Genomic DNA, 136621 nt, shown 5'->3' with positions numbered 1-136621 from the left:
CGGCCCCACTCCTCCTCCACGCTGTCCACCACCATGCAGTCATCGGGTTCGGGGCGCAGCGCTGCCCGCAGGTGCAGCCTCACCTCCTCCCCCAGGGAGTGCATCCCCACGGCCGGGAACAGCCCCTCGGCACACAGCGGAACCTCCGTGGAGCCCACCTGCGGGGGCAAGGGGGTAATGGGGCAATGGGGGCAATGGGGGTAATGGGGGTAATGGGGGTTATGGGGGTAATGGGGCAATGGGGGTAATGGGGGTTATAGGGGTAATGGGGTAATGGGGGTAATGGGGGTTATGGGGGTAATGGGGCAATGGGGGTAATGGGGGTTATAGGGGTAATGGGGTAATGGGGGTAATGGGGGTTATGGGGGTAATGGGGCAATGGGGGTAATGGGGGTAATGGGGCAATGGGGGTAATGGGGGTAATGGGGCAATGGGGGCAATGGGGGTAATGGGGGTAATGGGGGTAATGGGGCAATGGGGGTAATGGGGGTTATGGGGGTAATGGGGCAATGGGGGTAATGGGGCAATGGGGGTAATGGGGGTAATGGGGGCAATGGGGGTAATGGGGCAATGGGGGCAATGGGGGTAATGGGGCAATGGGGATAATGGGAGTAATGGGGCAATGGGGGCAATAGGGTAATAGTGATAATGGGGCAATGGGAGTAATGGGGCAATGGGAGCAAGGGGGCAATGGGGCAATAGGAGTAATGGGGCAATGGGGGACAATGGGGCAATAGGGGAGAATGGGAAGCAATGGGGGTAATAGGGCAATAGAGGAAATGGGAGAAATGGGGGTAATGGGTGACAAGGGGTATCAACGGGTATCAATGGGTATCGACAGGTGTCAGTGGCTGACAAGGCGTGTCAGTAGGCATCAATGGGTGACAAGAGTGCCAATGGGGGTCAATGGGCATCAATGGGGGTCAACAGCTGTTGATGGATGTCAGTGGGTATTGATGGATGTCACTGGCTGCCACTGAGTGTCACTGGGTATCGATGGGTGTCACTGACTGTCACTGGGTGTTAGTGGGTGTCAACAGGTGTCACTGGGTGTTGGTGGGTGTCACTGGGTGTCACTGAGTATCAGTGGGTGTCACTGGGTGTTAATGGGTGTCACTGAGTATCAGTGGGTGTCACTGGGTGTCACTGGGTGTTACTGGGCTCACCCTCTTGCCGTTGCGGGTGAAGAACACGTGTGCCGTGCGCACCTCCAGGCACACGCGCTCGATGCCGCAGCCAACACGGTCCCCGGAGCTGCACTTGGAGCCAAACTGACGGCCCTTGGCCCGGCCACTGTAGAGCCTGGGGGTACGGACACTGTTATAGCATGGGGGGTACAGACACTGTTATAGCATGGGGGGTATGGACACTGTTATAGCATGGGGGGGTACAGACACTGTTATAGCATGGGGGGTACAGACACCGTTATAGCATGGGGGGGTACAGACACCGTTATAGCATGGGGGGTACGGACACTGTTATAGCATGGGGGTACGGACACTGTTATAGCATGGGGGTACAGACACTGTTATAGCATGGGGGGTACAGACACTGTTATAGCATGGGGGGTACAGACACTGTTATAGCATGGGGGGTACAGACACTGTTATAGCATGGGGGTACAGACACTGTTATAGCATGGGGGGTACAGACACTGTTATAGCATGGGGGTACAGACACTGTTATAGCATGGGGGTACGGACACTGTTATAGCATGGGGGTACGGACACTGTTATAGCATGGGGGTACAGACACTGTTATAGCATGGGGGTATGGACACTGTTACAGCATGGGGGGTACAGACACTGTTATAGCATGGGGGTACGGACACTGTTATAGCATGGGGGTACAGACACTGTTACAGCATGGGGGGTACAGACACTGTTATAGCATGCGGGTACGGACACTGTTATAGCATGGGGGTACAGACACCGTTATAGCATGGGGGTACAGACACTGTTATAGCATGGGGGGTACAGACACTGTTATAGCATGGGGGTACAGACACTGCTATAGCATGGGGGGTACAGACACTGTTATAGCATGGGGGGTACAGACACTGTTATAGCATGGGGGTACAGACACCGTTATAGCATGGGGGGTACAGACACCGTTATAGCATGGGGGTACGGACACCGTTATAGCATGGGGGGTACGGACACCGTTATAGCATGGGGGGTACGGACACCGTTATAGCATGGGGGGTATGGACACTGTTACAGCATGGGGGGGTATGGACACTGTTATAGCATGGGGGGTACAGACACTGTTACAGCATGGGGGTACGGACACTGTTATAGCATGGGGGTACAGACACTGTTACAGCATGGGGGGTACGGACACTGTTACAGCATGGGGGTACAGACACTGTTATAGCATGGGGGGTACAGACACTGTTATAGCATGGGGGGTACAGACACGGTTATAGCATGGGGGGTACAGACACTGTTATAGCATGGGGGTACAGACACTGTTATAGCATGGGGGGTATGGACACTGTTATAGCATGGGGGGTACAGACACTGTTATAGCATGGGGGTATGGACACTGTTATAGCATGGGGGGTATGGACACTGTTACAGCATGGGGGTATGGACACTGTTATAGCATGGGGGGTACAGACACTGTTATAGCATGGGGGTACGGACACTGTTATAGCATGGGGGGGTATGGACACTGTTATAGCATGGGGGGTATGGACACTGTTACAGCATGGGGGTATGGACACTGTTATAGCATGGGGGTACGGACACTGTTATAGCATGGGGGTACGGACACTGTTATAGCATGGGGGGGTATGGACACTGTTATAGCATGGGGGGTATGGACACTGTTATAGCATGGGGGTATGGACACTGTTATAGCATGGGGGTACGGACACTGTTATAGCATGGGGGGGTACAGCAGGTCCTGGCAGCCCCCCAGCTGACACTCACTTGCCATCATCACCATGGTAGGCCACGGAGCCGGGCAGCCAACCAGGCTGGTGGTCCAGGCTGTAGAACTGGGGCACCAGCCCCACGGCGATGGTGCCCCTCACACCGCTGTCCACAATGGACACCTATGGGGGGGGGGCACAAACACTGTGAACCCCAAAGCTCATCGGACACCCCCCCCATCCACATCCATTGGGGATCCCCCCCCATAGCATGGCCTCACCTCAAAGTAGTTGTTGTCCCTGGTGAGGGGCCGTGGGGCCACGTAGCAGCCGACCTCCCCGGAGCTCCCGTGGTAACTGCAATGGGGATGGGATGGGGGGGCCATGGGGTGTGAGGAGCTCCCCAAGAGCAGGGTTGAACCCAGGACCCCAGAGCATGAGCTCATGGAAGGGATCCTGACCCCACTGTGGGCAGTGCTGGTGCCCCCAGTACAAGGCCATGGAGCTGGTCCAGGGGAGGGGTTGGAGCAGCTCCCATAGGAGCCAGGCTGGGAACACTGGGGCTGGAGCAGAGCAGCTTCCAGTGCCTGACGGGGGCTACAGGGATGCTGGAGAGGGACCGGAGCCATGGGACAAGGGGTGATGGGTTCAATGGAGAGGGTCCGGATGCTCCATCCCATCCAGGCCAGGATGGACCCAGGCCCAATGGGAAGGGTCTGGGTGGGATCCAGTCCCCACCTGAGCGTGTCCCCATCCACCAGGATGTGCTTGGAGCGCTCCTGGAAGCGGCCGGCGCGGACCTCGCGGATCTCGCGGATGCGCCGGCGCCAGTTGAGGAACCTGTAGTGCAGGTGGAGGTCATCCATGGCGAGGGCAGAGCTGCGGGGGGAGCCGGTCAGAGCCCCCCGGGCACACAGAGCCCAATGGGCATCAATAGAGCCCAATGGGCACCAATAGAGTCCAATGGGCACCAATAGAGCCCAGTGGGCACCAACAGAGCCCAATGGGCACCAACAGAGCCCAATGGGCACCAATAGAGCCCAGTGGGCACCAACAGAGCCCAATGGGCACCAATAGAGCCCAATGGGCACCAATAGAGTCCAATGGGCACCAATAGAGCCCAATGGGCACCAATAGAGTCCAATGGGCACCAATAGAGCCCAGTGGGCACCAACAGAACCCAATGGACACCAACAGAGCCCAATGGGCACCAATAGAGTCCAATGGGCACCAACAGAGCCCAATGGGCACCAAGAGAGCCCAATGGGCACCAATAGAGTCCAATGGGCACCAACAGAACCCAATGGACACCAATAGAGTCCAATGGGCACCAATAGAGCCCAGTGGGCACCAACAGAGCCCAATGGGCACCAACAGAGCCCAATGGGCACCAATAGAGTCCAATGGGCACCAATAGAGCCCAGTGATCATTAAGACCCCAATGGGCACCAATAGAACCCAATGGGCCCAGAGACATCCCCCCCCCATGGCACAGACCCCAGTGGGAACCAACAGAGCCCAATGGTCACCGAGACCCCAATGGGCACCAGTAGATCCCAATGGGCACAGAGACACCCCATGGACACGCAGGGACCCCCCATGGACACACACGGAGAACACCCCCCCCCACGGGCACCAACAGACCCCAATGGGCACCGAGCCCCCCCATAGCCCCACAGGCCCCCCCTCAATCTCCCCCCCATCCCTATGTCCCCATTGGGTGCTGATACCCCCCCCCATCCCTATGTCCCCATTGGGTGCTGATGCCCCCCCTATGCCCACTGCCCCCCATAGCAGGGACCCCACAGTGTCTCCCCCATCCCTATGTCCCCATTGGGTGCTGATGCCCCCCCGTACCCACAACCGTCCCCCCCCCATGCCCACTGCCCCCCCATAGCAGGGACCCCACAGTGTCCCCCCCATCCCTATGTCCCCATTGGGTGCTGATGCCCCCCCCGTACCCCAGACCCATAACCGTCCCCCCCCCATGCCCATTGCCCCCCATAGCAGGGACCCCACAGTGTCCCCCCCATCCCTATGTCCCCATTGGGTGCTGATGCCCCCCCGTACCCCAGACCCACAACCGTCCCCCCCCCCATGCCCACTGACCCCCATAGCAGGGACCCCACAGTGTCCCCCCCATCCCTATGTCCCCATTGGGTGCTGATACCCCCCCCATGCCCATTGCCCCCCATGCCCATTGGGGTCCCCCCCGCTCCCAGCCCCTCACCGGCCCCGCTGCCGCCATGGGGGCTCCGCGCTCCGGCCTCGCCGCTCACATCCGGGTCCCCTCGCTTCCGCCTCCGCTTCCTCCCGCCCCCTTGTACGCCACTCAACCAATCGCTGCCCTGCACGCTCTGACTGACGGCTGCGGGAGCCAATCGAAACCCCAGGCGGAGGTAGGGGGGAGGAGCGTGCCCGAGCGTCAGAGCGCCCCCTGGGGCACGGGAGGGGGAACACCGCCCCGGCAACCCCCCAAAGCCACGCCCCTAATTGATGTAGCCACGCCCATCAACGGTGAAGCCACGCCCCCTCCGTGGCGGGAGAGCGCGCGCAGCGCGGGAAGAGGAAGAGGTACAGGGACCGGGGGGGGGGGGGGTAAAGGGGTGATCCGAGGGGGGGGGGGCGGGAGGATGGGGGGGACAGGGGGGGGGGGCGGATCCAGAACGAGAGCAGCGGGGGGGGGGGGGGTGGGATCCGTGCTGAGGGACAAGGGGGGGAGGGGGCTCCAGGCACGTGGGGGGTTTGAGGGTGACCTGGGGGGACACGGCAGTGAGATCCGATGGAGTGGGGGGGTGCCCAGACCCGAACCCCCCATCCCCAGGTCCCCATTGGGTTCTGATGCCCCGCCCCATCCCAGGTCCCCATTGGGTGATGATGCCCCCTCCATCCCCAAGTCCCCATAGGGTGCTGATGCCCCCCCATCCCCAGGTCTCCATTAGGTTCTAATGCCCCCCCCCATCCCCAGGTCACCATTGGGTTCTAATGCCCCCCCATCCCCAGGTCCCCATTGGGTGCTGATGCCCCCCCCATCCCCAGGTCTCCATTAGATTCTAATGCCCCCCCATCCCCAGGTCACCATTGGGTTCTAATGCCCCCCCATCCCCAGGTCCCCATTGGGTGCTGATGCCCCCCCCATCCCCAGGTCTCCATTAGATTCTAATGCCCCCCCATCCCCAGGTCACCATTGGGTTCTAATGCCCCCCCCATCCCCAGGTCCCCATTTGGTGATGATGCCCCCTCCATCCCAGGTCCCCATAGGGTGCTGATGCTCCCCCCATCCCCAGGTCTCCATTAGGTTCTAATGCCCCCCCCATCCCCAGGTCACCATTGGGTTCTAATGCCCCCCCCATCCCCAGGTCCCCATTAGGTGCTGATGCCCCCCCCATCCCCAGGTCCACATTGTTTGCTGATGCCCCCGGCTTCCCCAGGTCCCCATTGGGTGCTGATGCCCCCCCCATCCCCAGGTCTCCATTAGGTTCTAATGCCCCCCCCATCCCAGGTCCCCATTGGGTTCTAATGCCCCCCCCATCCCCAGGTCCCCATTGGGTGATGATGCCCCCTCCATCCCAGGTCCCCATAGGGTGCTGATGCCCCCCCCATCCCCAGGTCTCCATTGGGTTCTAATGCCCCCCCCATCCCCAGGTCCCCATAGGGTGCTGATGCCCCCCCATCCCCAGGTCTCCATTAGGTTCTAATGCCCCCCCCCCACCCCAGGTCCCCATTGGGTGCTGATGCCCCCCCATCCCCAGGTCTCCATTAGATTCTAATGCCCCCCCATCCCAGGTCCCCATTGGGTGCTGATGCCCCCCCCATCCCCAGGTCCCCATTAGGTTCTAATGTCCCTCCCATCCCAGGTCACCATTGGGTTCTAATACCCCCCCATCCACAGGTCCCTATTGGGTGCTGATGCCCCCCCACATCCCAGGTCCCCATTAGGTTCTAATGTCCCCCCCGTCCCAGGTCACCATTGGGTTCTAATGTCCCCCCCATCCCCAGGTCCCCATTGGGTGCCGATGCCCCCCCACATCCCCAGGTCCCCATTGGGTGCTGATGCCCCCCCCCATCCCCAGGTCCCCATTGGGTGCTCATGCCCCCCCCATCCCCAGGTCTCCATTAGATTCTAATGCCCCCCCATCCCAGGTCCCCATTGGGTGCCGATGCCCCCCCCATCCCCAGGTCCCCATAGGGTGCTGATGCCCCCCCATCCCCAGGTCTCCATTAGATTCTAATGCCCCCCCCATCCCAGGTCACCATTGGGTGCCGATGCCCCCCCCATCCCAGGTCCCCATTGGGTGCCGATGCCCCCCCCATCCCAATGTCTGGATGTGAGCGGTCGCTGCTGCTGGCCCTGCATGAGGAACTCAGCGAGGAGGAGCTGCAGAGGTTCAAGTTCCTGCTGGGGGAGCACATTCCCACCGGGATTCTGGCTCCCGCTTCCCGTCCCGAGCTCTGCTCCCTCCTGCTCCAGCGCTTCCCATCCCAGGCCCTGGGCATCACCGCAGGGCTCCTGCGCATCATGGGCCGCCAGGACCTGCTCCTGCGCTTCCGCCTCCCGCAGGATGAGGACCGCAGGATGGAGCAGGAGGATGCTCTGCCTGCATCCCAGGCTCCGGCGCCTCCCCGGCGCTTGACGGAGCGGGAGCTGATGCGGATCGCGCAGCACCTGGGCCGGGAATGGCAGGAGGTTGGGATCGTGTGCCTGGGGCTGGAGAAGAGCCGCTTGGAGCAGATCCGGGAGGATCATCCCTACAGCCTCGTGCTCCAGAGCTTCGAGATGCTCCGGGAATGGAGCCGGCGCCACAAGGCCGAGGCCACGGCACAGCGGCTCCGGGCCAGCCTGGGCTGCGCCAGTGTGGATCCCGCTGTGTTCGACCTGCTCCAGGATTGAGGAATGAGCCCCCCCCCCACCTCCCATTGCATTCCTGGGGGGGGGAGCACCCCCAAAACGGAGCAGTAAAAGGTTTTATTCCAACCATCCCAGTGTCCTTGAGCTGGGTTGGAGGTGGGATGAAGGGGAAGGGGGATGCTGATCCCATCCCATCCCCAGGAATAGGATCCTGCAAGGCAGGGGACACGAATCAGAAGCAGAGATTGAAGAACCCCAAATGTGGGGTATTAATGGGGGGGGCATTAGGATCCATTGAGAGCAGCACCAGAGGTGGGAGGCAGGATGCAGGCAGGGATTTGGGTGGGATCCGATCCAAGCAGGATTGAACCCAAGCAGGATCCAACCCAAGCAGGAGCCGATCTAAGCAGGATCCAACCTGAGCAGGATCCAACCCAAGCAGAATCCAACCTGAGCAGGATCCAACCTGAGCAGGATCCGACCCAAGCAGGATCTGATCCAAGCAGGATCCAACCCAAGCAGGATCCATCCCGAGCAGGATATGACCCAAGCAGGATCTGACCCGAGGGGGGTCCTGAGGCAGTGCTGGGGGTGCTGCTGGCCCTGGAGCTGCTCCTCACGGGGGTTGGGGCTGTGGCGCTGGGTACCATGGAGCAGCAGCGCTCGGGATGCAGGGAGGAGGAGGATGCACTGCAGAGGATGGGTGCTGGGTGCTATGGGGGTGTAAATGGGGCCAGGGAGGGAAACGGCCCCATCCAAAGGGATGGAGGCTGCGGCAGCTTCCGGACACACTCGTATGGGAACATGAGGGTATCCGAGGCCTGGCCAATGATCATTGCATTGCAGGCGCTCAGCACCATGGCCTGGCCCAGCACCTGCCCAGGATGGGCAGGGGGAGGTCTTCATGGCAGACAGGGCCATAGGTGCTTTGTGCATAGCGGAGGCAGTCCTGGATGGAGATGGGATGGGAAGGGAAGGGAAGGGAAGGGAAGGGAAGGGAAGGGAAGGGAAGGGAAGGGAAGGGAAGGGAAGGGAAGGGAAGGGATGGGAAGGGATGGGAAGGTTATGGGGGTTGTGGCAGTGACTTCGGATGGATCCGGCTCCTGCCCTGCCTCCTGGGCAGGCAATCTGCTGCAGGCAGGGCTCTGGATGGGGCCAGGCCCACAGGGAGGGGACAAAGGGATGAGGGATGGGAATCAAAGCCGAGCCCTTGCCCTGGCTTCACTGGGGACTGGAGCAGCTCCTGTATGGAGCCAGGCTGGGAACACTGGGGCTGTTCAGCCTGGAGAAGAGAAGCTGCGTGGAGACCTCAGAGCAGGTTCCAGTGTCTGAAGGGGGTATAGGGATGCTGGGGATGGACCCTTCATTAGGGACTGCAGTGACAGGACAAGGGGTAACGGGTTCAAACTGGAACAGGGGAGGTTTAGACTGGATCTAAGGAGGAAGTTCTTTCCTGTGAGGGTGCTGAGGCACTGGAATGGGTTGTCCAGGGAGGTTGTGAATGCTCCATCCCTGGCAGTGTTCAAGGCCAGGTTGGACAGAGCCTTGGGTGCCCTGGTTCAGTGTGAGGTGTCCCTGTCCATGGCAGGGGTTGGAACTGGATGAGCATCAGGTCCTTTCCAACCCACCCAATTCCATGATCCTATAGGGGAGTGCTGCGCTGCCCTGGTGCATCCTTCCCTGCGTGCATCACCTCTGCCCCCAGCCCCATAGGGCCCCTCACTCACCTGCTCACACCGGCAGGACCATGGGCACCCCATGGGATGGGTTCTGGGCACCCCCATCCTCCTGCCAGGGGGGGTCTCCCATCCTATGGGCAAGGCAAACGGGGGGAGAGCAGGGAAGGGGAAAGGCACCGCGGGTCCCTGCTCCTGCCCTGTCCCAGCCCTGCGACATGCATTGGGGGGGGGGGGGGGGGGGGGGGGTCACAAAGGGCTGGAAGAGGCTCCCCCCGTGTCCAAGCCCCTTCTCCTGGCTGAGCAGGAGCCGTTTCCATAGGGAAAGTCCGGGCTTTCCATGAGGAAAACGATGCTGCTGCGGCTGGATGTGGGTCCTTGCCACCGGAGGGGGGAGGCAGCACATCCCTCCCTGCCCGGACAACGGGCTCCAGCATGGGCACAGCACAGCTGCCGTTAGTAGGGGCTTAAACCCCCCCCCCCTTTCCCTGTGCTCGGGTGGGACAGAGCAACCAGCCGCTATCAAATGAGATAAACCGGTATCAAACGCAATTGACGGGTATCAAACGCAATTAACGGGTATCAAACGCAATTAACGGGTATCAAACACAATTAACCGCTATTAAACGCAATTAACCGCTATTAAACGCTCGTAGCTGATCTCCACCGCAACCAAGCCCCCCGATAGAGCTGCCCGAGCCCTATGGAATGCCTTTAGCACAGTTGATGGCCCCAGTTCACTCCCCGCATCCCACTATTCCCGAGGTAACCAATTGTTCCCTCTGTGTTCCATGATTCCCATCGCAGGTCTGAGGAAGCAACTTCCTTCATCGCAAAGGAGCCCAGAGCAAAGCAAGGCTGAAAACTGCCTTTGGGACAGCAAGGAGCTCATCCTACATTAACTCTTACCCGAAGTTGAACGGATTGAAGCACTTAAAGCGCTCGATCGTTCGCATTGAAACACCCCAAGGAGCGGATTGACGTTTTCCCTGCAAATCCCGTTTCCATGCGGTTCCTTTAAGAGATAGGACTCGTAACCTGAAACAGCTCCGCACCCAGACGCGGCTTCTTAACCCGGTTTGGCTCCAGTTTGTGGGTTCGTGGCCAAAACGTTCCCTTCCTTACGCAACAGCCCTGCCGCTCCTCCTCCTCTGTGCCATGGGAATGCTTTGGGACCAGAGCAGGATCGGGTCCCGCACAGGTGCCGGAGCTGAATGCGCTCCAAGAGGAGCCGGTTGAGTACAGGAAGGGTCGCTCCGTGCGGATCCTCTGCCCCATGCCGGGGATGAAGGAAGCCTCCATCCTCCTCCTCCGCGCCGGCATCGCGCTGCTGGTCCTGCCCATCCACATCCTGGCCTTGGTGGGTCTATGGCAGCCGTTCTGCAGGAGGGTTTTCTTCCCCTTCTTCTTCAACAGGTTCAGTGCCAGCTACGAGAGGAAAGCCAAGGGGCAGAAGCAGGAGCTGTTCCGCAACCTTCCCGACTTCAGGAGCGGCTCCGGAGACCTGAAGCTGCTGGAGATCGGGACCGGCTTCGGTGCCAACTTCCAGTTCTATCCCCCGGGATGCAAGGTCACCTGCACCGATGTCAATCCCAGCTTCCAGCAGAACCTCCTGAGGAGCATGGCCAAGAACCAACACATTTCCTATGAGCGGTTCCTTCTGGCTCCAGGGGAGGACCTGCACCAGGTACCCAGCGGCTCCATGGATGCCGTGGTCTGCACCCTGGTCCTCTGCTCCGTGCACAAGCAGAGCAGCATCCTGAAGGAAGCGCTGCGGGTGCTCCGGCCGGTGGGTAGCTCCATAGGGAACATTGGGATTGCCTTCGTCATCCATCCCAGAGGCACAGCGCTAAGGGAAAAGGGGGAAACAAGGGGAAAAAGGAGGGTTTGAGGTGGTCAGCCTGTGCTTAGACCCTAAACCCCAAGGTCTGGTGATGAGAACCGCTGCTGATTTTGCCCCTAATTGCAGTGGTTACAGGATGGGACTTAAAGCAGAACCGGTTCCTGAGCTGCATCCCAACCACTTCATGGTTTGGGGTCGGGAAGCTCCCCAAACAGGACTGGACTGTGAATAAGCTGCTTTAGCCACTCTTGAGTATTATTTAGCGAATAAGGGTATTATTTATTTAGTGTATTATTTATTATTATTAATTTATTTAGCGAATAAGTGTATTATTTATTTATTTTGTTCATTTTCTTTAATTTCTGTTTGTGTGTATTTATTGAGTGTATTAATCCTTTATTATCCATTTATGTAGTGAATAAGTGTGCTATTTCATGAATAAGCTGCTTTAGCAGTGGGCTGAGCTGCCTGCATGGCCCCTGGAACACCTTTATTCCCTTGTAGCACAACCCAGCTGAAGCCTTTGAACCAGCTGGGTTTGGGGGGATGCTCCAGCCTTTAGCAGGTGTTTTCAAGGCAAAACCTGGAGGGTTTGGGTGGGATTTCCACATTGCCCTTGTGAAAAGCAGATGTTCCCTTAACTGGAACAGAACCAGAGACCAGGAATCACCGCGAGAGCAGAGGTCAAACTGGTGTGTTCTGACCCACTGGGGGTTTGCTGCTTCCATGAATCCCAATGAACAGCGCCCAGGCCCAAAGGGGCAGGGAAGGGGTTGGAGAAGAGGGAATGAGCCGAAGAGGAGGTGACATCTTCCTCCTAAGGTGACTTTGTTTCCCATAGGGAGGCGCTTTCTACTTCCTAGAGCACGTGGCCGCCGAGCGTTCCAGCTGGAAGCACTTCTGGCAGCAGGTCTGGTATCCCACTTGGAAGCTCCTCTTTGACGGATGCTGCCTCACCAAGGAGACGTGGAAGGCTCTTGAGGAGGCCAACTTCTCGGAGCTGCACCTCCAGCACACCACGGTCGCGCTGCCCTGGACTCCCACTCAGCCTCACATCATTGGCTATGCTGTGAAGTAGCTCAGCACCCTGCCAAGCCTCCTCTGCCTCCCTGTAATCAGCACAGCATCACCTGCAGCCCACAGTGAGAGCCCTGGTTTCGATACCTGAGGAGCTCGTGAGGCTTAAGGCTTTATTCCAATAAAGGGAGATCCTCACCGTGTTCAAAGCTTTGCCTCAAGCATCCACCTGTTTTATACCTTCCCCCTCCCAAATCCCTCCTCCTTTCTCCTTTGGCTTGGATACCCCGAGGATCCCAGCAGGAGAGCACCGGAGCACAATGAACCGGTGTTAACTGCACCGCGGGGCTGCTCAGCTCCGGGTCACTGCTTCCTTCCATTGGGAAGCATCCGAGCCCCACCGGGATCAGCCGCTTCCCGTCTCCCTCTGCAGCCAATCCAGACCCGAGCACTGATTGAGGCGCTGGGAAGGGACGGGAGCCGTTTGGGTGCGCATCAAACACGTTCTGTGATGCCCGTTCACCATTGAGCGGCACTGTCGCCATAGCGACCATTGTTGGTACCCTCACTGGTACCCTCATTGTTGGTACCCCGTGGGCTGGCCCCCGGCAGAGGATGCGGTGGGAGCTGCGCAGGATGGGATGGGATGCGGTGGGATGCGGTGCGGCCGCTCTGGTCCTGGTGCTGCTGCCGCCGGTGATGGTCGGGGCCGTGCCCGTGGATGCACCGGATGGTACTGAGCTGGCAGGGGAACAGCGGGTGCAGGGAGGGGGGGAGCAGGGCCTGAGAGGGAGGGGAAGAGGGAGGGGTTGTGGTGGCTCCCTATGGATACACCGGGAACACCTCGGTTGTGCCTGAATAGGTGAATTCACGGAGCAGCAGTGGCTGGAAGCGGCATACACAGGAAATCCCAGGCATAGGAGGGTTTGGGTGGGAAGGGAGCGTCAGAGCTCATCCAGTTCCAACCCCCTGAGATGGGCAGGGACATCATCCAGACCAGGTTGCCATGAGCAGGAGCATTTAATCCAGACCAGGCTGCCATGAGCAGGAACATTTAATCCAGACCAGGCTGCCATGAGCAGCAGCATCTTCATCCAGACCAGGTTGCCATGAGCAGGACCATTTAATCCAGACCAGGTTACCATGAGCAGGAACATTTAATCCAGACCAGGTTGCCATGAGCAGGAACATTTAATCCAGACCAGGTTGCCATGAGCAGGACCATTTAATCCAGACCAGGTTGCCATGAGCAGGAACATTTAATCCAGACCAGGCTGCCATGAGCAGGATCATTTAATCCAGACCAGGTTGCCATGAGCAGGAACATTTAATGCAGACCAGGTTGCCATGAGCAGGAACATTTAATCCAGACCAGGTTGCCATGAGCAGGAACATTTAATCCAGACCAGGTTGCCATGAGCAGGAACATTTAATCCAGACCAGGTTGCCATGAGCAGGACCATTTAATCCAGACCAGGTTGCCATGAGCAGGAACATTTAATCCAGACCAGGTTGCCATGAGCAGGAACATTTAATCCAGACCAGGTTGCCATGAGCAGGAACATTTAATCCAGACCAGGCTGCCATGAGCAGTAGCATCTCCATCCAGACCAGGTTGCCATGAGCAGTAGCATCTCCATCCAGACCAGGCTGCCATGAGCAGTAGCATCTCCATCCAGACCAGGTTGCCATGAGCAGGAGCATCTTCATCCAGACCAGGCTGCCATGAGCAGGAGCATCTTCATCCAGACCAGGCTGCCATGAGCAGGAGCATCTTCATCCAGACCAGGCTGCCCATACATGAATAACCATGGAAACACAAGTGTTAAATACACCCTAAGGAACCAGCCCCAGCATCTCCAGCAGCTGCACTCCAGCTGCAAACACCTGCAGTCCTGCAGCAGTAACTGTACTTTAAACACCAACCACAATGAATAAACCACCCCAAAAGCATCACCAAGCCCAAGCCCTGAGGATGCTGTGAGCGCACTGAATGGTGCTCAATGGAACTGCCTCCGTTCCGCTTCGCAGCGTGCGGACAGCGGCCGCTCCTGGAAGGCAGCTCCGGATCCCGGATCGTAGGGGGACAGGATGCTCCGGTGGGAGCGTGGCCGTGGCTCGTGAGCCTGCAGCTCCATCGCGGTGGTGGCCGGTACTCACATGTGTGCGGAGGGGTTTTAGTCGACAGGAGTTCGGTGCTCACCGCTGCCCACTGCGTCGCAGGGAGGAGGTAAGGGAGCTGTTGGCATCTCTCCTTAGTGACGGGGAGGAGGGTACCAGAGCAGAGCATCACCTGAACAACAGCGAAACCAGAGGTGTTCTGAGCTCTCCTAGTGCAGAGCCAATGGGCAAAGCACAATCTGAAGGGGGGGCTATAGGGATGCTGGGGATGGACTCTTCATTAGGGACTGCAGTGACAGGACAAGGGGGAACGGGTTCAAACTGGAACAGGGGAGGTTTAGATTGGATCTAAGGAGGAAGCTCTTCCCTGTGAGGGTGCTGAGGCACTGGAATGGGTTGCCCAGGGAGGTTGTGAATGCTCCATCCCTGGCAGTGTTCAAGGCCAGGTTGGATGAAGCCTTGGGTGCCCTGGTTCAGTGTGAGGTGTCCCTGCCCATGGCAGGGGGATGGAACTGGATGAGCTTCAGGTCCTTTCCAACCCACAGCATTCCATGATCCGATGAGTCAAGACCAGGACCTGTTGGATCCGCACCTCTTGCTGGGTCCAGGCCAACCTTTGGTGTTTGCTTTTGATGGGTAGTTTTGGGGGCTTTTTTGGTCATGGAGCTCTGGGTTTTCTGCTCAGGAGATTGTGATAACCTAGCAAAACAAACAGAAAATGAGTCCAGATTCATTTAATGAGTTAATGATTTAATTCGATAGTTGATAATTAAATTAGTTAATTATTAAATCAGTTGATAATTAAATTAGTTAATAATTCCATTAAATAGTTCATTATTTAATCAAAAATGGAAAGAAAAGGATGCAATATTAGATCAGAAACCCCACAATTCCTTGGGGTTTGCCCTATTCCCCATTTCCTGCTTGGCACCCCCAGCCCAGGCCCTTCAACTGTACTTGGAGCAGCTTTGCTGCCCTTCAGCCCTCTTGGCTTTGCTGCATCCCTGAACACCATTGCACAACCCTCACACTCGTTCAGGCAGGTCCATCCCGTGTTGACTTAACCATGACCTGGAAGGAAGCTAAGCTGGACCTAAATGCCCGACCTTTGGGAACGTCGGCATTCCTCAGGACCTGGCTGGATCCAGATTCAGGTCCCACTCAGTATCAGCAGAGGTTCTTTCCAGTGTGCTTGGATAGGAACATGATGTGAATGACTCTGGCCCCATGCCTAAGATTAAGAGGAATATTCATAGATCCATATGAATAATATAGTCATACAGTTAAGATAGTCATATAGTTAATGTATTCATATAGTTAATACATTCATATATTTATATTAAATATGCATATGTTCATATAGATATTTATGTTCATATGTTCCTATATACATTTATGTTCATATATATATTTATGTTCATATGTTCATATATATTTATGCTCATATATATATTTCTATTCATGTTCATATATATATTTCTATTCATGTTCATATATATGTTCCTATATATATATGTTCATATATATCTATATTCATATGTTCATATATATATGTTTATGTATATATATTTAACACTCCCCCATCGAGGTCCAAGCACGGCCTTTGTCAGCATCGTGGCTTTAAACCAACCTCCTTTCAGCCACATAAATCCATAGTTTGACCTTTTCCATCTGCTGGGAAGCAAAGTGTGAGCATCTGCTTAACCCACTGAGCTGAATCTGCCCTTAGAGCCGTAACCAGCAATAGGAAACCAATGGTGTGGGCCGCACAGAAGGGTGCTCAGCTGAATTCAGGCCAGGTCATGGTTCCTGCAGGGTTCTAAGGGTGTATTCCTAAAGGAAATGCATCCATTAAATGACACCAAGGAATGGACCCTACCTGCATTCCCCATCAGGGACACATCCACCTGGCGAGCTGTTCTGGGGGTGCACAACCTTGGGCAGCCCCGTGCCCACACCACCAGGAGATACCTCAGGAGCATCGTGGTGCACCCAGGCTTCAAGAGAGACACGTTTGAGAACGACATCGCCTTGCTGGAGCTCAGCACCGCAGTGCGCTACGGCAGCACCATTCAGCCCATCTGCCTGCTGCCCACACACTGGTACCCGCACAGCCACAGCGGAACCCAGTGCTTCATCAGCGGCTGGGGACGCACGAAAGAGCAAGGTAAAGAAGGGGCTTGGTGGTGCTGAGCGGGTCCTGAGCTCTGCAGCTCACAGCAGGGGCCAGGCCCTCAAGCTTGACGAGGTTCTGGGGTTGTTGTACATCACCAAGGGTTGGTTTCTGTGTCGAGCAGATTCCATCCATCAAAGGCACACAATCCTTTGCCCTTCTTCCAAGTGGAACAGGGAATCATGGAATGGGGTGGGTTGGAAAGGACCTGGAGCTCATCCAGTTCCAACCCCCTGCCATGGGCAGGGACACCTCCCACTAAACCAGGGCACCCAAGGCTTCATCCATGGCTTAGTGTTATTGCAAACCAAGAACCCTGAAGGCTCTGAGAAATGCGAGGGAGCAGAGGGGTAAGCACAAACACTACATCACCTCTGAAGCCTGCACTGAAGTTTGTCTCTGCTAGAAGCAGGCACAATCTCTCTGTTACACACCTAAGGACATGCAGAAGTGAGCTTAAGCCTGAGCGGGGCAGGGGAAGCACAGTAGGTATTGCTATGGCATGAATACATCACCTTTTGGTATGCTGTTTTCCACTGAAGGTAAGATATCAGCTGTGTTACAAGAAGCACAAGTGGAAATCATCCCTTCTGAGGTCTGTAACAGTGATGATGCCTACAGAGGGCTGGTGAACGACAACATGATCTGCGCTGGCTCTCTATGGGGAGGCACCGATACCTGCCAGGTAAGAAGGAACATTACACTCAAGGCAGAGCGTCAGGGCCATGGTGATGATCAGCATTTGTAGCATCATTCATTCCAATGGCACAAATAGGAAGCAGGAAACATATCCAAATGCTAAAGAAGCATCAGGAATCAAAGCATGAGATGGTGATTCCATCCTTAGAAGGAAAAGGTGCAGCAAGAAAACCAACCCAACTTTAGTTAAGGACACTGAAACTGATGCAGGGTTGGTGTTCTGGTCACGGTGGTGTCACCCAGCATCACCAGATCTGGTCTGCATTGTGCTGTCCATGTATTAGCATCGTTGCCACTCTCCAGTTAACTTAGCTGATGTATTACTGACCTTATTCTGCAGCGTTTCCTGGAAGGGAGCATCTTTACTAGTGGGGTTTCTATTTCTCTATAGGGAGACAGTGGAGGACCTTTGGCGTGCTATCACCCCCCTACCAACAGGTTCTACCTCCTGGGGATCGCCAGCTTTGGAGTTGGCTGCGGCCGACCACTATTCCCTGGGATCTACGTCCGTTTGTCTCAATACAGAAGATGGTTACAAGCTGAACTGGAGCTGAATAACAAGGCTGGGAGCCCCATGAGTGCTCCACTCACCGTCCTCCTGAGCCTGACACCCACAGTGCTTGTGTGGGGTCTCTGAAGGGATAAACCATCGCTGGAGAGGTTCATTCTGCCTGGAAAACCTTTGGGAAGAGACCTAGCTCCTGCTTCAGAATAAACCTGAGAGCCAAGGGACACACACGGGGCTTTTCAAGCTGGACATCGGGTGCCCCCATCCCCATCGGGTGCCCCCATCTCCATTGGGTACCCCCATCCCCATTGGATGCCCCCATCCCCATCGGATGCCCCCATCCCCATTGTGTACTCCAATCGGGTACCCCCCTCCCCATCGGATGCCCCCCTCCCCATCAGATGCCCCCATCCCCATCGGGTACCCCCATCCCCATCGGGTACCCCCACCCCCATCGGGTACCCCCATCCCCATCGGGTACCCCCATCTCCATTGGGTGCTCCTATTCCCATTGGGTGTCCCCCTCCTGATTGGGTGCTCCCACCCCCATCGGATGCCCCCATCCCCATCGGATGCCCCCATCCCCATTGGGTACTCCAATAGGGTACCCCCCTCCCCATCAGATGCCCCCATCCCCATTGGGTACCCCCATCCCCATCGGGTACCCCCCTCCCCATCGGGTACCCCCCTCCCCATCAGATGCCCCCATCCCCATTGGGTACCCCCATCCCCATCGGGTGCCCCCATCCCCATCGGGTACCCCCCTCCCCATCAGATGCCCCCATCCCCATTGGGTACCCCCATCCCCATCGGGTACCCCCCTCCCCATCAGATGCCCCCATCCCCATCAGATGCCCCCATCCCCATCAGATGCCCCCATCTCCATTGGGTGCTCCTATTCCCATTGGGTGTCCCCCTCCTGATCGGATGCCCCCATCCCCATCAGATGCCCCCATCCCCATTGTGTACTCCAATCGGGTACCCCCCTCCCCATCGGATGCCCCCATCCCCATTGGGTCCCCCCATCCCCATCGGGTACCCCCATCCCCATCGGGTACCCCCATCCCCATCGGGTGCTCCTATTCCCATTGGGTGTCCCCCTCCTGATTGGGTGCTCCCACCCCCATCGGATGCCCCCATCCCCATTGGGTACCCCCATCCCCATCGGGTACCCCCACCCCCATCGGGTGTATATCTTCCCATGTCTCTCCAGTTAACCAGTTAACTCAGTCAAACTGGGACCTGTGTCAGCCTCAGCAAGACTCCCCCATAGGCTTGATATGAAACATTGCAATTAAAAGCCATTTCCGAGTCCAATCACACATATAGGGCACACCAATCACACATATAGGGCACACCAGCCCCACATATAGGGCACACCAGCCCCACATACTTTGCCTTGCAGTGGTACTTGTGGGGCAGCACTTCATGGCACTTGGAACAAGAGCAGACCAGGCCACCTCTGGGCTCCCACAGCAGGAGAAGAGACCTCTGCCAGCCTAAGCCCGAGTTTAAGGTACCCAAGAAGAGAAGGTCCAGCAGCAGCCAAGCCCAGCCTGGAGTCTATCAGGCTTGAGAACAAGCAGCAACCCAGTCCGCAAGTCACCATCAGGGCCAGCAATTGCCAAGCTGCTCTGTAATCATAGAGGAGGTTAAACCAGGCGGTCAGTCTAAAGTCCGGATTAAGAACCTTCACAGGCAGAGACAGAGCTGAAGAGCAGCATTCATCCTACAGAGCCCAAATAGCAACTTAGGCTCAGAGCTGGGTTTAAATAGGGCTCCTGGGTGTGGTCTAGTGCACAGGTGAGGCTGTTTAGGGTCATTAAGGCTTCCTAATGCCCTCAGTGCCTTAAGGGGGCACCTGAGAGCAAAGGGAAATCCTAGTTCTATCCACAGGGCCCACAGAGTGAGGTGTGATTGCAGTGTTGGGATGGGGTTTTGTTCCATCTGTTAGCTGGTGTCGTGGTTAGGGTTAGGGTTAGGATTAGGATTAGGGTTAGGATTAGGGTTAGGATTAGGGTTAGGATTAGGGTTAGCTCTTCTTCCTCACCTACCCCAGAAACATTCTATCAAATGAATGTTCTGTGCATGAGACACAACCACAACCACTTCACTTGTGTGGGATTCAGTAAATCCTCTTGGAGGCCTTTGCAGGGCTGGGAATGGTTGGAACTGGATCTTGGAGCTCCAACCAGGATGACTCCATCATTCTATGCTTCTAAAGCCGACACGGTCGTGTCTGCACATTGGGATGAGCTGAACGTCCTCATTGCCACAGCCCAGGGTTATTGAAGCAGAGTGTGTGGGATAATCCCTGTTGTTTGCTGCTTAAAGCAGCCAAACCAAAGCAGCAGTTAAAACTGAGCTCAATGTGGTGCCCTTATGAGCAGGGCTGTGAAGCTTCCCTGTGTGTAATCAGGGTGAAGAGGTACTTGGAGGCAGGGAGCACCCTCTGGGTGCAGGGCTAGGATTAACTGCATAGCAGTAATGAAGAAGAGGTTGTTCATTACTGACTGGTGTGTTCCAGCATGGGAAGTGCTCTCCTTCCTTCCCCATCACTGCCATCCAGGCTGACATCCACTGCCCTTGCCTTTGCCATGATGGGATTCCATCCAACACCACAGCCTGAAGTCCCCATGGATACCTGGGGCTGTTCCCAGCTCCAAGGGGAAAAGTGAGGCTGGGTCCATCCCAGCACCACCAAACCGGGATTAACCCCCCTTAGGCTCAGGCTCAGGTTTGTGTGCAGCAATGCGGGAGCCAAAGTCCTGCCTTGCTCCGGGACAGCTCCGGAACAGATGGAATAAGCATCTCAATGGAAGCCTTCTGGGAGCAAACGGGATGTGGCACAAGGGGCAGGATCGGGGGCAGAGCCTCCTGTGCCCCATCACCACTGGTGCCTGTGGGCATGGCCAGGGAGGCTGCGCTATTCCTTTGGTCGGGAATTGTCAGCACGGAGGAGCTCGGGAACAAAGGGCACATTCTTAGGCTCGGAGCCCTTCCTGTCACCAGGACATTAATCCCTCCTATCCCAAAAAGGGCTTTTCCTATGGGAAGAACAAGTTTTCCAGCCCTCCTGAAGCACCGAGAGCCCTTTCCCGATGCGCATTGTATTAACCATTATGGAAATGTATGTAAATGAGCTCGGATCCAATGAGACAGAAGCATTTAAATATTCATCATGCCACTACAGCATATGCAAAGCAGGCTCTGGGCAGGGCGGTGCTGAGCTGCTTTCATTTGCTTGCCTGGGGCTAATGAGGCTGGTAATGATGTGGGGCTGAGTGGGACTGAAGGCATTGCATTAAGTCAGGACTAAGGGGCTGGGTCAGCCTAAGTGATGCTCACCCTGTGCATGCAGGGAGGGACATGGGGTGGATGCAGCCACACATTGGGGATGTGCTTCTTTCCCTGTTAGGCCCATGCTCGTGTGGCTGTTCCCCCATGGGTGATGGGAAGAGCATTGGGGTGTCAATATGTGATGGTTGAGAGGCTCCTTTGGTTCCTGAGGCTCCTTATGTGGAATCCCATGTCTCTTCCACCTTTCCATTGCCTCTTTCCAGCAGGTATTGTTGCTTGCCATGGGAAGCTTTATGGGCTGGAGCATCCCTGCTCTAGAGCCAGACTGGGAGAGTTGGGCTGGGATTAAGAGCAGCTCAATCTGCCCAAACTGAGGGCAGCTCCAGTGCCTAAAGGGGCTGCAGGGAACCTGGAGAGGGGCTTGGGATGAGGGATGCAGGGATGGGATGAGGAGTTTGGGAAGAGGGAAGAGTTCAATGGGATATGGGGAAGCTCTTCCCCATGAGGGTGTTGGGATGTGGGATGGAGAAGCTGTGGCTGCCCCATCCCTGGCAGTGCTCAAGGACACAGGGATTGGAGCATCCTGCTCCATGGGAAGGGATCCATAGGGATGCATTGGGGCTGGAGGAGCTTTAAGGTCCTTTCCAACCCACTCTGTTATTCCAGGTGTGTGGTGGGAAAGGGCCTGAGTCCATCAGCTCTTCCTACAGGGATGATGTGATTTATGCAGCTCATAGGGATGGGGAAGAAGCAAAACTGATTTGGTTCTCTCTTGTTTCCTACAGGTTACATTGGAGTCTTTGTCCCTTTCCTCCTGCTGGGAGTGAAGGAAGTCCCAGTTCTAAACCAGATTGGGGATGAAGATGAGCATCTTCTCCACTTCCTTTCCCTTTAATGATCCATGATGCTCTAATTGGGCTCTAAGTTGGCTTCAATACCTCAGAACTGCACCTGTGCTTCTAATGAGCTTTGCAATTACAGGAATAGCTTCATCTTCCCTTTAATTAGGCAGTGACAAGGTGAGTGTTGCACCTGAGCTCCTTTCATGCTCCTTCCCCCATTGCCCAGCTTAGCAGAGCCCCAAACCCGGATTCATTCCCAGACCCCCCCTGAACAACAGGATTCGGAGCCTCCGGGAGCACATTCCCACCTGGAGACACCCGGAGCGAATCCCATCCTTGTCCTGGAGCTCCCAGTGCCTCCTGCAGCCTCCCAGCATCACCCTCACACTCGGTGCTTGAGGGCAGCTGTGTGGCTGGTGTGATCCCATGTATCCCATTGTCCCTGTAGGAATCCCGCAATGGTTTGGGTTAAAGCTCATCCAGTTCCAGCCCCTGGCACTGTCTCTGCTTGGCCATTGAGCTGTTTGCATGGGGCATCCAGCCCATTCCTTACCCACCATCCATCAGATCCATGTCTCTCCAGTTTAGAGACAAGGATGTCATGCAGGACAGTGTTAAATGCCCTGCACAAATCCAGGTAGATTCCATCCTTATCCATCAATGCTGTGGCTCCATCCCTAAGGGCATGACTTGGCTGTCACTAGTCTCCCCCCATTGCCCATGTGCCTTAGTATCTTTTCCAGGAGGATCTGCTCCATGATCTTAGGATCATGGAATAGTTTGGGTTGAAGGGACCTTAAAGCTCCTCCAGCTCCATGGGCAGGGACCCCTTCCATTGGAGCAGGATGCTCCAATCCCTATGTCCAGCCTAGCCCTGAACACTACCAGGGATGGGGCATCCAAACCTTCTCCATCCAACCCATCCCAGTGTCCCAGCACCCTCATAGGGAATAACTTCCTTATCTCCAACCTGAGCTTCCCTGTTTCAGTTTGATCCCATTGGGGGGGGGGATATTTCCCCTTTTCCAGGCAGGATGGGGCTGGTGGCTCCATCCATCCTCACTTTGGGACTGCAGGAGCTCATGGATCTGCTCATCCCTAGGATGAGGGAACGGGATTCCGGAATGCCGGCACATGGAGCTCAGCCTCCTGCATATTACAGTGGGAGGCTGGAGCTGGAGCTAATGCTATGCAGGAAGATGGAGCCTCTGGAGTTATTCCTGTGCCTTCCCAAGGGAAGCAGGCGCTGTTCCCATTCCTGCTCCCATCCAAAGCCTTGGGAAGGGCTTTGGGATGATCCCAAGCCCTGGCAGGAGGCAGGGTCAGCACCAGGACCCTATCCCAAGCGTATCCCAGAAGGAAAGTGGATAATGGGGGGGATAAAGGGGAACAAACGGAGCCCTTTGTGCTGCCCTGGGGTGTTCCCGTTAATGCCGTGATTAATGTATTCATTTATGCTAATGAAATGCTGCGTTAGGGGCTTGATGAGCCGGCGCCGAGCCGGGGTCAGTGGGGGGGGGGGTCCCCTTGCACCCCCCCAGCAACGTGGGGACACTGGTGGGGAATGGGGATTGGGTTTGGGGTCTGGGGGGGTCCTGAACTTCGGGACCTCCCTTTGGGGGGGTCTGGGATGGGGCTGTTGGAAGGGGAAGCAATTGGGGCTCCGGTTTGGGGGGGTCCTGAGCTTTGGAGGTCTGACATTGGGGGGGGCTCAGGGGTGGAGGGGGGGGGGCTGTGGTTTGGGGGTCTCAGGACTGGGGAGTTCTGAATTGGGGGTTATGGGGCTCTGCTTTGGGGGGCTGGGATTTGGGGGGGGCTCAGGTTTTGGGGTGCCAGGGCTGTGGCTTGGGGGTCTCTGCTCGTGGAGTGTGTCCAGGTTTTAGGGGTGTCCCTTGCTCTAGGGGGGGACCTTTGTTTTTGGGGGCTCCCCGGGTTTGGGGCATCGCTGGGTTTGAGGTGTCAGCTCCCTGGTTTTGGGGGGTTCCTGGTCGGGGGGCCCCGGTTTTGGGGGTCCCCTGTTTCAGACGAGTCCCTACTTTCTTTGTGGGGGTCTCTGATTTAGGGGGTCCTTGCTCTGGAGTGTCCCTGCTGAGGGTTCCTCCGTTTCTGGGGGTCCCGGTTTCTTGGGGTTCCCTGCTCAGAGAGGCCCGGTTTTGGGGGTTCCCTGCTCGGGGGGGTCCCGGTTTTGGGGTGTTCCCTGCTCAGAGAGGCCCGGTTTTGGGGGTCCCCAGTTTCAGACGAGTCCCTGCTTTCTTTGTGGGGTCTCTGATTTAGGGGGGGCCTTGCTCTGGAGGGTCCCTGCCGAGGGCTCCTCGGTTTGGGGGGGTCCCGGTTTCTTGGGGTTCCCTGCTTGGGGGTCCCGGTTTCGGGGGTTCCCTGCTCGGGGGGGTCCCGGTTTTGGGGGGTTCCCTGCTCAGAGAGGCCCGGTTTTGGGGGTCCCCAGTTTCAGATGAGTCCCTGCTTTCTTTGTGGGGGTCTCTGATTTAGGGGGGGCCTTGCTCTGGAGGGTCCCTGTCGAGGGCTCCTCGGTTTCGGGGGGGTCCCGGTTTCTTGGGGTTCCCTGCTCAGAGAACCCGGTTTTGGGGGTCCCCTGTTTCAGATGAGTCCCTGCTTTCTTTGTGGGGGTCTATGGTTTAGGGGGGACCTTGCTCTGGAGGGTCCCTGCCGAAGGGTCCTCGGTTTCTGGGGGTCGCGGTTTTGGGGGTTCCCTGCTTGGGGGGTCCCGGTTTTGGGGGGTCCCTGTCGAGGGTTCCTCGTTTTTTGGGGGTCCCGGTTTCTTGGGGTTCCCTGCTCAGAGACTTCCAGTTTCGGGGTTCCATGTTAGGGGGTCTCAGTTTCGGGGTTCCCTGCTTGGGGGGTTCCGGTTTCTTGGGGTTCCCTGCTCAGAGAGTCCCTGTTTCGGGGTTCCCTGTTCGGTGGGGTCCCTGTTTTGGGGTGTCTCAGTCTGTGCCCTTCCTTCTTCAGGATCCCCCCTCTTTGTACGGTGTTCCCCTCTCGCCCCCCTCATTTGGGGGTACCCCGAGCGCCCCCCTGCGTCCGCGCCCGCGCATTGCCCCCCCCGTCTGCGGCAAAGGCCTGCGCATAAATTATGCTCATGACGCAGCAGCTTAAACCCCCCCCCGGACACGCGCAGGAACCCGCGGAGCGCGCACCCGCGGAGCGCGCACCCGCACCCCCCCCCCCCCCCCCCCCCCCCCCCATCGCTCCGCACCCGCAGGGTCCCTGTGCCCCCCCCGGCCCCGTCCCCTTTGTGCCGTCGGAGCCGCCGTCGGTGTTGGAGCCCGGCGCGGTGAGTGCGGGGCCGGGCGGGGGGCGGCGGGGCCCGGCGCGGTGAATATGCAATGCGGTAATTAGCATAATTTATATATTTATGATAAAGAGCGATGGATGGGGGGGGGGGGAATGAAGGACCGCGCGGAAGGGACGCGGGGTGCAGCGCTAAGGGGGGGGGGAAGTGGGGGGAAGTGGGGATGCGGATGGGGGGGGAGAGAGGAGTTGGGGGTCCCTGAGCTGGGGGGGTCCAGGGAAGGGGCACAGCGACCCCCGGGGCAGGGAATGGGGGTGAGAGCCCCTGTGGGGATGGGGTTTGGGGTGCAGGAGAGGACGAGCAGTGCGGGGGGGGGGGGACACACATGGACAGTGTTGGGGTCCTGCAGAGGGACCCCAAGGGTGGGAGACGAGGGGTGCGGGGGGGGGCAGGGGCCAGGAGCTCCGGGGGTGAGCAGAGACCCCCGGGGGGGGGTCCAAGGCATTTAGGGTTCTCGGTAGGGTTTGAGGTACCGCAGGGGTCGGGGGGGGTGTTTGTGATGCTATAAGTTTAAGGGGGGCTGTTTGTGGTGCTATAAGGTTCAGGGGGGCTGTTTGTGGTGCTATAAGGTTCAGGGGGGGGCTGTTTGTGGTGCTATAAGAGTCGGGGGGGGCTGTTTGTGGTGCTATAAGAGTCGGGGGGGGCTGTTTGTGGTGCTATAAGGTTTAGGGGGGGCTGTTTGTGGTGCTGTATGGGGGGGCTGTTTGTGATGCTATAAGGGTCAGGGGGGGCTGTTTGTGGTGCTGTAGGGGTCGGGGGGGCTGTTTGTGGTGCTCTATGGGGGGGCTGTTTGTGATGCTATAAGGTTCAGGGGGGGCTGTTTGTGGTGCTCTATGGGGGGGCTGTTTGTGGTGCTATAAGTTTAAGGGGGGCTGTTTGTGATGCTATAAGGGTCGGGGGGTGCTGTGTACCCCTGCGGGGGGGGGTCAGTGCCCCTTGGGCAGCTCCCACGAGCACCTGCACCCCTCTGTTTGCTTCTCGGGGTGGGGGGTCCCTGCCCTGGGTGCTGCAGAGCCCCTGCTGGCAGAGGATGGGGGGGGCTGTGTCCCCCCGTCCCCCCCAATGGCATTTAATGGGACCATAGGCTCGAGGGGGGGGGTTCCACTGGGATGTCCTGGGGTGGCTCCAGACCCCCCCCATTGGCAGCAGGGCTGAGGGATGCTCCAGGCACTGCCTTGTAGGGCTCGGGAGAGCCAAGCTCTGCTCCTGTGCATGACCTTGGGAGGTGACCTCGATCCCATCATCTCTGTGTGGAGCTGGGATAAAATCACATTCCCAGTTGGAAAAGTGGATCTGGGAAAGGATTCCTGGGAAGTCACCGTTAAACTGATCCGGGTGATCCCTGTGCCTGGTATTGGGTCTGCAGTGCAAGAGGCAGGGAAGGGAGCTCCCCCCTCCTGCCCTTAGGATCAGGCTTAAGCCCCAAACACCCTGGGAAGGTGGGAAGCAAAGAAGAGATTGAACCAAGGATGGAGAGATCCAAGGGAGGATGGAGAGATCCAAGGGAGGATGGAGAGATCCAAGGGAGGATGGAGAGATCCAGGTGAGGATGGAGAGATCCAAGGGAGGATGGAGAGATCCAAGGTGAGGATGGAGAGATCCAAGGTGAGGATGGAGAGATCCAGGTGAGGATGGAGAGATCCAAGGGAGGATGGAGAGATCCAAGGGAGGATGGAGAGATCCAGGTGAGGATGGAGAGATCCAAGGGAGGATGAAGAGATCCAGCTGTGGATGAAGAGGTCCCACTGAGGATTGAGAGATCTGACTGAGGATGGAGAGATCCCACTGAGGATGAAGAGATCCAGCTGAGGATGAAGAGATCCAGCTGAGGATGAAGAGATCCCATTGAGGATGAAGAGATCCAGCTGAGGATGAAGAGATCCCACTGAGGATGAAGAGATCCCATTGAGGATGAAGAGATCCAGCTGAGGATGGAGAGATCCAAGGGAGGATGGAGAGATCCCACTGAGGATGAAGAGATCCAGCTGAGGATGGAGAGATCCAAGGGAGGATGGAGAGATCCAGCTATGGATGAAGAGATCCAGCTGTGGATGAAGAGATCCCACTGAGGATGAAGAGATCCAGCTGAGGATGAAGAGATCCCATTGAGGATGAAAGGATCCAGCTGAGGATGAAGAGATCCCATTGAGGATGCAGAACATACCATGGCCCATGGCCGGGGGGGATGTTTCTCTTTCATGGTGCACAGAGGATTTTATCAGCATCCGGTAACACTGGATCCAACCAAGTGGGTTTGGGTCCTCCCTTTCCCCAAGCAGGTTTGGGGACCCCCCCCCCCCCATCTGTTCCCTCCCCCTTCCTCTCTGATGCCAACCAGCATCTCCCACCTCCTGCTCCCAGGGGGTGAATGACCTTTCCCTTTATCACCTTCCTTATCACCCCCAAGTGCTTCCCTTTCCCATTGCCACTGAAGGATGAGCTGAGCCTTGGGAATGGCTTTTCCTGGAGCCTCCTTTGGGATCCAGCTGCCCCAGCCTGGGTTTTCCCAGTGCTGTGGCTGAGCAGGCAGTGTGGATGCTGCAGCTCCCATTGCAATTCCAGCCTTCAGGAATCCGGCTCAGGGCTGCCCTGTGCCAGGGGTGGCATCTCCATCCCCTGCCTCAGTTTCCCCATCAGTGAAGCTGGTTTGTGAGGGGCAATAAGCACCTTGCCAACAGCTTGGGGGCAATGGGATCCAGGTCCCCCCCCATCAAACACCTGGGAATGTGCTTGGGAAACAATCCATTTCCAGCCTGGATCTTTCCACTCGGAGCTGCTGAGGCTGCAATGAGGGAAACTCAGGCTCTGCTGTTGCCATAAAGCTTCATTTCCAAGGAATTCGACCCGGATCTGTTCCCTTTGCATTGGTTCTGGCTTTGCTGGGAGGTGTTGGGGTGCTGGCAATTCCCAAGGCCTGGAGCATCCCTGCTCTGGAGCCAGGCTGGGAGAGCTGGGATGGGGCAGCCTGGACAAGGGGAGAGCTGAGAGCAGCTCCAGTGCCTAAAGGGGCTGCAGGGAACCTGGAGAGGGGCTTGGGATGAGGGCCTCATGCTGGGATCGGGATGTGCATCCATAGGGATTAACCTGGGTTAATGACAGTGGGTGAGCAGTGAGCTGGACCCATGGCCAAAGCATCCTCAGCACTGGGCAGCATTAACAATGGGTTTCTGACCTGTGGCAAGTTGGTTCCAACTTGGATTTCCAGCCACTTGGGATCCAAGCACATCCCTTGTCCCATGGAATCCCAGTATGAAGAAGCAATAGGAAAGGATGCAGGAGGAGCAGCCGTTTGCACCCAGTAGCACCCAGCTCTGCTCACTGAGTGCATGGAACAGAGGGGGAATTCCTTCTCGCTCCTCTCTTTGCTTGGGTATTCCCTATTGGATGCAGGGGATGATCCAGGATGAGCAGGGATTTGATGTTCCCTTCAGCCTCATGGTGGTGCTGGAGGAGACCTGTAGGTCTCAGGCTCTTGGATGATGGGGATGGAGAGCATCTGGTGCTGGCAGCATCATTCAGGCTCCCAGTGTGTGCATGACCTTGGGTACCACACGGCTTGAGCTGCCTTGTCCCAGCACTTCCCTTTGGAATTGGTTAGGATCAATAAGCAGGAATTAGGTTGAGGATGGAGCTGCCTTTGAGTTATCCGGTTGCTCCTCAATGGGCACAGAGGCAGCTCCTAGAGCCCAAGCCCATCAGGACACAGGAGCCAGCTCCATCTCCTGCCATGAGCATCACTGATGCCTCCATCATCCCATAGGATTGTGGCTCTGCTCTCTATGGTGGGTTTGGATGTGCCCTGGCTCTGTGGGAAGGGGCTCCCCATAGACGACCCCTTCCCTTTCAGCTGCTTTCACTGTGCCCCTGCTGCCAGGTTGGGATCCCAGTTTGGGCTCAGCTCCCACTGTGACCACTATGGGATTGGCACTGGGGAGGTGTGGAGCGGTCCATGGGGCAGGGAAGTGATGGGATGAGAGGTGGGATGCACTGGAATGGATGGTGCAGAGCCCTATGGTGTCCAGGTAGAATCTGGCTCATCATTCAATGGAGACTCCTTTGGATCAGCAGGATGCGAGTGCCTCTGGTTACCAATGGCACACAAATGGTAGCCCCAGGGCAGGATGCACTGGCCCCAATAGGAGCCTGGTGGCTTCTGAGACACAGAGAAGTGATACAGGGTTTGTGCTGAGGATGATTCCTGCATCCTGGAAGTGCTCATGGGCTGGGGTGGCAATGGAGCCATAGGGGCTGCCTGCACCGTGATCCATGGCAGCAGTGAAGCCCAATGGATGGGATGCATTGATCCCACTCTGGGGCTGACATTCCCTTATGGATGAGCTGTGAGCTTGAGCCCAGACCCCCCCAGTGTGGGGCTGCAGGCCCATAGTGTGAGATAGGGGATCCTGCCCCTCTGCTGTGGGAAGGGGAGAGATGGGAGCAGATCCAGAGCCTAAAGGGAACCGGGAGAGGAGCTTGGGATGAGGGATGCAGGGATGGGACAATGGGAATGGCTTGAACCTGCCCGAGATGAGCTCTTGGGTACCAGCTCTTCCCTATGAGGGTGCTGAGGAGCTGGGGCTGCCCCATCCCATCAAGGCCAGGTTGGACACAGGGATTGGAGCATCCTGCTCCAGTGTAAGGGGTCCCTGGAGCTGGATTGGAGCTGGAGGAGCTTTAAGATCCCTTCATCCCAACCCATTCCATGACTCCATAACCTATGATAGGGGAAAGCTGAGTCCCAGTCACCTCTACCAGCATCAACGTGCCCCAGGCTCACAGCAGTTACACAAACAAGGACACCTTCACCCATGCATGGATTGAGTCAAGGCCATTGGGATGGGTGACATTCATCCCAAGACTTTCCCCATCAGATTCCTTAGGAAGGGAATGGTACCTGGGCTTCAGATGGGGTTTGTGCCTGGAGCTGTGTGGGATTCCCAAAGGAACCTGTAGGAATTGAACCTCATCTCCAAAGGGAAAGGGGGAAAGGCTCCATCCTTGGAATGACCCTTCCCTGTTGTACCTGTGATGCTCACACAATGAATGATGCTCATTGCCAAGGGGATGGGAGGTGGGATTGGTACCCAAGGCACCGGAGCCTCCATGGGCATCCATGAGGAGGTGATGCAGGGACTGGGATTGCTCCAGTCCATGAGTGACCCTGACCCCCCTGTCCCCCCATTGCAGCATGTGGAAGGTCTGAGCCCTCTCCCACCATTGCTGGGGCACTATGGACACCGAAGCTGTGCAGCCACAGGAGGCTCTGCTGACAGTCAATGAGCAGGTATGGGAATGTCCATAGCAGCTCCAGCCCCTTTGTGCCCCACAGCCATGGGGACCATGGGGAGGGCAGATGGGGTTTGGAGCCCCACTGCATGCTCCAGCCCCTTCCTTTGTGCCCCACAGCCATGGGGACCATGGGGAGGGCAGATGGGGTTTGGAGCCCCACTGCATGCTCCAGCCCCTTCCTTTGTGCCCCACAGCCATAGGGGACCATGGGGAGGGCAGATGGGGTTTGGAGCCCCACTGTGTGCTCCAGCCCCTTCCTTTGTGCCCCACAGCCATAGGGACCATGGGGAGGGCAGATGGGGTTTGGTGCCCCACTGTGTGCTCTGGCATGGGGTGAAAACCATCTCCCTCCTGCCCCATTGATCACAACCACCCCCTTTGCCCCCGTGCTTGGAAGGGGAAGGAGCTTTAAGGTCCTTTCCAACACAAACCACATTGGGATTCTATGATGCAGGATAAAGCAGGAGGGGCTGTGACCCCCCCCATCCACCCCACAAGGGTTTGGGATCACCCTAAGGCACATCCCATGGGGGGGTAGGAGCCCCTTTCCCTGCCATGGGGACAGCCCTATGGGGTCCAGCCCCAGGTACTGATGGATGCTGTGGGTTCTCCTGCAGGTTATTGTCATGTCCAGCCATGAGACCATCCGGGTGCTGGAGGTCGGTGTGGACACCCCGATCCCGGCCGAGGAGGACCCCAAAGCCTCGGCTATGGCTCCAGGGGAGGTAGCTCCGGGGTCCCCAGCACAGAGCGGCCATACAGGCACTGAGGACGTCCCAAGCAGCACACAGAGCTCCTGTGGTGGGGAAGCATCCGGTAAGACACTGGAGGCACCGGAACCTTCCTGCCCATCCATCCCTGTCCATCCATCCCTGTGCATCCATCCCTATCCATCCATCCCTGTGCATCCATCCATGTGCATCCATCCCTGCCCATCCATCCATGTGCATCCATCCCTGCCCATCCATCCCTGTCCATCCATCCCTGTCCATCCATCCATGTGCATCCATCCCTGTCCATCCATCCCTGTGCATCCATCCCTGTCCATCCATCCCTGTCCATCCATCCCTGTCCATCCATCCCTGCCCATCCATCCCTATCCATCCATCCCTGTCCGTCCATCCCTGTCCATCCATCCCTGTCCATCCATCCCTGTGCATCCATCCCTATCCATCCATCCCTATTCATCCATCCCTGCCCATCCATCCCTGCCCATCCATCCCTGCCCATCCATCCCTGCCCATCCATCCCTGTGCATCCATCCCTATCCATCCATCCCTATCCATCCATCCCTGCCCGTCCATCCCTGTCCATCCATCCCTGTCTGTCCATCCCTGTCCATCCATCCCTGTCTGTCCATCCCTGTCCATCCATCCCTTCCCATCCATCCCTATCCATCCATCCCTGTCCATCCATCCCTGCCCATCCATCCCTGCCCATCCATCCCTGTGCATCCATCTCTGCCCATCCATCCCTATCCATCCATACCTGCCCATCCATCCCTGTGGATGAGGCTGGGCTCTGGAGGATGAGCTGTGCCTGTTGGTGCAGAGCATCCCTGTGCCAGGCTGGGAGAGGAGTGAGCATAACCAGCTCCTCCTCCGGGAGCATCCCATATGGATCACAGCCCTCGACCATGGGTTCCAATAGGGACATCCATTGATGAGCTGCTCTGGAGGCACTGGAATTCCAGTGTCTGCCCCTCACCCTGTGCTGCAGGCGCTTCCCTTCCCACATGGGAATGCAGCCATATGGGGAGATCCTGCCTCATTCCTCACTGCTCTTTGCCCAGCACCCCAATCCTCCCATAGGATCCATCCTGAATCCACCTGCAAGCACCACTGCCAAGGAAAAGGCAGGAAAAGGATGGTTTTCCTTCCACCATAATGGGATTAAGTGGGTTTTGTACTCGAGAGTTCCCATTATTAGAAGCTGAGCAGCATAAATACAAGGGGTTGCCCAAACCCCAAGTCCTTCACAAGTAATACCCAAGGATTAGGGGCCAGGGTTCCTCTCCTTGGGGTGATCCCAGTGATTCCATGGCTTTGGATGCAGGCTGAAGACCCCCAATGAAGCTCAGCCTATGGGGTCCCCCCTCTTTAGGAGCTGACCCTGCTTTAACTGCTGCTAATGCCTTAACCCTGCCATTCCCAACACATTCCTCCCTTCATCCCTCCTTTGCCTCCTCCCCATCACATCCCATAGGAAGCCCCTGAATGCAGGGGAAGCTCCATCCACCTTAGGGTGGTTTAACACGAGCTCTGTGGGGCTGCAGCACCCACAGGAGGGTGTTTGTTCCCTGGGGATGTGGGATTTGGGTGCCCCCCACCCGCACCCCCATCCTTAGTGCAGATGGGGATTGTGGATGCTATTGGTCTGCACTGGAGCCAGACTGGGAGAACTGGGCTGGACAGAGAAGGCTCCTAAAGGGGAGAGCTGAGAGCAGCTCCAGTGCCTAAAGGGATGCAGGGAACATGGAGAGGGGCTTGGGATGAGGGATGCAGGGATGGGATGAGGAGTTTGGGAAGAGGGAAGAGTTCAATGGGATATGGGGAAGCTCTTCCCCATGAGGGTGTTGGGATGTGGAATGGAGAAGCTGTGGCTGCCCCATCCCTGGCAGTGCTCAAGGACACAGGGCTTGGAGCATCCTGCTCCATGGGAAGGGATCCATAGGGATGCATTGGGGCTGGAGGAGCTTTCAGATCCCTTCCCCCCATCCCATTCCCTGTTTCTCCGCTATGATTCCCATTCCCAACCCCTCTCCTCTGCCCTCCCCAGGTAAACCCAAGCCGGTGACCGGATCATCCCCCAGCACCATCCCCTCTGCTGGCACATTCACCCCCACCACAAACCAGCAGCCACAGGCACTGGCCCCATTGGCCCCACAGGTAACTACCCCCCAGCACAGAGTGGGACAGGGCTTGGGGGGGGGGGGGGACACACAATGTGGGGACCCCTGGGGTGGCTATAGGGCAGATACACGCTCATGGCGCGGGGTGTAGGAGCTACACCTCGAACCAAGGCGATCCCTCCACCAACACCCTCACCTCGAGGTGTTGCCATAGGCACATTGGGTGTATTGGGATGGGGTGACAGAGCTGGGTCCCCAGCTGCAGGGATGGGAGGGACCCCATACACTGACTGTAATGCTCCAGTGATGCTGTTGTGAGTGCCGTTGATTCCTGTTCTCTTTGCAATCTCGTTTGCTTTTGCAGGTCTTGACTCAGGAAAACTTAGCAACAGTTGTGACAGGAGTAATGGTTCCAGCAGGGACAGTTACTCAACCTCTTCTTATCCCCATCAGTATTGCAGGTCAAGTGGCAGGTCAGCAGGGGCTGGCTGTGTGGACATGTCCTACAGCAACGGTCGCTGCCCTCCCCGGATTGACGGCGGCTTCTACAGGGGGGATATTCAAAGCACCCATAGCCAGTGTGCAAGGTAAAGGCTGCAGCTCCTCGGCCGTCTGTCCGTCCCACAGCCGGTCCTAGCCAGGATGGGGATGAGGTTTGGGGATGGGGACGAGGTTTGCGGTGTCCCGTGGTGAAGGATGGACAGGTGGGAGAAGGGATGGGGAGGATGAGGATGGTGGAGTGTGTAGGGATGGGATGAGAGGATGGGATGAGAGGATGGGATGAGAGGATGGGATGAGAGGATGGGATAAGGGGATGAGATAAGAGGATGGGATAAGAGGATGGGATGAGAGGATGGGATGAGAGGATAAGAGGATGGGATGAGAGGATGGGATAAGAGGATGGGATAAGAGGATGGGATGAGAGGATGGGATGAGAGGATGGGATAAGAGGATGGGATGAGAGGATGGGATGAGAGGATGGGATGAGAGGATGGGATAAGAGGATGAGATAAGAGGATGGGATGAGGGAGGATGAGGATGGCAGCGTGCATAGGGATGGGATAAGAGGATGGGATGAGAGGATGGGATGAGAGGATGGGATGAGAGGATGAGATAAGAGGATGGGATGAGAGGATGGGATGAGAGGATGGGGTAAGAGGATGGGGTAAGAGGATGGGATGAGAGGATAAGATAAGAGGATGGGATGAGAGGATGGGATGAGAGGATGGGATGAGAGGATGGGACAAGAGGATGGGATAAGAGGATGGGATAAGAGGATGAGATAAGAGGATGGGATAACAGGATAGGATGAGAGGACCAGGTTAGGTTTGGGGCTCCAGAACCTCATTGCAGCAGCTGAGGTTCTGCAATGGGGGGACCCATGGGCATGAGAGCAGCAGGAACAAGAGCCTCATGCCCTTCCCGTATGGGAATTGTCTCCACTTGGAGCCAGTGCCAGGAGGGATTTGGAGCCAGAGGAGGTGATGGGACCTTAGAGGTTCCCCTCACCCTCTGTGCTGGGCACAGCACTGGTTGGGTTAGATCCAGCATCCATGGGGCAGGATGAGTCCTGCTATGGCAGAGGGGTCTGGGAATGCTGTTCCCTATGGATCCCTATGGATGGGAAGGGATGGGGATAGCTCTGGGGGGTGCCCCCTGCCTTCCCCTACTCACACTCTCTATGTCTTTACTCCACAGCTACCGCCGTGCTGAGCCCATCCATAGCAGCACCAGTACCACCAGCCCAGCCAGTGCCGTCTATGGGGCAGCCCCGTACCCCACTGCAGCCCCCCACTGTGTTCACCCCCAGCCCCGGCCAGCCCCCAATCCTGCCCCAGCCCAGCGCTGCACCCACAGCACCCGGCACCCAGACCCACATCACTGTGCAGCCGGCTGGATTCGCCTTTAACCCTGGCTTAGTAAGGACCGGGCGAGTTTGGTACCACCACATCCATGGCTGGGGAGAGCCCCAAGGAGCCGCGATTCCATAGGGATGGAGCTTCCACACTCATATCCTATGGGATCCATAGGGATGGAGCTTCCACACTCATATCCTATGGGATCCATAGGGATGGAGCTTCCACACTCATATCCTATGGGATCCATAGGGATGGAGCATCCACACTTGTATCCTATGGGATCCTGCCATATCCCAGCGCACTTCCCTATGAGCCCAGCTTAGGGCCAGGCTAAAGGATGGATTGATGCCATCAATGGGGAATGGGGTGGCCACACATGGGGACACGGTGACCCCAACACTGCCCACATCCTGACCCCGGCTCTCGGTTCTCTGCAGCTCAGCACCGCTCCTCTGGGGGCTCAGCCCCAGCTCCTCACCCCCTTGGCAGCCACCCCGGTTATCACCAGCCCCATATCCAGTGTCCAGGGCATCGCAGGCCAGATCCTCACCAATGCCCAGGGCCAGGTACCATGGGGGGGTCCTGCCATTGCCAACCCCTTGCCCTGGCACTGATGCGGTGCCGGTTGGTGCTGGCAAAGCACAGCCCAACTCAGCCTCTCCTCCTTGGCCCAGGTCATTGGGACACTGCCATGGGTGGTGAACCCCACTGGGATGGCAGCTACTGGTCCAGTACCGGCCCCGAGCCTGCACGTGCAGACGGTGACACCACAGCTGCTGCTCAATGCCCAGGGCCAGGTCATTGCCACGCTGGCCGGTAGCAGCCTGCAGGCACCTGGAGCCAAGAAAACCAGCACCCCCGAGGCCCCGGCACGCACCGAGGTGAGCGGTGGGCAATGGGAAGGGTATGGGGCTGAGGGGATGGTGCTGAGCACTGGAGCATCATTGGGATGCGGCTGTGAGGGTCTGGGAGCACAGGAGCATCCTTGGGATGTGGTCGTGAGGCTTTGGGAGCATCCTTGGGATGTGGCCATGAGGCTCTGGGAGCACAGGAGCATCCTTAGGATGTGGCTGTGAGGCTTTGGGAGCATCCTTGGGATGTGGCCATTAAGCTTTGGGAGCACTTGAGCATCTTTGGGATGTGGCTATGAGGCTCTGGGAGCACAGGAGCATCCTTGGGATGCAGCCGTGAGGCTCTGGGAGCACTTGAGCATCGTTGGGATATGGCCATAAGGCTTTGTCAGTGTTTGAGCATCTATGGGATGTGGTCTTGAGGTTTTTGGGTCATCTAAGTGTCTCTGGGATGTGGCCATGAGGCTTTGGGAGCACAGGAGCATCCATGGGATGTGGCCATGAAGCTTTGGGAGCACTTGAGTGTTCTGGGCTCCTCAGAGTCAAGGAGAGGTCCAGCAGATGCTCAGGGATGCTCAGGCCTGGTTGGTCTGTAGCCAAGCAGCCTATGAGGGAATCAATGCACATCAAAGGCTGGTGCCAGCAGGATGGAGCTGGACTCTTCCCATTGAGAGGATGAGGAGCAGTGGCCATAACCTGCCCCATAACAAGTTCCACCTCTGCATGAGCAGGAACTCTGTGCTGAGGGCAGCAGAGCCCTGGCATAGATGTGGAATCTGCCTCTGGAGCCATCCCAAACCCACCTGGACACGTTCCTATGTGCCCTGCTCTGGGTGATCCCCAGAGGTCCCTTCCAACCCTATTGATCCCAGGATTCTGGGATTCTATTTGGGATGTAGCCATGTGGCTTTGGGAGCCCATGAGCATCTTTGGGACCCAACCACATTGCTTTGGGATGCAGCCACATGCTTTGGTACCCAACTGCACTGCTTTGGGAGCCCATGAGCATCACTGGGACCCAACCACATTGCTTTGGGATGCAGCTGCATTGCTTTGGTACCCAACTACCCTGCTTTGGGAGCCCATGAGCATCACTGGGATGTGACCCCTCCAGCTTTGCAGTGCTGCCCTATGGGGCATCCCACTCTCTGTGCCCACCAAGCCTCTCAACCATGATGGGATGTGACTGATCCTCACCTTGGTCACCCCCAAACCTCCGTTATGGGAATGGGACATCCCAGAGCTGCCTCAGCCCCATTCCCAACAGGAATTGGGCTGTTCCCAGTGTCACCTCCATCCAAACTCAATGCAGGTGGGCAGGGAGCAGGGGAGCCCTGGCCATGGGGGTGCCATGGGGGTACCATGGGGGTGCTATGAGGGTGCCATGGGGGTGCCATGGGGGTACCATGGGGGTACCATGGGGGTGCTATGAGGGTGCCATGGGGGTACCATGGGGGTGCCATGGGGGTGCCATGGGGGTACCATGGGGGTACCATGGGGGTGCTATGAGGATGCTGACCCCTCTCCCTCTGCCCAGGTCCAGCCCATCCAACCAGCCCCAGCTCTGTCCCAGCCGGCTGTGGTGATCCCAAACCCTGCCCCATCAGCCAAGGCTTCCTCTGTGCCCGTCCCCATCACCTGCTCCGAGACCCCAACCGTCAGCCAGCTGGTGTCCAGTGAGTCACGGCCAGGACTGGGATCCACTGGGAAGAGGGAATCCAGGGTCTGGGATGCGCTGGGATGGGGGGAAGGAGGATGCTGCATCCCTGGGGGTGGTTCCCTATGGGTGCATCCCTATGGGCTGCTATGGAGCCCAACAAAGGGGATGCTCATTGGGGGGGGGGGGGGGGGGGGAGAGATGCTCCATGGGCATTCCTCATCATTCCCATATCCCGGCCCCGGCAGAGCCCCCGGCTGCCAACAGCAGCACGGAAGAGGATGGGATCAACCTGGAGGAGATCCGGGAATTCGCCAAGAACTTCAAGATCCGTCGCTTGTCCCTTGGGCTGACGCAGACACAGGTGGGACAGGCACTGACGGCCACCGAGGGTCCTGCCTACAGCCAGTCGGCCATCTGCAGGTACCAGTATGGGATGGGGACTGGGAGGAGGGAGGAAGACTGGGGAACACTGGGACAGGGTGTCTGGAGCGGATGTGGATGCTCCATCCATGGCAGTGGTCAAGGATACAGGGATTGGAGCAGCTGCTGCAGTGGAAGGGATCCCTGCCCGTGGTAGGGGTTGGAGGTGGAGGAGGTTTAAGGTCCCTTCCAACATAGTCTGGGATTGTGGGAATGGGAAAAGGAAATGGGAGGAAAGAAAGAAAGGAAAAGGAAAGGAAGGGAAGGGAAGGGAAAGGAAAGGAAAGGAAAGGAAAGGAAAGGAAAGGAAAGGAAAGGAAAGGAAAGGAAAGGAAAGGAAAGGAAAGGAAAGGAAAGGAAAGGAAAGGAAAGGAAAGGAAAGGAAGGAAAAGGAAAGGGAAGGAAAGTTAATGAAAGTTAAGAAAAGGGAAGGAAAAGGGAAGAAAATGGAAAGAAAGGAAAAAGGAAATGATAGGAAAGGAGACAGGAGAGGAAAGGGAAGTTAAGGAAAGGGAAAGGGAAGGAAAAGGAAAGGGAAGGGAAAGTTAAGGAAAGTTAAGGAAACGGAAGGAAAGGGAAAGGAAGGAAAAAGGAAAGGATAGGAAAAGAGGAGAGGAAAGGGAAGGGAAAGGGAAGAGAAGGTGAAGGAAAAGGAAAGATACCAAAAGATGTAGAAAGGGAGAAAAACTGCAGGATGGGGAAAACTGTATCAGAGGAGGAGCTCAGAGCAGGAGGAGCACTGGAGAATGGGGAGCTGGGAAAGAGGAGGACAAACGGAGCCGGTCTCACGTCCCCAGCCCACCCCGTCCAGTGCCGGGGGGCAGGGGCTGGGTCCGTACGGGGGGAGCCCCTCACCGCGGCCCCGGTGCAGGTTCGAGAAGCTGGACATCACCCCCAAGAGCGCCCAGAAGCTGAAGCCGGTGCTGGAGAAGTGGCTGAGCGAGGCCGAGCTCCGTAACCAGGAGGGGCAGCAGAACCTGATGGAGTTCGTCGGGGGGGAGCCGTCCAAGAAGCGGAAGCGCCGCACGTCCTTCACCCCCCAGGCCATCGAGGCTCTCAACGCCCACTTCGAGAAGAACGCGTTGCCCACGGGCCAGGAGATCACCGAGATCGCCAAAGAGCTCAACTACGACCGGGAGGTCGTGCGGGTTTGGTTCTGTAACCGGCGCCAGACGCTCAAGAACACCAGCAAACTGAACGTCTTCCAGATCCCCTAACACCCCCCATAGCTCCTGCCAGCAAAGCACTTTCTGCCCCATAGGGTCTCTATCACCCCCCTCTATAGCCCGTGGTTGTGTCCGTGTGTCCGTCCCGTCCGCATCCTTCCTCCTGCCCATCGCACCGGGCATCGCGTCCGCTTTGTGCCTGCCCCCTGCCTGTGCTGTGCGTGGTGACGGACCCTGCCTGCGCTCACCGCTCTCTATACCCCCCCCGTGTTGTGTGTGTGTGTCCCCCCCCGAACAAAATGAGTTATTCCCATGTTTTGCCCGTTTTCCCCTATTCCGGAGGTAATATTGGGGCTTGAACCCCACTTTCACTTCACGCCCGCTTTGATTGCGGAGGGGTTTCTCTATGGGACCCCCCCACTTTGGGACAGCGCTGTGGGTGTTTGGGGGCTCCCCACTGCCCTTAGAGGGTTTTATGGGGGTGAACCCCACAACGGAGGCAGCTCCCCTTCCCCGTGTGCCCCCCCTGGAGGCAGAGGGGTTGTGGGGCTCCCCCCCATTGCTCCAGGGGGACAATGAGGCTGAAGGGGGGATGCTGGGGCCGGGACGTGGGGATTGATGCACTTGATGTAGTGGTGTGAAATAAACAGTATTTTTCTTTTTTCTTTTCCTTTCCCCTTTTTTCCCCTTTTTTCCCCTTTTTTCCCCTTTTTTTCCCTTTTTCCCCCTTTTTTCCCCTTTTTTCCCTTTTTTCTCCTTTTTTCCCCTTTTTGCCCTTTTTTCCCCTTTTTTTCCCCTTTTTTCCCTTTTTTCTCCTTTTTTCCCCTTTTTTCCCTTTTTCCCCTTTTTTCCCCTTTTTTCCCCTTTTTCCCCTTTTTCCCCTTTTTTCCCCTTTTTTCCCTTTTTTTCCCTTTTTTTCCCTTTTTTCCCCCTTTTTTCCCCTTTTTCCCCTTTTTCCCCCTTTTTTCCCCCTTTTTTTCCCCTTTTTTCCCCTTTTTTCCCCTTTTTTCGGGTTCGTTCCCTGCATCCCCGCTCCCCATCCCACAACCGGATGAGACCCAAGCAACTCAGCGCCGGGATGAGCCGGGACCGGGATTCGAACCCGCAACCTCCAGAAGTCCCCACCCCCCCACTCCCCCAACCCTTCCCCTCATCCAATCCCAGCTCAGCTACTCCACCACAAAGCCCCCCATTGGCTGTTTCCCTCCTTACGTCACCACGTCGCTCGGCTCCCATTGGCCGAGCGCGGCGAGGGCGGGGCGGAGGCCTCCTCAGTGCCACCGCCTCCATCTTGAGGGGCCGCGGCCCTCGACGGGGCTCGGCCGGGGCAGGCCCCGGGGGCACCGGGGGGCCTGGGGGGGGGGTCCCGGTTGGAACGGGGAAGGGGCTGTAAGGAGGAGCCGAGGACCGAGGGAGCAGCATGGCCTGGGCGCTGAAGCTGCCGCTGGCCGATGAGGTGATCGAGTCCGGGCTGGTGCAGGACTTCGACGCGAGCCTGTCGGGGATCGGGCAGGAGCTGGGGGCCGGGGCCTACAGCATGAGGTACCGGACGGGGGGGGGGGGGTCCGGAGCCGGGTTGGGGTCGTGGGGTCCCTGTATGGAGGTTGGGGAAGGGAGAACATAGATGTCTATGACCGGGGGTTGTGGAGGATGGAAACGGGACGGGCCCGGTTGGAGTGACCGGTAACGGGGCAAGGGGACGGGAAGCGCTGCTGGTATGGGACGGGAGAGCAGAGGCCTCCGGAGCCGTCGGGGGGGTGGGGGCTGCGTTAACCGGAGCCATGGGGCAGAGCCTGAGGCAGGGAATAGGGGGGAATAGGGGGGAATAGGAGGGAATAGTGGGGAATAGGGAGGAATAGTGGGGAATAGGGGGGAATAGGGGGGAATAGTGGGGAATAGGGGGGGAATAGCTGGGAATAGTGGGGAATAGGGGGGAATAGTGGGGAATAGGGGGGAATAGCAGAGGGGAATAGGGGGGAATAGGAGGGAATAGTAGGGAATAGCTGGGAATAGGGGGGAATAGCTGGGAATAGTGGGGAATAGAGGGGAATAGGAGGGAACAGCATGGAATAGCAGGGAATAGTGGGGAATAGCAAGGAATAGCAGGGAGCAGCAGGTGCCACCTGCCCTCCCATCTGACCTCTGCTCTGCTGCTGCAGGAAGGGGGATATTGCAATGGGCACCCTAAGGCTTTGAGCCTGTTTATGGCTTTCCCGTGGGGGTGTCCCACTTCCATCCCAGCTCCCTATGGAAGAGCCACGTTGGTGCCTTGGGAGCCGCTGGGTGCTGACCCATGGGGCCGATGTTCCCTGGAATCAGGTTTGGAGGAGAGCAGGGATGGCTCTGGATGGGATGAACAGGCTGAGGGCTTCCATCCACCCCCTTCCTTTGCCATTGCTTTTACCTGGAGATCTTCTCCCATCCCAGAACTTGAGCATAAAATGACTTTGTCCCAAAGTTTGCTCAATTCCAGATTGGAATTTGGGGGGAAATGCATCCCTGGGAGCTGCAGGAGCTGCTCCATAGGGAGCTGCAGGAACTGCTCCATAGGGAGCTACAGGAGCTGCTCCATAGGGAGCTACAGGAGCTGCTCCATAGGGAGCTGCAGGAGCTGCTCCATAGGGAGCTACAGGAGCTGCTCCATAGGGAGCTACAGGAGCTGCTCCATAGGGAGCTGCAGGAGCTGCTCCATAGGGAGCTACAGGAGCTGCTCCATAGGGAGCTGCAGGAACTGCTCCATAGGGAGCTGCAGGAGCTGCTCCATAGGGAGCTGCAGGAACTGCTCCATAGGGAGCTACAGGAACTGCTCCATAGGGAGCTACAGGAGCTGCTCCATTGGGAGCTACAGGAGCTGCTCCATAGGGAGCTGCAGGAGCTGCTCCATAGGGAGCTGCAGGAGCTGCTCCATAGGGAGCTGCAGGAGCTGCTCCATTGGGAGCTGCAGGAGCTGCTCCATTGGGAGCTGCAGGGACTGCTCCATAGGGAGCTACAGGAACTGCTCCATAGGGAGCTACAGGAGCTGCTCCATTGGGAGCTGCAGGAGCTGCTCCATTGGGAGCTGCAGGAGCTGCTCCATAGGGAGCTACAGGAGCTGCTCCATTGGGAGCTGCAGGAGCTGCTCCATTGGGAGCTACAGGAACTGCTCCATAGGGAGCTACAGGAACTGCTCCATAGGGAGCTACAGGAGCTGCTCCATTGGGAGCTGCAGGAGCTGCTCCATAGGGAGCTACAGGAGCTGCTCCATTGGGAGCTACAGGAGCTGCTCCATAGGGAGCTACAGGAGCTGCTCCATTGGGAGCTACAGGAGCTGCTCCATTGGGAGCTACAGGAGCTGCTCCATTGGGAGCTGCAGGAGCTGCTCCATTGGGAGCTGCAGGAGCTGCTTCATAGGGAGCTGCAGGAGCTGCTCCATAGGGAGCTGCAGGAGCTGCTCCATAGGGAGCTACAGGAGCTGCTCCATAGGGAGCTGCAGGAGCTGCTCCATTGGGAGCTGCAGGAGCTGCTCCATTGGGAGCTACAGGAGCTGCTCCATTGGGAGCTACAGGAGCTGCTCCATTGGGAGCTACAGGAACTGCTCCATAGGGAGCTACAGGAGCTGCTCCATTGGGAGCTACAGGAGCTGCTCCATTGGGAGCTGCAGGAGCTGCTCCATAGGGAGCAGGCAGGAGCTGCTCCATAGGGAGCTGCAGGAGCTGCTCCATTGGGAGCTACAGGAGCTGCTCCATTGGGAGCTACAGGAGCTGCTCCATAGGGAGCAGGGCAGGAGCACATGTGGCTGCCTGTTGCTGTAGCCATGTGGGGTGTCAGGGGATGGGGGGTCCCCCCAAACACTGCTGCTGAGCCTGGGGGTGATAGCAGGAGGCAAGAGACCCAAGTGCTTTCCTTGGTTGTTCTATAGGACCCCAAAAGGGGTTTGGGTTGAAGGGACCCTAAAGCTTCAATCCAGCTTCAGGGATCCCTTCCACTGGAGGAGGATGCTCCAATCCCTGTATCCTTGAGCACTGCCAGGGATGGGGCAGTGTTTGAGGCCAGGTTGGACCCCTTCATCCCATTCCATGGCTCCATGCAGCCCAGTTCCCTGCAGGAAGCTCATCCTCTGGGATGTCCCATGTGGACCTGTGCCTGGATGCCAAGAGGTGAACCTCAGCACAGCTCCATATGGAATGGCTGCAGAGCTGGGATTTGGATGGGGAAGGGCTCTCCTGGCTCTGGGGAGCAGCCATAGGTGTTGCTTGCCTGGGTGGGTGTTTGGTGCCTTGAGGGTTAATGCCCTGTTAGGATGGGAGCTGGTTTGGGGCCAGAGGAATCCAGTTTTCCTTTGGGAAAGGTATTTAATGTTCAACTGCAGGGAACAAGGGAGCTGGTTTAACCCCTTTGTGCCCTACAGCAGCATGGAACAGGAGTGGGGTCCCGGCTCTTCCTCAGGGATCAGTCAGCTCTGGCCCCATAGCACAGTTCACCCGGCACTGGGATGTGCTGGTTTATGTGCTGGAGCCATTGGTGTGGCTGAGGGTCAGGTTTGGAAGCAGTTCCTATTAAATACATGTCCATAGGCTCCAGAGCATCACTGATGGGTTTAAATGAACGTTGCATCCAGCTCCTGCCATAGCACCCAGTTCCTTCCATAGCACCCAGCTCCTTCCACAGCACCCAGCTCCTGCCATAGCACCCAGCTCCTTCCATAGCACCCAGCTCCTGGATATCACCCAGCTCCTGCCATAGCACCCAGTTCCTTCCACAGCACCCAGCTCCTTCCACAGCACCCAGCTCCTTCCACAGCACCCATCTCCTTCCATAGCACCCAGCTCCTGCCATAGCACCCAGTTCCTTCCATAGCCCCCAGTTCCTTCCATAGCACCCAGCTCCTGCCATAGCACCCAGCTCCTTCCATAGCACCCAGTTCCTTCCATAGCACCCAGCTCCTGCCATAGCACCCAGTTCCTTCCATAGCACCCAGTTCCTGCCATAGCACCCAGCTCCTTCCACAGCACCCATCTCCTGATGGAAGCATTCCCAACCTCCCTGGGCAACCCATCCCAGTGCCTCAGCACCCTCACAGTCAAGAACTTCCTCCTTAGATCCAGTCTAAACCTCCCCTGTTCCAGTTTGAACCCATTACCCCTTGTCCTGTCACTGCAGTCCCTAATGAAGAGTCCATCCCCAGCATCCCTATAGCCTATAGTTCTCAGCCTGGCTCCATACAGGAGCTGCTCCAGCCCCTGATGGATCTATCCCAACATCTCCATGTCTGTTTCCCATCTCTTTACAGTGACGTCCTTGCCCTGCCCATCTTCAAGCAGGAAGAATCCAGTTTGCCTCCTGAGAATGAGAACAAAATCCTGCCTTTCCAGTACGTGCTGTGTGCGGCCACATCACCTGCAGTGAAGCTGCACGATGAGACCCTCACCTACCTGAACCAAGGTGAATGGAGCCCCTGAGCCTCCAGGACACAGCCTGGGAAGTGAAACTCTGCCTTGGGACTTTCCTTTCGGGGATGGGAAGTGCTGGGATAGCGACTGGAATCATGGAATCACACAATGGGTTGGGTGGGAAGGGATCTTAAAGCTCCTCCAGCTCCAATCCAGCTCCAGGGACCCCTTCCCATGGAGTAGGATGCTCCAAGCCCCTGTGTCCAACCTGGCCTTGATGGGATGGGGCAGCCCCAGCTCCTCTGGGCACCCTATGCCAGCCTCAGCATCCTCATAGGGAACAGCTTGTGCCTAAGAGCTCATCTCAAGCAGGTTCAAGCCATTCCCATTGTCCCATCCCTGCATCCCTTGTAATGTAATGGAATAGTCAGCCCCATGGAGCAGTAAATCCCACATTGCTCCTGTTTGGAATGCCACATCCTTCCCCTTGCTGCCTGTGCTCTCCCTACAGCAGTGGTGTCAATGCTCTGTAGGATTAACCTGATGGAGATATACAGGGTGTAGGGGTTCACTGATGCATCCATGTGGGGTTCCAGCCGAACCCACTGCTCCCAGTTAGAACTGGAAGACCAAAGGCAGGTGAAGCCTGTGTAACAGATCTCTTCCCTGTTGATGCTGGGTTAATGGAGGTGATTCTGCTGCAGGAAGGGTCAGGGTTACCTCTTCCTGGACACCTCCATCCCCAGCTAACCCTTTGTCTCCTTCCCTCCAGGGCAATCCTACGAGATCCGGATGCTGGACAACAGGAAGATCGGGGAGCTACCAGAGATCAATGGGAAGCTGGTGAAGGTGAGTGGAGAGCCTGAGGATGGATCCATCCCATGCATGAGGGATCAGCTGCAGGCACTGAATGCTTGTCCCCTCCAGAGCATATTCCGGGTGGTGTTCCATGACCGGCGGCTCCAGTACACGGAGCACCAGCAACTGGAGGGCTGGCGCTGGAACCGGCCTGGGGACAGGATACTGGATATCGGTGAGTCCCCAGTGCAGGGGGGCAGGAGGTGCTGGGCTCCTGCTCCATTGGGGTTAAGGGATAAGGTCTGTGCTTTGGGGGATGCGGTTGCTTCTCCCCTGTGTTCCCTGGGAAGCTCTTCCTCCTGCTACAAAAGGCAGCTGGTTCTCTGTATGTGCCCCTACAGATATCCCAATGTCTGTGGGCATCATTGACCCCAGAGCAAACCCAACTCAGCTCAATACCGTGGAGTTCCTATGGGATCCTTCAAAGAGGACTTCTGTGTTCATCCAGGTGAGAGACAAGTGGAGAAGCTCCTGTTGGTAGGAAAATACAAGTTTTCCAAGGGGGAAGAAGGTGGTTTTGCACATCAGCAGCTGCCTCAACCCCCATTGTGCAGCCTGGGGGCTGAGACTGGTGCAGTCCAGCTCTGCCCCACTGGTGGGGCTTGCTTGGACCAGTAAGAGGTGTGGAAAGAATGTGGCTCCAGCTGTGCTGTGGCATCCCCTTAACCCCTTCCTGCTGGGGGCACTTGGTGTGCCCCATCCCAGTGCTGGATCCCATATGGGAAGGGGAAGCTTGTGGCTCTTCAGACATGGCACATTGCTAACCACAGGCTGCTTTGCCTTCCCCAGGTCCACTGTATCAGCACAGAGTTCACCATGAGGAAGCATGGAGGAGAGAAGGGGGTTCCCTTTCGGGTCCAGATAGACACGTTCAAGGAGAATGAGAATGGGGAGTACACGGAGCACCTGCACTCTGCCAGCTGCCAGATCAAGGTCTTCAAGGTACCTCAGCCCTTGGTGGCCTCTTCCCACTCAGAAACAAACTGGGAGTGGGTCCCAGCTCACACTGCAGCCCAGTGAGCATCGTGGGTGCAGGACCATGACCCAGGCTGCCTGCATTCCTTCTGGTCTTGCCTTGCTGCCCTCTCCCTGGTTCCTCTCTGTCAATGCCATTGAGGCTTCACAACCAGCAAGCCAAGAGCAGTCTACAGAGAGAACGTGGCTGGTGCTGCCTCTGGAACCTCCCACATTTAGTCTTGGGTCTTACCAGCTTGGGTAAGATCCTCCAGGGAGGTTTAGTGTCTGTTTAAACTCCTCCCTTTATCCTTCCCTGCATCTGATGGTCCCTCTGCATCTGATGGTCCCTCTGCATCTGATGGTCCCCCTGCATCTGATGGTCCCTCTGCATCTGATGGTCCCTCTGCATCTGATGGTCCCCCTGCATCTGATGGTCCCTCTGCATCTGATGGTCCCCCTGCCTCTGGTGGTCCCTCTGCATCTGATGGTCCCCCTGCATCTGATGGTCCCCCTGCATCTGATGGTCCCTCTGCATCTGATGGTCCCCCTGCATCTGATGGTCCCTCTGCATCTGATGGTCCCTCTGCATCTGATGGTCCCCCTGCATCTGATGGTCCCTCTGCATCTGATGGTCCCCCTGCATCTGATGATCCCCCTGCATCTGATGATCCCCCTGCATCCGATGGTCCCTCTACGTCTGATGGTCCCTCTACATCTGATGGTCCCTCTGCATCACTGGAGCTGGGGGTGAAGGGATGAGGATGAGCACCCAGAGACTGATGCTGGGAGGCATTGGGTGCTGAGCTCTAGCTCTCCCTACCAGGGATGGGGTTAGGGCTTTGGCTCTGATGACCCTGAAGCAGGAAACCCCAAAGCAGTGATGCTGTAGCTGCAGGGCAGAGGGTAACGTGGTTTGGGCTCTGCCCCTCGAAGCTGGGAGTGTTGTGGTGATCCCAAAGAGCTGCTGGGGCCCTTTCCCTATGCATATTGGTGTCTGGAGCACGGATCCTTCCTACCCACCAGGAGCAGCAGTCCTGAGCATGGAAACATTAGATCTTCATGGAGAAACCAGCCATTAGGCCACCAGAAGCAGCAACACCTCCTCACCCAGAGCACTGTGGTAGCTTGGTCCTAAGGAAAAGGGACTGGGACACTGGGAGACTGGGAGGGGGCATGGGTAGGGACCATGCACAGCCAAGCTTAAGGGGAATTTGGGGTTGTTGCACACGTGGTTCATTCCCTATGCAGAGAACCCCAACCCCTCTTCCTATTCCCTCTGTAAAGCACCAGGTGGGTGAGGATGAGGATGTGTCACCTTTCCTGGTCCTTGCATTCTTGCCCATCTCTTCCCCCATCTCTTCCCCCATCTGCTGCCCTTCACACTGCTGTTCTCACAGGGATTCTCCTTTCCAGCCCAAAGGAGCTGATCGGAAGCAGAAGACAGACAGGGAGAAGATGGAGAAGAGAACCCCTCATGAGAAAGAGAAGTACCAGCCTTCCTATGAAACCACAATCCTCACTGAGGTGGGACCCTCACACAGCCCTTGTAACCAGACCTGGCTCCTTTTGCCTGCAGGTGGCAGGGAATTGGCTCTTCTGCTTCCCAGGTTGGGAATAGCTGCAGGACAAAGCAGGATCAGCTCTGTAGGCAGAGGGCTCCTGTGCCTGGCAGCAGGATGAGGTGTCCCCACTCAATAGCTCATAAGAGATGGTTACTGGGGGATGGAGCCCTCATCCTGCCCCACATTGATCAGGGAATGCTTCTCAGTGCCTGATTCAGGCTCAATCCACCACTGATTTGATGCTGGTGAGCACTGAGTGTGCAACCAGAGGCTTAGATCTCAGCTCCCTCTCTGCTTGACTTGTGTGACTTTGGGCCTTTTGAGGCTAAGAATCACTAAACCCCATTGATTTGGGGTCCCAGCTTTGGGACCCTGCAGTTGCATGGCCTGGCTGCTTCTGGTCCCCTTTGATTGTGTGGGTTAGGAGGTAGCTGCTCACCTGTGCTGAGCAGAGCAGATGTGGGAGCTCATTCAGAGCAATCCTATGACCATTCTGGGTTCTCCTTTGTAGTGTTCCCCATGGCCAGAGATCACCTATGTCAATAACTCCCCATCCCCTGGCTTCAACAGTTCCCACAGCAGCTTCTCCATTGGCGAAGGGTGAGTTTGAAGGGCCTGGCTTGCATGAGAGCTCATGGGATCATGCAATGGGATGGGTGGGAAGGGACCCTAAAGCTCCTCCAGCTCCAATCCAGCCCCAGGGACCCCTTCCCCTGGAGCAGCTGCTCCAATCCCTGTGTCCCAGTGCTCGTTATGGGATGGTTTATGGGTTATGGGATGTGCAGGGGGGTGGTTGCTGCTGGCTGGGATCCTGCACAAGAAGGGGGAGAGCAGCTCTAAGCTCATGTTCTGCTCTGTCTGCCTCTTCCCAACCAGCAATGGCTCTCCAAACCATCAGCCCGAGCCCCCTCCTCCCATCGCAGATGTAAGTCCCACCTCAGAGCTTGTAAGGATGGTGCTCAGGTCAGACTATGGGATGTGGGCTGCAGCAGGGGTGGGTTTGGGGTGGCTGCAGGTTGCTGGGGAGGAGTCTGCTCTGCTTGAGCATCTCTGGGAGCTCCAACTCCTTCTTTGCCTCCTCATCACAAGCAGAGGTGATGGAGTGAGAAGTGGCCAGTGCAGTGCTGGGGGCAGTGTTCTGGAGCTGGGTTGGTTTGGAAGGGATCTGAAAGCTCCTCCAGCTCCAATGCAGCTCCAGGGACCCCTTCCCATGGAGCAGGATGCTCCAATCCCTGTGTCCAACCTGGCCTTGATGGGATGGGGCAGCCCCAGCTCCTCTGGGCACCCTGTGCCAGCCTCAGCACCCTCATAGGGAAGAGCTTGTGCCTAAGAGCTCATCTCAGGCAGGTTCAAGCCATTCCCATTGTCCCATCCCTGCATCCCTCATCCCAAGCCCCTCTCCTTCCTTCCTGCCTTGCTCCTCACTGTGCTTTCCCCTTTGCTTCCTTCCTTTCCCTCTGAAGCCCTTTTAGATCCCAACCTGTGCATCCTTCACTGCATGTGCTCTGAGGGCTCAGCAGCCCTCGAGCTGCAGCCATGAACCCTGGGGGGGCTGCTTCCCCAATGGACACACTCCCACATCCCCCATGAATCCATGACCCCCATATCCCCCCATTGCAGAACCTGCTGCCCACCAGCACCCCACAGGAGGCCCAGCAATGGCTGCACCGGAATCGCTTCTCCACCTTCTCAAGGCTCTTCAGGAACTTCTCCGGTAGGATCCATGTCCCTTCCCATGCCTGTCCCTTATCTGAGCCCACATCCCATCCTCCTCCTGCTCCTGGGGTATCCTCATGCAGACAGACAGGTTCCTTCCCACCTCCTTGTTTAGTGCAGCCCAAGCAATGGGGCTCCCTGTTCCTCATCTCTCCCCTCGCCCTCCACTGCCCAGTACCAGGGACTGGGTTAGGGTTAGGGTTAGGGGTGGTTTCTCCTCCACAGCAAGCTGAGTCTGGGGGGAGCACTGAAGAGATGCTTCCCATCTGTTTCCTTCTCCCCCCAGGCTGGGAATGATCCCATAGGAAATGGGATTGAACCAAAACCCTCCAGCAAAACCAGCCTAGAAAGGGGGGAGCAAGGGGAGGTTGTTCCCAAAAGGCAGAGGCAGTTTGGGAATGGGCTCTGTGAGCAGGAGGAGCCCAGAGCCCCCATCCCACCCCATGGGCTGACCCCTGAGCTCTCCCCTCCTGGTGTCCCATTGTAGGTGCAGATCTGCTGAAGCTCACCAGGGAGGATGTGATCCAGATCTGTGGCCCTGCTGATGGCATCAGGCTCTTCAATGCGCTGAAGGGCCGGTATGTGGGATTCCCATCCCAAATGGGACCATTCCTTTGCACCTGAGTTGAACTGGTCTGAACTGGAGCATTGGGAAGGGGCTGCTGCAGCCCAGGGGAGGCATAGGATTGGATTCAGGGGAGGCATCGCACAGGTCTCGGATATGGGGCAGTGTTTATGGGGGTCAGTGGTCTGCCTCTGACTGCAGCCATGGGGAGCTGTGGTCACAGTGTTGGGGTGAAGGGCACAAAGGACACGAGGTGCTGGATGGAAGGAGAAGGAGCAGAGCTTGATCTGAGCTGGGGCTGCCCAGGCCTCAGGGGTGAACCATCCAGTTCAGCTGCTTGGTACCAGATGGCAACATGTCCTTTCCCATTGCAGAATCCAGCCTGGTTTGGGTTGCAGGGATCTGAAAGCTCCTCCAGCCCCAATGCATCCCTATGGATCCCTTCCCATGGAGCAGGATGCTCCAATCCCTGTGTCCTTGAGCACTGCCAGGGATGGGGCAGCCACAGCTTCTCCATTCCACATCCCAACACCCTCATGGGGAAGAGCTTCCCCATATCCCATTGAACTCTTCCCTCTTCCCAAACTCCTCATCCCATCCCTGCATCCCTCATCCCAAGCCCCTCTCCAGGTTCCTGCAGCCCCTTTAGGCACTGGAGCTGCTCTCAGCTCTCCCCTTGTCCAGGCTGCCCCATCCCAGCTCTCCCAGCCTGGCTCCTATGGGATCTGCTCCAGCCCTCACACCATCCCCATGGCCTCCTCTGGACCCTCTCCATCAGCTCCAGGTCCCTCTGGTGCTGCTGCCCCATAGCTGGATCAGGGCTGCAGGGGGGGGTCTCCTATCCCTGCCCTCTTCTCATGCTCTGGGGGTGCAGGACCCTTTGCATCATCACCATGGTGGGGATGACCATGAGAGGTTTGCTTTGGGATGAGGTTGTTCCCTCTGAGGATACTGGGCAGGGAGAGCACTGGCAGAGGGTCATATATGGGGTTCAGTCCCTGCTCTGTCCACAGGATGGTGCGGCCCAGACTGACCATCTACGTGTGCCAGGAGTCCCAGCAGCTCAGGGACCTGCAGCAGAAGCATGAGGATGGGGACACAGTGACCAGCACGTTCTTTGGTAAGGGTTAGGGTTAGGGTGCTTCAGTGCTTGGGCTGCTGCAGCAGGGCCCAAGGGGGGGCATAATGCAGCAAACACCATGGGGCTGCTTCCAGCCCTGCTCATGGGTGCTCAGCACCCATTGCCTGTGATCTCCCCATCCCCACACCACTGCCTATGGGTTTGGGCTGGCCTAAGGCCCCTCTTTGTGCTGCTATTGCTCATAGAGCCTGCACAGCAGCTCCAGGAGGGTCTGAGGCTCCTGTCTCCTGTTGGCTGCTGCCATTCCCTTTGCCTGCAGCCTGTGCAGGGGGTCACAAACCAAGGGATAAGGGTGCCAGAAGATAAGGATTAATCCTGCCCATCTGACCTCTCCCATCACATGTGGGCTGCAGACCCTGCCTGTTGCCTGCTGAGCTGACATGCTCCTATGGGAATCCAGCATTCCCAGACAACAGGGAATGACCTACATTTGTGGAGCAGTTATCACCTCCATCACTGGAGTGAATGCAGAAGCAAAGCAGATCCTGCTTTCCTTGCCATGCTCCCAGATGGATCCTGTCCCTTCCCCCAGGTGCTGGGGCAGGATGGGAGCACCCCAAGGAACACTACAAAACACTCCTTGGTTGACACCAGAAGCTTTTAGGGCAAAGCCTGCACCAGTAAAGAGCCCTGCAAGGCACTGGTGCCAGGTCACTGTGGAGCTGCTGTAGCTCAGGGCACCCTGCAGCATGAACAGGCACTGGAGATGCTGCATCTTGGGCTGGGGATGATGCTGCTGTGGCTGTAGCTGTGGTATGGACACCAAAGCCTTGCTCTCCTCCTGCAGTGTACCATGCTATCTACCTGGAGGAGCTGACTGCCCTGGAGCTCACCGAGAAGCTGGCCCAGCTCTTCAGCATCTCCTCCCAGCAGATCAGCCAGATCTACAAGCAGGGCCCTACTGGGATCCATGTGCTCATCAGTGATGAGGTGAGAGCCTCAGGTGCTCCCCATGGGTTGCTTCAGCTCTGAGCTCCTTGGGGGAGGCTGTGGGGATGGGATCCCAAGGGCAGGACTTGAGGATGGGTCCAGCTCAGGTTCCAAGGAGTCCACAGTTTAAGGCACTGCCTTAAACCCATGGGGTTCATCAGTGTGAGCTCACCCAGCTCTGTTCTCAAACCAGGGAGGGGAACAGCTCAGGTTGGGCTCAGCTTTAAGACCTGAGGGTTTCTCTCCTTGCTCCCCGGTTGGGACCTTCAGTGCTGGAGATGGGAGCAGTTATTTATGGCTGGTGCCTTTGCACTGAGCTCCTGCCCAAGCACCTTCCAGCCCTGTACCCTATATGCCCATGGCTGAACATGAAGCCCTGGCTTGGCCCTGAGGCACCTGTGCTGTGTTCAAACACAGCCTTAGGCTAAGCTGCCTCTTATCTTCCTTATCTCCTTATCTCAATGGAGGTTTGGATGCTCCTTATCTTCCTTATCTCCTTATCTTCCAGATGATCCAGAACTTCCAGGATGAATCCTGCTTCGTTCTGGACACCATGAAAGGTGAGTGCTCAGCTTCAGCATCTGGGGGAGCTCTCATATGGACCCCCCTAAGCCCAGTGGGTTCTTGGCCTGGCTCATGCCCTTTGCTTCTCTTGCAGCTGAGACCAATGACAGCTACCACATCATCCTGAAATAGGATGGCATGGGATGAGGAACACTCCAGCCCCACAGCACGACCAGAGACCCTTCCCTTCCAGCACAAGGACATGATCTGGGATCTCAGGAGCATCCTCACCTCCTGCTTGCAGAGGACCTCACCCTCCTGCCTCTGATGGTGACATGCAGCAAGGCTGGGAGCTCTCATGCAGCTCTAGGCTGAGCTTTACCACTGGGACCCTGCTGAGGGCTTTGGCTGTGGCAAACGTGCCTGGTCCTATAGGGCACTGGTGATGCTGGTGGACCAGAGGGACCCAGGGCTGGTCCTGACCCATGTGCTGAGCTGGGCAGGGCTCACAGCCTGTGTGCTGTGCTGCTGGGGGGTCTTGGAGGTTTTATTAAGCTTTCATTTAATGCTACACCTTATCTCATAGACAAAGGGGGGGACTTTGGGGTTCTCCTCCCCACCCACCTCAAAGTGACGCTGGCTCCATAGGCACCATCCCTCTTCCCATTCCAGGGGGAGGTCAGGAACTTTTCCATATGGATTTGGGTGTATAAAGCTGGAGCAGAGTGTGGTGGATAAAGAACTTGTACTGGGGTTCTTGGCTCTGCTCCTGCATCCCCCTCTTGAGCACTGGAGCCTGGAGCACATGGAGCAGGCAGCAGGATCCAAGGGGTATGGATGCATCCTGGGCTGGATGCAGGGGGATTCCTGGGAATGGTCACAGCCAAGTGCTGGTGGGGGAGGCACTGACTGGAGATCCCAGCCTCTGTGCCAGGCTTTGGGCTCCTAAACCCTGGCTTTGAGCTATGGGATCCTCAGGATGGAGCCAGGAGAAGCCATTAAATCCATGACCCAATTCCCTGTGTACATTCAGGTCACTTGGGAAGGGGGACACAGGATCATGGAATGGTTTGGGAAGCTCATCCAGTCCCAACCCCTTCCACTGGAGCAGGATGCTCCAAGCCCTGCTGGGATGGAGCATCCAAACCCCCATTGAACCCATCCCAGTATCCCAGCACCCTCATAGGGAAGCACATCCCGATCTCCATCCTGAACCCATCCCAACTTATCCCATTGCTCCCATCCCTGATGCAGGTGTCCCCCCCCCAGCATCCTTCAGCTCCGGGTTCCATCCACACCATTCCCATCCGGATTGCACCCATTCCCATCCCAGTTTTCCCTATGGAACTGCAGGAATCCCATTGGATCCATGGCCCTATGTGGATGTTACTGCATCCATTTAGGATGGGGGGGGGGGGGTACCCAATCCTGCCCCCCCCCCCATCCCGTCCCCCCCCCAGCATCCTTCAGCCATGGGCTCCGGGCTCCATCCACACCATTCCCAGCCGGATTGCACCCATTCCCATCCCAGTTTTCCCTATGGAACTGCAGGAATCCCATTGGATCCATGGCCCTATGTGGATGTTACTGCATCCATTGAGGATGGGGGGGGGGGGGGGGTACCCAATCCTGCCCCCCCCATCCCGTCCCCCCCCCAGCATCCTTCAGCCATGGGCTCCGGGTTCCATCCGCACCATTCCCATCCCAGTTTTCCCTATGGAACTGCAGGAATCCCATTGGATCCATGGCCCTATGTGGATGTTACTGCATCCATTGAGGATGGAGGGGGGGGGGGGGGGTGACCCAATCCAGCCCCCCCCTCCCGTCCCCCCCCACGGTGGGAGTGGTTCCGTCCCCTTCCGCACTACATTTCCCATCGTGCCCCGCGGCACCGGGACTCGCTTTCCCACCGTGCCCCGCGGCGACGGGCGGTGGGGTGGGCGTGGCCTGCGGCACCACGTGACCCCCGGTATATAAAGGGCGGCGCTGCGCCCTCGGCCCCATTGTTGTCGGCGGTCGGCGGCGGGGCGGGCGCGGCCCCTGCGCGCGCCCCCGGGAGCCCCGCCCCCGCCAGGCCCCGCCCCCCCCCCGGACCCGGTGAGTGGGGGGGGGGAGGGGGCCGGTACCGGAGGGGGGGGGACGGGTACGGGGGGGGCAGGTCCTTCCGTGTGCAGCGGAATGCAGAGGGGGGAGGGGGATGGGGGGAGGGGGGGGCCATAGGGAATAAAGGGGGTTCATATGGAATGAGGGGGGGTCTATAGGGAATGAGGGGGGATGCATAGGGAATGAGGGGAGTTCATAGGGAATGGGGGGGGGTCTATAGGGAATGTGGGGGTGTCCATAGGGAATGAGGGGGGGTCAATAGGGAATGGGGGGGGGTCTATAGGGAATATGGGGGGTTCATAGGGAATGTGGGGGGGGTCTATAGGGAATGAGGGGGGGTCAATAGGGAATGAGGGGGGGGGCATAGGGAATGAGGGGGGGTTCATAGGGAATGAGGGGGGTCCATAGGGAATGAGGGGGAGTTCATAGGGAATGAGGGGGGTTCATAGAGAATGGGGGGGAGGCCTATAGGGAATAAGGGGGGGTTCATAGGGAATGAGGGGGGGTCAATAGGGAATGAGGGGGGGTCCATAGGGAATGTGGGGGGGTTCATAGGGAATGAGGGGGGGTTCATAGGGAATGAGGGAGGGTCCATAGGGAATGAGGGAGGGTCCATAGGGAATGAGGGGGGGTCCATAGGGAATGAGGGGGGGTTCATAGGGAATGAGGGGGGTTCATAGAGAATGAGGGAGGGTCCATAGGGAATGTGGGGGGGTTCATAGGGAATGAAGGGGGTCCATAGGGAATGAGGGGGGGTCCATAGGGAATGTGGGGGGGGGGGCATAGGGAATGAGGGGGGTTCGTAGGGAATGAGGGGGGTTCATAGGGAATGAGGGGGGGCCCGTAGGGAATGAGGGGCCTAGAGGGGATGGGGGGAGCTTTGCATCTGGAGGGGCTAGAGGGGCTATAGGGGATGCAGGGGCCCAGCTGCCAAATGGGGGGGGATCCTGACAGCTTGGGGGGTGTTGGGGGGGTGCCTATAGAGGTTTCCCCCCCCCTCTGTGTTCTGGGGGCCTGTAAGGGATGTGGGGCACCTATAGAGGACATGGGGTGCCCTTAAAGCTGCTTTGTCCTCTAGCTGGGGACTATAGAAGGTTTGGGGGGGTCTTTACATGTGGGGGGCACAATGGAGGGTATAGGGGAGCTGGAGGGTTATATGGGTCCCCAAGGAGCCACATAGTGATAGGGTCCATTGGGGTGATAGGAAGGAGATGATGATGAGGATGATGATGATGATGATGATGATGGTGATGGGAAGGGCTGGAGGAGGAGCTGCCATTGTGAGCATCCTGCTCTGATGTCCCCAAAGGCAGGGAGGGGTCGTTGGCTGCCCCCATTGCAGGCACTGGGATGGGAAGGGGGGTACTGGGATGGTGTTGTTGGGCTGTTGTTGGTGGTGGTGTACTTGGGATGAGGGATGCAGGGATGGGACAATGGGAATGGCTTGAACCTGCCCGAGCTGAGCTCTTGGGTACCAGCTCTTCCCTATGAGGATGCTGAGGAGCTGGGGCTGCCCCATCCCATCAATTCCAGGTAGGACACAGGGATTGGAGCATCCTGCTCCATGGGAAGGGGTCCCTGGAGCCGGATTGGAGCTTTAGGATCCCTTCCCACCCATCCCATTGCATGATCCCATGATCAAGGTGTTCTATGGAGCCCCCTTAGGGCTCAATCCTGGTGATGGGCAAAGGGACCCAGTGGGTGTCTTGGGATCACCCTTCCCATAGCACCCACCAGACCCTCATTGGGATTGGAAGCTGCCCCATTGACATCTGCATTGTCCCAATGGCCTCTGTTCCATCAGGCCCATTAACAGGAGCTTGTGCCCTAATTCCATACTGGGATAGACCTGGATTGGTGTCACACAGACTGGGAATGCCGTGTGCCATTTCCCATCTCCTGCCTTGCTTCTGCAGCCATAAAGCTTCCTTTTCCTTTATGTGCTTCCCTATACCTGGATCCTTCCCATGGGATGCTGCTCCCATCCCATCCTGCTGGGAATAACATCCTGGATCCCCTGTATGGACTATGGCTGATGCTGGGAGCTGCTTTGCTGCTTACTGGGAAGCACTGGGAGGGTTTCCTCCTATGGGGCTCTGCAGTGATGCTGCCGTGTCATCCAGCAGCGCTATTCCCACTGCATCACTGCATGGGGGGGGGGGGTCTGTGATGGGAAACCCCCTTTTTGGGTGGGTTTCAGCCCGAAATGAGCCATTTTCCAAGGGGGATATAGGGAATTGCAGCCTGGCTCCTGCCTTTGCTCTTCCTGGGGGATGCTGAGCGCTGCAATGGGATAAAATGGGCTCCTCTGGTTATTCCTTATGGATTTTCCCTGTTTAATCCTGTTTTCCATGATCTGGTCCTTATTTAACTGGGATGGGATCCGGCTGCTGGTGCTTAGCCCATGGGGCTCTCCCTGCATGGATCTGTATCTCCCTGCTCCCATGCAATTCCCATCCGGCTGCTGAGATGATCCCACATCCCCATCCTCACCCCTCTGATACCTCCAATCCGCTTTGCATCCTGCTTTTGATGGGAAGCTCATTGAAACCATTCCAGGGATGTGGATAAAGCAGCTTGAAGAGAGAAGGGAATACAAGGAATTCTGAGCACATCCATGTTCCTTAGGCCTGGAATGTGGTTCATAGGGAGCTCCATGGGATGCTCCCATGCAGGATGCTCACTGAAGGGCTGGAAGTGAAGGAGCTCATGGCTCTGGAATTGCACTGGTGATGGAGGAGGAGCCCAAGAGCACATCCGACAGGGATGGAGCATCATTGGAGGCGATGCCGGAGGCGGAATGAGACATGTCAGAGGGTCCTGGATCCATCAGCATCAGTGCAGGAGCTCAGACCTCATCCGGATGCTCCTGCTCTCCCGGAGGCAGGAATCAAACCTTGGATGAGCCTCAGGCCTTGGGATTTCCCAGTCCCACACTGGGGCTGGACCAGTTGTGGTGCAGGAGGCTCTTGGAGCACCTGGATCCCATCTCTTTCCTGCCCCATCCCTGCTCCCAGAGGCAATTCCAGCTGCAGCTCTTGGCTTCCTCCCCCTTTGAGCCCTCACAGGAGGCAGCCCTGAGGCCACGGTGAGGGTCTCCTCTTCCCTGCTCCATGCTGGGTCCCTGCTGCAGCCTCCCCATTCCCAAAGGCAGGAAGCACCAAATGGGATAACTGGGGCTAATAAGGGAATCTGAGTGCCCATAGGGGCAGCTGCTGCTGTGCTGGGGAGGAAGAGGAGGAGGAAGAGGAGGAGGATGCTCCTGCATTGGAGAAGTGAGATGAGGTCTGATGGATCCATTCCAATGGAGGTGGGATCCATCCTGTTGGATCCATGCGGAGCTGGAGCTGATCCCCATCCCCAGCCTGGTTGATGCTGTGGGTATTGTCCACCCCAGCAGCATTCCTGGTTTTCCTTCTCCTATGGGAGAGGGATATGGGATGATGCTTTGGGATGCAATGCAAGGAACTGCTGCTATCCTTTGGGATCAGCTCCATCCTGACCATGGTATCCCAGGGATGGGGACAGGCAATGCCCTGGGCTCGGTTGCCAGGTCCCATATGGCACCAGAGGGGATGGGAAGCTCTGCAGGGGGATCTGGCCAGGCTGGATCCATGGATGTGCCCATGGGATGAGCTTCAGGAAGGCAAAGAGCTGGGTCCTGTACTTGGGCCATAACAACCCTATGGGATGGTGCAGGATGCACCTGGAATCCTGTGCTCAGCTCTGGGGCCATCAATGCAAGAGAGACCTTGGATGGGGCTGGAGCAGGGAATGGGGCTGGAGCAGGGAATGGGGCACAAGGGATAGGGAAGGGCTGAGGGATCTATGGGGTTCAATGGGGAAGAGAAGGCTCAGGGGGGACCTGATGGAGCCAGGAGGTCTCTGCTCCCAAGGAACAAGGGATGGGACAAGAGGAACCAGCCTCAAGCTGCCCCAGGGCAGGTTTAGATGGAGCTCAGGACCAATTCCTGCCCCATGGGGTGCTCAGCATTGGAACAGGCTGCCCAGGGCAGGGCTGGCATCAGCATCCCTGCAGTGCTCACACACATGGGTTAGGGGAGGCCTTGGCAGGGCTGGGAATGGTTGGAACTGGATCTTGGAGCTGGTTTCCTGCTTGATCCCATGGCTGGGATAGGGACACTCACTCTTCCCACTGGAGCATCATCTCTCCCAAGCTGGAGCCCAGCACTTCCCAGCATCCATGGACAAGCATCAACAAGGGGCAGGGAGACCTGGAGAGGGGCTTGGGATGAGGGATGCAGGGATGGGACAATGGGAATGGCTTGAACCTGCCTGAGATGAGCTCTTGGGTACCAGCTCTTCCCTATGAGGATGCTGAGGAGCTGGGGCTGCCCCATCCCATCAATGCCAGGTTGGACACAGGGATTGGAGCATCCTGCTCCATGGGAAGGGGTCCCTGGAGCTGGATTGGAGCCTTAGGGTCCCTTCCAGCTGCAGACCTGACGCAGGGATGATGGGCTCCCCTTGGGAAACAGCAGGAATGTGATGGGATTAAGGGATGTTATCCAGGGATGAATGTGGGAATCTGCTCCCTGGATCCACATGAACCTTCCCTGCTTATCCCAACCTCCATGATCCCTTCTCCCCTTCCCCACAGAGACCCCCAGGGCAGGGGCAGGGGCTGGCTCAGCCCAGCGGCTCCCATGCGAGCCCAATGGACGCGATCCCGAGCGCCGGCATCAAGAGGAAGTTCGAGGATGCGGATGTGGGATCAGCCGGATCCAACTCGGATGATGAGATCTCCAACAGTGACAGTGCCGACAGCTGTGACAGTGTCAACCCCAGCTGCTCCAGCGCCTTCCGACGTGAGTTCCCAGTACCATACTGGGATCCGGTGCTGCCTCCGTTAGCATCCAACTGGTGCTGAGCAGGGATGGGAGCATCAGGCACACAAGGGTTTGGGGTCTCTCCATCATCAATCCCATTCCCGTTATCCATTCCTGTTATCCATTCCCGTTATCCACTCCCGTTACCCATTCCCGTTATCCCCTCCCGTTATCCACTCCTGTTATCCATTCCTGTTATCCAGGCTCCATCCTACACCTTTCCCACCCCAGGATTCACCCCATTGCAGTGGGGCCATGACCTCATAGCAGCCTTCCAGTATCTGAAAGGGGCTATAGGGATGCTGGGGAGGGACTGTCCATTGGGGACTGCAGTGATAGGACAAGGGGTAATGGGTTGAAACTGGTTTTAACTGGTTTAGACTGGATCTAAGGAGGAAGTTCTTTACTATTAGGGTGCTGAGGCACTGGAATGGGTTACCCAGTGAGGTTGGGAATGCTCCATCCCTGTTCAAGCCCAGCTTGGATTAAGCCTTAGGTGATCTGGTTTAGTGTGAGGTGTCCATACCCATGGAACCAGATGAGCTCCCGCTCCTTCCCAGTCCTAACCTATAATCCTATACTGGCATTGGTGGCACCAGACCCCATCCAGGGACCCCAATGGGGTGTGAGCTCTGGGTTAGTGTGTTTTGGGGTTCCCTTTGCCCCTATAACCCCATTACCTCCCATAGCCACATCCATCCTGAGGCGGCAGAACCCCCCGCGGAGGAAGAACGTGCGCTTCGACCAGGTGACAGTGTACTACTTTGCTCGGCGCCAGGGCTTCACCAGTGTTCCCAGTCAGGGCGGCAGCTCACTGGGCATGGCCCCACGGCACACCTGGGTGCGCAGGTACACCCTGGGGGAGTTCGCACAGGAGCAGGAGGTCAACCACAGGCAGATCCTGAGGGAGCATCTCAAGGAGGAGAAGCTGCAGGCCAAGAAGATGAAGGTAGCAGGGGGGTGTTGGCTCTATGGGTGTCGGCTCTATGGGTGTGTGGGTGTGATCAGCCCTATGGGTGTCAGCTCTATGGGTGTCTGTGTGTGACCACCCCTATGGGTGTGTGTGTGTGATCAGCCCTATGGGTGTCTGTCTATGGGTGTCTGTGTGATCACCCCTATGGGTGCTCACCCCTATGGGTGTCCCTATGGGTGTCTGTGTGTGCTCAGCCCTGTGGGTGTCCCTATGGGTGTCTGTGTGTGCTCACCCCTATGGGTGTCTGTGTGTGCTCATCCCTATGGGTGCTCACCCCTATGGGTGTCTGTGGGTGCTCACCACTATGGGTGCTCAACCCTATGGGTGTCCATGTGTGCTCACCACTATGGGTGTCCCTATGGGTGTGTGTGCTCACCCCTATGGGTGTCTGTGTGCTCACCCCTATGGGTGCTCATCCCTATGGGTGTCTGTGTGTGATCACCCCTATGGGTGTCCGTGTGTGCTCACCCCTATGGGTGGGATGGGGTGCTCACCCAGAGGGATGGGGTCTGGAGCCAGGCTTGGAGGGTGTTTGAGTGCCGGATCCTGCCCCCCAAGTCTTACTCACATTGGGGTCACCTGTGTGGGATCCCAGTCCTCATCCCATGGCTTGTAGGGCACAGCAGAGGGGACCTGGAAAAGGGATTCCCTGTTGGAATCCCCTTTCCCTTCTCTCCCATAAGCTTTGGGCTGATGCTTCCAATGGGATCCGGATGCATTGATCCCATCCCATGCCCTGCAGGGCACAGCAGAGGGGACCTGGTAAAGGGATTCCCTGTTGGAATTCCCTTTCCCTTCTCTCCCATAAGCTTTGGGGTGATGGTTCCAATGGGATCAGGATCTGGATGCATTGATCCCATCCCATATCCTGCAGTGCACAGCAGAGGGGACCTAGAAAAGGGATTCCCTGTTGGAATTCCCTTTCCCTTCACGTTTCCCTGCTCCCTTCTCCCATAAGCTTTGGGCTGATGGTTCCAATGGGATCCGGATGCAGTGACCCCATCCCATGCCCTGCAGGGCACAGCAGAAGGGACCTGGAAAAGGGATTCCCAGCTTGGAATTCCCTTTCCCTTCTCTCCCATGATCATGGGGCTGATGGTTCCAATGGGATAGGGATCAGGATGCGGTGATCCCATCCCATGCCCTGCAGGGCACAGCAGAGGGCACCTGGTAAAGTGATTCCCTATTGGAATTCCCTTTCCCTTCTCTCCCATAAGCTCTGGGGTGATGATTCCAATGGGATCCGGATGCATTGATCCCATCCCATGTCCTGCAGGGCACAGCAGAGGGGACCTGGTAAAGGGATTCCCTGTTGGAATTCCCTTTCCCTTCACGTTTCCCTGCTCCCATGAGCTTGGGGATGGGGGATGGTTCCAATGGGATCGGGATCAGGATGCAGGATCCCATCCCATGCCCTGCAGGGCACAGCAGAGGGGACCTGGTAAAGGGATTCCCACCTTGGAATTCCCTTTTCCTTCACATTTCCCTTCTCCCATGAGCTTTGGGCTGATGGTTCCAATGGGAACGGGATCCGGATGCATTGATCCCATCCCATGCCCTGCTTGGAATCCCCTTTCCCTTCTCCCATAAGCTTTGGGCTGATGATTCCAACGGGATCCGGATCCATTGACCCCATCCCATATCCTCCAGCTCACCAAGTGATTCCCTGTTGGAATTCCCTTTCCCTTCTCCCATAAGCTTTGGGGCTGATGGTTCCAATGGGATCCGGATCCATTGACCCCATCCCATATCCTCCAGCTCACCAAGAACGGGACAGTGGAGTCAGAGGAAGCCGAAGGTCTGACCCTCGAGGACGTCTCCGACGACGACATCGACGTGTCCAACATGGAGCTGGACGATTACTTCTTCCTGCAGCCGCTACCCACCAAGCGGCGCCGCGCTCTGCTGCGCGCAGCGGGTGTGCAGCGCATTGACGCCGAGGAGAAGCAGGAGCTGCGCGCCATCCGCCTGTCGCGGGAGGACTGCGGCTGTGACTGCCGCCTGTACTGCGAGCCGGAGCTGTGCGCCTGTAGCCAGGCGGGGATCAAGTGTCAGGTGAGAGGTGGGGATGGGGGAGAGGGGGAGTGATTCCATAGGGATGTGGGAAGTGCTTCCATAGGGATGTGGGGCTTTGGGAAGTGCTTCCATAGGGACTTTGGGAAGTGCTTCCATAAGGATAGTGGGGCTTTGGGAAGTGCTTCCATAGGGACTTTGGGAAGTGCTTCCATAGGGATGGTTTGGGAAGTGCTTCCATAAGGATGGTGGGGCTTTGGGAAGTGCTTCCATAGGGATAATGGGGCTTTGGGAAGTGCTTCCATAGGGACTTTGGGAAGTGCTTCCATAGGGATGGTTTGGGAAGTGCTTCCATAAGGATGGTGGGGCTTTGGGAAGTGCTTCCATAGGGATAATGGGGCTTTGGGAAGTGCTTCCATAGGGACTTTGGGAAGTGCTTCCATAGGGATGGTGAGAGATGGGGAAGTGCTTCCATAAGGATAGTGGGGCTTTGGGAAGTGCTTCCATAGGGGCTTTGGGAAGTGCTTCCATAAGGATAGTGGGGCTTTGGGAAGTGCTTCCATAGGGGCTTTGGGAAGTGCTTCCATAGGGACTTTGGGAAGAGCTTCCATAGGGATGGTGGGCATGGAATGGGTTGAATGTGGTTGTGCCATCACTGTGTTGGACACAGCTGCTCCAGTGTAATGGGTCCATGCCCATGGTATAGGTTGGAACTGGGAGAGCTTTAAGGTCCCTCCCAGTCCACCCCATCCCATGCTGGTGCTGGAGCTTCCACGTCTCCATCACCCCCCAGGTGGACCGAATGTCCTTCCCATGCGGCTGCTCCCGGGATGGCTGCGGGAACATGGCCGGACGCATCGAGTTCAACCCCATCCGCGTGCGGACTCACTACCTCCACACCATCATGAAGCTGGAGCTGGAGAACAAGCGCCAGGGGGGGAGGCCTCCGGCGCCGGAGGAGGCTCCATCCGGCACCACGTGGCAACCCGGAGAGACCCAGGACTTCCAGGAGTTCATGGCAGAGAATGAATCGGCTGTAATGCACCTGCAGACAGCTGAGGAGCTGGAGAGGCTGAAGGCTGAGGAAGACTCCAGCACCGGCTCCGGCGCCGACGCTTTGGGTGTGTGCATCGTGGAGGAGCCTCTGGCTGTGCCCCAGGGGCTGTGTCCGGCTCTGCCTGCTCCCATCCTCATCCAGACCCAGTTACCTCCCGGCTCGTCCGTCCTGTGCTTCGCCCAGGGCTCAGAGCCGGCGCCGGAGCAGCCCTACTTGAACCATGGCTCTGTGCTCTATGTGGAGGCGAGGCCGGGAGGCAGGAGCGAGGCTGCCCCCCCCGAGCCTCCAGCACCATCCTGCCTGGCCCACAAGGAGCTCAGCACCCAAAGCGGGTGCCTTATGGCCGGCAAGGGGGACGCAACCAAACCCCCTCCGTGTCCCCCCCCCGCGGCTCCGGCATCCCCGGTGCCAATGGAGCCGCCGGTGTGAGCGAGGCCCCCCCCTCGGTGCTCCGTTATTTATTGACAATAAGAGTTTATGGACCAGCTGCCGTCACTGGTGGTTATTTATGGGGGGGGGATTGGCCCATGGATCCGACCCCATCCCATTGCCTTGGCTGCTGGGCTTGGAGCCTCCCTCTTCCCAGCTCCATCACATCCTATTCCAGCCCTGCCTGGGGGGGGTTAACTTGAACCCCCCCATTTCCCCTTTGGTTCTATCCCTTTAATGGATGCTCCCCATTCCCTGGAGCTGGGATCAGGATGGCCGGGAAGGAGCCGGAGCCAGGGGGGGCTCATTGCACATCCATCTTTATAATGGGAGAACTGGGAGCTGATGGGAACCAAGAGCCCCCAATGCCTCTGATGGGATCAATCCAGCCCCATGCCTGCTTATCCTTGGACATTGATCCCTTGGTGATCCCCATCCCATGTCCTATTCCAATAGGGATGTATCCCAGAGCTGTGCAACCAGAGCAAATGGGGATGCTCCAATGGCTCCAGGTCTTTATCTCCCCCTTGTAGGGTTGCTCCCTATGGCCTCAAAGGGCAGGAGCACTTGGGAATGTCGCTGGGATCAGATCCCATTCCTGCTGTGCTCTCCCTATTCCATGGTTCTGGCATTGTCCAAGCATCTCCCTGCTCCATTGGGTACCAGAATGGGGTCAGGGAATGGTGTTCACATTGGGGCTGTTCCTACCCCCCCTTTGCACCACCCCAAATGCCTGCACACCCCATAGCCATGTGAGCCCAGCCCTATGGAGACGCTCATAGGCCAGGCTTGAGCTGGGCTTTAATCAACCACATGGACACTGTGTTGGGGTCACTCATAGGGGCACTGGGGGGGTTCCCATGCAGGGAGCTGCCCCAGAGCCCCCATACAAAGCCCAGGACCCCATTTCCCAGCTGGGATGCAGGGACTTGGTCTTGGCTTCATCCATTGGGAATGATTCCATGTCCAAGGATGCTCAGAGCAGGAGCCTATGGCCAAGCAGGACCTGCTGCTGTGAGACAATGAGGGCAGCTTCTCCCCTATGGGGCTGAGCCCCATAGCACCAAGGGGAAGAGCTGAGCCCCATGGCACCAAGGGGAAGAGCTGAGCCCCATAGCACCAAGGGGAAGAGCTGAGCCCCATAGCACCAAGGGGAAGAGCTGAGCCCCATAGCACCAAGGGGAAGAGCTGAGCCCCATAGCACCAAGGGGAAGAGCTGAGCCCCATAGCACCAAGGGGAAGAGCTGAGCCCTATGGCACAAGGGGAAGAGCTGAGCCCCATAGCACCAAGGGGAAGAGCTGAGCCCTATGGCACAAGGGGAAGAGCTGAGCCCCATAGCACCAAGGGGAAGAGCTGAGCCCCATGGCACCAAGGGGAAGAGCTGAGCCCCATAGCACCAAGGGGAAGAGCTGAGCCCCATAGCACCAAGGGGAAGAGCTGAGCCCCATAGCACCAAGGGGAAGAGCTGAGCCCTATGGCACAAGGGGAAGAGCTGAGCCCCATAGCATCAAGGGGAAGAGCTGAGCCCTATGGCACCAAGGGGAAGAGCTGAGCCCCATAGCACCAAGGGGAAGAGCTGAGCCCTATGGCACCAAGGGGAAGAGCTGAGCCCCATAGCACCAAGGGGAAGAGCTGAGCCCCATAGCACCAAGGGGAAGAGCTGAGCCCTATGGCACAAGGGGAAGAGCTGAGCCCCATAGCATCAAGGGGAAGAGCTGAGCCCCATAGCACCAAGGGGATGAGCTGAGCCCTATGGCACCAAGGGGAAGAGCTCAGCCCCATAGCACCAAGGGGAAGAGCTGAGCCCCATAGCACCAAGGGGAAGAGCTGAGCCCCATAGCACCAAGGGGAAGAGCTGAGCCCCATAGCACCAAGGGGAAGAGCTGAGCCCCATAGCACCAAGGGGAAGAGCAGAGCCAGGGCAGGAGGGGGGATCCGAGTCCTTACCCCATAGCAGCAGCTTGGGTTGGGGGGTTCAACCCCCAGGCTGGGCTTTGGGCAGCACTAGGCTGGGATTAGGCTGAGCCTCACTCCTTGGGTCTGATGTAGTTGAGGGAGAGCAGGACCAGACTGTTGGCCAGGAGAGAGGCTTCGGAGGCTGGAATGGGAACAGGGAATGGGATCATGGAATGGGATGGGGTGGAAGGGACCATGGAATGGGATGGGATGGAAGGGACAATGGGATGGGATGGGATGGAAGGGACAATGGGATGGGACGGGATGGACCATGGAATGGGATGGGGTGGAAGGGACCAGGGAATGGGATGGGGTGGAAGGGACCATGGAATGGGATGGGATGGAAGGGACCAGGGAATGGGATGGGGTGGAAGGGACCATGGAATGGGATGGGGTGGAAGGGACCAGGGAATGGGATGGGGTGGAAGGGACCATGGAATGGGATGGGGTGGAAGGGACCATGGAATGGGATGGGATGGAAGGGACCATGGGATGGGATGGGATGGAAGGGACCAGGGAATGGGATGGGATGGACCATGGAATGGGATGGGATGGACCATGGAATGGGATGGGGTGGAAGGGACCATGGAATGGGATGGAAGGGACCAGGGAATGGGATGGGATGGAAGGGACCATCAAAGCACCTCGAGTCCAACCCCATGCGATGAGCAGGGATAACAGCAATGGGACCAGAGCATCCCAACCCCACTGAACCCATTCATCCCAGTGCAGCACCAGAGGCTGCAGGGGCCCCCCCATCACCCCCAACCCCTTCTGCTCTGGGGTCCCCATTCCCCCCCAGCCCCATTCAATCCACCACCCTACAGTGGGCTTTGGGGTACCCACATGGGCACATCCATCCCATTCCTCAGGGATGGAGCCCCCATAGGATAACCATAAAGCCACTGCCCATCCCACACATGAGACCTATGGGGCAGGAGCTGCCCCATAGGGCTCATCCCACACATGACCCCATAGGGCAGGAGCTGCCCCATAGGGCTCATCCCAGCCATGACCCCATAGGGCAGGAGCTGCCCCATAGGGCAGGAGCTGCCCCATAGGGCTCATCCCACACATGACCCCATAGGGCAGGAGCTGCCCCATAGGGCTCATCCCAGACATGACCCCATAGGGCAGGAGCTGCCCTATAGGGCTAATCCCACACATGACCCCATAGGGCAGGAGCTGCCCCATAGGGCTCATCCCAGCCATGACCCCATAGCACAGGAGCTGCCCCATAGGGCTCATCCCAGACATGACCCCATAGGGCAGGAGCTGCCCCATAGGGCTCATCCCAGCCATGACCCCATAGGGCAGGAGCTGCCCCATAGGGCAGGAGCTGCCCCATAGGGCTCATCCCAGCCATGACCCCATAGAGCAGGAGCTGCCCCATAGGGCCCATCCCACACATGACCCCATAGGGCAGGAGCTGCCCCATAGGGCTCATCCCAGCCATGACCCCATAGGGCAGGAGCTGCCCCATAGGGCTCATCCCAGCCATGACCCCATAGGGCAGGAGCTGCCCCATAGGGCAGGAGCTGCCCCATAGGGCTCATCCCAGCCATGACCCCATAGAGCAGGAGCTGCCCCATAGGGCCCATCCCACACATGACCCCATAGGGCAGGAGCTGCCCCATAGCCACCATCACCTTCCAGCCTGCAGGACAGCCCCAACCACTGCTCCAGCCACGCTCTGCACGATGCCCCATCCAGGTCAGTGCAATTGAGGCCCCGCAGGTAACAGGCCTATAGGGCACAGCACCAGGCACTCAGCACCACGCTATGGGGCTGACCCTATGGGGCCCTATGGGGAGGGGGGGTCCTCACCGCTCTGAGCTCCTCCTCATGGAGCTGCCCCAGGCTCAGGCGCTGCAGGGCCAGGTCCAGCTCCCGGATCTCCAGCACGTGGCTCCGGAGCCGACGGCGCAGGATGGGACCCGGTAGGTGTGGGGTCAGGAACAGGACCCGGCTTAGGGCTTGCTGAGGGGGGAATAGGGATGGAGACCCCCCCAAAGGGGATGATGGAGCCATATGGGGCAGGACATGGAGCACATGGAGCCTCTCCCCATTGTGACCCACATTCCCATCCCGTTTCATCATCATTCCCTATAAAATCTGTCCCACCCAGAGGAGGGCAGAGGAATGAGCCCTATTATGGGATGGACATGTAATGGGTGTGAATCTGGGTGTGGGATGACAAACAGCCTCGATCCAGGGAATCCTGCCCTGGTTTGAAGGGACCTTAACGCCCATTGAGCTCCAGTATCCCCAGTTGGATCCAGCTGCATCCCAGTGCATCCAGGACACCACTTCCCATCCCATCCAGGGCCACGTTCCCCATAGGCACCAAACCCAACTCACCACATGGGACACCTGGAGCCGGTTGAGAGCCAGGACAGGGCTGGCAAACGCTGCCCTCACTGCCCAGAGCTCAGCCACACTGGGATGGGACCCACACTGCACCTATAGGACCATAGAGCCCAGTGCTGGTACTGGTGCCACCATAGGGATGATGGAGCCGGAGGTGATGGGGCTGCCATACCTGGGAGCAGAGCTGCTGCAGGCGGCGCTGGAGCCGGGGGTCAGGCAGGGAATGAGCTGCCTGTACCAGGCTCTCCAGTACAACCGGATACGAATCCCTACGGATGGAGTCATAAGTGTCCTGGAATTCCAACTGCTGCTGGGGGGTCCAGAAGTGTCGGATCAGGAGCTGCCGGGGGAAGAAATACCTGGAGAGGGGAGAGGGATGATCCAATCCCTGTGTCCAACTGGGATTGATGGGATGGGGCAGCCCCAGCTGCTCAGCATCCTCATAGGGAAGAGCTGGTACCAAGAGCTCAGCTGGGTCAGGTTCAAGCCATTCCCATTGTCCCATCCCTGCATCCCTCATCCCAAGCCCCTCTCCAGGTCTCCCTGCCCCTTGTTGATGCTTGTCCATGGATGCTGGGAAGTGCTGGGCTCCAGCTTGGGAGGGATGATGCTGCAGTGGGAAGAGTGAGTGTCCCTATCCCAGCCATGGGATCAAGCAGGAAACCAGCTCCAAGATCCAGTTCCAACCATTCCCAGCCCTGCCAAGGCCTCCCCTAACCCATGTGTGTGAGCACTGCAGGGATGCTGATGCCAGCCCTGCCCTGGGCAGCCTGTTCCAATGCTGAGCACCCCATGGGGCAGGAATTGGTCCTCAGCTCCATCTAAACCTGCCCTGGTGCAGCTTGAGGCTGGTTCCTCTTGTCCCATCCCTTGTTCCTTGGGAGCAGAGCCCATCCTGGCTCCATCAGGTCCCCCCTGAGCCTTCTCTTCCCCATTGAACCCCATAGATCCCTCAGCCTTTCCCCATCCCTTGTGCCCCATTCCCTGCTCCAGCCCCATTCCCTCCTATGGCCCCATCCAAGGTCTCTCTTGCATTGATGGCCCCACAGCTGAGCACAGGATTCCAGGTGCATCCTGCACCATCCCATAGGGTTGTTATGGCCCAAGTACAGGACCCAGCTCTTTGCCTTCCTGAAGCTCATCCCATGGGCACATCCATGGATCCAGCCTGGCCAGATCCCCCTGCAGAGCTTCCCATCCCCTCTGGTGCCATATGGGACCTGGTTATGGGTTTGCTCCATGCAGACCAGTGACAATGACACCAACCAGACCCAGTCCCAGCATTGAGCACTGGGGCTGGAGCAGGGAGCAGAAATGGGAACCACAGGGATTGAATGGGATTAAGCTGGGATCAAGCAGGCTGGAAGGGAAAGGACATTGGGAAGAGCATGGATACAGCAAGGGATGGAGGTGTCTCCTTGGTTACAGCCCTAAGACCCCCATGGACCCCAAGGTCGTGGCCATACTCACATGAGGACGATGACCAGGAAGTTGGCGAAGGGAGGGATGGAAATGATCCCAATGGGAATGGTCTTGATCAGGTCCCTGCGGAACTGCCTCCAAAAGAGGCGACAATCAGGATCCGGCACCAGATTCCCTGTCGGAATAGTCCTGTGCCGGTGTTGGTGTTAGTGCCGGTGTTGGTGCCAGTGTTGGTGTTGGTACCGGTGTTGGTGCCGGTGTTAGTGCCGGTGTTGGTGCCGGTGTTGGTACCGGTGTTGGTGCCGGTGTTAGTGCCGGTGTTGGTACCGGTGTTGGTGTTGGTACCGGTGTTGGTGCCGGTGTTGGTGCCGGTGTTGGTGCTTGGTGTTGGTACCGGATTTTGGTGCCAGTGTTGGTACTGGTGTTGGTGTTGGTGTTGGTACCAGTGTTGGTGTTGGTACCGGTGTTAGTGCCGGTGTTGGTACCGGTGTTGGTGCCGGTGTTGGTGCCGGTGTTGGTGCCGGTGTTGGTACCAATGTTGGTGCTGGTGTTGGTGCTGGTGTTGGTACTGGTGTTAGTGCCGGTGTTGGTACCGGTGTTGGTGCCGGTGTTGGTGCCGGTGTTGGTGCCGGTGTTGGTACCAGTGTTGGTGCTGGTGTTGGTGCTGGTGTTGGTACTGGTGTTAGTGCCGGTGTTGGTACCGGTGTTGGTACCAATGTTGGTGCTGGTGTTGGTGCTGGTGTTGGTACCAATGTTGGTGCTGGTGTTGGTGCTGGTGTTGGTGCTGGTGTTGGTGCCGGTGTTGGTACCGGTGTTGGTACCAATGTTGGTGCTGGTGTTGGTGCTGGTGTTGGTGCCGGTGTTAGTGCCGGTGTTGGTACCGGTGTTGGTACCGGTGTTAGTGCCGGTGTTGGTGCTGGTGTTGGTACCGGTGTTAGTGCCGGTGTTGGTGCTGGTGTTGGTACCGGTGTTAGTGCCGGTGTTGGTACCGGTGTTGGTGTTGGTGTTGGTACTGGTGTTGGTACCGGTGTTAGTGCCGGTACCGGTACCATACCTGCCGCAGCCTCTCCATGTCCCGGTACGGAAGCTGCTTCACACTCAGCCCCTGTTGTGCCATCCGGGACCGGATGTCCCTGATCTCCTTCACCTCCAAGAACAGCGCATGGATCCCTTGGGAAGCAGGAGCATCCTTAGTATCCATGGCAACCGGTGCTGGATCACATCCTGCCCCCCCCCAGCACCCATGGCAACCGGTGCTGGAGCACATCCTGCACCCCCCCAGTATCCATGGCAACCGGTGCTGGAGCACATCCTGCCCCCTCCAGCACCCATAGAAACCGGTGCTGGAGCACATCCTGCCCCCCCCCAGCACCCATAGAAACCGGTGCTGGAGCACATCCTGCCCCCCCCCCAGCACCCATAGAAACCGGTGCTGGAGCACATCCTGACCCCCCCAGCACCCATGGAACCCCTCCAGCATCACTGGATCACATCCTGCCCCCCCCAGCATCACTGGATCACATCCTGCCCCCCCCAGCACCACTGGATCACATCCTGCCCCCCCCAGCATCACTGGATCACATCCTGCCCCCCCCCCAGCATCACTGGATCACATCCTGCCCCCCCCCAGCACCACTGGATCACATCCTGCCCCCCCCCAGCATCACTGGATCACATCCTGCCCCCCCCAGCATCACTGGATCACATCCTGCCCCCCCCAGCACCACTGGATCACATCCTGCCCCCCCCAGCATCACTGGATCACATCCTGCCCCCCCCAGCACCACTGGATCACATCCTGCCCCCTCCAGCACCACTGGATCACATCCTGCCCCCTCCAGCACCACTGGATCACATCCTGCCCCCCCCAGCATCACTGGATCACATCCTGCCCCCCCCAGCACCACTGGATCACATCCTGCCCCCTCCAGCACCACTGGATCACATCCTGCCCCCTCCAGCACCACTGGATCACATCCTGCCCCCCCCAGCACCACTGGATCACATCCTGCCCCCCCCCCAGCATCACTGGATCACATCCTGCCCCCCTCCAGCACCCATTGAACCCCCCCAGCATCACTGGATCACATCCTGCCCCCCCCCCAGCATCACTGGATCACATCCTGCCCCCTCCAGCATCACTGGATCACATCCTGCCCCCCTCCAGCACCCATTGAACCCCCCCAGCATCACTGGATCACATCCTGCCCCCTCCAGCATCACTGGATCACATCCTGCCCCCCCAGCACCCATTGAACCCCCCCCAGCATCACTGGGTCACATCCTGCCCCCCCCAGCACCCATTGAACCCCTCCAGCATCACTGGATCACATCCTGCCCCCCCCAGCATCACTGGATCACATCCTGCCCCCTCCAGCATCACTGGATCACATCCTGCCCCCCCCAGCATCACTGGATCACATCCTGCCCCCTCCAGCATCACTGGATCACATCCTGCCCCCCCCAGCATCACTGGATCACATCCTGCCCCCCCCAGCACCCACCTCTGGTGAACGTGGAGTGCAGGACATAGAACCTGGGGAACGTGAGCTCCAGGAACCGCTCGTACCTGCCGGTCAGACGCTTTGCCATGGACACCAGTGCGGCCAGTACCGACCGGGAACCGGCCTTGGTGGAGAGGCTGCGGCACTGGGAGCTGAGGTAAAGCACCGGGACTGATGCTGGTGAGGATGGGAATGGGGGGGGGTGCTCGGTACCGGGGGGCACGGGGGGGGGGCACTGGGGGGGGATGGCCAGTACCGGGGTGCACGGAGGAGGGAACGGGGGGGGCACGGGGGGGGGGGGTGTCCGGTATCGGGGTGCACGGGGGAGGCGAGGCCGGTAACAGTGGGGAGGGGGTACCCAGTACTGGGGTGAACGGGAGGGGTATGGGGGGGGGGGTGAACGGTACCGGGGGGCACGGGGGAGGTGAGGCCAGTAACGGGGGGGGGGTGTTCCCAGTACCGGGGTGCACGGGGGGATGCAAGGCCAGTAATGGGGGGTGCCCGGTACCGGGGGGCACGGGGGGGGAGACAGGGATGGGTGCCCGGTACCAGGGTTCACGGGGGGGGGCACTGGGGGGGGTGACCGGTACTGGGGTGAACGGGAGGGGTATGGGGGGGGGGGTGAACGGTACCGGAGTGCATGGGGGGGCAAGGCCGGTAACGGGGGGGGGGTGTCCGGTACCGGGGGTCACGGGGGGGTCACGGGGGGGTCACGAGGGGGTCACGGTGGGGGGGAGGGGCGTCCCCGCTCACCTCAGGTCCCGTTGGCAGCAGCTCAGTCCAGGCCCCAAGCGCCAGAGCTGCCCCCGGCAGGCGGCCATGGACAGCGCCATCTTGACGGGCCAGCAACGGGACGGAGGTCACGCGGCAAGCCGGCCGCTGATTGGCTGAGGGGAAGCCTCGCGGCCGGTCATGTGACCAAAGGCGGAAGTGGCCTCTCGGGCCGCAGTGGGTTGGGGTTGAGGCCTCCACGTGTTACCGGTAACGTTACCGGTAACGGGACCCGGCCCCACCCCCCACCCTGTTACCGGTACCGGCCCCAACCCCCACCCTGTTACCGGTAACGTTACCGGTAACGGGGTCCGGTCCCTGCTCCTATCCTGGTACCGGTAACGTTACCGGTACCGGCCCCAACCCCCACTCTGTTACCGGTCACGTTACCGGTAATGGGACCCGGCCCCAGCCCCCACTCTGTTACCGGTAACGTTACCGGTACCGGCCCCTGCTCCCACCCTGTTACCGGTAACGTTACCGGTAACGGGGCCCGGCCCCAGCCCCCACCCTGTTACCGGTAACGTTACCGGTACCGGCCCCTGCTCCCACCTGTTACCGGTAACGTTACCGGTACCGGCCCCTGCTCCCACCCTATTACCGGTAACGTTACCGGTAACGTGCCCCTCCTGCCCCATTCCCGGTTGGGGAACCCCCCCGGACCCTCCCGTGGGGCTGTGGTTAAACCTTGGGGTCCCTGTCCCCCTGCCCCACAGCAGCTTCCATCCGGTTCCTTCCATCCCTGCCCCCATTGACACCCCATAACCGACCGCCCCAACCGGTTCCTCCTCCGCCCGGGGCAGTTTCACGTGGGACGTGTTTGTTCTCTCGGTCCCGAGATCCACCGGGAACATGTGGATCCCTATGGGAAGCGGCTGCTGCTTCCTGAGCTCCATTCCCCATATCCCACATCCCATATGTGCCCCCATCCCTGCCCCATTAATGTATTCCATGAATCCCTAAGGATGCTTCCCCCTCTCCATCCCAATTCCCTATGTGCCCCCATCCCTGCTCCATGAATCCCTAAGGATGCTTCCCCCTCTCCATCCCAATTCCCTATGTGCCCCCATCCCTGCTCCATGAATCCCTATGGATGCTTCCCCCTCTCCATCCCAATTCCCTATGTGCCCCATCCCTGCTCCATGAATCCCTATGGATGCATCCCCCTCTCCATCCCAATTCCCTATGTGCCCCATCCCTGTTCCATGAATCCCTAAGGATGCTTCCCCCTCTCCATCCCAATTCCCTATGTGCCCCCATCCCTGCCCCATTAATGTATTCCATGAATCCCTAAGGATGCTTCCCCCTCTCCATCCCACTTCCCTATGTGCCCCCATCCCTGCTCCATGAATCCCTAAGGATGCTTTCCCATCCCAATTCCCTATGTGCCCCCATTAATGTACTCCATGAATCCCTATGGATGCTTCCCGTCCCCATCCCAACCCCTCTCCCCTCGCAGCGCATGGATCCGGTCACGCACAGCCTAACCCAGCCCCGGTGCATCACCGAGCGCAGCTCATTCATCTCCGGCTTATCAGGAACCGGCACCGGGGACGGGAAGGACAAAGCCCGAGGTTATCACGGGCTCAGAGCGCTCCGGACCCCGGTGATAACGGGAGGTATCGATCCGGGCTGGAACAGAGCTGCCGTTATCAGCGCTGCACGTACCAGCACCTGCTGAATGCGCCTTAAGCCAGACTTAGCCTCTAATCTACGACTAACAGCGTGAACTCTGCTTCATCGACGCCGTGCCCTATAGGGCACAACCCACCTTTCCCCCCAAGCTATGGGGCTGGGGTTGTGCCATGACCCCCCATTGAGCCGCTTTATGGCTCCGATAAGGGTGGAGGAGATGGGTTGTGTTAAGGAGACTTTGAGTCGGGCTTTAGGGTGGGGACACCCCGTATTTAAGGGCTAGGACACCCCGAAACCGGCCCGACCGCAGCACCATGCCCAAGAAGTACAGCCTGGAGCTGGGTGAGTATGGAGCGTCCCCATCCCAAAGCACTGGGATCAATGGGGAATGGGGTTAGCCAGAACCAAGCCTAAAAGCTCTAGCAAAGCACCATTGGTTTGGATTCACTGTCTATGGGTGAGCTCCAGATTCCCATCTCCTGGAATTCTCCTTTTCCCAGGATTTGGTTGTGTCGGGAACACTGTTGTGTTCAATGGGAGCTGGGGATGCTGATGGCAGCGAGTTGCTGCCTGCCCCATGCTCCATTATCCCGAGTTTTCATGGGAATATGGGGAACAATAGGAATTCCATGGAAAACATGGAAAACCCTATGGAATAACCAGACAGACACCAAAGCTCATCCCGCAGAGCATCCCTGCGGTGCTGGGATAACCAACACGGATCATTCCCCAAACATGGAATGGGGCAGGATAAGGACAACCTGGGAGCAGGAACCCTAACCCTAATGCACACCCCCCCCCCCCCCCCCCCGAGGCTCATTGGTCCCATCCCGATGCCCTCATCCCCCCCCGGGTCTCATTGGTCCCATCCCGGTGCCCTCATCCCCCCCCCGGAGCTCATTGGTCCCATCCCGGTGCCCTCATCCCCCCCCGGGGTTCATTGGTCCCATCCCGGTGCCCTCATCCCCCCCCCCGGGGTTCATTGGTCCCATCCCGGTGCCGTGTCCCCCCCCTCGGGTCTCATTGGTCCCATCCCGGTGCCCTCATCCCCCCCCCCGGAGCTCATTGGTCCCATCCCGGTGCCCTCATCCCCCCCCGGAGCTCATTGGTCCCATCCCGGTGCCCTCATCCCCCCCCCCCGGGGTTCATTGGTCCCATCCCGGTGCCCTCATCCCCCCCCATGTCTCTCCCCGTTCCCGTCGCCGTCTCCGGTCGCTCCGCTCCACGTCACGGGGTGGGCGGTACCATCCCGGCCCCAGCGGGGGGGGGGGTAAAGTGGGGCCGGGGCATGAGACGGCGGCGGCGGAGCCCGGTGAGTGCGGCCGGGTCCATTGCAATGGGGATGGGAATGGGGGGGATCCATTGGGGAATCCAATGGGATCCGGGGGGGTCTCCATGGAATGAACCGGGGGGGGGGGGGGGATCGCCTCCCCCCCCCCCCCCCCAGCGCTGCCGGTGTGTTTGGGGGTGCCCACTGCGCTCTGGGGGGGGGGGGGGTCCGTGGAGCTGCACCCCCCGTGCACCCCCTCAAGGACCCGGCTCCCCCCCCCCCCCCCCCGGTGACCTTGGGGTGTCCTAATGGGGACTCCCGGCCCGGTGTCCCCCCCCCCCCGGGGAACGGGTTAGGGTTAGGGTGCACTGTGGGTGCTGCCGCCCCCCCCGGGTTTGGAGTGGAACGGTCCGAGGGGGGCATTGAGGTTTAACGGGGCCTGGGTACTATGGGGCGGACGGGGGGGGGTGATGCCGGTGCCGTCGGTGCTGCCGTGGTTGTGCCTATGGAGCCATAGGGAGCAATGGGATGGGGGGAGATGGGAGCGGGGCCAGGGACCCCTTCCCATGGAGCAGGATGATCCAATCCCTGTGTCCAGCCTGGGATTGATGGGATGGTTCAAGCCCTGTATGGGGGTGTCCATAGAGCCCTGCATGGGGGTGTCCATAGAGCCCTGCATGGGGGTGTCCATAGAGCCCTGCATGGGGGTGTCCATAGAGCCCTGTATGGGGGTGTCCCCATAGCCCTGTATGGGGGTGTCCATGGAGCCCTGTATGGGGGTGTCCATAGAGCCCTGTATGGGGGTGTCCATAGAGCCCTGCATGGGGGTGTCCATAGAGCTCTGCATGGGGGTGTCCATAGAGCCCTGTATGGGGGTGTCCATAGAGCCCTGTATGGGGGTGTCCCAGAGCCCTGTATGGGGGTGTCCATAGAGCCCTGTATGGGGGTGTCCCAGAGCCCTGCATGGGGGTGTCCCCAAGCCCTGTATGGGGGTGTCCCCATAGCCCTGTATGGGGGTGTCCCCACAGCCCTGTATGGGGGTGTCCATAGAGCCCTGTATGGGGGTGTCCATAGAGCCCTGCATGGGGGTGTCCATAGAGCCCTGTATGGGGGTGTCCATAGAGCCCTGTATGGGGGTGTCCCCACAGCCCTGTATGGGGGTGTCCCCAAGCCCTGTATGGGGGTGTCCATAGAGCCCTGCATGGGGGTGTCCCCAAGCCCTGCATGGGGGTGTCCCCAAGCCCTGTATGGGGGTGTCCATAGAGCCCTGCGTGGGGGTGTCCCCATAGCCCTGTATGGGGGTGTCCCCAGAGCCCTGTATGGGGGTGTCCATAGAGCCCTATATGGGGGTGTCCCCAGAGCCCTGTATGGGGGTGTCCATAGAGCCCTGTATGGGGTGTCCATAGAGCCCTGCATTGGGGTGTCCATAGAGCCCTGCATGGGGGTGTCCCCAAGCCCTGTATGGGGGTGTCCATAGAGCCCTGTATGGGGTGTCCATAGAGCCCTGTATGGGGGTGTCCCCATAGCCCTGTATGGGGGTGTCCCCATAGCCCTGTATGGGGGTGTCCCCAGAGCCCTGTATGGGGGTGTCCATAGAGCCCTGTATGGGGGTGTCCACAGAGCCCTATATGGGGGTGTCCATAGAGCCCTGTATGGGGGTGTCCCCAAGCCCTGTATGGGGGTGTCCCCAAGTCCTGTATGGGGGTGTCCCCATAGCCCTGTATGGGGGTGTCCCCATAGCCCTGCATGGGGGTGTCCACAGAGCCCTATATGGGGGTGTCCATAGAGCCCTGTATGGGGGTGTCTATAGAGCCCTGTATGGGGGTGTCCATAGAGCCCTGTATGGGGGTGTCCCCAAGCCCTGTATGGGGGTGTCCATAGAGCCCTGTATGGGGGTGTCCACAGAGCCCTATATGGGGGTGTCCATAGAGCCCTGTATGGGGGTGTCCATAGAGCCCTGTATGGGGGTGTCCCCAAGCCCTGTATGGGGGTGTCCCCAAGCCCTGTATGGGGGTGTCCCCAGAGCCCTGTATGGGGGTGTCCACAGAGCCCTGTATGGGGGTGTCCATAGAGCCCTGTATGGGGGTGTCCCCAGAGCCCTGCATGGGGGTGTCCCCATAGCCCTCTATGGGGCCAGGATGGACCTTAAAGCTCATTTAGGGCCAGCCCCATCCTGGGGGTCCTGCCCCTGTTTCTGTCCCTATGGGGCAGCAGTTCCAGCCCTGCCCCTGTCCTATGGAGCACAGAGACCTGGGATAGGGAATCCTGGCCCCAATCCTTGGGATCATTTGGGAAGGGTGGAATAAGCAAACCCCTCCTCTTTGGTGCCCTATGGGATGATCCTGGAGCTTCCTTATCCCCATTAGGCTTGGCTTAACCCTGAGCCTGTTTGGGGATATAAGGACCAAGTGAGCTGCAGTTTCCCAAGCCCGGATCCTTCTACTCCCCCTTGTTCCCAAGTTGATCCCAGCTTAAACCCCCCTATGGAGATGGGGGGTCCCTATTGTGCCTATTGCAGCTCCTTATCCCTTATGGGCTTTCCTCTCCCTATGCAGCCAACGTGGCCGATCTAAAGCAGCTTCCAGGCCATTGGAAGGGCTCAAGTATGGGGAACACGGACATGGACCAGAAGGATTCCTATGGTATGGCTGCCTATGGGACAGCATCTGCTCACACATACACCTGACCCCGAGCTCATCCCTACGGCAGGTTCAAGCCATTCCCATTGTCCCATCCCTCATCCCTCATCCCAAGCCCCTCTCCATGTTCCCTGCATCCTGGGATGTGCTTCCATTCAACCCATTTCTTTGCCCTATACAACCCATCCCAATGATCCCAGTGCCCATTGCCACCAGCACACTCCATTATCCCAATGGACACAGAGCCTCAGGGTCCTGAGCTGACCCCAGTGCCTGGGGCTCCTTCCACCTGGGGGCTCAACCAGGCCTGACCCTAACCCTAACCCTAACACTAATCCTAACACTAACCCTAACCCTAACACTAACCCTAACCCTAACCCTAAGCCTAACCCTAACCCTGAACCAGCCGGTCCTGTGCAGCCGGATCTAAATCCCTTATGTAAATGCCCTGGGTGGGATTTAGGGGCAGGGAAGAGGAGGAGCCTTCCCCTTCCGCTCATCCCAGTGTTGCAATAGGGACTTGGTCACTGCCCTCAGATCCCAGCCGGGCTCTGGAGCAGGATGTCACGCGGGGGGAGCAGGAGTGAGTATCCCATTGTCGGGAATAGGGATGGATGGGGCCGTGTCCTATGTGTTCTATGGGAATACCGGAGCTTAGACCCCATCCCGGCTGTGTCCTGAGCATCCCTTGTGTCCAGAGCAGAGTGTTCCCTGCACCAATCCAGATCCCATAGGGAGCAGGGTCCTTCCATCCGGAATCCCATAGGGAAGCAGGGGCTGATGCCTCCATAGGCTATGAGGGCAGCACAGGCTCATGCTCTGCCTGCAGATCCCAGCTCATTCCCTATCCCATTCCCTATCCCATTCCCCATCCCATTCCCTATCCCATTCCCCATCCCATTCCCTATCCCATTCCCTATCCCATTCCCTATCCCATTCCCCATCCCATCCCCCATCCCATTCCCTATCCCATTCCCTATCCCATTCCCTATCCCATTCCCTATCCCATTCCCCATCCCATTCCCCATCCCATCCCCTATCCCATTCCCCATCCCATTCCCTATCCCATTGCAGAAGATACCACTGGGGAGCCCGGGGGGGTCATCAGCACCGTATCCAGCAGCATGAACCCCCTACAACCACCGGATCCATCCTCGGATGAGCCTTTCACCACCTACTTCGACAGCAAGATCCCAATCCCTGAGGATGAGAAGGTGAATTCCATGTGCTCCAGCAGGCAGGGAATGGGAGCCTGGATTTGGGATGGGATATGGGATACAAGAGGTAATAGGATCTCCTTGCTGCTCTGTTAATGATTCATCCCATAGGATTTATCCTCTGGGAAGCCCTATGGGAGGGGACCTTGGGTCTTTGTTCCCTTATCAGGAGATAGGAGCCAGAGTGGCCTTTGGAGCAGCTTAGTCCCCTCTAGGCTCCCGATTAAGCAAGGAGGAGGCTGCAGGTCCAGGGGATCATATCCCACTTGGATTTATGGGAATGGGGCCTTGGCTGCTTGATCCTGAGCTCTGGGTTAGGTCCTGGGCTCTGCTTTAGAATGGGAGCAGAGCTCAGGATGGGGTTAAGGAATAGGCTTGGTCTTAAACCCAAGCCTTGCCATTCCTCAGGATGGGGTTAAGGAATAGGCTTGGTTTTAAACCCAAGCCTCATGCCCATGGCTGGGTATGGGGCTCACCTGTTCCCATCCTCTCCCCATAGCAATCCTGCTTCAGCTTCCGTAAGCTCTGGGCTTTCACGGGACCGGGATTCCTGATGAGCATCGCTTACCTGGATCCCGGGAATATCGAGTCGGATCTGCAGTCTGGGGCTGTCGCAGGGTTTAAGGTGGGGATCCTATAACCCTATATGGGGCAGGGCTATGGGGCTGAGCTGAAAGAGAGGAGGCCATAGGGATGCTGTGAGGGTTGGAGCAGCTCCAGAGCCTAAAGGGATGCAGGGAACATGGGATGAGGGATGCAGGGATGGGATGAGGGATGCAGGGATGGGATGAGGAGCTTGGGAAGAGGGAAGAGTTCAATGGGATATGGGGAAGCTCTTCCCCATGAGGGTGTTGGGATGTGGGATGGAGAAGCTGTGGCTGCCCCATCCCTGGCAGTGCTCAAGGACACAGGGATTGGAGCATCCTGCTCCATGGGAAGGGGTCCATAGGGATGCATTGGGGCTGGAGGAGCTTTAAGCTCCCTTCCCACCCACCCCATTGCTCCTATGTAATGACTCCTGCCCTAGATCCATTCTCACCTCCCTATACCAGCTCCAGGTCAGCATCAATCCCCCTTTGCCACCAATGAGTGGCTATTGGGATGCCTGGGACCCCTATGGATGCATTTAGGGCACAGAGACCTGTCCCATTCACCCCATCCCCTCTTTGTCCCCATAGCTCCTATGGGTCCTGATGCTGGCGACCCTAATAGGGCTGCTCCTACAGCGCCTGGCTGCTCGGCTCGGGGTGGTAACAGGACTGCACCTGGCTGAGGTCTGCAACCGGCAGTACCACAAGGTGGGTCCCATCCTGCTCCTATGGGGTCACTGCCTCCATCCCCCTGTCCAATGGGGATGGTAATGGGGTCGGGATGCTCGGAAGGGGCCATATCCTGCATGGGGGAAGGTTCAGAGCTTGGATCTCATTTTCAGCATCATATGGGGTTGAATAGGAGCAGTTTGGGTCTGAGCATCTGGCCTGGATCAGCACCAGGGTGGAAGGGCAGGATTGTGCCCGGAGGCTGCACCTGGATCCTGTGCTCAGCTCTGGGGCCATCAATGCAAGAGGGATGGATGGGGCCATAGGAGGGAATGGGGCTGGAGCAGGGAATGGGGCTGGAGAAGGGAATGGGGCTGGAGCAGGGAATGGGGCTGGAGAAGGGAATGGGGCACCAATGGGATAGGGAAGGGCTGAGGGATCTATGGGGTTCAATGGGGAAGAGAAGGCTCAGGGGGGACCTGATGGAGCCAGGATGGGCTCTGCTCCCAAGGAACAAAGGATGGGACAAGAGGAACCAGCCTCAAGCTGCACCAGGGCAGGTTTAGATGGAGCTCAGGACCAATTCCTGCCCCATGGGGTGCTCAGCATTGGAACAGGCTGCCCAGGGCAGGGCTGGCATCAGCATCCCTGCAGTGCTCATACACATGGGTTAGGGGAGGCCTTGGCAGGGCTGGGAATGGTTAGAACTGGTCTTAGAGCTGGTTTCCAACCAGGATCATCCCATGGTCTTGGTCAGAGCAGCTCCAGTGTCTGAAGGGGATATAGGGATGCTGGGATGGGCTCTTCATTAGGGACTGCAGTGATAGGACAAGGGGTAATGGGTTGAAACTGGTTTCAACTGGTTTAGACTGGATCTAAGGATGAAGCTCTTCCCTGTGAGGGTGCTGAGCACTGGGATGGGTTCCCCATGGAAGCAGTGAATGCTCCATCCCTGTTCAAGCCCAGCTTGGATTAAGCCTTGGGTGCTCTGGTTTAGTATGAGGTGTCCCTGCCCATGGATGAGCTCCAGCTCCTTCCCACCCCATTCCATGGTCTCCAGAAGGGAAAAGGCTCTTTAGAACAGGACTATTCCAGGCTCTTCCAATTCCCTGCTTAAGGAATCCCTATGGCTTGTGTAGGAGAGGGCTCAGTCCTGCTGCAGGTTGTCCCTATGGGATAGGCTTGGATCATCCTGCTCAATGGAAAGGGTTGGAGCTGGAGGAGCTTCCAGGTCCCTTCCATCCCATTCCATGAATCCTGAAGTCAGGAATGTCCCCTGGTTTCTCATCCAGCACCTGAGGCTTTGTCATTGGGATCACTATGAGCAATGGTGTGAGCACAAACACCCACTTCCTCTCTCCTATGGAGCAACTGAGCTCATAGGGATATCCCGGATGCTCCCATTGGATTGCTATGGAATCCTGCTCCCAGCACCAGCTCTGGCAGGGAAAGGAGGCTCCATCCTGCATGATCCCTATGGATGGGAATGGGATTCCCATTGCTAACACCCTCGGATGCTCCCTCATCCCAGGTCCCTCGGATCATCCTCTGGCTCATGGTTGAACTGGCCATCATCGGCTCCGACATGCAGGAGGTCATCGGCTCGGCCATTGCCATCAACCTGCTGTCTATGGGCAAGTGAGTGGGGTTGGATGGATGATGCTTCCCATTGGGATTGGGATTGGGATACACACACATTCACTTCCCCTAACCCTTCATGTTAATGGGGGGGATTCACTCAGCCTTTGGTGCCGGCTTCTCATTGGGGCTGTGGGGAACAGCCTGGGATGGAGGCACCGGTGCTGGGCTGCGGGTTAGGGTTAGGGTTGGGGTAGGGTTAGGGGTAGGGTTAGGGTTAGGGTTGGGTTAGGGTTAGGGTTAGGGTTAGGGGTGGCATCCATGCCTCTGTGTCCCGTAGGATCCCACTATGGGGTGGAGTGCTCATCACCATTAGGGTTAGGGTTAGGGTTAGGCTTAGGGTTAGGGTCAGGGTGGCATCCATGAGTCTGTGTCCCGTAGGATCCTGCTATGGGGTGGAGTGCTCATCACCATCGCTGACACCATTAGTGTTAGGGTTAGGGTTAGGGTGACATCCATGCCTCTGTGTCCCACCGGATCCCACTATGGGGTGGAGTGCTCATTAAGGTTAGGCTTAGGCTTAGGTTTAGGCTTAGGGTTAGGGTGACATCCATGCCTCTGTGTCCCACAGGATCCCACTATGGGGTGGAGTGCTCATTAGGGTTAGGCTTAGGTTTAGGCTTAGGCTTAGGGTGACATCCATGCCTCTGTGTCCCACAGGATCCCACTATGGTGTGGAGTGCTCATTAGGGTTAGGCTTAGGCTTAGGCTTAGGCTTAGGGTTAGTGTGACATCCATGCCTCTGTGTCCCACAGGATCCCGCTATGGGGTGGAGTGCTCATTAGGGTTAGGCTTAGGCTTAGGTTTAGTCTTAGGCTTAGGGTTAGGCTTAGGGTGACATCCCTGCCTCTGTGTCCCACAGGATCCCGCTATGGGGTGGAGTGCTCATCACCATTGCTGACACCTTCGTCTTCCTCTTCCTGGACAAATACGGTGATTCCCATTGTCCATCCACTCACCTCATCCTCAGCTCCATCCACTCCCATTACTGATGGAGCCTTTATGTCCCCATAGGGCTGCGGAAGCTGGAAGCCTTCTTTGGGTTCCTCATCACCATCATGGCCCTCACCTTTGGATATGAGGTACCCTCCATCCAGTATCCTGTGTTCTAATCCCCTCCCATCACCCCATAACCCAGCACAGACCCTTAGGATACAGGGTTCTGATGCTCTGCTCTCTATGGGGCTGTAGACCCCATTGTGGTCCCAGTTTGACCACCGGAACACCCTGTGCTCACCCAACACCTCTTTGTCCCCCAGTACATCACAGTCAGACCCAACCAGCAGAAGCTGCTCCAGGGGCTGTTTGTGCCCTATTGCCAGGACTGTGGAACACCCCAACTGGAACAGGCTGTGGGGATTGTAGGGGCTGTCATCATGCCCCATAACATGTACCTGCATTCGGCACTGGTCAAGGTGAGCTGCTCAGTGGGGCAGGGTATAAGGGTCTATGGGGATCCACTGAGCCCATAGTACAGGGAGAGCTTTGGGATGCTGGTTCCTATCTCCATATAAAGGTTGGGGTTTGCTGTTTCTGCCCTCCAGTAAGTTCCATTCCCAACCAGTGACCTATGGGTTTAGTGCAGGACAAGGACACATATAGGAAACAGCTGTAGAATCAATGATGTATATGGTATATACAATACATGTGCTGGAGTGAGGCCATAGGGATGGAGCTGATCCCATAGGAGCATGGGGAGAGCTGAGAGCAGCTCCAGTGCCTAAAGGGGCTGCAGGGAACCTGGAGAGGGGCCTGGGATGAGGGATGCAGGGATGGGATGAGGAGCTTGGGAAGAGGGAAGAGTTCAATGGGATATGGGGAAGCTCTTCCCCATGAGGGTGTTGGGATGTGGGATGGAGAAGCTGTGGCTGCCCCATCCCTGGCAGTGCTCAAGGATACAGGGCTTGGAGCATCCTGCTCCATGGGGAGGGATCCATAGGGATGCATTGGGGCTGTGTGATCCATCCATGGCTCCGGTTGTCTCCATCTCCTCTACAGTCACGTCAAGTGAACCGTGCGAACAAGAGGGAGGTGCAGGAAGCCAACAAGTATTTCTTCCTGGAGTCCTGCATTGCTTTATTTGTGTCCTTCATCATCAACATCTTCGTCGTCACTGTCTTTGCTGAGGCTTTTTACCAGAAGAACAACACGGATGTGGTGAGTGTGAGGCAGGGATGTGGTACCCGGAGCCAGGGATGTGGTACCCAGAGCCAGGGATGCTGTACCCAGAGCCAGGGATGTGGTACCCAGAGCCAGGGATGCTGTACCCAGAGCCAGGGATGCTGTACCCAGAACCAGGGATGTGGTACCCAGAGCCAGGGATGTGGTACCCAGAGCCAGGGATGCTGTACCCAGAGCCAGGGATGTGGTACCCAGAGCCAGGGATGCTGTACCCAGAGCCAGGGATGTGGTACCCAGAGCCAGGGATGCTGTACCCAGAACCAGGGATGCTGTACCCAGAGCCAGGGATGTGGTACCCAGAGCCAGGGATGTGGTACCCAGAGCCAGGGATGCTGTACCCAGAGCCAGGGATGTGGTACCCAGAGCCAGGGATGCTGTACCCAGAGCCAGGGATGCTGTATCCAGAGCCAGGGATGTGGTACCCAGAGCCAGGGATGCTGTACCCAGATCCAGGGATGCTGTACCCAGAACCAGGGATGTGGTACCCAGAGCCAGGGATGTGGTACCCAGAGCCAGGGATGTGGTACCCAGAGCCAGGGATGTGGTACCCAGAGCCAGGGATGTGGTACCCAGAACTGAGGATGTGGTACCCAGAACCAGGGATGCTGTACCCAGAACCAGGGATGTGGTACCCAGAACCAGGGATGTGGTACCCAGAACCAGGGATGCTGTACCCAGAGCCAGGGATGCTGTACCCAGAACCAGGGATGTGGTACCCAGAACTGAGGATGCTGTACCCAGAGCCAGGGATGCTGTACCCAGAACCAGGGATGCTGTACCCAGAGCCAGGGATGTGGTACCCAGAACCAGGGATGTGGTACCCAGAACCAGGGATGCTGTACCCAGAACCAGGGATGTGGTACCCAGAACCAGGGATGTGGTACCCAGAACCAGGGATGCTGTACCCAGAGCCAGGGATGCTGTACCCAGAACCAGGGATGCTGTACCCAGAGCCAGGGATGTGGTACCCAGAACCAGGGATGTGGTACCCAGAGCCAGGGATGTGGTACCCAGAACTGTGTGTTCTGTACCCAATAGGGCATCTCCATCCCCCCCATTGCCCACACAGGCAGACCCCATACCCCCTATCCCCTATGGTTCGGATATGGGGTCCCGGCTGTTTCCCCATCCCTATGGATGCTCCCAGTCCATCCCAAGCCCATTCCTGTTGCTCCCCACAGAGTGCAGTGTGTGCCAACGCCAGCAGTCCCCATTCCTCCCTCTTCCCTAATGACAGTCGGCCCTTGGAGGTGGACATCTACAAAGGGGTGAGTGACCCTAACCCTAACCCTAATCCCTCACCCATCCTTGCCCCATAGCGGATGCTCCCTTTGGAAGCATGGGATTGAGGTGGGGGGGACCCTAAAGCTCCTCCAGCCCCAATGCATCCCTATGGATCCCTTCCCATGGAGCAGGATGCTCCAATCCCTGTGTCCTTGAGCACTGCCAGGGATGGGGCAGCCACAGCTTCTCCATCCCACATCCCAACACCCTCATGGGGAAGAGCTTCCCCATATCCCATTGAACTCTTCCCTCTTCCCAAGCTCCTCATCCCATCCCTGCATCCCTCATCCCAAGCCCCTCTCCAGGTTCCTGCATCCCTTTAGGCTCTGGAGCTGCTCTCAGCTCTCCCCTGGCTCCTATGGGATCAGCTCCATCCCTATGGCCTCCTCCGGCCTCATTCCATCAGCTCCAGATCCCTTTGGATGTACAGGGAATGCTTTTCCCTGCCCTACTAATGGGTTCCTCTCCCTTCAATGCAGCCCCACAGTGTTCCCTATGTGCTTCCCAAGGCTGGGAATGCTTCTCCCTGCCCTACAAATGGGTTCCTATCCCTTCAGTGCATCCCCATTGGGTTCCTGTGGTCCCCACTGGGTCCTACTGGGATCTGACCTCTTACTTCCCCTACAGGGCGCAGTCCTGGGCTGTTATTTCGGCCCCGCTGCCCTATACATATGGGCCATTGGGATCCTGGCTGCAGGGCAGAGCTCCACCATGACCGGGACCTACTCAGGGCAGTTCGTGATGGAGGTACCAGCACCAATCCCATTAATCCGGATGTGTCCCCATCCATAACCCCCTTCCCCATAGCCCCATCCCATCCATCCGGATGTGTCCTCATCCATCCCCATCCATAACCCCCTTCCCCATAGCCCCATACCATCCATGAGGATGCATCCCCTTCCATCCCCATCCATAAACCCCATTCCCTATAGCCCCATCCCATCCATCCGGATGCATCCCCTTCCATCCCCATCCATAAACCCCATTCCCTATAGCCCCATCCCTCATCCCTGCCCCATTCCCTATAGCCCCATCCCTCATCCCTGCCCCCTTCCCCATAGCCCCATCCCATATCCCTGCCCCATTCCCCATAGCCCCATCCCTCATCCCTGCCCCATTCCCCATAGCCCCATCCCATATCCCTGCCCCATTCCCCATAGCCCCATCCCATATCCCTGCCCCATTCCCCATAGCCCCATCCCATATCCCTGCCCCCTTCCCCATAGCCCCATCCCTCATCCCTGCCCCATTCCCTATAGCCCCATCCCTCATCCCTGCCCCATTCCCCATAGCCCCATCCCTCATCCCTGCCCCATTCCCCATAGCCCCATCCCTCATCCCTGCCCCATTCCCCATAGCCCCATCCCATATCCCTGCCCCATTCCCCATAGCCCCATCCCATATCCCTGCCCCATTCCCTATAGGGTTTCCTGAACCTGCGCTGGTCCCGCTTCGCTCGGGTGCTGCTCACTCGCTCCATTGCCATCACCCCCACCCTACTCGTGGCCATATTCCAGGATGTGGAGCATCTAACGGGAATGAACGACTTCCTTAATGTCCTAATGAGCCTCCAGGTCAGCTATGGGGTCTGGGATGGGGACAGCATCATATGGGGGATCCTGACCCTCTGCTATGGGGACAGCATCATATGGGGGATCCTGACCCTCTGTTATGGGATGGGGACAGCATCATATGGGGGATCCTGACCCTCTGTTATGGGATGGGGACAGCATCATATGGGGGATCCTGACCCTCTGTTATGGGGACAGCATCATATGGGGGGATCCTGCCCCTCTGTTATGGGATGGGGACAGCATCATATGGGGGGATCCTGCCCCTCTGTTATGGGGACAGCATCATATGGGGGATCCTGACCCTCTGTTATGGGATGGGGAGAGCATCATATGGGGGATCCTGACCCTCTGTTATGGGGACAGCATCATATGGGGGATCCTGACCCTCTGTTATGGGATGGGGACAGCATCATATGGGGGATCCTGACCCTCTGTTATGGGATGGGGACAGCATCATATGGGGGATCCTGACCCTCTGTTATGGGATGGGGAGAGCATCATATGGGGGATCCTGACCCTCTGCTATGGGATGGGGACAGCATCATATGGGGGGATCCTGACCCTCTGCTATGGGATGGGGACAGCATCATATGGGGGATCCTGACCCTCTGCTATGGGATGGGGACAGCATCATATGGGGGATCCTGACCCTCTGTTATGGGATGGGGACAGCATCATATGGGGAATCCTGACCCTCTGCTATGGGATGGGGAGAGCATCATATGGGGGGATCCTGACCCTCTGCTATGGGATGGGGACAGCATCATATGGGGGGATCCTGACCCTCTGTTATGGGGACAGCATCATATGGGGGGATCCTGACCCTCTGTTATGGGATGGGGAGAGCATCATATGGGGGGATCCTGACCCTCTGTTATGGGATGGGGACAGCATCATATGGGGGATCCTGACCCTCTGCTATGGGATGGGGACAGCATCATATGGGGGATCCTGACCCTCTGTTATGGGATGGCACCAATGGGATCTAACCTTCCCTTCCAGCTTCCCTTTGCCCTGATCCCAGTACTGACCTTCACCAGTCTGCCCAGTGTCATGCACGACTTTGCCAATGGCCTGTAAGTACTGGGGGCATCGGGAACACATCCTGCTCCTCATCCCCATCCCTCCCAGTTCACCCCATTGACCCCCCCCAGTTCACCCCATTGAGCCCCCCCCAGTTCACCCCATTGAGTCCCCCCCAGTTCACCCCATTGAGCCCCCCCCAGTTCACCCCATTGAGCCCTGGTGTTTTCCTCCCAGTTCACCCCATTGAGCCCTGGTGTTTTCCCCCCAGTTCACCCCATTGAGCCCCCCCCAGTTCACCCCAGTTCCCCCCCCCAGTTCACCCCATTGAGCCCCCCCCAGTTCACCCCAGTTCCCCCCCCAGTTCACCCCATTGAGTCCCCCCCAGTTCACCCCATTGACCCCCCCCCAGTTCACCCCATTGAGCCCCCCCAGTTCACCCCAGTTACCCCCCCCAGTTCACCCCAGTTACCCCCCAGTTCACGCCAGTTCCCCCCCCCAGTTCACCCCAGTTCCCCCCCCCAGTTCACCCCAGTTACCCCCCAGTTCACCCCAGTTCCCCCCCCCAGTTCACCCCAGTTACCCCCCAGTTCACCCCAGTTCCCCCCCCCAGTTCACCCCAGTTACCCCCCCCAGTTCACCCCAGTTACCCCCCAGTTCACCCCAGTTACCCCCCCCAGTTCACCCCAGTTACCCCCCAGTTCACCCCAGTTCCCCCCCCCAGTTCACCCCAGTTACCCCCCAGTTCACCCCAGTTACCCCCCCAGTTCACCCCAGTTACCCCCCAGTTCACCCCATTGACCCCCCCCAGTTCACCCCAGTTACCCCCCAGTTCACCCCATTGTCCCCACAGGTTCTGGAAGGTCGGGGGGGGGATCCTGATCCTGCTCATCTGCAGCATCAACATGTACTTCGTGGTGGCCTATGTCATGTCCCTGCACCATATGGCTCTATACATTGGGGCTGCCGTGCTCAGCATCATCTACTTGTCCTTTGTGGCCTATCTGGTGAGTGCTATGGATGCTCTTCCCATTCCCTGCTCCATGTCCCATCCCTCATCCCAAGCCCCATTCCATGTTCCCTGTATCCCTCTTCCCATTCCCTGCTCCATGTCCCATCCCTCATCCCAAGCCCCATTCCATGTTCCCTGTATCCCTCTTCCCATTCCCTGCTCCATGTCCCATCCCTCATCCCAAGCCCCATTCCATGTTCCCTGTATCCCTCTTCCCATTCCCTGCTCCATGTTCCATCCCTCATCCCAAGCCCCATTCCCAGTTCCCTGTATCCCCTTTAGGGTCTGGACCTGCTCTCAGCTCTCCCCTTGGGCAGGTTCAAGCCATTCCCATTGTCCCATCCCTGCATCCCTCATCCCAAGCCCCTCTCCATGTCCCCCCTATAGGGACCCCAAATCCGTCTCCTCCACTGCTCCATCCCATCCCCTAATGGGGATAACCCCACAGCAGGGACAGGATCTGTCCCTTGGCCTGGTTTCACCCCATGAGCATCCCATAGGATGCTCCATTCCCCCCAAGCCCCATACACCCCACTCAGCTCCATCCCCATCACTCACCCATCAGCTGCTTTACCTCCAGCCCCATTGTGCTCCTATGGGGTGATGCTGAGTGTCTATGGGGTGATGCTGAGTGTCTATGGGGCACGAGCCCCACACATCCCCTGACCCCATCCCCATCACTCACCCATCAGCTGCTTTACCTCCAGCCCCACTGTGCTCCTATGGGGTGATGCTGAGTGTCTATGGGGTGATGCTGAGTGTCTATGGGGCGATGCTGAGTGTCTATGGGGTGATGCTGAGTGTCTGTGGGGTGATGCTGAGTGTCTATGGGGTGATGCTGAGCGTCTATGGGGTGATACTGAGTGTCTATGGGGCGATGCTGAGTGTCTATGGGGCGATGCTGAGCGTCTATGGGGTGATGCTGAGTGTCTATGGGGCACGAGCCCCACATCCCCTGACCCCATCCCCATCACTCACCCATCAGCTGCTTTGCCTCCAGCCCCATTGTGCTCCTATGGGGTGATGCTGAGTGTCTATGGGGCGATGCTGAGTGTCTATGGGGTGATGCTGAGTGTCTATGGGGCACGAGCCCCACACATCCCACTCATCTCCATCCCCATCACTCACCCATCAGCTGCTTTACCTCCAGCCCCATTGTGCTCCTATGGGGTGATGCTGAGTGTCTATGGGGTGATGCTGAGTGTCTATGGGGCACGAGCCCCACATCCCCTGACCCATCCCCATTGCCTTACAGAGCTGGCTGTGCCTCATTGCATTGGGAGCCTCCTTCCTTGCCTGTGGGTCCAGGGTAAGCGTCACCAGTGCCCTGCTCACCGAGGACCTGCCTGCCCAGCCCCATAAGTAGCCCCATTGCCCCTATAGAGACTGTAGCCTATGGGGTGTGTGTGCCTATGGTTTACTGCACAGGGAATGGGGTTGGGATGAGGGAATTCCCGCTTGGAATGCTGCAGGATCCGGTGTCCATTCATCCCTATGGAAGCAATGATGGAGCTCAGATCCCAGTATCCCCAGTGCTAAACTGGGATGTGCCTATAGCTCCTTATGGGGGTGGTTGGAGGGTGATGTGGGGACACTGGTCCTGACCCCTCCGATCCCATTGGATCCATATGGGGTTTCCCATCCCATCCAGAGCAGCTCTGGGAACACACTGGGAATCCTCAGCATTAACCCCATTGTCCATCACTGGTGCTCATGGTTCCTTATGGCTCAAGTCTGGTTTGTTCCCTATGGAAACCCCATAAGAGGCATCCGGAATTCCCATGTTCCAGCTTGGAATGTCCCTACCCTATAACCAGTACAAACCATTCCCATTCCCTTCTGCTCCAGTCCCTTCCATAGGGAATCCTCCCTATGGAGCACATCCCAAGTCTGCCCCTATCCATTGGGATACAGGCACATTCACTTCCATCATTGGAATAGTCCATATATGGCAGTGAATGGGTTTTGGGGTCAAATCCCATGTCCTAGATGCTTTTGGGGTGTCTCTATCATGAGGTCCATGGTCTGTTCCTCAGCCCCATAAAGTAAATGGGGTTTGATGCATCCTGCATCCCACAGCACAGGGAAAGGATCCCAAAGTGATTCCTGGATTTAGGACCATGGAAAGGGTTGGGATAAAAGGGAAGGGATTGGGATAAAAGGGAAGGGATTGGGATAAAAGGGACCTTAAAGCTCATCCGGAGCTGGATTGAGCATTGATGGGATGGGGCAGCCCCAGTTCCTATGGGCACCAGCATCAGCATCCTCATAGGGAAGAACTGGTACCCAAGGGCTCATCTATGGCAGGTTCAAGCCATTCCCATTATCCCATCCCTGTATCCCTCATCCCAAGCCCCATTCCCATTGTCCCATCCCTCATCCCAAGCCCCATTCCCGGTTCCCTTTAGGCTCTGGAGCTGCTCCCATCTCCCCCCACAGCAGAGGGGCAGGATCCCCTATCTCACACTATGGGGCTGCAGCCCCACACTGAACCCACCCCATAGGGACCCCATATCCCTCTGTGGGGTTCGATCCCATTCAGGATGTTCCCAAGCCAGCAGCATCCCAACCCTATGGAATTCCTGCATTTGGGAATGGGGTCGGTATTAACACTATGGAGCATCCTCATCCCCCCATATCCCATTGGAAGCAGTTTATGGAGCCCATTGGTGCCATTAAAGGATGGATCATGTTCCACTTGGATCCTTGGGTCGTTTATTATGGGGTGCTTGGAACTGGTGTCGATTCCTGGTTGGGGGGACCCCATAGGGCCCATCTTATGGGGCAGATCCATTGGGATCCCTGGGTCCATTGTGACCATAGGCTCCAATAATAGGGTGAATGATGGAGCCACCATGGGCTGCACCAGCCCCAATGGCATCCATGGGATCATGGAATGGGGTGGGATGAAGGGATCCTAAAGCTCCAATCCAGCCCCATGGACCCATTCCCATGGAGCAGGGATGCTCCAATCCCTGTATCCTGGTTCCCTATGGAATCCAATGGGAGATCCCATCCAGATCTCCTATTACCCCCCCCCAATGATGTATGGGATGATGCTGCATTGACAGTGACCTCAGTGCTGTTCCCATTGCAGCATCCCATGATGCTTGGCTCTGATTCCCATAGGATGGAGCCATCCCATAGGCTCCCATAGGATGTACCATGAGGATGGTATAGGGGAGCTCAGCATTAACTCTCATCCTTCCCCTCTTCCAGCATCACTTGAGCCCTGAGCTCTCCCTGCTCCACACTGTGGATATGGACACACTCGTCGCCAGATGATTCCCGATCCATGAGGATTGAACTGGTGTCTATGGAAAACTGGGCTCAGCACCAAACTGGGACCCCCAGTACAACCGGAGCTCAGGCAATGGGACCCTATGGTCCTGGGAGCACTGGGATGACCCATTCCTATGGGTTATTCCCATCCGGATCCGCCTGGATCCGCAGGCTCCATCCAGCTGCTGGTTGGAGGATCCCATTGAGCCCCATTATCCCATCAGGCTCCAGCATTCCGGAATCCTGGAGCATTGGGAACATCCGGAGCCAATTCCTGACCCCTTTGATTCCAGTTTGATGGGACTTGATCCTGCTTCTCCTTAATGGAATCCGGTTTAATTCAGCCCATTCCCAATGGGAACTCCCTGCATTGATCCCATGCTCCGGCCGCAGCATTCCCAGGATAAGCTCCATTTTAACCTCATTCCTTCAGCTTTTGGTGTATGTAGAAATAAACCTGACATGGACAGTGGGTTTTCCCAAAGGAATTCCTGCTATTCCCGGTTTTCCTGCTTGGGATCTGAGTGAATCCACCTGAGCAGCACATGGGACTCAAAGTGCTCCAGGTTCCAGGCTTGGATCCAATGGGATATTCAGCCCATGGGACTGAGGTTTGGGGGGAGATGTATCCATGTATCCCTGTGTCCAAGTACCCCTGTGTCCATGTATCCCTGTGTCTATGTATCCATATATCCATGAATCCCTATCTCCATGTATCCTTGTATCCATGTATCCCTGTGTCTGTGTATCCCTGTATACATGTGTCCATTTATCTATGTATCCGTGTATCCATGTATCCCTGTATCTAGGTATCCCTGTGTCTATGTATCCCTATATCCCTGTATCCATGTATCCTTGTATCCATGTACCCCTGTGTCCATGTATCCATATATCCATTAATCCCTATCTCCATGTATACATCCTTGTATCCATGTACCTGTGTCCATGTATCCGTATATCCCTGTATCCATGTATCCCTATATCCTTGTATCCATGTATCCCTGTGCCCATGTATCCATATATCCATGTATCCCTATCTCCATGTGTCTATATATCCTTGTATCCACATATCCCTGTATCCCTATCTCCATGTATCCATATATCCCTGTATCCATGTATCCCTGTGTCCATGAATCCATATATCCATGTATCTATATATCCTTGTATGCATCCATATATCCCTGTATCCGTTTATCCCTATATCCCTGTATCCGCCCCTTGCCCCGCCCCCATTCCCGTCCCCGCCCATTCCCTTCAGACCCCACCCCTCCCCTGCGTCAGCCAATGGGGATAGAGAACTGGTGGGCGTGGCTCCGTGCCTGGCCCCGCCCCTTCCCGGGATGTTTTCCGCGGTAAACACCACGTGGCCCCGCCCCCCGCGCGCCCCTCAGCCAATCCCCTCTCGGCTCCTCCTCCTCGTCCAATCAGCGCCCGGCGGCTGTTTCCAGGCCCCCCTCGCAGGAACCAATCAGGAAGCGCCGTTGGGGGGGGGGGGGGGCTGGAAACCACCGTGGTACCGGTGGCTCCGGCAGCGGCGACAGGCGGCAGGTACCGGGGGTCACGTGAGGAGGGGGGGGGGGGTACCGGAGGGGGGAGGGGTTAACGGGGGAGTTACCGGATGGGGGGGAGGTACCGGAGGGGGGGGGGAGGGGTTACCGGAGGGGGGGGGAGGGGTTACCGGAGGGGGGGGAGGGGGGGTTACCGGAGGGGGGGAGGGGTTACCGGAGGGGGGGGGGGGAGGGGAGCAACGGCCTCGGCCCGGTTCAAGTAATCCAGGATTAGGCTGTTCAAGCTCCGCCTACTCCCGGTTACTTGGCCTGGGAGGCGGCCGGTGACGTCACGGGGCGGGGATACCGGAGGGGGGGCGGGGGGGGGGGTGAGCATCGTCACGTGGGCACCGGGTCCTGTATCCCCCCCCCCCCTCCGGTACCGAGCACATCATAACCCCTCCCCCCCCCCGTGTTACCGGTTCAACCGGAATAAACCATTGCTGGGGGGGGGGCCGGGATCGGGGGGGGGGGGGGAATCCCGGTAGGGGGGAAAGGTCAATCCCGGTACCGGAGGTGGGGGGAGGGGTAGGGGGGGTCACGACGCCGCTTCCCCCCCCCAATAAAACACCCGGTTCGATTCTATTCCCGTTTATTCCATTGGGGGTGCGGGAGGGTCTCGGTGCCCCCCCCGGTACCGGGAGGGGTCAATGACCGCGGGTGACCCCAGCCGGTACCAGGTCACGTGTTTGGGGTGGTGACGTCACCGTGAGTGGTCGTGACCCCAGCCGGTACCGGTGGGGTCATATGTTTGGGGGTGGTGATGTCACCGTGAGGGGTCAACGACCGCGGGTGACCCCAACCGGTACAGGGTCACGTGTTGGCGGGGGTTGTGACGTCACCGTGAGGGGTCGTGACCCCAGCCGGTACCGGGAGGGGGTCACATGTTTGGGAGGGTGGTGACGTCACCGTAAGGGGTCAACAACCGCGGGTGACCCCAGCCGGTAGCAGGTCACGTGTTGGAGATGGTTGTGACGTCACCGTAAGGGATTAACGACCGCGGGTGACCCCAGCCGGTACCGGGGGGGAGGGGGTGTCACGTGTTGGAGGAGGTTGTGACGTCACAATGAGGGGTCGTGACCCCAGCCGGTACCGGGAGGGGTGGTCTCGTATTGGAGATGAGACGTCACCGGGGGGGGGTCAAAGACCGCGGGTGACCCCAACCGGTACCAGGGGGATCACATGTTGCAGTGCGTGTTGTGACGTCACCGTGACGTCACGTCCGCCGTGGGCTCCTCCCCGCACCGGAACCGCACGAACCCGGTGACCCGGAGGGGCCCGAGCGCGCGCAGGACCCGCCCCACGCTCCGCCCGGGCGCGTGCAGGAACTCCTGCGTCATCAGCGCCTCCCCCTGCCCCTCCCCCTCCCCTTTCCCGCGCTCCCGCGGCTTTTCCCGCGCGCGCCCCACCCGCCGCGGCGCGAACCCGACCACGTGCTGCGCCACTTGGCGCGCCAGCGCCTCCAGCCCCGCCCCCCGCGCGCCGCCGCGCGCCACGCCCCGCGCGCCCCACGCCACCAGCGCGCCGAGGGACCCCAGGGCCACGCCCCCTCCGGGCCCCGCCCCCTGTCCTGACCCCGCCCCCTGCGCAGGCCACGCCCCCGGCCCCCCGTGCGCGTACCCGGACACGAAGCCGGAGCCCGCGCGCATGCGCAGCCACGCGGCGCGCCGGAGGGTCACGGCCTCGCCCAGGCGGCCTATGGGGGGGGGGGGGAGAGGGGGGGTCACATGGGGTCAGCCCCGCCCACCAGCACCACAGGCCACGCCCACAGCCCCCCTCCAGCCCCCCCCCCCCACTGCACTGTCCTGGGGTGACCCCAGGTCCTGTCCCCCCCCCCCCAAGGCCACAACCATTGCATAGGGGGGGTGTCCCTGTTCCCATCACCACCAGGGTCCCATATGTCACCCCCCATGGGGGTCCCATGTCCCCATCACCCCCCTCAGGTGTCTGTCCCCCCCCCCAATGTCCCTACCATCATCCTCCTTGGGTACCCCCATATCGCCCATTGTCACCCCCGTGTCCCCCATTCTCACCCCCACCCGCCCCATTGTCACCCCCATATCCCCCATTGTCCCCCCCATATCCCCCTTTGTCACCCCCACAGTCCCCCAGTGTCACCCCCTTGTCCCCCATTGTCCCCCCCACGTTCCCCATTGTCACCCCAAGTCCCCCTTTGTCCCCCTCACATTCCCCATTGTCACCCCAATATCAACCATTGTCACCCCCACGTCCCCCATTGTCACCTCCATTGTCACCCCCACGTCCCCCACTGTCACCCCCATATCCCCCATTGTCACCCCCATATCCCCCATTGTCACCCCCACGTCCCCCATTGTCCTCCCCACGTCCCCCATTGTCACCCCCACATCCCCCAATGTCACACCCATTGTCACCCCCGTGTCCCCCATTGTCACCCCCATATCCCCCATTGTCACCCCCACGACCCCCTTGTCACCCCCACGTCCCCCATTGTCACCCCCACATCCCTCATTGTCACTCACACGTCCCTCATTGTCACCCCCACATCCCCCAATGTCACACCCATTGTCACCCCCACGTTCCCCATTGTCACCCCCACATCCCCCATTGTCACCCCCACGTTCCCCATTGTCACCCCCACATCCCCCATTGTCACCCCCACCCCATTGTCACCCCCACCCCTCCCATTGTCACCCCCACATCCCCCATTGTCACCCCCATGTCCCCCATTGTCACCCCCATATCTCCCATTGTCACCCCCACGTCCCCCATTGTCACCCCCATTGTCACCCCATGTCCCCCACTGTCACCCCCACCCCATTGTCACCCCCACGTTCCCCATTGTCACCCCCACGTTCCCCATTGTCACCCCCACATCCCCCATTGTCACCCCCACCCCATTGTCACCCCCATTATCCCCCCACCCCCCCCCATTGTCCCCCCCCACCCCAGTGCCCCCCACTCACCCTGTGCCAGAGCCAGTTCCTCACTCAGGGGCCCCCCCCCAGGCCCAGTCCGGAGCTCAGCCAGTTCCTCAGGCTCAAGGAAGTGCTGGGGGGGTTATGGGGGGGGGGTGTTAATGGGTGGGGGTCAGGGAGTGCCCCCCCCCCCATCTGCAAGCACCCATGGGGTTGGTTATGGGGTGTCCCCCCCCATTTGGGGAGCACCCATAGGGGACTGTGGGTGCGGGGGGGGTGTTAAGGGGGGGGGTCAGGGATTGCCCCCCCCCATCTGCAAGCACCCATGGGGGGGCTTATGGGGTGTCCCCCCCCATTTGGGAGCACCCATAGGGCACTGTGGTTGCGGGGGGGGGGGTGTGTGTGTTGTTAAGGGGGGGTCAGGGTGTCCCCCCCCCATCTGCAAGCACCCATAGGGGGCTTATGGGGTGTGTCACCCCCCCATTTGGGAGCACCCATAAGGGTCTGTGGGTGCGGGGGGGGTGTTAAGGGGGGTCAGGGGGTGCCCCCCCCCCCATCTGCAAGCACCCATGGGGGGCTTATGGGGTGTCCCCCCCCATTTGGGAGCACCCATAGGGGTCTGTGGGTGCAGGGGGGTGGTTGTTAAGGGGGGGTCAGGGGGTGCCCCCCCCCATCTGCAAGCACCCATGGGGTTGGTTATGGGGTGTGTCCCCCCCCCATTTGGGAGCACCCATAGAGATCTGTGTGTGCGGGGGGGGTCTGTGTGTGTTAAGGGGGGGGTCAGGGGGGGCCCCCCCCCCATCTGCAAGCACCTATGGGAGGGCTTATGGGCCCCCCCCCCATTTGGTATCACCCATAGGGCACTGTGGGTGCAGGGGGCAGGTGTGTGTTGTTAAGGGGGAGTCAGGGTGTCCCCCCCCCCATTGGCAGCACCCACAGGGCTCTGTGTGTGTGTGTGTGTTAATGGGGGTTCAGTGGGTGCCCCCCCCATTTGGTAGCACCCATAGGGCACTTAAGGTTGTTAGGGGGGGCTCAGGGGTGCCCCCCCCATTGGCAGCACCCATAGAGCTCTGTGTGTGTGTGTGTTAAAGGGGGGTCAGTGGGTGCCCCCCCCCCATTGGCAGCACCCACAGGGCTCTGTGTGTGTGTGTGTGTTAAGGGGGGGTCAGGGTGCCCCCCCCCATTGGCAGCACCCACAGGGCTCTGTGTGTGTGTGTGTGTTAAGGGGGGTCAGGGTGCCCCCCCCCATTGGCAGCACCCATAGGGCTCTGTGTGTGTGTGTGTATTAAGGGGGGGGTCAGTGGGTGCCCCCCCCCATTGGCAGCACCCATAGGTCTCTGTGTTGGGGTCCCCCCCTCACCTGTGAGCACCCCCTGCCGCCAGGTGTCGCTCTCCTGCACAGCTCCATAGGGCTCTATGTGTGTGTGTGTTAATGGGGGTCAGTGGGTCCCCCCCTCACCTGTGAGCACCCCCTGCCGCCAGGTGTCGCTCTCCTGCACAGCTCCATAGCTCCGAGCGCTGCCTGAGCCACAACCTGCTGGAACTCGGGGGTGCGAGCGACGAAGTCTGTTTCACAGCTGACCTATGGGGGGGGTCAGACCGGAACCGGAAACACACCCTTCCGGTAACCCCTCCCCCCCCTCCAATAACCCCTCCCCCACCTCCGTTAACCCCACCCCCCCATAACCCCTCCCCCCATCCGGTAACCCCCCCCCCAATAACCCCTCCCCCCCTCCTGTAACTCCGCCCCCCCCTCCGTTAACCCCTCCCCCTCCCGTTAACCCCTCCCCCCTCCAGTAACCCCTCCCCCTCCTGTAGCCCCTCCCCCCCCCACCGTTAACCCCTCCCCCCTCCGGTAACCCCTCCCCCCTCTGATAACCCCTCCCCCCATATAACCCCTCCCCCTCCATTAACCCCTCCCCCCTCAATTAACCCCTCCCCCCTTCCGGTAACCCCTCCCCCCCATAACCCCTCCCCCCTCCATTAACCCCTCCCCCCCGGTAGCCCCTCCCCCACTTCCGGTCCCCACCTCCACCATGACCCCCACGTGACCCTCCCGGATCAGCCCCACCAGCCCCTCCCTCGCCGGCCGCTCCTGAGCTCTGGGGCTCCAACCATGGCGGCGAGCGTGCTCCAGCAGCCAGGCCTCGGCCTGAGGGGGTCACGTGATGGGGGGGTCATATGGGGGGTCACGTGGGGGGGGGGGGGTCACATAGGGGGATGGTCACATGGGGGGGTTACATGGGGGGGTGTCACATGGGGGTGTCACATGGGGGTGTCACATAGGGGGGTCACGTGGGGGGTGGTCACATGGGGGGGTTACATGAGGGGGGTCACATGGGGGTGTCACATAGGGGGGTGTCACATGGGGGGGTCACATGGGGGGGTCACATGGAGGGGTGTCACATGAGGGGGGGAGCTCATGGATGGGGGTGTCAAACATCAAATGTGGGTTCAATACGGAGGGGTCACATGACGGAAGTCACATGAGTGGTGTCACATGACAGGTGTCAAATGAGGGGTGTCACATGACGGGTACCACATGAGGGGTGTCACATGACGGGTGCCACACAACGGGTGTCACATGACAGGCGTCACCCTATGGATCGGGTCTCATCTGTGCCAGGTCCCCCCCCCCGGCAGTGCGGGTGGTCACATGACAGGGGGAGCACATATGGGGGGGGCGTCAAACACCAGGTGTGGGTTCAACACGGAGGTGTCACATGACAGGTATCACATGACGGGTGTCACCCCATGGATCAGGCTCCCCCTGCAGTGCAGATTGTCACATGATGGGGGGAGCACATGGATGGGGGGGTCCAACACAGAGGTGCCACATGGCAGGTATCACATGATGGGTGTCACATGATGGGTGCCATGTGAGGGGTGTCACATGACAGGTGTCACACGATGGGTGTCACATGACAGGTCTCACATAACAGGTGTCACACAACAGGTGCCACATGAGGGGTATCACATGACGGGTGTCACATGACAGCTGTCACATGGTGGGTATCACATGACAGGTCTCACATGACAGGTGTGACACAACAGGTGCCACATGACAGGTATCACATGACAGGTGTCACATGACAGGTATCACATGACAGGTGTCACCATGCCTCACCTGCGCCAGGTCCCCCCCGCAGCTCTGCAGAGCCTCCCTGCACTGCAGGATCGGGAGCCCCGTTCGGCGCCGGAGCTGGAGCAGAGACTCCTTATCCATGGCATGAACCGGAGCTCCGGTGAGCAGGAACCGGGAGGGGACAGCCTGGGGGGGGAGGGGAACCGGTAACGGGGGGAGGGGAACCGGTAACGGGAACCGGGAACTGGTAACGGGGGGAGGGGAACCGGTAACGGGGGGAGGGGAACCGGTAACGGGGGGAGGGGAACCGGTAACGGGAACTGGTAACGGGGGGAGGGGAACCGGTAACGGGAACCGGTAACGGGGGAGGGGAACCGGGAACGGGAACCGGTAATGGGGGAGGGGAACCGGTAACGGGGGGGGGAGGGGAACCGGGAACGGGAACCGGTAACGGGGGGGGAGGGGAACCGGAAGTGGGGTGGATGGGGGAGGGGTCCCCTTCCGGTCCCGGTTCCCACGCTCACCCACGCCGCGCTCCTCGCCGCCCGCTGCATCCCGCGTCGCGCGCTGATGACGTCACACCGAGCGCACAATGACCTCTGATGTGGGAGGGGCCTCTGGTGTGACGTCACTCGAGCGCGACGGAGATGGGGGAGGACCCTAAGGGGTCCTAAAGCCCCACCCTCCCCCCCCCCCCCTTCTTGCCCAGTGCGTTGGACACCCTGTGCCTGACCCGATGGCTTCAGGTGCTGCAGGCGCATAAAGACACCCCCCATAGAGCCCCATAGAGTTATATGGGCATAACCATAGAGTTATATGGATATAACCATAGAGTTATGTGGGTATAACCATAGAGTTTATAGTTAATAGTTAATAGCCCCATAGATCTCAATGTCCTTCTCTGCCTCCTGCCCCATTGCAGGTTGACCATTTAATGACTGTCAGGATACCCCCATTGCAGCATCTCACTCTGCCCCACATGTCCCACACCCCCCACACCCCCTTGGTGTCACCCCATAGGTCTCAATGTCATTCTCCGGCTCCTGCCCCATTGAATGCTGACCATTTAATCACTGTCAGGATACCCCCATTGCAGCATCTCACTCTGCCCCACACATCACCCCATAGATCTCATTCTCCTGCCCCATTGCATCATCTCCCCCTGCCCCACACCCCCCACACCCCTTTGGTGTCACCCCATAGATCTCAATCTCATTCTCCTCCTCCTGCCCCACAAGTTGCACCCGGAAGAACCTGGGCAGGACCCGTCTGAAGAAGCTCCGCGATCCTCCCTCCCCCCCCCGGCTCCGGGCGCTCAGCAGCGCTCGGCTCCGGGGGCCGCACAGGGACCGAAGCGCCGCTAATAGCGCCGCGGACGAGGAGCGGTCGTAGACCAGGTCGGAGCCCAGCAGGAGGTGACCGTCCCCGGGGAAGGAGCTCTCGTCCTGACCCCATCGGAGCCTCCGGACCCGGGGACGGGAACGGGGACAAGGGAAGTTCAAGCGGACGTTGGTTCGGATCTGAGCCAGAGCCTCGGGGAGGTCGGTGATGGTGACGTCAGCGCCTGGGGGGGGGGGGGTGAGTGGGGGGACTGGGAGGGACTGGAGGGGACTGGGAGGGACTGGAGGGGGTCAATGAGAGGCACTGGGAGGGACTGGGAGGCACTGGGAGGGACTGGGGAGGACTGGGAGGGACTGGGGGGCACTGGGACGGACTGGAGGGGGTCAATGAGAGACACTGGGAAGGCAATGGGGGCACTGGGAGTGACTGGGAGGGACTGGGGGGCACTGGGAGTGACTGGGAGGAACTGGGTTGTCACTGGGAGGCACTGGAAGGAGTCAATGAGAGGCACTGGGAGGGCATTGGGGGCACTGGGAGTGACTGGGGGGCTTCCAGTTCCAATGGGCAGGGAATGGGGGGGGATGTGGGGTTGTGTGTGTGTGACCCCCCCCTCCCATCCCCATAGATACCCCATCCCCATTGGTGCCCCAGCCCTATGGATACCCCAGCCCCATAGGTGCCCCATAGATGCGCACCCAGCATGGCCGCCAGGATACCAAGGATCCCGGTACCGGCTCCGAGCTCGATCACAGAGAGGCCCCGGAAGTCAAAGTGCTCCCGCTCCAGGAACCGGGCGAGGGCCAGAGCCTGGGAATGGGAATGAGGGGGATGGGATTGGGAACGGGAATGGGAATGATGGGGAATGGGATTGGGGGGGAATGGGAATGGAATTGGGAACGGGATTGGGAATAGGGGGGATGGGATTGGGAATGGAGCAGAATGGGATTCGGAATGGGGGGGAAACAGGATTGGGAATGGGGGGGAAAGGAATGGGGGGTTGAGGGGATGCAGATGATGGGGGGGGGGACATGGGGCAATCCAAACCCTTCCCCCCCCCGGCAGCACCCAGAGCCCCCCCCGGGGATGGATCCCCCATTCCCATTGGATCCCATTGCCCCCCCCCCATTCCCATTGGATCCCCATTCCCATTGGATCCCTGGTGCCCCCCTAACCCCGGATCCCCCATTCCCATTAAATCCCCTATTCCCATTGGCTCCCCATTGGCTCCCGTTCCCATTGGCTCCTGTTCCCATTGGATCCCCATTGGATCCCCATTGGCTCCCGTTCCCATTGGCTCCCGTTCCCCCCCCCATTCCCATTGGCTCCCATTGGCTCCCGTTCCATTGGCTCCGGTTCCCATTGGCTCCCCATTGGATCCCGTTCCCATTGGCTCCCATTCCCATTGGCTCCCCATTGGATCCCGTTCCCATTGGATCCCATTCCCATTGGCTCCCGTTCCCATTGGCTCCCCATTGGCTCCGGTTCCCATTGGATCCCCATTCCCATTGGCTCCGGTTCCCATTGGCTCCTGTTCCCATTGGCTCCCGTTCCCATTGGCTCCCTGTTCCCATTGGCTCCCGTTCCCATTGGCTCCGTTCCCATTGGCTCCCCATTGGCTCCCGTTCCCCCCCCGCATTCCCATTGGCTCCCGTTCCCATTGGATCCCATTCCCATTGGATCCCCGTTCCCATTGGATCCCCATTGGCTCCCGTTGCCCCCCCATTCCCATTGGCTCCCGTTGCCCCCCCCATTCCCATTGGCTCCCGTTCCCATTGGATCCCCATTCCCATTGGCTCCCGTTCCCATTGGCTCCATTCCCATTGGCTCCCGTTGCCCCCCCCCATTCCCATTGGATCCCATTCCCATTGGCTCCCGTTGCCCCCCCCGTTCCCATTGGCTCCCGTTCCCATTGGCTCCCATTCCCATTGAATCCCCATTGGCTCCCGTTCCCATTGGCTCCCCATTGGCTCCCGTTCCCATTGGCTCCCATTCCCATTGGATCCCCATTGGATCCCATTGGCTCCCCATTGGCTCCCATTCCCATTGGCTCCCGTTCCCATTGTCTCCCCATTGGCTCCGTTCCCATTGGATCCCGCATTCCCATTGGATCCCCCATTCCCATTGGCTCCGTTCCCATTGGATCCCCATCCCCATTGGCTCCCGTTGCTCCCCCCCATTCCCATTGGCTCCTGTTCCCATTGGCTCCATTCCCATTGGATCCCCATTCCCATTGAATCCCCATTGGCTCCCGTTCCCATTGGCTCCCCCATTCCCATTGGATGGATCCCCTGTTCCCATTGGCTCCCCATTGGCTCCCGTTCCCATTGGCTCCCGTTCCCATTGGCTCCCATTCCCATTGGCTCCCGTTCCCATTGGCTCCGTTCCCATTGGCTCCCCATTGGCTCCTGTTCCCATTGGCTCCCATTCCCATTGGATCCCCATTGGATCCCATTGGCTCCCCATTGGCTCCCATTCCCATTGGCTCCTGTTCCCATTGGATCCCATTCCCATTGGATCCCCATTGGCTCCCATTCCCATTGGCTCCCATTCCCATTGGATCCCCATTGGATCCCATTGGCTCCCCATTGGCTCCCATTCCCATTGTCTCCCGTTCCCATTGTCTCCCGTTCCCATTGGCTCCCATTCCCATTGGCTCCCCATTGGATGGATCCCCCATTCCCATTGGATCCCCCATTCCCATTGGCTCCTGTTCCCATTGGCTCCGGTTCCCATTGGATCCAATTCTCATTGGCTCCGTTCCCATTGGCTCCCGTTCCCATTGGATCCCATTCCCATTGGCTCCCATTGTCTCCCATTGTCTCCCATTGTCTCCCGTTGCCTCGGTCCCCCCTCACCGCCTCCCACACCTTAGCCGCCATCCCCATTCCCATTGAATGGATCCCTCATTCCCATTGTCTCCCATTGTCTCCGTTCCCCCCTCACCGCCTCCCACACGTTTGCCGCCATCCCCATTCCCATGGGCTCCCATTGCCTCCGTTCCCATTGTCTCCCATTGTCTCCGGTTCCCCCCTCATTCCCATTGGTTCCCCATTGTCTCCCGTTGTCTCGGTCGCCCCCCGTCCCCATTGTCTCCCACTGTCTCCCGCTGTCTCCCGCTGTCCCGGTTCCCTCACCGCCTCCCACACGTTTGCCGCCATCCCCATTCCCGGTCCGTGCTGCTGCCGGATGCGCAGGACGCGCCCGAACAACCGGTAGCTCTGCAGCACCGGGAACGTGTCCGCGAACAGCCGCGGGTGCCGCGGGAACACGGACCGGAGAGCACCGGAGCCGGCGGCTTCCGGTTCCGGTTCCCCTTCCTCATCACATTCCCGTTCCTCATCCTCATCCCATTCCTCTTCTTCATCCCATTCCTCTTCCTCTTCCAGTTCCCAATCCCGTTCTCGTTCCCATTCCTGTTCCCGTTCCCATTCCCGATTCCGATCCCGTTCCTTTTCCTCTTCCCGTTCCCGATCCTGTTTTTCTTCCTCTTCCCGTTCCCATTCCTTTTCCTTCTCCCGATCCCGTTCCCATTCCCCTTCCTCTTCCCGTTCTTGATCCCGTTCCAGTTCCCGTTCCCGATCCCGTTCCCCTTCCTCTTCCCGATCCTGTTGCAATTCCCGTTCCTGTTCCCGATCCCGTTCCCATTCTCCTTCCTCTTTCTCTTCTCGTTCCCATTCCCATTCCTTTTTCTTTTCCCGTTCCCCTTCCTCTTCCTCTTCCCAATCCCGTTCCCGTTGCAATTCCCGTTCCCGATCCCATTCCTGTTCCCGATCCCATTCCCTTTCCTGTTCCTGTTCCCTTTCCCGTTCCCCTTCCTCTTCCCGTTCCCGATCCCGTTCCCGTTCCAGATCCCGTTCCAGATCCCGTTCCTGATCCCGTTCCCATTCCCGTTCCGCTCCTTCCCCCTCCGCCTCCCACCGGGTCCCGGCGCCCACGTGGCGCACGGGCGCAGCCATGTTTGCGGAGGGGGTGTGGTCTTAAGCCACGCCCCGTGTTGTGATTGGTCAGTGATTAAAGCGACACGCCCAATGGAGGGGCGGGGTCTGAAGCTCCGCCCATCCCGTTGTGGTGTATCCCTGTTCATCTCCAATGGCCCCATATGGGTCCCAGTCCTATCCCAGTGTCCCCATATGGGTCCCAGTCCTATCCCAGTGTCCCCACATGAGTCCCAGTCCTATCCCAGTGTCCCCATATGGGTCCCAGTCCTGCCCCAGTGTCCCCATATGGGTCCCAGTCCTATCCCAATGTCACCACATGGGTCCCAGTCCTATCCCAGTGTCCCCATATGGGTCCCAGTCCTATCCCAGCATCCCCACATGGGTCCCAGTCCTATCCCAGTGTCCCCACATGGGTCCCAGTCCTATCCCAGTGTCCCCATATGGGTCCCAGTCCTATCCCAGTGTCCCCACATGGGTCCCAGTCCTATCCCAGTCAGCCCAGTCCTATCCCAGTCCTCTCCCAGTCCCATCCCAGTCCCAGTTGGAGGCCACCAGTCCCCATCCTGGGCTCTCACCCCATTCTCTTGCTCCTGACCCTGTCCCAGTGTCACCAGTGTCACCAGTGTCACCAGTGTCACCAGTGGGACACTGTTCCTGGCCTGGCTCCCGGTGTTCCTGTTGCCGGTGTCTCTGATCCCGGTGTCCTTGTCCTGGTGTCCCTGATCCCGATATCCCCAGCCCCAGTGTCCCTGATCCCAACACCTCCACTGTCCCTGTCCCTGACCCCACATCCCTGACCCAGTGTCCCCATTCCCATTATCCCTGTTCTGGTATCCCTGTTCCTGGTGTCCTTATCCCAGTGTCCCTGACCCCTATGTCCCTGACCCCTATGTCCCTGACCCCCATATCCCAGACCCCATATCCCAGCCCCCCATATCCCAGACCCCCATGTCCTGACCCCCATATCCCAGACCCCATATCCCAGATCCCCATATCCCTGACCCCCATATCCCAGACCCCCATATCCCAGACCCCCATATCCCTGACCCCATATCCCAGACCCCCATATCCCAGACCCCCATATCCCTGACCCCATATCCCAGACCCCCATATCCCTGACCCCCATATCCCAGACCCCCATATCCCAGACCCCCATATCCCTGACCCCATATCCCTGACCCCCATATCCCTGACCCCATATCCCTGACCCCATATCCCTGACCCCCATATCCCAGACCCCCATATCCCTGACCCCATATCCCAGACCCCCATATCCCAGACCCCCATATCCCAGACCCCCATATCCCTGACCCCATATCCCTGACCCCCATATCCCTGACCCCATATCCCAGACCCCATATCCCTGACCCCCATATCCCTGACCCCCATATCCCTGACCCCCATATCCCTGACCCCCATGTCCCTGACCCCATATCCCTGACCCCATATCCCTGACCCCCATATCCCTGACCCCATATCCCTGACCCCCATATCCCTGACCCCCATGTCCCTGACCCCATATCCCTGACCCCATGTCCTGACCCCCATATCCCCATCCCATAGGTCCTATGGACACACACGGACCCCCCCCCCCCCCCCCCATCCCAGCCCCATATCCCTGACCCCCATATCCCAGACCCCATATCCCTGACCCCATATCCCAGACCCCATATCCCTGACCCCCATATCCCAGACCCCCATATCCCTGCCCCCCATGTCCCCATCCCATAGGTCCTATGGATCCCACCCCCCCCCCCCCATCCCAGCCCCATATCCCTGACCCCTATATCCCCATCCCATAGGTCCTATGGACACACACAGACCCCCCCCCCCCCCATCCAGCCCCATATCCCTGACCCCCATATCCCTGACCCCATATCCCACATGACCGGATAAACAGTAACCATTGGGGGGGGGGGAGGGGTGACCCCCAAGTGTGGGGTAATGAACAACCGGGACCCCCCCGGACCTGCGTCACCGGTTAATGCTTATGGGACCCTGGGGGGGGGGGGTCATGACCCCTGGGGGGGGGGTCAGAGCGCGGGGGGGGTCAGGGCACGGGGGGGGGGGAGGGGGGGGGGGGGGGGGGGGTGATTCCCGAACCTCCCCTCCCCCCCCCCGGTTCCTGGAAGGCTTCGGTCCTGCCCCTGTTGCTCAACCCCCCCCATCCCCCCCCATGGGAACCTTCCCCTCCCCCCACCCGGACCATTCCCCTCCCCCCCCGTCCCCCCCCGGATCCTTCCCCTCCCCCCCCCCCAAACCCCCCTTGAACCTTCCCCTTCCCCCACCCCATGAACCCCCCCCCAGAACCTTCCCCCCCCCAACCCTCCCCCCTCCCCCCTAGTAGCTTTCCCCTCCCCCCCCCACCCTCGAACCCCCCCTCGGAGCCTTCCCCTCCCCCACCCCTGAACACCCCCAGATCCTTCCCCTCCCCCCTCCCCCCTTGGGGCTTTCTCAGGAACCGGATTTGTCAGAGCCAGAAATCCCCAAAGAATCCGAGGGGGGAGGGGGGGGCAGAGGCACTGGGAAGGCAATGGGGGTACTGGGAGTGACTGGGAGTGACTGGGAGGCACTGGGAGGCACTGGAGGGGGTCAATGAGAGGCACTGGGAGGGCAATGGGGGCACTGGGAGTGACTGGGGGGCACTGGAGGGGTCAATGGGAGGCACTGGGAGGGCATTGGGGGCACTGGGAGTGACTGGGGGGCACTGGGGTGGCACTGGGAGGTGCTGGAATGGGTCAGTGAGAGGCACTGGGGGAGCATTGGGGATACTGGGAGTGACTGGGGGGGCACTGGGAGGGCACTGGGGGCACTGGGAGTGACTGGGAGGCACTGGTTTGTCACTGGGAGGCACTGGAAGGGGTCAGTGTGAGGCACTGGGAGGGCAATGGGGGCTCAGACGGGAACTGGGAGGCACTGGGGAGGCACTGGGAGGTACTGGAAGGGGTCAATGAGAGACACTGGGAGGGCATTGGGGGCACTGGGAGTGACTGGGGGGCACTGGGAGTGACTGGGGGACACTGGGTTGTGACTGGGAGGCACTGGAGGGGGTCAATGAGAGGCACTGGGAGTGACTGGGGGGCACTGGGTTGGCACTGGGGGGCACTGGGAGGCTCTGGAGGGGGTCAATGAGAGGCACTGGAGGGGGTCAATGGGGGCACTGGGAGTGACTGGGAGGCACTGGGAGCTCTGGGGGGGCACCTGGGGACACTGGGAGTGACTGGGGGTCACTGGGTTGTCACTGGGAGGCACTGGAGGGGGTCAATGAGAAGCACTGGGAGGGCAATGGGAGGGCAGTGGGAGTGACTGGGAGGCACTGGGAGCCCTGGGGGGTCACGTGAGGACACTGGTGCCCTGCAGTCCCTTAGGGTCAACGGAGTCCAATCTGGGGGCGTGGCCAACACTAACCCCGCCCACCCCCCAACCACGCCCCCATCGGCCGCCGTGTGACGTCACCGCCGTGCGCCGCGCGGTGACGCAATCACGCGCGCCCTGAGGAGCAGTCATGGCGGACGCGCCGCCGCAGAAGAGGTTTTACCGGCAGAGAGCTCATGCGAACCCGTTGGCGGACAGAGGACTGAGCGTGTGAGTGTATATATGTGTATATGTATGTATATGTATGTATATATGGATGTATGTATGTATATGTATGTATATATGTATATATATGTGTGTATGGGTACGTGAGTTACATGTGTATGTACATATGTACATGTATACATGAGTGTATGATGTATATATACACACTGAGGGGGTGAGTGAGGGGGGGGAGGGACACATATACATGTACATATACATATACATACATACAGAGGACTGAGGGTGTGAGTATGTACTTATATATATGTATACATGAGTTACATATGTATGTACATATATACATATATACATGAGTGTATGATGTATGTATACACACTGGGGGTGTGAGTTACATATATATGTACATATATACATGTATACATGAGTGTACGATATGTATATATACATATATACATGAGTATGTGATATATATATACACACTGAGGGGGTGAGTGAAGGGGGGGAGGGACACATATACATGTACATGTACATATACATACACCAGTATGTACATAGGACAGAGGACTGAGGGGATGAGTTACATACATATGTACATATATACATATATACATGAGTATATAATATGTGTATACACACTGAGGGGGTGAGTTACACATAGGGAATAACGGGAATATACAGTGGGAATATCGAGGGGATACACACTGGGAATACCGGGATATACACTGGGAATACACAGGACCGAGGACTGAGGGTGTGAGTTACATATATATGTACATGTATACATGTATACATGAGTGTATGATATATGTATACACACTGAGGGGGTGAGTTACATATATATGTACATGTATACATGTATACATGAGTGTATGATATATGTATACACACTGAGGGGGTGAGTTACATATATATGTACATGTATACATGTATACATGAGTGTATGATATATGTATACACACTGAGGGGGTGAGTTACATATATATGTACATGTATACATGTATACATGAGTGTATGATATATGTATACACACTGAGGGGGTGAGTTACATATATATGTACATGTATACATGTATACATGAGTGTATGATATATGTATACACACTGAGGGGGTGAGTTACATATATATGTACATGTATACATGTATACATGAGTGTATGATATATGTATACACACTGAGGGGGTGAGTTACATATATATGTACATATATGCATGAGTATATGATGTATATATACACACTGAGGGGGTGAGTGAGTGGGGGGAGGGACACATATACACGTACATGTACATACAGGATACACCAGTATGTACACAGGACAGAGGACTGAGGGTGTGAGTTACATATATATGTACATATATACATGAGTATAGGATATATATATACACACTGAGGGGGTGAGTGAGGGGGGGGAGGGGAGAGGGGGGAGGGGAGACACATATACATGTACATATACATACAGGATACACCAGTATGTACATAGGACAGAGGACTGAGGGTGTGAGTTACACATATATGTACATATATACATATATACATGAGTGTATGATGTATATGTACACACTGAGGGGGTGAGTGAGGGGGGGAGGGGAGAGGGGGGAGGGGAGACACATATACATGTACATATACATATACCAGTATGTACACAGGACAGAGGATTGAGGGTGTGAGTTACACATATATGTACATATATACATATATACATGAGTATATGATGTATATATACACACTGAGGGGGTGAGTTACACATAGGGAATAATGGGAATATACAGTGGGAATATCGAGGGGATACACACTGGGAATACACAGGACAGACGACTGAGGGTGTGAGTGACACATATATGTACATATATACATGTATACATGAGTGTATGATATATACTGAGGGTGTGAGTGAGGGAGGGAGGGGATATGGGTATATATGGTTATATGTATGGTTATATATGTATAACCATATATGGAGGATATATACACTGGGAATACACTGCGGGTGTGAGTGAGGGGGGGAGGGGATACACATATACATGTACATGTACATATACATACACCAGTATGTACACAGGACAGAGGACTGAGGGTGTGAGTTACACATACCGGGAATACTGGTAATAATGGGAATATCCATAGGGAATACCGAGGGGATACACAGGACCATGGACTGTGGTTGTGAGTGAGGGGGGGGATATGTACATACCGGTAACAGCCGTGCCCCCGCAGCCCCCCCCGCCCGCAGGACATGGACTGGGCCTCGCTGTTCCCGGACTTCTTCCCTGCGGATCCCCCCCCGGGATACAGCCCCCCCAGTGTGGAGACCCTGGATGTGGGATGCGGATACGGGGGGCTGCTGGGTGAGGGGGGGGGGGCAGTTATGGGGGGGGCATTTGGGGGGGCAGTTATGGGGGGGGTATTTATGGGGGGGGCATTTATGGGGGGGTATTTATGGGGGGGTATTTATGGGGGGGGTATTTATGGGGGGGCAGTTATGGGGGGGGTATTTATGGGGGGGTATTTATGGGGGGGTATTTATGGGGGGGGTATTTATGGGGGGGCAGTTATGGGGGGGGTATTTATGGGGGGGTATTTATGGGGGGGGGATGGGAATGGGGGGGGGTATTTATGGGGGGGGCATTTGGGGGGAGGGGGGATCTTGGGGTGGGGGTCCCATAGTTGGGGTTAGGGGTCGGGTTATGGGGGCTCTGTTGCTCTCTATGGGGCTCCATCACTCCCATGGGGCTCCATCTCTCTCTATGGGGCTCCATTGCTCTCTATGGGATTTCCATTGCTCTTTATGTGTCTCCATTGTTCCCTATGTGGTTTGCATTGCTCTCTATGGGATTTCCATTGCTCCCTATGGGATTTCCATTGCTCTCTATGGGATTTCCATTGCTCTCTATGGGATTTCCATTGTTCTCTATGGGATTTCCATTGCTCTCTATGGGATTTCCATTGTTCTCTATGGGATTTCCATTGCTCTCTATGGGATTTCCATTGTTCCCTATGGGGTCTCCATTCTTCCCTATGTGTCTCCATTGTTCCCTATGGGGTTTCCATTGCTCCCTATGGGGTCTCCATTGTTCCCTATGTGTCTCCATCACTCCCTATGATGTCTCCATCACCCCCTATGGTGTCTCCATCACCCCCTATGGTGTCTCCATCACCCCCTATGGTGTCTCCATCACCCCCTATGGTGTCTCCATCACTCCCTATGTGTCTCCATCACTCCCTATGGTGTCTCCATCACTCCCTATGGTGTCTCCATCACTCTCTATGGTGTCTCCATCACTCCCTATGTGTCTCCATCACTCCCTATGGTGTCTCCATCACTCTCTATGGTGTCTCCATCACTCTCTATGGTGTCTCCATCACTCTCTATGGTGTCTCCATCACTCCCTATGGTGTCTCCATTGCTCCCTATGGGGTTTCCATTGTTCCCTATGTGTCTCCATCACTCCCTATGGTGTCTCCATCACTCCCTATGTGTCTCCATGCCCCTGTCCCGGCAGTGCTGCTGTCGGCTCTGTTCCCGCAGGATCTGGCTCTGGGGCTGGAGCTCAGGCCTCGGGTTGCAGCATTCACAGCCCAGAGGATCCGGTCACTGCTCTCTATGGGGCTCTAGTGCTCTCTATGGGCTCCATTGCTGCCTATGGGCTTTCTATTGCTGCCTATGGAGCTCTGTTGTTCCCTATGGGGCTCTGTTGTTCCTTATGTGGCTCCATTGCTCCCTATCGGCTCCATTGCTCTCTATGGGTTCTGTTGCTCCCTATGTGTCTCCATCACTCTCTATGTGTCTCTGTTGTTCTCTATGGGGTTTCCATCACTCCCTATGTGTCTCCATTGCTCTCTATGGGGTTTCCATTGTTCTCTATGGGGTCTCCATCACCTTGACCATATGCTGGCCCCGGCAGTGCTGCTGTCGGCTCTGTTCCCACAGGATCTGGCTCTGGGGCTGGAGCTCAGGCCTCGGGTTGCAGCGTTCACAGCCCAGAGGATCCGGTCACTGAGGGCTCAGGAGCCCTCGAGGTGCCAGAACGTGGCCTGTGTGCGCGGGAACGCCATGAGGAACCTGCCACACTTCTTCCGGAGGGCTCAGGTGGGGCCTGAACCAGAGAGGGACATAGAGACACATAGAGGAACATAGAGACATGAGAACCAACCTAAAACACCCAAAACCAACCCTAAACCATCCTAAAACCATCCTAAAACCAACCTAAAACTATCCTAAAACCAGCCTAAAACCAGCCTAAAACCAGCCTAAAACCAACGTAAAACCAACCTAAAACCAACCTAAAACCAACGTAAAACCAACCCTAAAACCAACCTAAAACCAACCTAAAACCAACGTAAAACCAACCTAAAACCAACCTAAAACCAACGTAAAACCAACCTAAAACCAACCCTAAACCAACCCAAAACCAGCCTAAAACCAACGTAAAACCAACCTAAAACCAACGTAAAACCAACCTAAAACCAACCCAAAACCATCCTGGAACCCTCACAACTGCCCTACACCAACCTGGCCTGTGTGCGCGGGAACGCCATGAGGAACCTGCCGCACTTCTTCCGGAGGGCTCAGGTGGGACACACAGAACACAGAGGGACATAGAGGAACATAGAGAAACATAGAGACATGAGAACCAACCTAAAACACCCCAAAACCAACCCTAAGCCAACCCAAACCACACCATAACCACCCTAAAACAACTCAAAAACACCTAAACCAACCCAAAATCAGCCCAAAACTGTCCTAGAACCCTCACAACCCACCTAAACCACCCCATAACCAACCCAAAACCATCCTAAAACCACCCTAACCCACCCCAGAACCATGACAACCACCCTAAACCACCCCAAAACCATCCCATAACCATCCCAGAACCAACCCAAAACCATCCTGGAACCCTCACAACTGCCCTAAACCACCCCAAAACCATGCCAGAACCAACGCTAAACCAACCCTAAACTACCCCAAAACCATCCCATAACCATCCCAAAACCAACCCAAAACCAATCCAAAACCACTCTAAAACCATCCCAGAACCCTCACAACTGCCCTAAACCACCCAAAACCATCCCAGAACCATGACAACCACCCCAAAGCCACCCTAAACCACCACAAACTACCCCAAAACCACCCCAAAACCACACTAAACCACCCCAAAAACACCCCAAAACCATTGCAGAACCCTCACAACCACCCCAAAACCACCCTAAACCACCCCCAACCACCCCAAAACCATCACAAAACCATCCCAAAATCACCCCAACAACCCCAAAACCATCCAAGAACCTCCCAAACCTTCACAACCACCTTAAACCACCCCAAAACCAACCCTAAACCACACCAAAACCACCCCAAAATCCTTCCATCCCCCCCAGAACCCTGACAACACCTCTAAACCACCCCAAATCACCCCAAAACCCTCACAACTGCCCTAAACCATCCTGAAACTGGGATGCCCATGGGGGGGCACTGGGGGTACTGGGACTTTATGGGATGTCACTTGAAGGTACTGGGAGCACTTGGGGCCCATGGGGGGGCACTGGGGGCTACTGGGAGCCCATGGGGGGCACTTGAAGCCCATGGGGGGTCACTGGGCGGTACTGGGACCTTATGGGATGTCACTTGACAGTACTGGGAGCTCATGGGGGGCCATACTGGGGGACACTGGGAGCCCATGGGGGGACACTGGAACTTTATGGGATGTCACTTGAAAGTACTGGGAGCCAATGAGGGGGCACTGGGGGGTACTGGAGCTTTATGGGGTGTCCCTTGATGGTATTGGGAGCCCGTGGGGGGTCACTGAGGGGCACTGGGAGCCCATGGTGAAGTACTGGGAACCCATAGGGGGCCATACTGGGAGCCCATGGGGGTGTCTCTCCCCCTGTATCCCTGACCCCCCCTCCCCCCCAGCTCCGCCGCCTGTTCTTCCTGTTCCCTGACCCTCACTTCAAGCGCACGAAGCACAAGTGGAGAATCATCAGCCCAGCTCTGCTGGCTGAGTATGGATACGTGCTGCGGCCGGGGGTGAGCCATGGAGGGGGGACATGACCCCACCGTGACCCTACCGTGACCCCCTGTGACCCCACCGTGACCCCACTGTGACCCCATCATGACCCCACCGTGACCCCACCGTGACCCCACCGTGACCCTACCGTGACCCCACCCATGACCCCACCGTGACCCCACCATGACCCCCACCATGACCCCACCATGACCCCACTGTGACACCCCCATGACCCCACCATGACCACCACCATGACCCACCCATGACACCCCCATGACCCCACCATGACCCCCCCCTTGACCCCCAGAGCACCTCTCCCCCACCACTGGGACCCCCACCCCCCCATAACCCCCCATATCCCCAAGATGACCACCACCATGACCCCACCATGACCCCACCATGACCCCACCATGACCCCCAGGGCACCCCCCCCCCAACACCACCAGGACACCCCAACACCCCCCCCAGGACCCCCCCACGACCCCCCCATGACCCCCAGGACCCCCGCCCCAACACCCCCCGGACCCCCAGCCCCCCTTCCCCCCCCACACCAGGAACCCCAGAACAACCCTCCCCCCCCACCCACTGGGACCCTCAGGGCACCCCCACCCCCCCCCAACACTGGGACTCCCAACACACCCCTACCCCCCCCACTGAGACCCCCCCACCCCCGGCACTGGGACAACCCCCAGGACACCCCCACCCCCCCCCCCACCCACAAGGAAACCCCCCTCAGACCCCCAGGGCACCCCCCCACTACCACTGGGACCCTCAGGACCCCCCCCCACCCCCCCACGACCCCCAGGGCACCCCCAACCCCCCCCTCTCCCCCACCACCGGGACCCCCAGGACACCCCCCCCAAGCCATGGGACCCTCCCAGTACCCCCCCTGCAACACCCCCTTTAATCACTGTGGCCCCAGGACCCACCCCCAGCACCGGGACCCCCCCCCCCACATCACCCCTCCCCCCCCAGTGCTCCCAGTCCCCCAGTATCCCTGTACTGGGAACACTGGAAAAGCTGGGATGCCCCATGGATCATGGGGGGGGGGGGTGTTGGCCCCCCCCCCTCGTGACCCCCCCGTGACCCCCCCCGTGACCCCCCCATGACCCCCAGGGACTGGTGTACACGGTGACGGATGTGCCTGAGCTGCACCAGTGGATGGTGAAACACTTCAGGGAGCATCCACTGTTCGAGGAGGTGGCACTGGGGCAACTGGTCAGTACTGGGAGCACTGGGAGCACTGGGAGCACTGGGAACGGGCACTGGGAGCACTGGGAATGGACAGAGGGGCACTGGGAACGGGCACTGGGAGCACTGGGAATGGAGGGAGAGGCACTGGGAATGGGCAGAGGGGCACTGGGAGCACCCACTGTTCGAGGAGGTGCCACTGGGGCAACTGGTGAGCACTGGGAGCACTGGGAACGGGCACTGGGAGCACTGGGAGCACTGGGAGCACTGGGAATGGGCAGAGGGGCACTGGGAATGGACAGAGGGGCACTGGGAGCACTGGGAATGCAGGGAGAGGCACTGGGAAGCCATTGGGGGTACTGGGAACAGACAGAGGGACACTGGGAATGCATGGGGGGGGCACTGGGGGCTACTGGGAGTTCCTAAGAGGGCTACTGGAAAACACTGGCAGTACTGGGAGGAAACTGGGAGCTCATGGGGGGGCACTGGGAGCTACTGGGAATCCATTGGGGGTTACTGGGAAGCCACTGGGGGTTACTGGGAAGCAATTGGGGGTTACTGGGAAGCCACTGGGAGCTACTGGGAAGCCATTGGGGGTTACTGGGAAACCACTGGGGGCTACTGGGAGCCCATAGGGGGGCATCGGGAGCTAGTGGGAAGCCATTGGGGGCTACTGGGAGCCCTGCTGGGCGCACTGGGAGTCACTGGGAGTCACTGGGAGGCTCAATGGGAGGCAATGGGGGGGTCAATGGGAGGCAATGGGGGGGTCACCTCCTGACCCTGTGCCCCCCCCAGGCCTCGGACCCTCTGCTGTCCCTGTTGGGCACCGTGACCGAGGAGGGGGTCAGGGCACAGAGGGGGGGGCGAACCCCCCTCCCTGCAGTGTTCCGGCGCCTCCCGGACCCCCCCGGGGCCTGAGACCCCCATTAAACCCAATGGTGTCTTCCCCCCCCCCCCCATTAAACCTAATGGTGACCCCCGCCAATAAACCCAATGGTGACCCCCCCCCATTACAATAAACCCAATGGTTCCCCCCCCATAAACACAATGGTGCCTCCCCCCCAATAAACCCAATGGTGCCTCCCCCCCATTAACCCAATGGTGACCCCCCCCAATAAACCCAGTGGTGCCCCCCCAATAAACCCAATGGTGACCCCCCCCAATAAACCCAGTGGTGCCCCCCCAATAAACCCAATGGTGCCTCCCCCCGTTCACCATTAACCCAATGGTGCCTCCCCCAATAAACCCAATGATGACCCCCCCAATAAACCCAATGGTGACCCCACAATAAACCCAATGGTGACCCCCCCAATAAACCCAATGGTGACCCCACAATAAACCCAATGATGACCCCCCCAATAAACCCAATGATGACCCCCCCAATAAACCCAATGGTGACCCCCCCATTAACCCAATGGTGACCCCCCCAATAAACCCAATGGTAACCCCCCCCATTAAACCCCATGGTGCCCCCCCCGTTACAATAAACCCAATGGTGCTTCCCCCCCCAATAAACCCAATGGTGCCCCCCCTCCCATTAACCCAATGGTGCCCCCCCCCCTCCGGTTCCGTCCCTACCCCCCCCCGTTTCCCGTTGTTGGTCCCGTCCGGATGTGGATTAACGTGGGGGGGGGGTTGGGACACGTAAACCCCCCGGGGGGGGGGGGGGGGGGTTTCCAACCGGTGTCGCAACCGGAATTCCCGGGAACCGGGTGCGATCGTGGCCCCGCCCACCGGATCGCTCCGCCCCCGCCTCGCTCTGATTGGTCGGGGGCGGGGCGGTATGCAAATCACCCAGGGGATGGGCGGGGTTTGAAAGCGAAGAGGCGGAGCTTGAGTGCGGGGGAAGGGGGCGTGGTTTGCTTGGCGACAGAAGGGGCGTGGCCCCGCCCCCGCCTCGCTCTGATTGGCCGAGGGACGGTGCAATATGCAAATATCCCAAGGGACGGGCGTGGTTTGCGACGGTTTTACAGCGAGGGGGGCGTGGTTTGCAGGGAAGGGGGCGTGGCTCCGCCCACCCGATCTCCCCGCCTCCGCCTCGCTCTGATTGGCCGGTGGGCTGCGCAATATGCAAATCACCCAGGGGGTGGGCAGGGCTTGCGAAGGTTTTGCAGCGAAGGGGGCGTGGTTTACATGGAAGGGGGCGTGGCCTCGGCCGCTCCACGTGGGCCCATATAAAGGCTCCCCTCGAGGCTCAGCCCCATAGAGCCGCAATGTCTCCGGCCCCACATCTGCCCCACATGTTCCTCCGCTTCCTGCCCCCCCTCCGACCCCCCCCCCGGGCCCCATCTGCCCCACGGGGCATGGCAGAGATGCCAGGACCCAGCCCCATAGCGTCCATGTACCAGCTGCTGTGCCGGGGGGGGCTGAGCAGGATGCATGAGATGCAGGTAATGGGGAACCCATTGGGATGTGGGGGGGGCCTATGGGGCAGGGGTACTAACCCTATGGGGCAGGGGCACTAACCCTATGGGGCACGGGCACCCCAATGTGTGCTGGGGAGGGTGGATGGGACCCCAATGGTATTGGGGGGTCCTATGGGGCAGGGGTGCCCCAACGTGTGCTTGGGAGGGTCGATGGGACCCCAATGTGGGGGGTAATATGGGAATGTGGGAATATGGGGTCCCCATTGGGTTATGGGGGGGTCCTATGGGGCAGGGGCACTAACCCTAACCCTATGGGGCACGGGCACCCCAATGTGTGCTTAGGGGGGGTGGATGGGACCCCAATGGTATTGGGGGGTTCTATGGGGCAGGGGCACCCCAATGTGTGCTTGGGGGGCTGAATGGGACCCCAATGGTATTGGTGTGGGGGGTACAATGGAGGATGCATGAGATGCAGGTAATGGGGAACCCATTGGGATGTGGGGGGGGCCTATGGGGCAGGGGCACTAACCCTAACCCTATGGGGCAGGGACACCCCAATGTGTGCTTGGGGGGGTGAATGGGACCCCAATGTCATCGGTGTATGGGGTACAATGGAGTATGTATGGCTATGGGGGGGTCCTATGGGGCACCCCAATGTGTGCTTGGAAGGGGCTGAATGGGACCCCAATGGTATTGGTGTATGGGGTCCAATGGAGTATGTATGGCTATGGGGGGGTCCTATGGGATAAGGGCACCCCAATATGTCCTTGGAGGGGCTGAATGGGACCCCAATGGTATTGGTGTGTGGGGTCCAATGCAGTATGTATGGCTATGGGGGGATCCTATGGGGCAGGGGCACCCCAATATGTGCTTGGAAGGGGCTGAATGGGACCCCAATGGTATTGGTGTGTGGGGTAATATGGGAATGTGGGAATATGGGGCCCCCATTGGGTTATAGGGGGGTCCTATGGGGCACCCCAATGTGTCATTACAGGGGCTGAATGTGACCCCAATGCCATTGGGGTCTATGGTGTCCAATGGGGTACGTTGACCCCTGACCCCATAGCCCCATCCCCACAGGTGCAGGGCCGCGCTCGCTATGGGCCCCTATGGAAAGCTGCCTTCGGCCCCATAGAGACTAACCCTAACCCTATGGGGCAGGGGCACCCCAATGTGTGCTTGGGGGGGGCTGAATGTGACCCCAATGTCATTGGGGTCTATGGGATCCAATGGGGTACATTGGCCCCCCACCCCATAGCCCCATCCCCACAGGTGCAGGGCCGCGCTCGCTATGGGCCCCTATGGAAAGCTGCCTTCGGCCCCATAGAGACTGTGCACGTGGCTCAGGCTGAGCTGATCCAGCAGGTCCTGAGGCAGGAAGGGACATTCCCGGTCAGATCCCAACTGTCCTCATGGAAGGAATACCGGGAATGGCGAGGGAGAGCCTGCGGGCTGCTGACTGCGTGAGGATATGGGGGCCCTATGGGGTATATGGGGTCCCTATGGGGGATATGGGGTCCCTATGGGTGCCTATGGGTGCCTATGGGCTGCTGACAGCGTGAGTGTGGGGGGGTATGGGTGCCTATGGGGTCCCTATGGGTGCCTATGGGCTGCTGACGGCGTGGGTATATGGGGGTCTATGGGGCTATGGGGTCCCTATGGGGTATATGGGTGCCTATGGGGGCTATGGGTGCCTATGGGCTGCTGACAGCGTGGGTGTATGGGGGGTATGGGGGGTATGGGGTCTATGGGCTGCTGACCGCGTGGGTGTATGGGGGTCTATGGGGGATATGGGGTGTATAGGGTATATGGGTGTCTATGGGTGCCTATGGGCTGCTGACTGCGTGAGCCTATGGGGGCTATGGGGGCTATGGGGGCCTATGGGCTGCTGACCGCGTGGGTGTATGGGGGTCTATGGGGGATATGGGGTGTATAGGGTATATGGGTGTCTATGGGTGCCTATGGGCTGCTGACTGCGTGAGCCTATGGGGGGTATGGGGGCTATGGGGGCCTATGGGCTGCTGACCGCGTGGGTGTATGGGGGTCTATGGGGGATATGGGGTGTATAGGGTATATGGGTGTCTATGGGTGCCTATGGGCTGCTGACGGCGTGGGTGTATGGGGTCCCTATGGGGGTATATGGGGTCCCTATGGGGGCTATGGGTGCCTGTGGGCTGCTGACCGCGTGAGCCTATGGGGTCCCTATGGGGGATATGGGGCTATGGGGGCTATGGGTGCCTGTGGGCTGCTGACGGCGTGGGTATATGGGGGTCTATGGGGTGTATGGGTGCCTATGGGCTGCTGACCGCGTGGGTATATGGGGGGTCTATGGGGGTATGGGGTCCCTATGGGGGATATGGGGTCCCTATGGGGGGTATATGGGGGGTCTATGGGGGCTATGGGGTGTATGGGGTCCCTATGGGTGCCTATGGGTGCTGTGGCTGCCTGCGGGCTGCTGACGGCGTGAGCCTATGGGGTCCCTATGGGGGCTATGGGGGCTATGGGGTATATGGGGGATATGGGGGCTATGGGGGATATGGGTTATATGGGGGATATGGGGGCTATGGGGGATATGGGGGGCTATGGGTGCCTATGGGCTGCTGACAGCGTGAGCCTATGGGGTCCCTATGGGGGCTATGGGGTCCCTATGGGGGCTATGGGGGCCTGCGGGCTGCTGACAGCGTGTGTGTGTGGGGGATATGGGGGTCTATGGGGCTATGGGGTATATGGGGGATATGGGGGATATGGGGTATATGGGTGTCTATGGGTGCCTGTGGGCTGCTGACTGCGTGGGTATATGGGTGGGGTATGGGGCTATGGGGTGTATGGGGTCCCTATGGGGTATATGGGGTGTATGGGTGCCTGCGGGCTGCTGACGGCGTGGGTGTATGGGGGGTCTATGGGGTGTATGGGGTCCCTATGGGTGCCTATGGGTGCCTGTGGGCTGCTGATCGCGTGGGTATATGGGGGGTATGGGGTCCCTATGGGGTGTATGGGGGTATGGGGGCTATGGGGGCTATGGGTGCCTATGGGCTGCTGACTGCGTGGGTATATGGGGTCCCTATGGGGTGTATGGGGTCCCTATGGGGGCTATGGGGGCCTGTGGGCTGCTGACGCCGTGGGTATATGGGGGGTATGGGGTCCCTATGGGGGCTATGGGGTATATGGGGGCTATGGGGCTATGGGGGGTATGTGGGATATGGGGGATATGGGGTCTATGGGTGCCTATGGGCTGCTGACGGCGTGAGCCTATGGGGGGTATGGGGTCCCTATGGGGTCCCTATGGGTGCCTATGGGCTGCTGACTGCGTGGGTGTATGGGGTCCCTATGGGGGCTATGGGGTCCCTATGGGTGCCTATGGGTGCCTGCGGGCTGCTGACAGCGTGGGTGTATGGGGTCCCTATGGGGGTATATGGGGTGTATGGGGTCTATGGGTGCCTGTGGGCTGCTGACTGCGTGGGTATATGGGGGGTATGGGGTGTATGGGGTCCCTATGGGGTGTATGGGGTATATGGGGGCTATGGGAGCCTGCAGGCTGCTGACTGCGTGAGCCTATGGGGTCCCTATGGGGGCTATGGGTGCCTGTGGGCTGCTGACTGCGTGAGTGTATGGGGTCTATGGGGTCCCTATGGGGAGCACGGAGCTATGGGGCTGGGAGTCTATGGGGTACCCGTGGGGCACAGACGGGCGGGACAGGCTGGGGGTGACTCAGGCATGAATCAGCCCCCCCGGATGTGAGTAACTGTGGGGCAGAGATGTGGGGCAGAGGCCACGACCCACACACAGGGACCAGCCCCAGACGTGTGTCTGTGCACGTCCCATATCCCATATCCCATATCCCATATCCCACATCCCATATCCCACATCCCACATCCCACATCCCACATCCCATATCCCACATCCCATATCCCACATCCCACATCCCATATCCCATATCCCATATCCCACATCCCACATCCCATATCCCACATCCCACATCCCATATCCCATATCCCATATCCCATATCCCATATCCCATATCCCACATCCCATATCCCATATCCCATATCCCATATCCCACATCCCACATCCCATATCCCATATCCCATATCCCATATCCCATATCCCATATCCCACATCCCACATCCCACATCCCATATCCCATATCCTGTATCCCACATCCCATATCCCATATCCCATATCCCACATCCCATATCCCATATCCCACATCCCATATCCCATATCCCATATCCCATATCCCATATCCCACATCCCACATCCCATATCCCATATCCCATATCCCATATCCCATATCCCACATCCCATATCCCATATCCCATATCCCACATCCCATATCCCACATCCCATATCCCATATCCCATATCCCACATCCCATATCCCACATCCCATATCCCACATCCCATATCCCATATCCCACATCCCACATCCCACATCCCACATCCCATATCCCATATCCCATATCCCACATCCTGTATCCCATATCCCATAATCCCACATCCTGTATCCCATATCCCATATCCCACATCCCACATCCCACATCCCATATCCCATATCCCATATCCCATATCCCACATCCTGTATCCCATATCCCATATCCCATATCCCATATCCCACATCCCATATCCCATATCCCATATCCCATATCCCATATCCCACATCCCATATCCCACATCCCATATCCCACATCCCATATCCCACATCCCACATCCCATATCCCATATCCCATATCCCACATCCCACATCCCATATCCCATATCCCATATACCCCATACCCCATATACCTCATACCCCATATATCCCATATCCCATATCCCACATCCCATATCCCATATCCCATATCCCATATCCCATATCCCATATCCCATATCCCACATCCCACATCCCATATCCCATATCCCATATACCATATCCCACATCCCATATCCCACATCCCACATCCCATATCCCATATCCCATATACCCCATACCCCATATACCTCATACCCCATATATCCCATATCCCATATCCCATATACCCCATACCCCATATACCCCATACCCCATATATCCCATATCCCATATCCCATATACCCCATTGCTACCCCATATACCCCATATACCCCATTGACACCCCATATACCCCATACCCCATATACCCCATTGACACCCCATATACCCCATACCCCATATACCCCATTGACACCCCATATACCCCATACCCCATACCCCATATCCCATATACCCCATACCCCATATACCCCATTGACACCCCCATTGATACCCCATACCCCATATACCCCATACCCCATATACCCCATTGACCCCCCCTATCCCCCATACCCCATATACCCCATTGACACCCCATATACCCCATACCCCATATACCCCATTGATACCCCATATACCCCATACCCCATATACCCCATTGATACCCCATATACCCCATACCCCATATACCCCATACCCCATATACCCCATTGATCCCCCATATACCCCATATACCCCATATCCCATATACCCCATTGACACCCCATTGACCCCCCATACCCCATACCCACAGTGAGGGTGCTGAGTGGCTCCGGCTCCGCCGGCTCCTGGGGCGGCTGCTGCTCCATCCCTATAGGGCCTCATCCTTCTCTGGTGCTGTGGGGTCAGTGGTGGCTGAGCTGGTCCTGGCCCTACAGCGGGAGGGGGATGGGAACCCAGAGCACCTGGTGCGGGACCTGAGCAGCCACTTGTACCGGTTCGGGCTGGAAGGTAAGGGGAGACCCCATAGAGCCTGTGCCATATAACATCCTATAGACCCTGTGCCATATACACATCCTATATAGCACATCCTATATACCCTGTGCCATATACACATCCTATATAGCACATCCTATAGACCCTGTGCCATATACACATCCTATATAGCACATCCTATAGACCCTGTGCCATATACACATCCTATATACACATCCTATAGACCCTGTGCCATATACACATCCTATATACACATCCTATATCCCATAGAGCACAGTGCCATATACACATCCTATATAGCACATCCTATATACCCTGTGCCATATACACATCCTATAGACCCTGTGCCATATACACATCCTATAGACACATCCTATATCCCATAGAGCAGTGTGCCATATACACATCCTATAGACCCTGTGCCATATAACACATCCTATATCCCATAGAGCACTGTGCCATATACACATCCTATATAGCACATCCCATACATCACTGTGCCATATACACATCCTATAGACACATCCTATAGACCCTGTGCCATATAACACATCCTATATCCCATAGAGCACTGTGCTATATACACATCCTATATAGCACATCCTATAGACCCTGTGCCATATACACATCCTATATCCCATAGAGCTCTGTGCCATATACACATCCTATATACCCTGTGCCATATAACACATCCTATAGACCCTGTCCCATATAACACATCCTATATACCCTGTGCCATATACACATCCTATAGACCCTGTGCCATATAACACATCCCATACATCACTGTGCCATATAACACATCCTATATAACACATTCTATATCCCATACATCACTGTGCCATATAACACATCCTATATAACACATCCTATACATCACTGTGCCATATAACACATCCTATATACCCTGTGCCATATAGCACATCTTATATCCCATACATCACTGTGCCATATAGCACATCCTATATCCCATACATCACTGTGCCATATAACACATCCTATATCCCATATCCCATACATCACTGTGCCATATAACACATCCCATATAACACATCCTATATATCCTGTGCCATATAACACATCCTATATAACACATCCCATACATCACTGTGCCATATAACACATCCTATATCCCATACATCACTGTACCATATAACACATCCCATATAACACATCCCATATAACACATCCCATACATCACTGTGCCATATAACACATCCTTGTCCCATGTCCCCCATCCCATACCCCCCATTCCATTGATGTCCCATATCCCCTATCCCACATCCCATATAACCCATATCCCATTGATATCCCATTGATATCCCCTATATCCCCTCAGCCTCCTCCGCTGTTCTCTTCGCCTCCCGCCTGGGTTGCCTGGAGCCAGAGGTGCCTCCTGCCCCTGACGTGTTCATCCCATATCCCATATAACCCACATCCCATATCCCATATAACCCACATCCCATATCCCATATCCCATATCCCATATCCCACATCCCACATCCCATATCCCACATCCCATATCCCATATCCCACATCCCACATCCCATATCCCACATCCCATATCCCATATCCCATATCCCATATCCCATTGATATCCCATATCCCATATCCCATTGATATCCCATATCCCATTGATATCCCATATCCCATTGATATCCCACATCCCATATCCCATTGATATCCCATATCCCACATCCCACATCCCATATCCCATATCCCATATCCCATTGATATGCCATATCCCACATCCCATATCCCATATCCCATATCCCACATCCCATATCCCATATCCCATATCCTATATCCTATATCCCATGTCCTATATCCCATATCCCACATCCCATATCCCATATCCCATATCCCACATCCCATATCCCATATCCCACATCCCATATCCCATATACCCCATTGACATCCCCTATACCCTATACCCTATATCCCATATCCCACATCCCATATCCCACATCCCATATACCCCATTGACATCCCCTATACCCTATATCCCCTATCCCCTATATCCCCTATACCCTATATCCTCTATCCCCTATATCTCCTATACCCTATATCCCCTATATCCCCTATATCCCCTATACCTTATACCCTATATCCCTTATACCCTATACCCTATGTCCCCTATACCATATACCCTCTATCCCCTATACCCCATACCCTATATCCCCTATCCCCTATATCCCCTATATCCCCTATACCCCCCCTACCCCAGGTCCCCTCCGCCCCGTCCGTGTTCATCGGCTGCGTGCACAGCATGTTCCGCACCACCCTGCTGACCATGGCGCTGCCGAGGCTGCTGCTGCGCATGCGCCACAGCCCCTGGGACACCTTCTGCCGAGCCTGGGATGGACTGTTCGAGTTCGGTGGGGCAGATATGGGGCACGTGTGGGGCACGTGGGGGGCACGTGTGGGGCACGTGTGGGGCACGTGGGGGGCACGTGTGGGGCACGTGTGGGGCGGGTGTGGGTCACGTGTGGGGCACGTGTGGGGCGGGTGTGGGGCACGTGTGGGGCACGTGTGGGGCACGTGTGGGGCGGGTGTGGGGCGGGGCTATGGGGCAGCTATGGGGTGATATGGGGTGGATGTGGGATGCTATGGGGCACGGCTATGGGGCACATGTGGGGCACTATGGGGCAGGGCTATGGGGAGATGTGGGGCACATGTGGGGCTATGGCGAGATGTGGGGTGCTATGGTGTGCTATGGGGCACGGCTATGGGGAGATGTGGGGCAGGTGTGGGGCAGGGCTATGGGGCGGGTGTGGGGCTATGGGGTGCTATGGGGCACGGCTATGGGGCAGGTGTGGGGCGCTATGGGGCAGAGCTATGGGGAGATGTGGGGATATGGGGCACATGTGGGGCTATGGGGAGATGTGGGGCGCTATGGGGCAGGTGTGGGGCAGGTGTGGGGCACGTATGGGGAGCTATGGGTCACGGCTATGGGGAGATGTGGGGCACATGTGGGGCTATGGGGCAGGTGTGGGGCGCTATGGGGCAGGGCTATGGGGAGATGTGGGGCGCTATGGGGCACATATGGGGTAGGGCTATGGGGTGGGTGTGGGGCGCTATGGGGCAGCTATGGGGAGATGTGGCGTTATGGGGCGGCTATGGGGCAGGGCTATGGGGAGATGTGGGGCGCAATGGGGCTATGGGGCACGGCTATGGGGTGATGTGGGGTGGGTGTGGGGCTATGGAGAGATGTGGGACTATGGGGCAGGTGTGGGGCTATGGGGCGCGGCTATGGGGCACGTGTGGGGCAGATGTGGGGCGCTATGGGGCGCTATGGGGCACGTGTGGGGCCCTATGGGGCAGGGCTATGGGGCAGGGCTATGGGGAGATGTGGGGCAGATGTGGGGCTATGGGGCACGTGTGCGGCTATGGGAGATGTGGGGCTATGGGAAGATGTGGAGCTATGGGTCAGATGTGTTTCTATAGGTCAGATGTGGTTCTATGGGTCAGATGTGGTTCTATGGGTCAGATGTGGTTCTATGGGTCAGATGTGGTTCTATGGGTCAGACGTGTTGCTATGGGTCAGATGTGGTTCTATGGGTCAGACGTGTGTCCATGTGGGTCAGCTGTGGGTCAGTGCCCCATAGCCCCAGTGACACTGACGGTTCCGCTGTTCCCAGCCCAGCAGCACATTGACCACCGCGTGGCTGCGGTTGTAGCACAGCCGCACTCGGTACATGGGGCAGATGTGGGTCAGCTGTGGGTCAGCTGTGGGTCAGCTGTGGGTCAGTGCCCCATAGCCACAGTGACGCTGTTGGTTCCGGTGTTCCCAGCCCAGCAGCACATTGACCATCGCGTGGCTGCGGTTGTAGCACAGCCGCACTCGGTACATGGTGTGTGTGTCACTGACCTCCTGCTGCAGGAGGGGATGTCCATGGAGAGCATCTATGGGAACGTCACTGAGCTGCTGCTGGCTGGGGTGGACACGGTGAGAGGGGTGGGAATGTCCTATATCCTGTATCCCATATCTTGTATCCTATATCCCACATCCCACATCCCATATCCCACATCCCACATCCCATATCCCATATCCCACATCCCACATCCCATATCCCATATCCCACATCCCATATCCCACATCCCACATCCCATATCCCACATCCCATATCCCATATCCCATATCCCATATCCCACATCCCATATCCCACATCCCATATCCCATATCCCATATCCCATATCCCATATCCCATATCCCACATCCCATATCCCATATCCCACATCCCATATCCCATATCCCATATCCCACATCCCATATCCCATATCCCATATCCCACATCCCATATCCCATATCCCACATCCCACATCCCATATCCCACATCCCATATCCCACATCCCACATCCCACATCCCACATCCCATATCCCATATCCCATATCCCACATCCCATATCCCACATCCCATATCCCACATCCCATATCCCACATCCCATATCCCATATCCCATATCCCACATCCCATATCCCACATCCCATATCCCATATCCCATATCCCACATCCCACATCCCATATCCCATATCCCATATCCCATATCCCATATCCCATTACCACAGATCTCCAGCACCCTGACCTGGAGCCTGTATGAGCTGGCTCGGAACCCACAGGTACAGGCGGCTCTGTACCGGGAGCTGACCAGTACCAGCACCAACAACACCAGTACTGGTACCGGTAACAACACCAACACCAGTACCGGTAACAACACCAACACCAGTACTGGTACTGGTACTGGTACTGTGCCATTGCTGAGGGCTGTGGTCAAGGAGACCCTCAGGTGGGGATGGGGATGGGATGGGATGGGGATGGGATGGGATGGGGATGAGGATGGGATGGGGATGGGATGGGATGGGATGGGATGGGATGGGAATGGGATGGGATGAGGATGGGGATGGGATGGGGATGGGGATGGGGATGGGATGGGATGGGGATGGGATGGGGATGGGGATGGGATGGGATGGGATGGGATGGGATGGGATGGGATGGGGATGGGATGGGATGGGATGGGGATGGGATGGGGATGGGATGGGATGGGATGGGGATGGGATGGGATGGGAATGGGATGGGATGGGGATGGGATGGGATGGGGATGGGATGGGATGGGATGGGGATGGGATGGGATGGGATGGGATGGGGATGGGGATGGGATGGGATGGGGATGGGATGGGATGGGATGGGGATGGGATGGGATGGGGATGAGGATGGGATGGGATGGGATGGGATGGGATGGGATGGGAATGGGATGGGATGGGGATGGGATGGGATGGGATGGGATGGGAATGGGATGGGATGGGGATGGGATGGGGATGGGATGGGATGGGATGGGGATGGGATGGGATGGGATGGGGATGGGATGGGATGGGATGGGAATGGGATGGGATGGGGATGGGATGGGATGGGATGGGATGGGGATGGGATGGGATGGGGATGGGATGGGATGGGATGGGATGGGGATGGGGATGGGATGGGATGGGGATGGGGATGGGATGGAGATGGGATGGGATGGGATGGGGATGGGGATGGGATGGGGATGGGATGGGAATGGGATGGGATGGGATGGGGATGGGGATGGGATGGGGATGGGGATGGGATGGGATGGGGATGGGATGGGATGGGATGGGGATGGGATGGGATGGGGATGGGATGGGATGGGATGGGGATGGGGATGGGATGGAGATGGGATGGGATGGGGATGGGGATGGGATGGGATGGGGATGGGGATGGGATGGGGATGGGGATGGGATGGGATGGGGATGGGATGGGATGGGGATGGGGATGGGATGGGATGGGGATGGGATGGGATGGGATGGGGATGGGATGGGATGGGGATGGGATGGGATGGGATGGGGATGGGGATGGGATGGGATGGGGATGGGGATGGGATGGGGATGGGATGGGATGGGGATGGGGATGGGATGGGGATGGGATGGGGATGGGATGTGATGGGATGGGATGGGGATGGGATGGGATGGGGATGGGATGGGGATGGGATGGGATGGGATGGGGATGGGATGGGATGGGGATGGGATGGGATGGGGATGGGGATGGGATGGGGATGGGATGGGATGGGGATGGGATGGGGATGGGATGGGGATGGGATGGGGATGGGATGTGATGGGATGGGGATGGGGATGGGATGGGATGGGGATGGGATGGGATGGGGATGGGATGGGGATGGGGATGGGGATGGGATGGGATGGGGATGGGGATGGGATGGGGATGGGATGGGATGGGATGGGATGGGATGGCCACAAGGTGTGGATGCATCCGGGTCCATGGGTCCCCCCATTAACCCCATTGCCCCCACAGGCTCTATCCCGTTATTCCAGCCAACGCTCGCGTCATTCCTGACCGCGACATCCGTGTGGGTGAATTCCTGGTGCCGAGAAAGGTAGGAATGGAACCGGTACCGGTACCATCAACATCACTGGTACCATAACCGGTACCAACACCACCATCATCACCATCACTGGTACCGGTACCACCACCATCACCACCACACTCACACCCTGTACCCCACAGACCCTCATCACCCTTTGCCATTACGCCGCATCCCGAGACCCACGTGTGTTCCCGGCTCCGGATCAGTTCCATCCGGAGCGATGGTTGTACCAACACCATAACCAACACCATGACCATCACCGTGACCAACACCATGACCATGACCAACACCATGACCAACACTGTGACCATGACCAACACCATGACCAACACCATAACCAACACCATGACCATGACGAACACCGTGACCAACACCGTGACCGTCACCATGACAACCATGGTCGTGTCCATCCCTTCGCATCCCTCCCGTTCGGGGTTGGCAAACGCAGCTGTGTCGGTCGCCGCATTGCTGAGCTCCAGGTGTACCAGGCACTGGCACAGGTGAGGACCGGAACTGGTGATACTGGTGTTAACTGGTGATACTGGTGTCAACTGGTGTCAACTGGTGTCAACTGGTGATACTGGTGTCAACTGGTGTCAACTGGTGATACTGGTGTCAACTGGTGTCAACTGGTGTCAACCGGTGTCAACCGGTGTCAACTGGTGTTAACTGGTGTCAACTGGTGTCAACTGGTGTTAACTGGTGTCAACTGGTGTCAACTGGTGTCAACTGGTGTCAACTGGTGATACTGGTGTCAACTGGTGTCAACTGGTGTCAACTGGTGATACTGGTGTCAACTGGTGTCAACCGGTGTCAACTGGTGTCAACCGGTGTCAACCAGTGTCCCCATCACATCCCATCCATGTCCCATTCACATCCCATTGCCCCACATCCCCCTGTGCCCCACATCCCCCTGTGCCCCACATCCCTGTGCCCCACATCCCTGTGCCCCACATCCCTCTGTGCCCCACATCCCTCTGTGCCCCACATCTCCCCCCATCCCCCCCCTGCCCCACATCCCTCTGTGCCCCACATCCCTCTGTGCCCCACATCCCTGCCCCACATCCCCCTGTGCCCCACATCCCTCTGTGCCCCACATCCCCCTGTGCCCCACATCCCTCCTGCCCCACATCCCTCTGTGCCCCACATCCCCCTGTGCCCCACATCTCCCTGTGCCCCACATCCCCCTGTGCCCCACATCCCTCTGTGCCCCACATCCCCCTGTGCCCCACATCCCTCCTGCCCCACATCCCCCTGTGCCCCACATCCCCCTGTGCCCCACATCTCCCTGTGCCCCACATCCCCCTGTGCCCCACATCCCTCCTGCCCCACATCCCTCTGTGCCCCACATCTCTCTGTGCCCCACATCTCCCCCCATCCCCCCCCTGCCCCACATCTCTCTGTGCCCCATAGATCCTGCTGCGCTTCGAGGTGCGTCCGGAGCCAGGGGGTGGCCCCATCCTGCCCATGACCAGGACCCTCCTCGTGCCCTCGGCCCCTGTCAACCTCCAGTTCCTGCCCCGGTAGTGGGGTCTGCCCCATAGACCCCATAGACCCCATTGATGGGGTCTGCCCCATAGACCCCATAGACCCCATTGATGGGGTCTGCCCCATAGACCCCATTGATGGGGTCTGCCCCATAGACCCCATAGGCCCCATTGATGGGGTCTGCCCCATAGACCCCATAGACCCCATTGATGGGGTCTGCCCCATAGACCCCATAGACCCCATGGGCCCCATTGGTGGGGTCTGCCCCATAGGCACCATAGACCCCATTGATGGGGTCTGCCCCATAGACCCCATAGACCCCATTGATGGGGTCTGCCCCATAGACCCCATTGATGGGGTCTGCCCCATAGACCCCATAGGCCCCATTGATGGGGTCTGCCCCATAGACCCCATAGACCCCATTGATGGGGTCTGCCCCATAGACCCCATAGACCCCATGGGCCCCATTGGTGGGGTCTGCCCCATAGGCACCATAGACCCCATAGGGCCCCATTGATGGGGTCTGCCCCATAGACCCCATAGACCCCATTGATGGGGTCTGCCCCATAGACCCCGTGGGCCCCATTGATGGGGTCTGCCCCATAGACCCCATAGGCCCCATAGGCCCCATTGATGGGGTCTGCCCCATAGGCCCCATAGACCCCATAGGGCCCCATTGATGGGGTCTGCCCCATAGGCCCCATAGACCCCATGGGCCCCATTGATGGGGTCTGCCCCATAGACCCCATTAATGGGGTCTGCCCCATAGGCCCCATAGACTCCATAGGGACCCATTGATGGGGTCTGCCCCATAGGCCCCATAGACCCCATGGGCCCCATTGATGGGGTCTGCCCCATAGGCCCCATAGGCCCCATAGGCCCCATTGATGGGGTCTGCCCCATAGGCCCCATAGACCCCATGGGCCCCATTGATGGGGTCTGCCCCATAGGCCCCATAGACCCCATAGGCCCCATTGATGGGGTCTGCCCCATAGACCCCACTGATTGGGTCTGCCCCATAGACCCCATAGACCCCATTGATGGGGTCTGCCCCATAGACCCCATAGACCCCATAGACCCCATTGATGGGGTCTGCCCCATAGACCCCATAGACCCCATGGGCCCATTGATGGGGTCTGCCCCATAGACCCCATAGACCCCATGGGCCCATTGATGGGGTCTGCCCCATAGACCCCATAGACCCCATTGATGGGGTCTGCCCCATAGACCCCATAGACCCCATAGGGCCCCATTGATGGGGTCTGCCCCATAGACCCCATAGGCCCCATTGATGGGGTCTGCCCCATAGGCCCTATAGACCCCATGGGCCCCATTGATGGGGTCTGCCCCATAGACCCCATAGGGCCCCATTGATGGGGTCTGCCCCATAGACCCCATAGGCCCCATTGATGGGGTCTGCCCCATGGGCCCCATGGGCCCCATTGATGGGGTCTGCCCCATAGACCCCATAGGCCCTATAGGCCCCATTGATGGGGTCTGCCCCATAGACCCCATAGACTCCATAGACCCCATAGACCCCATTGATGGGGTCTGCCCCATAGACCCCATAGGCCCCATAGGCCCCATGGGCCCCATTGATGGGGTCTGCCCCATAGACCCCATAAACCCCATGGGCCCCATTGATGGGGTCGGCCCCATGGGCCCCATTGATGGGGTCTGCCCCATAGGCCCCATAGACCCCATAGACCCCATTGATGGTCCTTTATCCCCCTATATATGGGGTTTGGGGGTCCCCCCCCCCCCAATGGCCACAATGGGGTTAACCGGTACCTCCCATTGTGGGGGGGGGGGGATGGGGGATGGGGGGGGAGGGGTCACACCCCACGTGGTGCGTGATGACGTAAGATGACGTCAGCACGTTGGACTCTGGACCCTCGTGGGGGCCCCAATGCAACCGAGCGTGGTGACACAATGGGGGGGGTGACACGTGACCCCCCTCCCCCCCCCCCCGCCCCATATGTGTGGGTCAGGGTCACCCTATGGGGTCTGTGTCCTCCCCTTGGGCCCCATTGATCCGGTCCCGATTCAGGACCATGGACAGAGCTCCGGGTACTTGTGGGGCTGGGGGGGTTGGGGGTCCCATAGGGCTGGGGGGGACTTGGGGGTCCTATGGGGCTGGGGGGGGGACTTGGGGGTCCTATGGGGCTGGGGGGGACTTGGGGGTCCCATAGGGCTGGGGGGGGTTGGGGGTCCTATGGGGCTGGGGGGGACTTGGGGGTCCTATGGGGCTGGGGGGACTTGGGGGTCCCATGGGGCTGGGGGGAGTTGGGGGTCCTATGGGGCTGGGTCCGGGTACTTGTGGGGCTGGGGGGGGTTGGGGGTCTTATGGGGCTGGGGGGAGATGGGGTCCTATGGGGCTGGGGGGGACTTGGGGGTCCCATAGGGCTGAGCTCCGGGTACTTGTGGGGCTGGTGGCCATGGGGTGAGCTGGGTTCTGTTACATTGGGTTTGCCATAGACCCAATGGGATGTGGGTTCTCTGTGGGGCTGAGAGATGCTGTGGGTCTGATGTGGGTCTGTGGGTCTGTGGGTCTGGGTCCCATGGTTGTGGGGCTGGAAGCTGTGGAATAAAGCAGTGTCTATGGGGCAGTGTGTGTGGGTCAGTATCTATGGGTCAGTGTCTATGGGTCAGTGTCTATGGGGCAGTATCTATGGGGCAGTATCTATGGGTCACTACTTATGGGGCAGTATCTATGGGTTTCTATGGGTCTCAGTGGGGCAGGTGGTGACTCTGGTACCGGTGCAGTGTCTATGGGGCAGTGTCTCTCTATGGGGCAGTGTCTATGGGTCAGTATCTATGGGTCAGTGTCTGTGGGTCAGTGTCTATGGGGCAGCGTCTCTCTATGGGGCACTGTCAATGGGTCTCTATGGGGCAGTTGGTGCCCCCAGCTTCAGCTCCAGTGCCAGCCCCACAGCAGAGGGTGTCTGCCCCACACGTATGGGGCTGCCCCATAGAGAGAGCTGGAGACACTGTGGGGTGTTAATGGGGGGGGCACACGGTGACATCCCAATGGGGCAGCTGGGGGGGGGCAATGGGGGCACTTATGGGGCTGATCACCCCCCAGTGCATCAATAACCAATAGGGACCAGTTGGGGGGGGGTTGGACTGGGGTTATGGGGCAGTGACCCATATGGGGCTGCCCCATGGCCAGGGATAACCCTATACAAGTGCTCCTGGGACACACACGGGAGACAGAGAGAGCAGGAGATCCATCATCCATCCATGTTACTGGTGTGTTCCTGGTGTGTTACTGGTGTGTTACTGGTGTGTTCCTGGTGTGTTACTGGTGTGTTCCTGGTGTGTTCCTGGTGTGTTCCTGGTGTGTTACTGGTGTGTTCCTGGTGTGTTACTGGTGTGTTACTGGTGTGTTACTGGTGTGTTCCTGCTGTATCCCAGTTGTATCCCAGCTCTATCCCAGCTCTATCCCAGTTGTATCCCAGTATATCCCAGTTCCATCCCCTCCATCCCCATCCATTCCCATCCCCCCTCCCTTCCCCCCCCATTCCTCGGGGTCTCTGTTCGGTCTGTGCTATGGGATGTGTCCCACAAGGCAGGAACCGGGGGGGGGGGACGGGACAGACAGACAGAGGGACAGAGGGACAGGATGGATGGGGATGGATGGGGTGGGTGAAGGACAGACGGACAGGGGATGGACAGACGGACAGAGGGACAGGATGGATGGGGATGGATGGGGGGACAGAGGGACAGGGGATTGGGTGGA

The 136621-nt window shown here is 58.1% G+C and overlaps 12 protein-coding genes across 20 annotated transcripts in view; 8 read left to right on the top strand and 4 right to left on the bottom strand.

Annotated features, from left to right (window-relative positions):
- Window positions 1-5177, bottom strand: part of SPRYD3 (SPRY domain containing 3) — an 8598-nt gene extending 3421 nt beyond the window's left edge. The window contains exons 1-6 of the mRNA XM_034071536.1: window positions 5109-5177; window positions 3617-3757; window positions 3160-3235; window positions 2937-3061; window positions 1167-1302; window positions 1-158 (exon numbers count right to left, since the gene is read on the bottom strand). The exon at window positions 1-158 is cut by the window's left edge and continues 28 nt beyond it. Coding sequence (XP_033927427.1) covers window positions 1-158; window positions 1167-1302; window positions 2937-3061; window positions 3160-3235; window positions 3617-3744 — 623 coding nt within the window. The 5' untranslated portion in view covers window positions 3745-3757; window positions 5109-5177. The remainder of the gene's footprint in view (window positions 159-1166; window positions 1303-2936; window positions 3062-3159; window positions 3236-3616; window positions 3758-5108) is intronic.
- Window positions 5178-9736: 4559 nt separating this feature from the next.
- On the top strand, window positions 9737-12472 carry TMT1A (thiol methyltransferase 1A). Of its 2 annotated transcripts, none has more exons than XM_031042769.2 (2): window positions 9737-11090; window positions 12088-12472. In XM_031042769.2, the coding sequence occupies exons 1-2, from the start codon at window positions 10680-10682 to the stop codon at window positions 12322-12324; spliced, it is 648 nt and encodes a 215-aa protein (XP_030898629.2). In that variant the 5' UTR covers window positions 9737-10679; the 3' UTR covers window positions 12325-12472. The 2 variants fall into 2 exon arrangements, with proteins under 2 accessions (XP_030898629.2, XP_005139715.3); XM_005139658.3 differs by having other exon boundaries at window positions 9737-11192.
- A 1794-nt stretch (window positions 12473-14266) lies between these two features.
- Window positions 14267-17893, top strand: TMPRSS12 (transmembrane serine protease 12). Its single transcript, XM_034071599.1, has 4 exons — window positions 14267-14493; window positions 16280-16551; window positions 17100-17242; window positions 17648-17893. Exons 1-4 carry the CDS (start codon window positions 14267-14269, stop codon window positions 17891-17893), a joined length of 888 nt encoding a protein of 295 aa, XP_033927490.1.
- Window positions 17894-25132: 7239 nt separating this feature from the next.
- POU6F1 (POU class 6 homeobox 1) lies at window positions 25133-39972 on the top strand. The gene is made up of 11 exons (XM_034071518.1): window positions 25133-25195; window positions 30401-30497; window positions 31120-31318; window positions 33281-33390; window positions 33718-33940; window positions 35052-35272; window positions 35650-35778; window positions 35887-36093; window positions 37601-37739; window positions 37969-38143; window positions 39015-39972. The coding sequence occupies exons 2-11, from the start codon at window positions 30444-30446 to the stop codon at window positions 39358-39360; spliced, it is 1803 nt and encodes a 600-aa protein (XP_033927409.1). The 5' UTR covers window positions 25133-25195; window positions 30401-30443; the 3' UTR covers window positions 39361-39972.
- Window positions 39973-40683: 711 nt separating this feature from the next.
- On the top strand, window positions 40684-53664 carry TFCP2 (transcription factor CP2). The gene is made up of 15 exons (XM_034071607.1): window positions 40684-40851; window positions 44579-44730; window positions 45451-45527; window positions 45606-45711; window positions 45878-45984; window positions 46326-46478; window positions 47907-48017; window positions 48567-48655; window positions 48932-48980; window positions 49676-49769; window positions 50259-50349; window positions 51350-51456; window positions 52265-52407; window positions 52916-52967; window positions 53066-53664. Exons 1-15 carry the CDS (start codon window positions 40730-40732, stop codon window positions 53101-53103), a joined length of 1491 nt encoding a protein of 496 aa, XP_033927498.1. The 5' UTR covers window positions 40684-40729; the 3' UTR covers window positions 53104-53664.
- Window positions 53665-59423: 5759 nt separating this feature from the next.
- On the top strand, window positions 59424-64394 carry CSRNP2 (cysteine and serine rich nuclear protein 2). The gene is made up of 4 exons (XM_034071478.1): window positions 59424-59843; window positions 60554-60813; window positions 62596-62892; window positions 63644-64394. The coding sequence occupies exons 1-4, from the start codon at window positions 59693-59695 to the stop codon at window positions 64334-64336; spliced, it is 1401 nt and encodes a 466-aa protein (XP_033927369.1). The 5' UTR covers window positions 59424-59692; the 3' UTR covers window positions 64337-64394.
- A 726-nt stretch (window positions 64395-65120) lies between these two features.
- LETMD1 (LETM1 domain containing 1) lies at window positions 65121-73598 on the bottom strand. Of its 6 annotated transcripts, none has more exons than XM_034071479.1 (10): window positions 73343-73598; window positions 72590-72741; window positions 71140-71255; window positions 70134-70216; window positions 68836-69022; window positions 68655-68756; window positions 68121-68273; window positions 67943-68039; window positions 66285-66435; window positions 65121-65348 (listed from the first exon to the last, which is right to left on the bottom strand). In XM_034071479.1, the coding sequence occupies exons 1-9, from the start codon at window positions 73420-73422 to the stop codon at window positions 66365-66367; spliced, it is 1041 nt and encodes a 346-aa protein (XP_033927370.1). In that variant the 5' UTR covers window positions 73423-73598; the 3' UTR covers window positions 65121-65348; window positions 66285-66364. The 6 variants fall into 6 exon arrangements, with proteins under 6 accessions (XP_033927370.1, XP_033927371.1, XP_033927372.1 ...); XM_034071480.1 differs by having other exon boundaries at window positions 65121-65345; XM_034071481.1 differs by having other exon boundaries at window positions 65121-65325.
- A 1372-nt stretch (window positions 73599-74970) lies between these two features.
- On the top strand, window positions 74971-93846 carry SLC11A2 (solute carrier family 11 member 2). Of its 2 annotated transcripts, none has more exons than XM_034071476.1 (17): window positions 74971-75337; window positions 78821-78907; window positions 79979-80118; window positions 80621-80746; window positions 81300-81419; window positions 82912-83018; window positions 83881-83951; window positions 84033-84100; window positions 84278-84433; window positions 85017-85175; window positions 86381-86467; window positions 87111-87230; window positions 87908-88057; window positions 89060-89133; window positions 89934-90087; window positions 91348-91401; window positions 93312-93846. In XM_034071476.1, the coding sequence occupies exons 1-17, from the start codon at window positions 75310-75312 to the stop codon at window positions 93375-93377; spliced, it is 1767 nt and encodes a 588-aa protein (XP_033927367.1). In that variant the 5' UTR covers window positions 74971-75309; the 3' UTR covers window positions 93378-93846. The 2 variants fall into 2 exon arrangements, with proteins under 2 accessions (XP_033927367.1, XP_033927368.1); XM_034071477.1 differs by lacking the exon at window positions 74971-75337 and adding an exon at window positions 76250-76307.
- A 2276-nt stretch (window positions 93847-96122) lies between these two features.
- On the bottom strand, window positions 96123-101513 carry TSFM (Ts translation elongation factor, mitochondrial). The gene is made up of 6 exons (XM_034071598.1): window positions 101428-101513; window positions 100946-101089; window positions 99848-99970; window positions 99278-99400; window positions 97867-97951; window positions 96123-96617 (listed from the first exon to the last, which is right to left on the bottom strand). The coding sequence occupies exons 1-6, from the start codon at window positions 101455-101457 to the stop codon at window positions 96127-96129; spliced, it is 996 nt and encodes a 331-aa protein (XP_033927489.1). The 5' UTR covers window positions 101458-101513; the 3' UTR covers window positions 96123-96126.
- A 490-nt stretch (window positions 101514-102003) lies between these two features.
- EEF1AKMT3 (EEF1A lysine methyltransferase 3) lies at window positions 102004-106200 on the bottom strand. Its single transcript, XM_034071597.1, has 4 exons — window positions 106180-106200; window positions 105379-105657; window positions 102940-103051; window positions 102004-102467 (listed from the first exon to the last, which is right to left on the bottom strand). The coding sequence occupies exons 1-4, from the start codon at window positions 106198-106200 to the stop codon at window positions 102004-102006; spliced, it is 876 nt and encodes a 291-aa protein (XP_033927488.1).
- A 3306-nt stretch (window positions 106201-109506) lies between these two features.
- On the top strand, window positions 109507-117855 carry METTL1 (methyltransferase 1, tRNA methylguanosine). 2 transcript variants are annotated; one of them, XM_034071486.1, is made up of 7 exons: window positions 109507-109767; window positions 111934-112064; window positions 113220-113301; window positions 113704-113806; window positions 115628-115741; window positions 116838-116939; window positions 117708-117855. In XM_034071486.1, exons 1-7 carry the CDS (start codon window positions 109688-109690, stop codon window positions 117828-117830), a joined length of 735 nt encoding a protein of 244 aa, XP_033927377.1. In that variant the 5' UTR covers window positions 109507-109687; the 3' UTR covers window positions 117831-117855. The 2 variants fall into 2 exon arrangements, with proteins under 2 accessions (XP_033927377.1, XP_033927376.1); XM_034071485.1 differs by lacking the exon at window positions 113220-113301 and having other exon boundaries at window positions 113622-113806.
- Window positions 117856-119125: 1270 nt separating this feature from the next.
- On the top strand, window positions 119126-132962 carry CYP27B1 (cytochrome P450 family 27 subfamily B member 1). Its single transcript, XM_034071596.1, has 11 exons — window positions 119126-119302; window positions 120551-120741; window positions 124818-125014; window positions 126339-126388; window positions 127227-127377; window positions 128794-128948; window positions 129569-129786; window positions 131319-131400; window positions 131532-131631; window positions 131794-131891; window positions 132805-132962. The coding sequence occupies exons 1-11, from the start codon at window positions 119126-119128 to the stop codon at window positions 132916-132918; spliced, it is 1533 nt and encodes a 510-aa protein (XP_033927487.1). The 3' UTR covers window positions 132919-132962.
- The last annotated feature ends 3659 nt before the right edge of the window (window positions 132963-136621 follow it).

This window comes from Melopsittacus undulatus, chromosome 21 (genome assembly GCF_012275295.1).
Source record: "Melopsittacus undulatus isolate bMelUnd1 chromosome 21, bMelUnd1.mat.Z, whole genome shotgun sequence".
Taxonomy (NCBI): Eukaryota; Metazoa; Chordata; class Aves; order Psittaciformes; family Psittaculidae; genus Melopsittacus; species Melopsittacus undulatus.
The sequence above is the reverse complement of the archived record's forward strand: the minus strand, read 5'-3'. Positions and strand labels throughout refer to the sequence as shown.

What these genes read in the sequence shown, in the direction of transcription:
- TFCP2 (XM_034071607.1), top strand. Translation starts at nt 40,730, where the DNA reads ATGGCCTGGGCGCTGAAGCTGCCGCTGGCCGATGAGGTGATCGAGTCC. An exon ending in TCAATGGGAAGCTGGTGAAG is followed by an intron (nt 45,528 to 45,605) that starts GTGAGTGGAGAG and finishes TGTCCCCTCCAG; the next exon opens with AGCATATTCCGGGTGGTGTT. An exon ending in CGTTCTGGACACCATGAAAG is followed by an intron (nt 52,968 to 53,065) that starts GTGAGTGCTCAG and finishes CTTCTCTTGCAG; the next exon opens with CTGAGACCAATGACAGCTAC.
- TMT1A (XM_005139658.3), top strand. Translation starts at nt 10,680, where the DNA reads ATGCCGGGGATGAAGGAAGCCTCCATCCTCCTCCTCCGCGCCGGCATC. An exon ending in CGCTGCGGGTGCTCCGGCCG is followed by an intron (nt 11,193 to 12,087) that starts GTGGGTAGCTCC and finishes TGTTTCCCATAG; the next exon opens with GGAGGCGCTTTCTACTTCCT.
- METTL1 (XM_034071485.1), top strand. Translation starts at nt 109,688, where the DNA reads ATGGCGGACGCGCCGCCGCAGAAGAGGTTTTACCGGCAGAGAGCTCAT. An exon ending in GCGGACAGAGGACTGAGCGT is followed by an intron (nt 109,768 to 111,933) that starts GTGAGTGTATAT and finishes GTGCCCCCGCAG; the next exon opens with CCCCCCCCGCCCGCAGGACA. An exon ending in GATACGTGCTGCGGCCGGGG is followed by an intron (nt 115,742 to 116,837) that starts GTGAGCCATGGA and finishes CATGACCCCCAG; the next exon opens with GGACTGGTGTACACGGTGAC.
- CSRNP2 (XM_034071478.1), top strand. Translation starts at nt 59,693, where the DNA reads ATGGACGCGATCCCGAGCGCCGGCATCAAGAGGAAGTTCGAGGATGCG. An exon ending in TGCAGGCCAAGAAGATGAAG is followed by an intron (nt 60,814 to 62,595) that starts GTAGCAGGGGGG and finishes CATATCCTCCAG; the next exon opens with CTCACCAAGAACGGGACAGT. An exon ending in AGGCGGGGATCAAGTGTCAG is followed by an intron (nt 62,893 to 63,643) that starts GTGAGAGGTGGG and finishes ATCACCCCCCAG; the next exon opens with GTGGACCGAATGTCCTTCCC.
- CYP27B1 (XM_034071596.1), top strand. Translation starts at nt 119,126, where the DNA reads ATGTCTCCGGCCCCACATCTGCCCCACATGTTCCTCCGCTTCCTGCCC. An exon ending in GCCTGCGGGCTGCTGACTGC is followed by an intron (nt 120,742 to 124,817) that starts GTGAGGATATGG and finishes CCATACCCACAG; the next exon opens with TGAGGGTGCTGAGTGGCTCC. An exon ending in TGGGTTGCCTGGAGCCAGAG is followed by an intron (nt 126,389 to 127,226) that starts GTGCCTCCTGCC and finishes CCCCTACCCCAG; the next exon opens with GTCCCCTCCGCCCCGTCCGT.
- LETMD1 (XM_034071479.1), bottom strand. Translation starts at nt 73,422, where the DNA reads ATGGCGCTGTCCATGGCCGCCTGCCGGGGGCAGCTCTGGCGCTTGGGG. An exon ending in ACATGGAGAGGCTGCGGCAG is followed by an intron (nt 70,217 to 71,139) that starts GTATGGTACCGG and finishes TTTTGGAGGCAG; the next exon opens with TTCCGCAGGGACCTGATCAA. An exon ending in GGCTCCAGGTGTCCCATGTG is followed by an intron (nt 68,274 to 68,654) that starts GTGAGTTGGGTT and finishes TTCCCCCCTCAG; the next exon opens with CAAGCCCTAAGCCGGGTCCT.
- POU6F1 (XM_034071518.1), top strand. Translation starts at nt 30,444, where the DNA reads ATGGACACCGAAGCTGTGCAGCCACAGGAGGCTCTGCTGACAGTCAAT. An exon ending in TGGCCCCATTGGCCCCACAG is followed by an intron (nt 33,391 to 33,717) that starts GTAACTACCCCC and finishes TTGCTTTTGCAG; the next exon opens with GTCTTGACTCAGGAAAACTT. An exon ending in TCACCAATGCCCAGGGCCAG is followed by an intron (nt 35,779 to 35,886) that starts GTACCATGGGGG and finishes TCCTTGGCCCAG; the next exon opens with GTCATTGGGACACTGCCATG.
- EEF1AKMT3 (XM_034071597.1), bottom strand. Translation starts at nt 106,200, where the DNA reads ATGGCTGCGCCCGTGCGCCAC. An exon ending in TGGCTGCGCCCGTGCGCCAC is followed by an intron (nt 105,658 to 106,179) that starts GTGGGCGCCGGG and finishes GAACGGGAACAG; the next exon opens with GAATGGGAACGAGAACGGGA. An exon ending in CGGCAAACGTGTGGGAGGCG is followed by an intron (nt 103,052 to 105,378) that starts GTGAGGGAACCG and finishes TCCCATTCCCAG; the next exon opens with GCTCTGGCCCTCGCCCGGTT.
- SLC11A2 (XM_034071476.1), top strand. Translation starts at nt 75,310, where the DNA reads ATGCCCAAGAAGTACAGCCTGGAGCTGG. An exon ending in GGGCTGTCGCAGGGTTTAAG is followed by an intron (nt 80,747 to 81,299) that starts GTGGGGATCCTA and finishes TTGTCCCCATAG; the next exon opens with CTCCTATGGGTCCTGATGCT. An exon ending in TCCTTGCCTGTGGGTCCAGG is followed by an intron (nt 91,402 to 93,311) that starts GTAAGCGTCACC and finishes CCCCTCTTCCAG; the next exon opens with CATCACTTGAGCCCTGAGCT.
- TMPRSS12 (XM_034071599.1), top strand. Translation starts at nt 14,267, where the DNA reads ATGGAACTGCCTCCGTTCCGCTTCGCAGCGTGCGGACAGCGGCCGCTC. An exon ending in CACTGCGTCGCAGGGAGGAG is followed by an intron (nt 14,494 to 16,279) that starts GTAAGGGAGCTG and finishes ATTCCCCATCAG; the next exon opens with GGACACATCCACCTGGCGAG. An exon ending in GAGGCACCGATACCTGCCAG is followed by an intron (nt 17,243 to 17,647) that starts GTAAGAAGGAAC and finishes ATTTCTCTATAG; the next exon opens with GGAGACAGTGGAGGACCTTT.
- TSFM (XM_034071598.1), bottom strand. Translation starts at nt 101,457, where the DNA reads ATGCAGCGGGCGGCGAGGAGCGCGGCGTGG. An exon ending in GCGGGGGGGACCTGGCGCAG is followed by an intron (nt 99,971 to 100,945) that starts GTGAGGCATGGT and finishes TGACCCCCTCAG; the next exon opens with GCCGAGGCCTGGCTGCTGGA. An exon ending in ACGTGGGGGTCATGGTGGAG is followed by an intron (nt 99,401 to 99,847) that starts GTGGGGACCGGA and finishes CCCCCCCCATAG; the next exon opens with GTCAGCTGTGAAACAGACTT.